Genomic DNA, 144,179 nt, shown 5'->3' on the forward strand with positions numbered 1-144,179 from the left:
TACAGAACATCCTCAGAAATGTACTTTTCTGCATGGGTGATTGGCTCACTGATTTTGCCAGATTATTTTAATATACAAGTCAGATTTTAGACACTCTCTGCAACAAAAATGTTATTTTTGGCAAGATACGCCCAAAGGATTAATTAGCTTTAAAGGGATGCAGACACTTTCCCCATTAGAACACTGCAAGTACACCAGTGGATAATGAAAACATCACTTCCATTCAGATTCACTCTGCACACAACAAACAGCTATTTCTTCAGAGCAGAAACAGATAGGAATCTGCTACATAGTTTGTTAAAATCCTTGCAATGTACATTGATAAACAAGAAGGCTTTGTTTTTTGCTCAACAATAGTGGAATTACATTTAAGGGTTTCTGCCCCATCCTCACCACTTCAGTAGCAGGAATAACAGCGATTTAAAGCTGGCCATATGTGGTTCTGTTTTTTTGCTCAGCCTTCTGAACCAATACACCCATTTACACATTCGAGGTGGAGGTGGAAATTCTCCCAGCTGTGCTATTGTATTTTGAAAGCATGGAAACTCCCCCACTGTCAGAATACACAGATTTGCGCTGCGGTCTGTGACTTCAGCCTCTGATTGGGCAGCTTTTATCCACCAGGGCGGTTTACCAGAGGTTTATTGATGCATCGAATTCTGTTCAACTACAGTGGAGACACAAAATATGGATGGTCCCCGCTGAACCAGCCAAACTTCAATCTATCTGTGGATACCTTTACCCTTTCCTAGTTTCGGCCTCCATGGTGGGCTTACCCCCACAAGAGTCCCCAGAGACAGCACTCTGAATTAGGCAGACCACAACTCTTGAATGGATCCAGAGAACAGCAACATTACAGGCCACCCCACATCTTCCAACAGGAGTCCACCAACCTACAAAGGGTGATATACAGTGGATATAAAAAGTCTACACAGCCCTGTTAAAATGTCAAGTTTCTGTGATGTAAAAAAATGAGACCAAGAAATAATTTCAGAACTTTTTCCACCTTTAATGTAACCTATAAACTGTATAACTCAGTTAAACAACAAACTGAAATCTTTTAGGTGGAGGGAAGTAAAAGTAAAAAACTAAAATAATATGGATGTGTAAGTGTGCACACCCTGCAACTAATACTTTGTTGAAGTAAGTTTTGATTTTATTATATCACTCAGTCTTTTTGGGTATGAGTCTATCAGCATGGCACATCTTGACTTGGCAAAACACTCCAAATCTGTCAGATTGCAGGGGTTTTTCCTGTGCACAGCCCTCTTCAGAGCACACCACAGATATTTGATCTGATTCACATATGTGCCATTCCAAAACTTTAATCTTCTTCTGGTGAAGCCATTCCTTTGTCGATTTAGATTTATAGTCGTTGTTGTCATTCTGAAAGATGAAGTTCCTCATCATGTTCAGCTTTCAAGCAGAAGCCTGAAGGTTTTGTGCCAATATTGACTGGTATTTGGAACTGTTCATAATTCCCTCTACCTTGACTAAGGCCCCAGTTACAGTTGAAGAAAAACATCCCCAAACATGATGCTGCCACCACCATGCTTCACTGTGGGCATGGTGTTCTTTTGGTGATGTGTAGTGTTTTGGACCCAAATATATCTTTTGAAATGACTAAAAAGTTCAACCTTGGTTTCATCAGACCCTAAAAAATTTTCCCACATGCTTTTGGGAGACTTCAGATGTGTTTTTGCAAAATTTACCAGGGGTTGGATGTTTTTCTTTGTAAAAAATTGGATTATGGGGTAGAGTGGCAAGACAAAAGCAGATATATGAAGAGTACGGGAAATTGTTATCACATGTACCACACAGCCATTACTTGCCAGATATTCCTTCAGCTCCTTTAATGTTGCTGTAGGCCTCTTGGCAGCCTCCCAGATGAGTTTTCTTCTTGTCTTTTCACCAATTTTGGAGGGACGTCCAGTTCTTGGTAATGCCACTGTTGCACTCTATTTTCTCCTCTTGATGATGACTGTCTTCACTGTGTTCCATGGTATATCTAATGCTTTGGAAATTCTTTTGTACCCTTCTCCTGACTGATAGATTTTAACAATGTGTTTTTGCAAAATTTACCAGGGGTTGGATGTTTTTCTTTGTAAAAAATTGGATTATGGGGTAGAGTGGCAAGACAAAAGCAAATATATGAAGAGTACGGGAAATTGTTGTCACATATACCACACAGCCATTACTTGCCAGATATTCCTTCAGCTCCTTTAATGTTGCTGTAGGCCTCTTGGCAGCCTCCCAGATGAGTTTTCTTCTTGTCTTTTCACCAATTTTGGAGGGATGTCCAGTTCTTGGTAATGCCACTGTTGCACTCTATTTTCTCCTCTTGATGATGACTGTCTTCACTGTGTTCCATGGTATATCTAATGCTTTGGAAATTCTTTTGTACCCTTCTCCTGACTGATAGATTTTAACAATGAGATCCCTCTGATGCTTTGGAAGCTCTCTGCGGACCATGGCTTTTGCTGTAGGATGCGACTAAGAAAATGTCGGGAAAGACCTACAGCTGAACGTCATTTGGGGTAAATCAGAGGCACTTTAAATGATGGCAGGTGTGTACTGGTTCCTTTTAACATGATTTTGAATGTGATTGCTTAATTCTGTACACAGATACATCCCACATCCCGTTACAAGAGGGGGTGCACACTTATGCAACCACATTATTTTAGTTTTTTATGTTTACTTCCCCCCACCGCCCCTAAAAGATTGCAGTTTGTTTTTCAATTGAGTTGTACAATTTATAGGTCACATAAAAAGTGGAAAAGGTTCTGAAATGATTTATCTTTGTCCAATTTTTTACATCACAGAAACCTGACATTTTAACAGGGGTGTGTAGACTTTTTATATCCACTGTATGGAGGAGAATGTCCTTTTTTGCTAGTGTCTATTCCCTGGAAGGCAGCTGCATATAACCCAGTCTTAATGATTTAGAAACACCGGTGTCCTGAACTGTACAATCTGGAAAATATGCCACGTAAAGCTAGTCATCAGAAAAATGCCAAATGTAAATGTCCATATCTTAGTCGCATACATCTAGCATGCACATTTTTGTATAATCATAAAACACAAAGACATGTAGATGCAATAATGCAATGGTTCTATGGCTCTTGGCCATGTACCTGGTGCACATGCATGACCATCGTTGAGATGGCTTAAATGGGAAAGTTGTGGAAGTGCATAGAAGATTCAAGAAAAGGATCCACTAGCAAGTGCAAGAGGCTGGTACTGTCTCTGGGAGGTAGTGCACGGTGGGGCTTCTGTAGAAAGCAACAGTGAGACTAGAGTGTGGGTATGCAATGCTAAGAGGTGGGTTAGGGAGTTTTACATGAGCACTATGGGGGTTATTTACTAAAACTGGAGAGTTCAAAATCTGGTGCAGCTCTTTAGAGAAACCAATCAGCTTCCAGGTTTTGTTGTCAAGTCTTAATTGAACAAGCTGAAGTTATAAGCTGATTGGCTACCATGCACAGCTGCACCAGATTCTGAATGCACCAGTTTTAGTAAATCTCCCCCTATATGTTCAACCTGTGTGTGGTTGTAAGGAGTTGGTGAGGAACAGGTGCACTTTAAGAGGAAACGCAAATGTTCCAATTCTTAACATGTATATATTTAACCCAATCCAGGTAGCAGAGGAAGATCAAACTTTATTGAAACTGCTTGCATACAAAATATATTGCACTATAACCAAACAAATGTCAACATAAAAGTCCAATCTGTTTTAGCTAGTATGTACAGAAGATAATGCCCTCATGGGCACAACAATGTTAGTTTACCTTTTGTTTAGTATCTACAGTATTTTGAACCAAACAGCATACAGATGATGTGTGCAAGGTACCAATTCATTTATTTTTGCTCCCCCCCCCCCAAATACTATACATTCCCAAAATAAATAACTAGAAACCAACATTAGTGTTTGGCAATACTTTTAAGACATTTTATATATGTTATACTGTGTGCAGCATGTTGTCATTTAATATATTCACTTGTATGCACTGGAAATTCAAGAGCAATAGGTAAAAAATGATAACTGGTCAATGGACAATACTAGAGGTGGGGCCCTCTAGTATTCGCCATAAACTTTTCTGTAGATCTGTTATGTCTCCATAGAGATAGGACATCCCTTTATAGAAGTGGTAGCAGAGATAAGATTCAGGAGCTGTATCACCATTCTAGGCTGGAGGTTTATTTCATATAGAACAGGAAAACCAAAGAATCACATGACTTTCCTTAAAGTACCATGTTAAAGTAAAGTAATCATACAAATGATATAGTATATGAGGGTTTTGGAATTTGATCTGGACCCTGAAATTAATATAATCTTTCCATGCTAGCAGCAGTTCTTCCTTTCACTACTGCCATGGACTGTTCTTAGTCTGCCCAGCCCCTTCCTAGCAGGTACCTTAATGGGGAAGGAACAGGAAAAAGCCAGGAATTTGATGGGGTAGAGAAGCCTCTTTCTCTAACCCTTAATATTGCCAAGAAAAAAGTCTTAACACAACATATGGGGGGTGGGGGGACTCTGTGTGCTTTTTTGAACAATGTTTCCAGATCGGTTATAAATCTCCCATGAATTTTCTGCACTCCTCCCTGCACCTTGCAGTGGTCTGGTTTTACTGGCACAGAATTACAGATTTGGTATCAAATTTCCATCAATCCAATATAATATTGTTCTTTAAATTAATTACAGATGGGAATAGGCTTTAAGATAAATAGCCACACTGCATTTGTAATAATAGGAATATCCACTTCTACACTGTTAATGAAATGCAGCCTTACCTCTCAAGGATCCCCATGCATTTTATTAATTTATACTCTCTGTAATCCCTGACAGATAAGACTGCACAATTATAACAACTCAAAACTTGCATTTAGAATGATCACAAATTCCCTCTGTTGACTAGTTTTCCTCGGGCCTTTCAACAATGCAAACACCACCAGGGACATATTTTCAAAGCAGTGAATGGGACCTTTACCAAACATTCACTGGTGAATTACTGTCATTAAAAACACGAGTACTACATATATTCATTGGCAGTGAATGTTTGGTAAATGTCATACTGACTACTTTCTAAAAGTCTGTCCAGGGAGCATTAACTAAAGATGCAGATCTGCATTTTAAATTAAAATCCCTGTTAACGAGAGGACACCTGAACAAAAAAAATGACGCACATTCAACTAAACTGACTAGTTTAAGTACTCATCCAGCTCTCATATTAAAAAGATTCCCAACAGATGATTGTAAATCTCTCACAACATGATAATTAAGAAAACAATACCCAGTATTTCTACAAAGACATTGTGTCCCTGGTATGACTATTAATTGCTAACTCGGTGCAAAACCAAATATTTCTACTTTTCCATTTCTGTCGCCAAGGCTTATGTATACATATAACTGATAAAATATTATGGAAAGCATGCACTCTTCTATAATGCTCTACTGATTCTTAAGGATTGCTACATATATTTTACAGCTAATACGTTCGATTCCCCTGATTCATCCACACAATAGTCATACCTGCCAAGTTAGAAAAAAGGCACAGATCATACAATTTTTTCTTTTTTTTGCTAAGTGAAAAATTACATTATGCTGCACATTTATTAGGTCCCACTAAGATACTGCTGAAAGAGTTAGAAAAGATGGAATGACTTAAAGAAAACCTTTCCAGAGAGATCCATGGAAGTTGCCTTTGGAGGCCTAATTTTGAAAATGTTAGTTTCCCGGCTGTCACGCTTACCCTCTTTGCTTCAATCGTTTCAGTCATTAACACAGAACAGGTCAGACAGCTTTCCTCTGACTTTGCTGATCTGCATACTTGTCTGGGATTTATAAGCCAGGGCTTTCTGACTCAGCCAGCCAACTAGAATTTTCAGCTCAGCAACAGCCCATACAGATTTCTCTTAAGAAAGCCTTACTTTTAGGCATACTGCATAATTGGAAAAACAAGCCCAGCTTATGAACTGTCTACTTACACTGAAATTTGAATTATAGCTGTCATTTTTTTTTTTGTTTCTTTCTTACTAATCAGCTGCCTGAAAAATAGTGCAACTGAACACAATTATACCAACACACAGTTTAGTATTTTTTCATTTATTTTCTCTTTTAAACAAAAAATATTTTTTTCTTAAAGTCAAGTGCAATATGTATTTGAAAGCCTCGGAGGTTTTGATAATTAATGCAAATACGTTTCCAATGCCTGACTTTGCCAATACTAACAAAATAAGGCTAACAGGAACGCTTGTGTCATGCTCCGTGTCTTCTCGCCTATTTGTCTTTGGCCTACCAGGCTTCTAGAATGTGAAATATGATGTATCTTTTTTAGACTTTGTTTAGACTGTATAGGGTTGACTGTAGACATGTAAAAGTTATGGTACACCATTGACCATCAGTTGCTGGCCATCCACAGCCTCAGGCTTCTCTTTCTTTTGAATGCGGTCTTTGCCAGTGCGAAGTCGGGTGCCCTCAACAGTCGTGTTCTGCAAGCTTTTAGTGTGTACACTTCTTTCGTTATTGCAGTCGATTCGGATCTGAAAATGCAAACAGAAATAAAAGGAACTTTGAAATAGTCCTTCCTGTGATTTCAGTATTGACAAATTCGAATTGTCTGTGCATCTATCTGCTGCCTTCTTTTATTTCTATGGCATTCATGTGATAGATGTTTCCTGCTGAAATTCTTAATTCTATCACACCAGGAAGGTAGAGTACAAAGTTGCAGAGGTGTACATCATGGACTATATTACGCAAAAGTATTTATTGTTTATTGCATTTGCTAAAGGATAAGTTAACCTTTGTAAAAAAAAATAAATAAATAATAATAATACACGTACATCTTTTTTGCAGGTAAAAAATGTGCATTTATTTATTCTTACTAGGAGCCTAGAAATATTGCACTCGTGATCAGCAGATATACACAGACAGGAAGACAGAATGAACTACTACAGCGCTTAAGAGAGCCATGGTAGTTTGTTGAGAACTACGTGTAGATTTCTGTGAATGAATAATGCGGCCGGGTGGGCAGAGCTTCGCTCGGCCATGTCTTTTTTTAAATTGTGACAGCAGTCACGGGGAAAAGATCTCCAGTCTGCTGTCACAGCGGGCACTCTGGGGAAGGGCAGCTGCAGCACTAACATGTTACATCCTGAATGCGGTAAACATGTAACATGTTAGAAAAGGTGAATTTACCCTTTAACATTCAATCTGACTTTGGAAAAGTAATGGCACCGAAATTCAGTCCTTTCAAAATTCATGGATTGCGAGCTCTGGGCTTCAGCAAAATGGCATCCTCCAGCAAGAAGAAACAGAAGCAATGCTGGAGGCAATTTACAGCACACACTAATTTTGGTGGCATAATTAATAATGTGGACTGTATTTTTTGTGCTAAAGAACATTATTTCTTATCAAGTTGTTATGGGTAAAGTTCTGTTTTAAGCACTTGTGCACACAGAGCTTAAAAATGCAGCTTTTACAGACACTGAATGTTTCTTTTTTCAGTTTGTAAAAGGACTTCTATGTAATCTTATGTGTCCATGCACAAAGGCATTTTAGAAGAGGTTTTTAACCTCCCTGGCGGTATTCCCGAGTGTAGCTCGGGGTAAAATGTCAGTGCCAAAAGCGGTAACCCCGAGCTACACTCGGGCTTACCATGCGGCGCTGCATAGGTAGTCCCTGCAGAGCTTACCTTGTCCTTCGCTCCCGCGATGTGTCCCCTGCAGCGTCCCCGGCCATCTCCTCCGAACGATGCTGGCATCCGGCTTCTGTGTTCTGGTCCCTGTGACGTCAGGACGTACGGGCGCGGCAGGAAATTTGAAAATTTTAAAAAATGTCATTTTTTTCCAAACAAATTTTACATAGCAAAACATTGCTGTTTCAACCCATTTCACATACATTTTGTCCCGAGTGCTTTGTCCTGTGCCCTGCCTGCATTTTGTCTGTTCTTTCTGCCTGGAAACTGAGAAAAGTCCATGGCGTCCAAAAAGTTTCCCTTTAGGTCAAAAGCGGGTTTAGATCAGCTAGAGAACAGTGATATTAAATTAGAACTACTTGCAGAATTGAGTGATGATTCGTGGGGAAATTCGTCATCAGACACTGAAAACGATTTTGCGACTTGGCGCTATATTTCAAATTTCAGTGTTTTTGGTTTGATTATATTATTGAATTAAATGTATTATTATTATTATATTATTATTTTTATGATTATTTATTAAATTATAATTTATGATTTCCTGTTTCAAATTTTATCATACCCGGGATGTTTAATAGACTCTTGTTCGGACAGATTTCAGTGAGTTATTCCTAAAAATGACAGCCTACAATAAAAAAACTACATATTTCCATGCAAAATAATGGTACTGCTTTCAGCACCAAAAATCTGAAATAATCAGACCGCCGAGGAGGTTAATAAGCTGAAAAAAAAACAACACCACCAAAAGGCATGTTCATGAGATGAGAGCAGAAAAATGAGGAAAGTGTCTTCTAAATGCACTTAAATGCTAGATGTGCCTAGCGTTTGACCGTTAATGCATTCCAATGACCAGAATAAATGAATATTCTGGCCAATAAAATACATTAAAGCTCAAATGCTAGATGTGCCTAATTGTGTGTGCAATACGCAGTTTTTACCACACTTTTTAAAAGCAGCATTTTCCTACCAGGAGTTCTGGCATTCAGAGGGCTTTTACAGACGCCCATGTGTACGAAGCCTATGGCCGTAGGAGAAATGTAGAATACACGGTTACTTTACTGCAACTTATGCTTTAACTCCTTTATGGACCCTGCAAGGTCAAAACAAACCTTAACGTCCAAACCCAATTTTGCAGCTCTAACATAGGTTAAAAAAAAAAATTGTACATATTGCGACCACTTAGTGTATCCAGGTGCATTTAGTTTGAAGGGACTGGGCTTTCATTTGGTGGTAAATGTTAATGGATATCTCCTTATTTTGTTTTATTATCTAAGGAAAACAGGACCAAAAGAGCAAAAAAAACATTAGCCGTATATTTTATGCCATTACCATGCCCCACCATCAAAAAATATGCAAAATAAATTCTCCTACTTCTGAGGATCGCAGCGACACCACATGATTGCGTTATTTTTTCTTTGTCCCTGCAGCAGGGCCATGAAACACTATGCATTTTGTTTTTTTTTTCCTACCTAAACACACTGCCACTAACACGGACTAAAACTAAATATAAAACCTTTTTTCTTACCAAAGCACACCAACTCTTATAATGCCACCAACACTGACACAGCCACCAACACTTAATAAACTAAATCAAGGCCTGAACTAGTTCATCTTTATTAATTTTTTTTCCCTCAACAGACTTCCTGTACAGGGTTTTACCTCTAGCAGGTGGAAAAGATACACTGTATCTTTTCCTCTAGAGAATTCTATTTCTCCTCTTCACAGAGGAGAAACAACATAGGGAGGAGATATAAAGTGAATGATCACTGTGATAACCAATCACAGGCTATTACATTGATCATGTGATTGAGAACCAGTTCTTCTGGTTCCTGATTGTTAGTAGAGATCTGGAGCTTTCAATGACAGCTTAGTCTCAGTCCTGGGAGTGCGTGACCGAGCATGCTTTCAGCACAAACACAGGAATACATATATGCAGCTTACATGATTAAAGCTCACTTCCTGGACACCACATATGTGTCACATGGTAATAAAGGGGTTAAGGTACATTTGCTCATCAAATATGAAATAGCTTACATTTAGGAATGACTAATCAGCAACTGATTGGTTGCTGTCTTTTAAGTTCAGTGAGGCTCTATTATTAAAACACTCATATCTTTAGCATAGTAGACCTTCACATGCACCACTGACAAGAAAACCAGGAGGTAGCAGTGGCTACACCATGTATTCCATTCGTACCACCCAGCCGTATGCACAGTGCTATTCATAGGAGAACAAAGTACTAATTAACAAGCAATATTTAAAGTAACAAAAGAACACAACAGTGACCAACCTGCAGAGAGCCATCTGCTGTCCGTGCTTTAGGCTCTCTTGAAGTGCGCTGCCTGTTGTCTGTCCGAGATTGGTCATCATTTGCTAAAATAAACACAAAGTAACACTATAACGAATAAATGTAAATCACTAATTCTCCCCAACTCTTTGTAAGCACACTTCACCTCTACCCTTAGAGGTGTGCAAATATAAATATAAATATGCTCAGTGACAATTAATAAAAGGAACCTTTCATTATATAATAATTTCAAAAATCCAAAATCTATAATTTTTCAAATTAAAGTCCAATTTCAAATTAAAGTCCAATATCACAATAAAATAAATAAATAAATAAATACGTGTAGTCCAAAAAATTGATTCAAGTGTAAAAAACTCTCCGCTGCTTGCAAAACCTTGATTACCTCAAAAAAAAAAAAAACAAAATATACATAGTGCATTATCCTTTATAAATAAAAATTTACATGTGAGATCAATCCGATAATATTCACCCAAGTGAAAACACGTGTACAGTGGGGATCGAAAGTTTGGGCACCCCAGCTAAAAATTAGTATTAATATGCATAAAGAAGCCAAGGAAAGATAGAAAAATCTCCAAAAGGCATCAAATTACAGATTAGACATTCTTATAATATGTCAACAAAAGTTAGATTTTATTTCCATCATGTACACTTTCAAAATAACAGAAAACAAAAAAATGGCGTCTGCAAAAGTTTGGGCACCCTGCAGAGTTAATATCTTGTACTGCCCCCTTTGCCAAGTATCACAGCTTGTAAACGCTTTTTGTAGCCAGCCAAGAGTCTTTCAATTCTTGTTTGAGGTATCTTTGCCCATTATTCCTTACAAAAGTCTTCCAGTTCTTGGAGATTTCTGGGCTGTCTGTCACGCACTGCTCTTTTAAGGTCTATCCATAGATTTTCAATTATGTTGAGGTCAGGAGATTGTGAAGGCCATGGCAAAACCTTCAGTTTACGCCTCTTGATGTAATCCCCCGTGGATTTTGAGGTGTGTTTAGGATCATTATCCATTTGTAGAAGCCATCTTCTCTTTAACTTCAGCTTTTTCACAGATGGCATCAAGTTACCATCCAAAATTTGCGGAAATTTTATTGAATCCATTTTTCCTTCTACTCGTGAGATGTTCCCTGTGCCACTGGCTGCAACACAACCCCAAAGCATGATTGATCCAACCCCATGCTTAACAGTTGGACAGAGGTTCTTTTCATTAAATTCTGTGCCCCTTCTTCTCCAAACGTACCTTTGCTCATTCCGGCCAAAAAGTTCAATTTTAACCTCATCGGTCCACAGAACTTGTTTCCAAAATGCATCAGGCTTGTCTATATGTTAATTTGCAAAGTTCAAACAATGATTTTTGTGGTGAGGACGTAGAAGAGGTTTTCTTCTGATGACCCTTCCATGAAGACCATATTTGTACAAGTATCTCTTTATAGTGGAATAGTGTACCACAACTCCAGTGTCTGCCAGATCTTTCTGGAGGGATCGTGCAGTCAAACGTGGGTTTTGAATTGTTTTTCTCACAATCCTGGGAGCTGTTCTGTCTGATATTTTTCTTGCTCTTCCAGATCTTGCTTTAACTTCCACTGTTCCTGATGACTGCCATTTCTTAATTACATTCCGAACAGAGGATATTGACATCTGAAAACGCTTTGCTATCTTCTTATAGCCTTCTCCAGCTTTGTGAGCGTCAACTATTTTCAGTTTCAGTTTTCTAGACAACTGCTTAGAAGAACCCATGGTGCTGATTGTTAGGGCAAGGTCAGATGAGTCTGGGCATTTAAAACCTTTGAGCTTGACATCACCTGGTCTTCCCAGACGATGATTGAGAACAATCCATGACACTGGCAGGTCTCAGCTTGGCAAAGGGGGCAGTGCATGCTATAAATTCTGCAGGGTTCCCAAACTTTTGCAGACGCCATTTTTTTGTTTTCTGTTGTTTTGAAAGTGTAAACGATGGAAATAAAATCTAACTTTTGTTGACATATTATAAGAATGTCTAATCTGTAATTTGAGGCCTTTTGGAGATTTTTCCATCTTTCCTTGGCTTCTTTATGCACATTAATACAAATTTATAGCTGGGGTGCCCAAACTTTCGATCCCCACTGTATATATCAAACCACATACACATGCGATATACTGTGCAAAACCATGCATGTGAAATACTCTACTGTGCTAAAAACTCATGACACAGTGCACACTTCTATCAGGGTAAGGAGTGAATACTCTTACCAATATAGAAAACAATTTATGTTTTTGATCTCAATCCACAGAAATTGCCTGGTGATATAAATCCTTTTGAAGATGTCCTCAGGGTTTGCTTTGATCCTATGATACTGTATGGATCCTTCCACCCTAGCAACTCAGATATCTTTCCACCATATACGCCAGTCAGATACCCATAGATAAGGAACAAATCATAGCGTGATACTGCCACATACTAAGATCCAAAACTTTTAATTATCCTGCTTACATTAAAAACATCTTTCCATCACACATAGCATATAAAGACCTGTCTGCCATCCGGAATCCAGGAGAGTCCTAATCGCAAGTCACAGCCGATTTTTTGCCCTCTCCAAGATGGCCGCCACTCCACTTCCGGTATTCTCGTATGCGTCTGACGTCACCTCCCTTTGACGCGTTTCGTCATTGGACGTAATCATAAAGGGTTTATGATTACGTCCAATGACGAAACGCGTCAAAGGGAGGTGACGTCAGACGCATACGAGAATACCGGAAGTGGAGTGGCGGCCATCTTGGAGAGGGCAAAAAATCGGCTGTGACTTGCGATTAGGACTCTCCTGGATTCCGGATGGCAGACAGGTCTTTATATGCTATGTGCGATGGAAAGATGTTTTTAATGTAAGCATGATAATTAAAAGTTTTGGATCTTAGTATGTGGCAGTATCACGCTATGATTTGTTCCTTATCTATGGGTATCTGACTGGCGTATATGGTGGAAACATATCCGAGTTGCTAGGGTGGAAGGATCCATACAGTATCATAGGATCAAAGCAAACCCTGAGGACATCTTCAAAAGGATTTATATCGCCAGGCAATTTCTGTGGATTGAGATCAAAAACATAAATTGCTTTGAATATTGGTAAGGGTATTCACTCCTTAAACTGATAGAAGTGTGCACTGTGTCATGAGTTTTTAGCACAGTAGAGTATTTCACATGCATGGTTTTGCACAGTATATCGCATGTGTATGTGGTTTGAAATATACACGTGTTTTCACTTGGGTGAATATTATCGGATTGATCTCACATGTAAATTTTTATTTATAAAGGATAATGCACTATGTATATTTTGTTTTGTTTTTTTTGAGGTAATCAAGGTTTTGCAAGCAGCGGAGAGTTTTTTACACTTGAATCAATTTTTTGGACTACACGTATTTATTTATTTATTTTATTGTGATATTGGACTTTAATTTCAAATTGGACTTTAACACTATAACGGGAGGTTTTTTTTTTTTAATACTATTTCTGTGTCTCAATTTCTTCAGTATTCCTTGGAAATCCATGTAATTATTAACACTTTCGCTGTCAAGTAATTTTTTTTTTTCACACTCATACTAAAATGCACATCCTTTACATGCAAATAAACTTAAAACCCCCCCAAATTTCCATAAAAATATCCAGACATAAAACTGGACTAGCTATATAAAAAAAAAAAACCCAAAAAACTTGCTTGCTAAGGGGGCACTCAGAGGAGGAGCAGAGACCGCTAGTGGGGGACTCCTGAAAAGCAAGCATTATGATACCATTGCACAGAGCAGGTACGTAGAACTTTTATTTTATTGAATAAATTAACTTTAGTACTTTTTTACTTAAAAAAAATCAGCATTTTTGCTAAAAAATTACCTAGAACCAACCCAAACATCATACATTTTCTAAAAGCAAAAGTGATAGAAAATAAAATTGTGGAAGCAATTTTTTATGTTGCATAATTGTGCAGCCCTTTATCAAATGCATATGTTCAGTAAAAAATACACTAAAATGAATTTTAGTGCACACAAACACTAGATTAACCCAATTTTTGGAAAAATATAAAAGACGGTGCTGTGTCAAGTAAATACATATTAAACACTTCAAGACTCAAAACATTTTTTCATAGCTTTAAAAGTATTTATAGGTTATCAGTTTAGAGTTTACTGTGATTTATGGCTCTATGGTTCTTACTCCGCCGTCCATGGCAATACCTCACATATAGTGCAATTGCTTACATATATTTGCTGTACCAACACAAGTGTTTGCATTTGCATTTACACGCACAGGGGCTGCTGTGGTTTTACATCTATTTTTATCTTATTAATATGTTCTCTTTTTACATTTTAATTTTTTTTTCCCCATTTCATTTTATTGCTGCCACAAGGATGCCAACAAGCCTCTATGTGATAGCATGGCCAGGTGACAGGTACCATGAGCTAACCAAGCCCTGCTGGTACTAAGGGTTAAGTGTTTTGCCCTTCCAAACAGAAGATGATGTGCAATGAAGAATGGGAACAATTTCTAGGATGAAGTTCTCTATAATCAAACTAGGTGAGAACTATCTGATAAGATTACAGAATATGGAAGGAGCAACCTGAATGCCCCCAAACAACAAGGGCAAACAACCTACAGGGTGGATTGTGCCTTACTGGTGAATACTAGTGAAATAGAGATGCTGGCAGATCTCTGTGTGAGAGTTGGTAGAGCAGTCACATAATTGAAGATGTTTGGTGAGATGGGCAGGCAATAACTGAGGCATCCACATACTGCATGTTTTATGGGAAACAAACACATAAGGGGGTACTGAGAACAGGGACAATGCAACCTTTTCCAGTACTAAGTTACAAAACAAGTTGATTAATGCATAAGCCAATTGTTTTCAGAAGAGTACAGAGAGACTTCTCAACTCGTAAAACAGGCAACCTAGTAAATCTCGACCCTGATGGAAAGAGGACATATCAAAACTCAAGGCAGAGTCTAAGAGTTGTAGGCGAAGGAGACCTGTGTAGAAAAGGGGGTTTATGTAACCTCTTTATGTAGCAAGGAGTAGAGTACTACAAAGCCTACAAAAATTCACGTACAATCCAGTACAACTTCATGTGTGCGTAGCAACGTAACAGCATGTAATCGGAAGTGATGTCATGTACATGTGATCCCTCTGCAGATAATTACCAAATTGTAGCAGTAAGACTATTACTTCATTATTTCAATCCTGAAAAATTTTTTTTTTTCATATTTAAGAGTATTTTTGTTGTAAAGGAAGGTTGTTTTTGTTTCCCTCTCTCCTTCCGGGTTATTTTCATGTTTCCATGGTCTTGGTAATTTTTTTACGGACTGTTTAGGAGAAGGATTTTGTGCTTGTCCCCTTCAGATAATTGTCTGTATAGGCATAAGTCTGTTTTTTAGCTACACTTTAAAAAAGAAAGTGAATGAAAAAGGATCTTCATTGTAGGATCACCAGGTATTATTTCAATTAAATCCTCAAAATTTAAAAAATACCGAAAACTACTTTTAAAATAATTTAGCATGTTTAAGCTTGTATGAGATTTTAATGTGTTTACATGTATTTGAAATTCTTTTTTTGTTTTCAGTATTCATTTTTCTGCTTTCTTAAAATCAATATAATAGATGCTTATTGTTTAAATGATTAACATTAACATCAATTACCTTTGAAGCCACCCCGCCCCCTCAGCCCTTGGCCTCGTGCGCCACCACGTCTTCTTCCATCCCCTCTCCGAATGTAGTTATCCCGATCTTCTTCTGCTGGTGCCAAAGACCAATCACTAAGCTCATCTCGGTGGTCAGATTCAGTTTCTGATGCGTTTGATGCTTCAGAATTTGTACCTGTTTCAAAATATACATTAGTATATTTCTGAATTGAAAACCCAAAGTAATTAAGATTGACAATTAATAGAGTCTATAAGAAACTGACAAACAAAAAGCTGATGTGTTTAAAAACGGGATTTTTTTGGTACGCACCGTAAAATCTATTTTTTGAGTTGACTGACGAACACAGCTTCATCAGTCTTGACTATGGGTTATATCGCCACCTACAGGAGTAGGACACTAGGCACAAAAAGAACACAGCACCTCCTATTGACAGCCCTAGCTAGTATAAACCCCTTCCCTGCGATAGGCAAGCCAGTTAGTCACCAAGCAGCACAAGAAAAAACAAAAAGAGATAGGTGCTTGTGTCCTTCCATGCTCTCAAAGAGAGGGATTTTATGGAGATAATTACAAAATCCTGTTTTCTCTTGCATGCATTGACGGACACAGCTTCTCATCAGTCTTGACCATATGGACATTCCAATGTAGTGCTTCAAAGAGGGGTGGGAAAATAAAACAGGAGCCACTTACAACAATGGCACCAAAACTGGTAACCCACTGAAAGGAACCCTCACAGGAGAAGCCTTAAAAACTGTGGCCAAAGGAAGCAACCGAAGATGCAAAATAACAGCAACATGTAAAATATGAAAAAGTATGCACAGTTGACCAGGGAGCCACCTTGCAAACTTGGGATACAGACGCCTGTCACTGAAGCCCCTGGAGGCACTAGTCACCCTGACAGAGTGCGCCGTAATGGGGAAATGAGGAACCCTACCTTAATGGTGTAAAGTTGGAATCACGGTCAGCCTGATCCACTGAAGAACAGTGGCAGAGGAGGCCACCAAGCCGCAGACCATCGGTATCACAAACCAACAGTCCAATCTTTGGACGGACAGCTACCCATGAACCCCCCTGACAGCATCCAAGGAGAGCTGTTCAGCCTCCTCATAGTTCAAGGGATGAGGCAGGTAAAAATTGGATACCATCTCTGGAAGGAAGGAGAACCACTTTGTCCCTGCGAAAGTCTAATAAGGAGACTCATAAGGCAAAGCCACTAGCTCTGACATGTGGTGCATGGAAGTGACCGCAATCTTCCAAAAGAGCATAAACTAGAGAAACTCTATAGTATTTTCAAAGGGACGGTCTCTGAAGGAATTGAAGGAACTAGGTGCAAGTCCCATGATGGCAACAGAGAACATACAGGGGGTGCCACATGACGCACCCCTTGGATAAGAGTATGGCGCAAAGTGTATGTGGCCAAAGGACTTGAGAAACAAGACTGCAAGGACAAAGACCTGACCTTAATGGTTGTGCTCAACATCCCACTGGAGAAAGGCCAAAATTCAAACCACTGAGAAGGAATGTGGTGGAGCACCTGAAGTCTCACACCATGAGAAATAAGCATCCAAGAAGACAGATGGACCTTAGGAGAACAGCATAGGAGGAGTCATCAAGTCCAACATCAAGCCCCTCCTGTCTCTCAGAACCAGGCCATCAGCTGGCAAGCCAGTGAAAGCAAAGCAGGGTGGAAGATCGACTCTTGGGACAGAGGAACTGCTCATAGGGGTGGCCACCAAGATGTGTTCACAATCAGTGGCACCACAGTGGTGTATCGGGGACAGCGAGGCCAGTCCAGGGCCACCAGGATGACCAGAACCCCATCGGCCACTAGCCTGTGCAGCAGACAAAGAGGAAGCCTGAGAGAAGGAAAGGCATAAAAGGCAATACAGGTTCCACAGTACCATCAGGTCATTCGTCAAATCTGTCAGATGATCCCTCGCTACAACCTCGGTACTCTCCAGTTGAGGCGGAACTCCAGGAGATCCATGTCCGGTGTGGCCCACTGCAGACTGAGCTGATTAAATACTTCCAGGTAAATGACGACTGAAGTAATATGTCTTCCAGTTCATTCATGTCTGGAAAGTGTACGGCAGAGTGGGCCAGCACACAAAGATTCGCCCTCTGAAGGAAACTGGAGATCTCCAGAGCTGCTGTCACACTTTCCGTGTTGCCCTGATGGTTGACATAGGCCACTGCCGTTACATTGCCTTACCAGAGGCCCATGAATAAGCTCTGTTCACTGCAGTGGACATAGCCCGATCACCCAAACTTCAAGGCCATTCAGCGGTAGTCGAGTCTCCGCTGGTGCCCAAGGGCCTTGAGCCAACCCCGACCCGCCAGACTAGCCTCCGTAGTGACCCCTGTCCATGCAGCGGGAGAAAATGGACTTCCTGGCCAGAACAAGGGAGACCAGAACCTCCAGGCCAGAAGGGCCTGGCCCCCTGTTCCAGTTGCTCTGGTTGTCCAAGAACAGTGTCCCACATTGACACAATATATTTCTGCAGATCCTTCAAGAGGAACTGCGCATACAGGACCACCGCAAAAGTGGATACCATGAGACCCAGAACCTGTGTGAAGGATATAAAGAAAACCCCACAGAGTATGTATCATGAACGTTGTCTATCAGTGCTGTACGAGACCCTACTCAGAGGAGAGGTGAGTCCAGATGGCCATCCATGACAATCCCTCATTGTCTTAGCAATGCCAGGACCAAAACCCAAGGGGCAGAGGCTAAGCCCAAGGGGAACTCCACAAACTGTAAATGAGTGTCCTTGGCACTGATGAACACAGGCCAAGCCCCCCACTGGCTGAAGGTACCAAACAGCCACACCAACAACCAGGCAGGGCACCGGCATTATCATCTTTGTAAATGTTGCAGTCTTCAGGAAGCAATGTCTGCACCATGGAGTGCGCATAGTCGGCCAAAATGTTAACATAGTCGCTGGAAGTGAATCTACCTATCTAGGTAATGATGGGACCTACAGAATACCAATATATGGCTACCCAAAGCATGACTGCGCCACCACCATGCTTTACAGTTGGCACAAGACAGCTGTGGTCGTAAGCTTGGGATGGCGTTTGCCACACGAAAACACATCCAGTGGTTGGGAACAGAAGGAAACTCGATTCATCAGACCATATTACAGTCTTCAACTGATCGATAGCCCACAATGTATGGGTGTTGCACCACTCTCTCCACTTCTGTGCATTAATATGTCCTTAGTGGTTTGGCAGTTGCAGCTCGCCTGTGACTGTTTTGCTTATGGAGTTTCTTCCACACAGTTTTTGTGGATAAGTGCTTTGAAAAACTGAGATTGAGCTCTGCAGTCAATTTTGCAGCAGTTGTTTTCTTATTCTGGTTCACAGTCCTGTGCAATGTACTTTAGAATCTTTAGGTCAGTTGACCATGTCATCCGCACTTATGTTTGTCAGACGACGTTTTTCCCAAAACTGTTCATGATGTAATAACCTTTGATACTTTTTCTTCGCAACACCACAAATAAATTGGCAATTTCAGTCAGAGGCACAGCTAAGCAAGCACCAACAATTTGCCCTCTGACATTCAGTAAGCTCCAAAATTACTCCTATATTACTAACGGCGTACCCAATGAATGACGAAAGTGAGGTTTCCCACTTGTTAGCTAGGCGTCTCATTACACAGCAGAAGCAAAAGAATGCTACATTCACAATGTTACATCGCTTTCAAAGCAAAAAATTTCACTTTCACACCTGCAAATCATGTATTGTTTCCATATTTTTGTCCAACCCCTGTATATTCACATTTTGATTTAATCTGCAGCATTCTGAGCCGAAGGTTCGCCCCCCGCCCCAACCCCCGCAGCCTTCTGTGACATATCAGAGGTCCCAGAAGACCGTGGCCCATTCACAAAGTGCAGCGCGCTTCGGGCATGCGCAGTAGGATTTCAGCTGTGAAGCCGCAAGCCTCAACTTCCGGTTTCTCTTACTGAAGATGCCGGCGCAGATTGAAGGATTGAAAAATCGGCTCAGGTGAGGACATCGCTTGACCCCCAGGACACTTAAGTGCCCTTAATTTAAAAGTCAGCATCTACAGTATTTGCAGTTGCTGACTTATTTTTTGGGGGGGAGCCCGGAGCTACGCATAAACACAACACACTGAGTGTTAACACAACACATAAGAACACGTGGGTCTGAAATGGTCCTAAATGATAGGTGGTACTTGGCTTAGTTCTTCATAGTACTGTCATGATAAAAGATTAGAGCAGCATCCTTTCTTATATAATAGTGTAACAGTCATTATTTTGCCAACTTAATGTTCATGAAATATTAATCTTGACTTAAACAATCAGAAAAAATGCCTCTTTGGACTAGAGTACAAAGTCAAAAAGACCCACCTGAGGCATATCCTGTACCCCGCCTGCTGCGCCCTCTGTTGTTGTAGGGACGTCCTCCCCGTCCAATACCACTGCAGTCCTCACTCAGATAGCCCTTCTCTTTGTCAGGGCGATTCTGTGGAGGCCTTGAGCTGGCTCCGATCTGCCGAAGCTGTTCATCAATCTGAAGCCGCTCCAAGCGGAGTTGGTCTACTTCCTAGTATCATTGAAAACATATTAGATCTTTGTAACCCAGTAAGATAAAGAAAGACAACATTCAGAGGCATTACTGACCTCATATCTGTGCATGAAATACAATAACTTTAAAAAGACCACAAAAACCTTTCATAAAAAGCATGCTGATGTGAGGTTGTAGAAATTACCTTTAAATAGTTCAGGTGGTAGTCCAGTAGAACTGTTGCATTGGTGATACTGTCCTTTGTACCCACAAAAACAAACGGAACCATTCCCTGAAAGAAAAATACAAAAACAAAAATTGGCACAATGCACAAAAAAAATATTTTAAATATGCACAGAAAAACGGTAAAATCCCTTTCTCTCACATCATTGATGGACACAGCCCTTTATATTCTTGACCAAAGGGTTATAGCGCCGCCTTCCACAGCAAAACAACAAGCACAGCACTGTCTGGGCAGTCCTAATTGGTAGTAAACCCCCTCTCTGCAAAAGGAACTTGAGGCTGCCAGCTCTGACACGTGACGTACAGAAGAGATAGCAACCAAAAAGAGGAGACATTCTGGGAGAGTGTAGGCAAAGGAAGATCCCTCATATTCTCAGAAGGACCAGCAGAACCAGGATCAGGTCGCACGGTCGCGACGGGGAACGCACAGGGTGTGCGACATGCTGAGTTATCTGAATGAAAGTAGCACCCAAGGTGCGCCTGTCCAAAGGCTGTTGAAATAAAATCAAAAGGACAGAAACCTTTCCTTTTATGGTACTCAAGGCCAGTTTCTGATCAACGCCCCATTGGAAAAAGTCCAGGAACTGAGACACCGAGAAAAAACGTGGATGCAAATTCGCAGCCTCACACCATGAAATATAAGCCTTCCAGGTACAGTGATAGATCTTCTGAGAGGTGGCTTTTGCCGGTCTTCAATATAGCGGGGATCACAGAAGCAGACAATCCCCTGTCCCTAAGAACAGGCTTTCACTAGACAAGCCATCAAAGCCAGAGGAGGTAAAAGCAGGATGGAAGATTGGCCCTTGGGAAGATTGTGATGCAAAGAAAGTAACCAGGGGACATCCTCAACCAGCCACACCACATTGGCGTACTAGGGTTGCTGAAACCAATCCGGAGCTACCAGAATGACCATGATCCCTTCACTCTCTATCCTGCACAGCAGATGAGGGAGAAGGTTGAGCACAGAAAAGATGTAAATGAGTCGATAAATAGCCCCACAGCGCCACCAGGGTGTCTATTGCATCTGCCAGGGAATTACTTGCTCTTGGCACAAATATAAACATCTTCCTGTTGAGACGAGAGGCCAGCAGATCCACATCCAGCGTGCCCAATCACAGACAGATTTGGTGAAAAACGTTCGGGTGCAGGGACCACTCTTCTTGATCCAGCATCTGATGACAGAGGTAGTCTGCCCACCAGATGTCCATGCCTGAAATGTAAACGGTGGAGACTGCTGACACATGAAGTTCCATCCACCAAAAAAATGTGTAAGGCCTCCAGCACCACTGCTGAACTCCTCGTACAGCCCTGGTGATTGACAGGCCACTGCTGTGGTGTTGCCCGGCTGGATCCTAACAAGGCGCCGGTAAAGAAACTCCGTCCAGTTGGAAAGGCACAGTCTGATTTCCTGTAACTCCAGGAAATTGCAGGGCAACCAAGACTCCTTAAGTGTCCCAAATTCCCCCCCCCCCACCCAGACAGGCTAGCGTTGTGATCACCATCCAATGGAGAAGGAGAAACAAATTTCTAGGCCAAAGAGTTGCTGGAATGCCTACGAGACAGCCTTGAGGCCCTGTACCAGCTGGGGTACCTACTCATTACCCAGATCGTGGCATTAGAGCTTAACCCACTCAGTGAGCGTCTGAGACACAAGAGCCATGGCCAAAACCAGGCCAGCACTCAAACACAGAGCAGGCAATCAATTCCACCTTGCTGTTTGAGGAATCCTTGACAGAAAGAGACCCCTTTCACTGGCATTATGGTCGTCTTGTTTAACCTGGAGATGGGAGGATACACGACAGGAGGAAAGGTCCATTTTTGCAGGACGGCGTCCTTAAAGTGGTAACACAGCGAAAAATGTTTCGCAAACAGACTACAAATGACTAGTGTGGGCATTCCTGAAATAGGTAAGGAAAATCTTAGCAGCACGGACCGGCTCGTGAGAGCCAAAGAGGACAGCCACCTCCTCAGACCGACTAAGAAGTATCCTCAATTTGTACGGTTTCCTGCACTGAGGTAATGAGTGCAGTCACCAGTGCCTATTCATGCATAGCAATAGCAGCAGAGGAGTCATCCTCACTGTCAAAAGGATCGGGGACCATGTCTTCTGAGCATGCAGGGAATGCTAGGCCCCCTACGGCCGAGTCAGAGACTCTGGCTCAGAAGGGCAGGGGATATTTTTTACTTACAGTGCATCCAGACAACTCAGCCAAGGAGACAAATAATTCTAGGACCACCAACAGAGCATCCAAGGGAACAGAGGACCACACAGACCACGCCGCCTCAAAAAGGGGGTCTGAGGGGGATGCGTGTGCCTGGGACTCCATAGGTAAAGCATACCCCAGACCAGGCACTGCTTGGTACAAAACTCCCATGAGGAGGAGACAACAAACTACCCCTAACTGCTGCTGCAGACAGGTGGAACCCGAGACTCACCACCAATTCAGAACACCTGAGGAGCAGTACTGGGATTTACTACCATCTAGGACAGCCCATGGGCGGTGCTGTGTTTGTTATTTTTTTTTTCCTATTGTCCTACTCCTGAAGGTGGTGGTGTAACCCTACAGTCAAGGATATGAAGTGCTGGGTCTGTTAATAAACGAAAAAGAAATATAAACTCATACTGGCAAGTCTACGGTGCAAAACAAGATTCACAGATTCCATGAGAATAACAGTTCCGCCTGTAACTGAAGCGAGTTCCAGGCTCCAAATTCAGTTGGGTGCAACTTTACATTGGTCTTTTTTAAAGCAACTAGACCATGAGGCTCAAATTGGTCAGATCACCAGTACAGTGGATTGTCAACAAATAGAAAAAATAGGCAAATATTAGGAGCCAGACTGTAAATATGACATACATACAGCTGGTGCTGAGGTTCCACAGCAAACTGTGTTATCTTCAACGGAAGCATCTATTTTTTGCTTCTTTTCAACAAAGTGCTTACCATCTCTTAGATTAGGTTGTCTGGCCCTAAATTCTGCAATCATTTATAGAATACTAGCATGAGGCTAACTTTTGGCTTTTAGTGAAGTTTAAATAGTTTGTTTGGACCCAGCTGGTCCAAACAAACTATTACCTTTACTAACAAATGTAGTGGTTGTCAGCATTGTATGCACTGTATGTAGCCTCAGCTACATCCATTATACAGCTCTAAGCTCCAGCAGTGGGGCGAAAACTTTATGTCCCACACCTGGAACAAAATCGAGTTGGGCTGAGTTGTTCTCAGCCTTTCACAAGGAGCTGTGTACTGGAATTAGACAAAAAAAAATGGAAACGCTACATGATTTGCAGGTGTGAAAGTGACCACATTTTACGCGTAAAGCGGAAGTGAAGTACATTTTTTTTGCTTCGGCTGTGTGTTGAGACACCTAGCCAACTGGTGGGAAGCCTCACTTTCATCATCTGCTGCATGTGCTGCTAGTAATACAGTCGTGTCAGAGCTTACTGAGCTTCAAAGAGGGCAAATTGTTGGTTCCAGCTTAGCTGGTGCCCGTGACTTAAGTTTCCAATTTATTTTAAGTATCGCTACGTACAATATCAAAGGTTATGAAGGCATATACAGTTTCCGGGAAAATGTCGTTTGATAAGCATAAGCACAGTCGACATGGTCAACTGACCGAAAGAGACAAAAAAGGACTGCTGCAAAAGTGACTGCAGAGCTAAATCTCAGTCTTCACGGCTGTCATTTGGGGAAAATTTGTACTGTCATGTCGTTTTGGGGCCTCAAGAAATGAGACAGGCCACCAGTACATCAAGATCAACTATATACAGTATATACTTGAGCCACTCCTCTGTTGCCTTCGGGGTGTGTTTTGGGTCACTGTAATGCTAGAAGACCCATTCACGACCCATCTTCAGTGTTTTGGCTGAGGAAGAAGGTGCTCATTTAAGATTTTACAATACATGGCCCCTTCCATTAGCTCCTCGATGCGGCAAAGTCAGCCTGTACCATTAGTAGAGAAACAGCCCCAAAGCATAATGGTGCCACCTACATGCTTGACTGTAGGGATGGTGTTCTTAGGGTCATAGTCAGAATTTTTCTAATGCCAAAGAGATCAATTTTGGTCTCATCTGACCACAGCACTTTCTTCCAATCCTTCTCTGAATCATTTAGATGTTCATTGGCAAACTTCAGACGGGCCTGTACATGTACATTCTTGAGGAGTGGGACCTTGCGAACACTGTAGGATTTCAATCCATGGCGGCGTATTGTGCTACCAATGGTTTGTTTGGTGACTGTGGTCCCAACTGCCTTGAGATCATTCACAGGCTACTCCCATGTAGTTCTGGCTGATCCCTTACTTTTCTCATGGTCATCCTTACCCCACGAGGCAAAATCCTACATGGAGCTCCAGACCGAGGGCAATTGTTGGTTATTTAGTATTTCTTCCATTTGCGAATAATTGCTCCAGTTATCTCAGTTATCCAGAATTATTGTTGGTTTGTATGAGATAAAATAATTACTCACTGAACTGCAACTCAATTTATACCATTTGTATTTTGTGTTTTTTCTGGATTTTTGGTTGGTATTCTGTCTCTATCATTTAAAATACACCTATGATACAAATTATAGACCTTTCATTTCTTTGTAAGTGGGGCAAACTTACAAAATCTGCAGGCGATCAAATAATTATTTTCCCCACTGTACAGTTGCAAGAAAAAGTATGTGAACCCCTTGGGATTAGGTGGAGTTTTGCATGAATTGGGCATAAAATGTGCTCTGAACGTCATCTAAGTCACAACAATAGAAGAACACAGTCTGCTGAACATAATACTACACAAACATTAGATGTTGCCATGGTTTAATTGCACATAACATGTAAACATTCACAGTGCAGGGAGGAAAAAGTATGTGAACCTTTGGACTTAATAACTGGTTGACCCTCCTTTGGCAGCAATAACCACAACCAAACGTTTCCTGTAGTTGCAGATCAGACCTGCACAACGATCTGGAGTCATTTTGGACCACTCCTCTTCACAAAACTGTTTCAGTGTAGCAATATTCTTGGGATGTCTGGTGTGAATCGCTCTCTTAAGGTCATGCCACAGCATTTCAATCGAGTTGAGGTCAGGACTCTGACTGGGCCACTCCAGAAGGCGTATTCTGTGCTGTTGCAGCCATTGTTTTGTTGAATTACTTGTATGCTTTGGGTCATTGTCCTGTTGCATCACCCATCCTCTGCGGAGCTTCAGTTGGCGGACAGATGGTCGGACGTTTTCCTGCAAAATGTCTTGATAAACTCTGGAATTAATTTTCCCATCAATGACAACAATCCGTCCAGGCCCTGAGGCAGCAAAGCAGCCCCAAACCATGATGCTCCCTCCGCCATGTTTCACAGTGGGGATGAGATTTTGATGTTGGTGTGCTGTGCCTTTTTTTCTCCACACATAGTGTTGTGTGTTCTTCCCAAACAACTCAATCTTGGTTTCATCTGTCCACAGTATATTTTGCCAGTAGTGCTGTGGAACATCCAGGTGCTCTTTTGCAAACTTCAAACGTGCTGCAATATTCTTTTTGGACAGCAATGGCTTCCTCCGTGGTGTCCTCCCATGTACTCCATTCTTGTTTCATGTTTTCCTTATTGTAGATGTGTCAACAAAAATGTTAGCATGTGCCAGAGATTTCTGTAGGTCTTTAGCTGACACTCTGGGATTCTTCTTTACCTCATGCGGCATTCTGCGCTGTGCTCTTGCAGTCATTTTTACAGGACGACCACGCCTAGGGAGAGTAGCAACAGTGCTAAACTTTCTCCATTTGTAGACACCATGGACACATGAACATCAAGGCTTTTGGAGATATTTTTGTAACCCTTTCCAGCTTCATGCAAGTCAACATTTCTTGATTGTAGGTCTTCTGAGAGCTCTTTTCTGCGAGGCATGGTTCACATCAGACAGTGCTTCTTGAAACCAGTAAACCCAAAACAGGTGTGTGTTTTTTAAGGGCAGGACAGCTTTCAGCAACACATCCAATATCATCACACTGATTGGAGTCAAGGTTGGCTCACTCCTGGCTCCAATTAGCTCTGGGAGAAGTCATTAAGCTAGGGCCTCACATACTTTTTCCTCCCTGCACTGTGAATGTTTACATGTTATGTGCAATTAAACCATGGCAACATCTAATGTTTGTGTAGTATTATGTTCAGCAGACTGTGTTCTTCTATTGTTGTGACTTAGATGACGTTCAGAGCACATTTTATGCCCAATTCATGCAAAACTCCACGTAATCCCAAGGGGTTCACATACTTTTTCTTGCAACTGTATTTACTCGGTGCAACTTCATCTTTTATATTTTACCAAAACATTTGGTAATTTACTGCGTTTTTGTGCCTTAAAATTAATTTTAGTGTGTTTTTTACAAAAATTTTGCGTTTCCTAGACGTTTGCAGTAATATTGTGTGGCTTAAAAAATTGGAACTACCACGCATTCCTACTTCACTTCTTTAGGGTATCTGTTTTTTTAGAAAATATATCATGCTTTGGTGGTTTTAAGTAATCTTCAGTGATTTTTAAACGTATGCAAAAAAATCCTCACAAACTGCTCTGGTAGTGAAAGGGTTAAAGGATAAGTTCACCTTTGGGACACATAACATGTTCCAGCTTCTGCAGCTGCTCGGGGATTCCCTGCCTCTGTGTGACAGCAGTACAGAGAAAAGTTCCCCTTACCAGCTGTCACTTTTTGAAAAGCGCACGGCTGTGCGAGCCACACCACCACGTTATTCATTCACAGAGTTCTGTGAATTAATCAGCTACAAGTACTGGCATCCTTTGCTGGTGTCGGCTTGTAGTTCTCAATGAACTACCATGGTGCTAGCGAGCACTCTGGTAGTTAATTGATTCTTCCTAATTCAAATTCAAAGAGCCTCCCTCTGACGTCATTGTGCTGTCGGCCATCTTGGATATGGTTCATGTGAATGCTTTTAATTGTTCTACAGCTTGTAAGTAGGATCCTATTTGAGTAAATAAAGAAACTTTTGATATGTATTGCACTATGAGAGGCATGTTTTTTCTTTCATGACCTTGTCTGGCACTACACTTTGAGTTTACATTTGAGTTGGAGTCTGGGAAGTTCCATGCTTTGGGGCGTGATACAGGAAGCCTGCCAGTACTCTACACTATAAAGCTGGTTGGGACCCCCTGTAATTAAAGAGTTTCCACTTCTGGTAAGCCTCCATTCGTTATTTTGGTGGTGGTGGTGTGCACTCTGGCGACCAGTTGAAGCAAGTTTATCTACATTTGCACTTACAGCATTGTCTACAATAATACCATCGATTGTGGATTTTTCTTTTCATACTTATGGACTATGGTTTTTTCTTTTCATACTTATGGACTATGGTTTATGTCCATATGGACTTTTTGTTAATTTTTTTTGTCTTTGAAACTTTTCTATTAACCTTTAAGTATATTTGAGGTGAATATAATTGCACACTGAAATTGATTTATCCTCAACCTCGTTAAGGTGTGGGGGTCTTCATAGGGCTCATAGATAATGCATGAAATTTTAGGTTTATTTGACCATATATCATGTTTTTTTTTATATGTATTTATGATTACTGTACTCAGTTTATTCAATTGATTTTTTTCAGAGGGGTGCAGGTCTTCATAGGGCATATATATGCACTTATTTAGTTTAATTATCAGTATTTTATTTTCATTTTTTGATCACTTTGTGTGCGTAGGTCTTCATAGTGCTCACAAAGTTATAAGGGTTCACCTAGCACAGTATCCATTTGAACTAGCCTTTTAAGAGATGATATCCTCTTATATACTTGCAGCTTTGTGACTTCAGTCGATTAGGGATTTGCACGGTTTGATCTTACATACATTAAATTGATTCTTCCTGTCAGTGTAAAACTGCCTGCCCGTACGATGTATAACATACGATGTACAGGCAGACAGCTTACACTGACAGTCTGCAGGAGTCCTGCATTACACCTATGATCTGCTGATCGCTGGTGCAATGCTTTCTAGGCTCCAATAAAAAAAAAAATATTTATAAAAAGTAAATGTTATTGTTCTATATAGTTTTTTACCTGCAAAAATGTGCATTTACTATTATTTTTTTTAAAGATGAACTTATCCTTTAACAGAGCGGACACTGGAGGTTGATTTGCTGCTCAGCATGCGCGTGTACAGAGCACCCAAGTGCTTCCGTGTGTGATGGTAACCTGAAGGAATAAAGTTTTTTTTTCCCCCTCACTAGGGCCGGTGCCGCATTTACTCGCTCAACAGAAGCATTTCTGCTGAGTGTTAAAAGAGCCCGACACTCCCCTTTCCTGATGAGCACCCAATCGGTGCTCATTACACTGCAAGGTCTCTCCCCTCCCCGCTAGTCCCCAGGGGGCTTTGTTGGAGACAGGTAGGGAGGTGAGGAGGAGATAAATAGAGCAATGTTAAAAATATTAAATGTTTAAGTTGCCATAAAGCCCCTTTCGTTTTTAAAAGCCCCAGAAATTCCTAAAAGAACCTCAGATTTTTTATCAGTACAAGTAGATTGTCATGAGGGACAAGTAGATAGGGACACAGATTTAGTCCTTGGACAAGTAGTTTTTTTTAAAACACTTCCACACTACTGAAAATTTTTTTTTTCTAAATTTTTGGTCTTTTATTGTTTATATCACAAAACATAAAAAACCCAGTGGTGACCATATACCACCGAAAGAAAGCTCTATTTGTATGAAAAAAATGATAAAAATGTGATTTGCGTACAGTATTGCATGACCGAGCAAATGCCAGTTAAACTAGCGCAGTGCTGAATAGCAAAAAAATGCCCTGGTCATGAAGGGGGTAAAAACTTTCTGGAGCTCTAGTGGTTAAAGCTTAAGCGATGTGCAACAATGGGTATAAAAGCACAATATACAGTGTTTTAAATGTATACAACACAAAAAGATACAATAAATTAACAAAACCAAAAAAATTCTGCAAATGAAAACTAAAACAAAAATATAACCAACTATCAGATTTACCTCTTCTTGGGAGATATTTTTATCATTTTCTGCTTCAATCCTAACTCGAACAACCCCCGATTTATCGACTATTTCCTGGATGAGTTTCCCATTCTTCCCAATAACCTTTCCTAAAAACAATAAAACGTGAAGCATTGCTATAAATTGGATAATCAAACACAGTATAAAAAAAACTGCAGTTCTCAATATAATAATAAAAAAAACACATACATGTATAAACCATACAATTTTGAGGCTGTAGTGATGGTGGGAGACCACATTTTGTATTATTGCGGAGAAATGCAGTGTTGCCACTGCTTGCCACCAATAGTTGGTACAGTCAATAGGATAAACACAACAAAGAACTCATCCTTGTACTCTCTCCCTCATGTTAACATATCAGACGGACAGCAGTGCATGATGCTATGGAGTCCTGCAAGCAAAAATGCTTCCTATTTATGTCTTTGAGGTTTTATGTGCAGTGAATTACAGGAAAGTGATATAAAGACAGATGTACTTGTTAAACCCATATTTGGGGAGGGGGAAAGAGTTTTTTTTTTTTTTTTTTTAAATAGTAAATGCATAACTAGATTAAAGGATATTTTTATTTTCCTGAAATTCTTCTTTAATAGGTATATTTATCTATATTATAACTACAGACCTTATATCAACATTCCCCTAGATCAGTGATGGCGAACCTATGGCACGCGTGCCAGAGCTGGCACGCAGAGCCATCTCAGTGGGCACGCCAGGAAGAAAAGGATGATGAGCGCGCATGGACCGGCCATCCAGATCTCGTCCACACTGGATCCCCATCAAACTACATTTCCCACATGTCTCTGGGGCCAGGGTGGGCGTGGACGAGAGGAAACGGCTCCAATGCGGCCCTGGCACCAGGGGTGATGTACCCGGGGATGGGCGCGGAAGAGAGGAAGAGGCTCCCACACTGCTCCGGGGCCAGGGGCAACGTGTTCAGCGTGGATGGGAATGAGCTGCTGGGTTGGAAGCCACACCGACGCTGCCAGAGGTGAGATTGCTTGCAGTGTCATCCATCAGTGCCCAGCAGTGTCGCCCATCAGTGCTGCCCATCAGTGCCACCCATCAATGATGCCCAGCAGTGCCATCCATCATTGCCCAGCAGTGTCGCCTGTCAGTGCTGCCCAGCAGTGCCACATGTCAGTGCCCAGCAGTATCGCCCATCAGTGCCACCCATCAATGATGCCCAGCAGTGCCATCCATCAGTGCCCAGCAGTGTCGCCCGTCAGTGCTGCCCAGCAGTGTCGCCCGTCAGTGCTGCCCAGCAGTGTCGCCCGTCAGTGCTGCCCAGCAGTGTCGCCCGTCAGTGCTGCCCAGCAGTGTCGCCCGTCAGTGCTGCCCAGCAGTGTCGCCCGTCAGTGCTGCCCAGCAGTGTCGCCCGTCAGTGCTGCCCAGCAGTGTCGCCCGTCAGTGCTGCCCAGCAGTGTCGCCCGTCAGTGCTGCCCAGCAGTGTCGCCCGTCAGTGCTGCCCAGCAGTGTCGCCCGTCAGTGCTGCCCAGCAGTGTCGCCCGTCAGTGCTGCCCAGCAGTGTCGCCCGTCAGTGCTGCCCAGCAGTGTCGCCCGTCAGTGCTGCCCAGCAGTGTCGCCCGTCAGTGCTGCCCAGCAGTGTCGCCCGTCAGTGCTGCCCAGCAGTGTCGCCCGTCAGTGATGCCCATCAGTGCCGCCCGTCAATGATGCCCAGCAGTGTCATCCATCAGTGCCCAGCAGTGTCGCCTGTCAGCGCTGCCCAGCAGTGTCGCCTGTCAGCGCTGCCCAGCAGTGTCGCCTGTCAGCGCTGCCCAGCAGTGCCGCCTGTCAGCGCTGCCCAGCAGTGCCGCCTGTCAGCGCTGCCCAGCAGTGCCGCCTGTCAGCGCTGCCCAGCAGTGCCGCCTGTCAGCGCTGCCCAGCAGTGTCGCCTGTCAGCGCTGCCCAGCAGTGCCGCCTGTCAGCGCTGCCCAGCAGTGCCACCTGTCAGTGCTGCCCAGCAGTGTCGCCCGTCAATGATGCCCAGCAGTGCCACCGATCAGTGCCGTCTGTCAATGCGTCCAGGTAGGCAAGTGGTTAATTGCAGTGTTGGCACTTTGAAATAAAAAAGTTGGTTTGTGTTGCAGTTTTGGGCACTCGGGCTCAAAAAGGTTCGCCATCACTGCCCTAGATTATGCGGTCATGACCATCTCCATGCCTTGCTCCTGTCCATGTTCAGTACAACAAACTAAAGAGAGGCTTGATTTCAGCTCTAAAGTTATAGTTACATAATTATTCAAAACGGCTAAATGGAGAAAGTATTATTTAAAAGGAAATGGATATTTAGGAAGCAACAAAGTGTTGCACCCGCAAAGTTTGAGTGCAAATAACCATGCACATCTGAACCAACCCTGATCACAATCCTGTTCTTACATCAGTGCCCTCAGTCTCACAGCACATCAATTTACTCCCCTTCACATCACAGTCCCCAATTGAGAGCAGAATCCTTAGCCCTCCTTCACATTTTCCCAGCCCCGCCCACTAAAGTAGTGTTCTCAGCCTCATTTCACATCACCCACTACCCCCATTCTTCACACTAGTGTCCTCAGTCCCCCTTCACTATCCAACCTTACATAGGGTGGAGGGCAGGATGCACAGCAGGTCTGGATGGAGAGTGGGAGTTGCAAGTTTGTGACTGGTTGCTAGGACCACACTGCATTCGATCAGCCAATCACCTGCTTGTTAACATGAAAAGATCATTTGGGCAGCTCCCATCCTCCATCCAAAATGATCCTGCCTCCCGCTGTCTTCTCTGCAGTGAGGATAACTGTAGTGATGGCTGGGGTTGCAGGGGGTGTGGAGAACCAGCTCCTAAATGGTGCAACCGCAGAGGTGCAGATAGGATAGTGACTCAGTCTGGACCTGGACCATGGTCATCCATTTAGTGATACCTGGCCTAGGGGAAGTACACTCCCAAAGGAGCACAGGGCTGAGCAAGCACACACACGTTAACTAGTACAGAATAAGACTTAGGGCACCCTCACCACTTTGCTCTGCATTGCATGCTAAGAGAAAAAAAACAAACAGAGCGCTCACTGAGTGGAGTAGAGGTACACCCAGGGGTGCATGTCCAGCAAAGCTTTGCCAGTGTTCAATCACTAGCCTATAACCCAGGGTCTATAAATATCCAGCTTGTGTCCTCTGCAGTACACGTAATATAAAAATAATGGGATAAGTCCAAGGATGACATAACCACAAAGGGAGATAAGAACAAAAAAAAAAACAGGTCCAAAAAATAAATAAATAAATAACCGGTCTACAATGGGATAAGTCCAAGGATGACAGAACCACAAAGGGAAATAAGAACTAAAAAAAAAAACAAAACAAAAACAAACAGGTCCAACAGAAAAAAATAAATGAATAAATAACGGGTCTACAAGAGAAAGCCTAAGCCCCATAATCCTAACGGATAACACGGGATCCATGAGGATGACAGGCAAACAACCTAACAGTGAGATATTGATAAAACGAGTCCTCGAAGCATAATATCATAATAGATAGCTGACCAGCCCTAGAAGCTGGTAGTAGAAAGCTTCTAGGAAAACATGCATAAAGTGCATAAAACCCTTAGGGTCTAGTAGAAGGTACAGAGGTAGCTGTGTTGCAGGCTCCACGAGCCATTAGGACCAAACCCTGTCATATTTCTTACAGCAGCCCCTGTGTAAATAAGTATCTTTGTACAATGGTAAACTAGCATTTACTGTTTCCAGAAGGAGATAGAAGGGAGGGTGGACTTTTTCCACTGCAGTGCGATAGCTTTTCTGGCATAGAAGAGTAGAATACTAGATAGGGTCCTTTCAGCTCTAGTGGAAATTAGATCTTTAACCAGACCCAACAAGCAGGTCAATATATTGGGTTTTAGAGAAGTAGGGCACCTTGGTCCTTCAATTTTAAGATTATGTATACAAAACCACTGGCTGCTTAATGAATGTACCTGAATTTCCCATCCGAGAGACAGTGGCTTCACCTTGGTCTACTCATATGCACCTCTATGGGCAACATGCACATGCTATGAATTCCAGTCTTCCCTACTGACTGATATTAGTCTATTAAAGATTAGGAAAGTCCATTTAGATTTGTAAATTAATTTTTAAATGTATTAATTCCCTGCTTGGTTCCTTTTTTGGGGTTCCAGGCATCCTCGGGTGGCCCTAGAAATACTTAAATTGCCAATACACAGGGGGACTAGCTTTGCCTGACTTACAAATGTATTATTTTGCTTTTCAGTTGATGTATATGCACTGGAGGATGTTTCCGCAATTAAATAATGCAGCCACGGCTGTTGAGGCGGCGGTGGCTACCTCTTATGAGGCTTTATTGAAACAATTCAAGAGAGGTTCCATCCAAAGATGGTATGGATATACTATTGGAGTCCAAAAAAATGGTATGTGTGAAATATGTTTCGGATACACCCGTAGCCATGTCGCCAAGTGCACCTCTCTGGTGTAATCCAAATTTTCCTGAATTTATAAGATGGAGGGGGAACAACAATGGGCCCAATATGGTCTCAAATGTGCACATCAGCTTTTTGTGCAGGGACGGCTGAAGTCTTTTCTGCAACTGAGGTCATAACAGGGAGTGGAGGGTTCTTGGTATTTTCAGTATGTTCATTTGAGGCATGCAGCAGTAGCTCAATATGGCCCTGGGGAAGTTACTCTGAACAATACCAGACTGGAAAACTTTCTCATACAAACGCAACACACTAAATTGGTATCGTCATACTAAGTGGAATTGACTTTAATAGACAGTAGGCAATGTCATCGTACACGCGAGCGATGGTTTGAAATGGTTCCAGATTTAACAGAAGAGAGCTGGAAAGATGTTTTGGCCACCTATGCGAGTAGAGTTATTTCTTCAAGGGATAAAATGATTCAACTGCGTTATTTACATCAAATGTATTATACACCTCAGCGTCTCTATTGTATGGGGAGATGTAACACAGCCATTTGTCATAAATGTCAGGTTAATACGGGATCTTTTTTACACATGGTTTGGGAATGCCCTAAAGTTAGGCCCTTGTGGTCTGCAGTCACAGCATTTATCTCTTTGACTTGTCTAATGTATGTAGCCCTATGGTGTGTCTTTTAGGAGTACTTGAAGATGAGCATATGAATAACGCCACCAAACTTTTTCTGAGAATCTTATTCTTTTATGTGCAAAAGCTGATAGTGTTACACTGGATACGTTCTGATACTCTGGAATTGAGGGCATGGAAAAAATTGGTTAATGTGGATGTTCAGATGTATGAGATAAAGTATGAAGCAAGGGGGTGTGCAGGGAAATTCAGAAAGATGTGGTCCCGGTGGGTGGACTCCAGTGAATCGGTACCGGATGATTCTTAAAGGATGAAGATAGGTTTCATTTTTGGAGGGGAGGTGCTCCGACAGTATTTGGAGTAGAGTGGTGTGATGAGCCCCAGACAATATGTATTTCTACTTTTTCTTTTTTAGGTGGAGAAGTGCTATCCCGGCTAGTTTTTGTTTTGAATTGGGGGGAGGGAGGGGTGGGGTATAGTTTGGTTGGGTGGTTCTGGTTTTCCATGTTTACAAAATGTAATAAGGGCTTTTATGCAAATGTGACACTAATTACCACATAATTAACTTTGATATGTTTAGATCTGTTTTTTCCATACAGTGATTAGATGTATGATAGATATGCCACAAATCTTGGAAGAATGTAACATTCCTACTGTTTGATGGATTGCTAATGTTTTTTGACATGTATGCATATTTGGATATGTATTTGTTTGCATATGGCAATAAAAACACTTTAAAAAAAAAAAAATAAAAAAATAATATTAGGAAAGGGTTCCAGTGTACTAGTTCTGTCACGTGCTCCCAAAGCAGGATTCTCGAAACGTATCGAGTCCACATGTGGATTGTTATCAGAACCTTTGCATGTTGTGAACCCTTGTGTGGAGAGTAATTTTTACTATATTTAATAGATTTTTAATGGTACAAAATAAAGTTGTTTTATGCTACTCAATGTCTCTTCTATATGTCTACAAAAAGTCAACGACTACATATTTGGTTCATAGTTATACATGATTTGCTGGGATGTGGACATATAGCACACAGAGTCTGGGTTTCTCTCCTGCTATAGATACTTTTCATGACCATCTAATTTTCCAGACTAGTCTTGCTAAGTCTGTTGCATAGGTGTAGACAACGGGCCAATAGTAACCTTTTTAGAATGACACTGCCAGTGAAGAAGGAACCACTAAGAAGACTAACAAACATATTCACATACCGACTAAATTTCGAGGAACTTGAATGACATCTTCTGCGAATTCAAGGTAGGTCCTGGCCTTCTTTACAGCATCTTGGTCCTAAAACAATAATTACAAAAAGCTGACTAAAAAAAATTTCTGATAGAATACTTATACCCTTTTATATGGTCTAATGCAGGGGTGGCTAACCTGTGGCTCTCCAGCTGTTGTGGAACTACATTTCCCATGAGGCATTGCAAAGATGGGAAGTTACTGACTTGCAGAGGCATGATGGACCTTGTAGTCCTGCAGCAGCTGGAGAGCCGCAGGTTGGCCACCCCTGGTCTAATGGTTCACCAAATAGTTATTGGAAAGCAAAAGCATACCTCTCCATAAATATGAAATGTGCATGTATCTTCATCCAAATCGATGGCAGTCACCCCAGGAACCTTTCTAGCCTGTTGAATATTTGCACCATGAGTGCCAATAGCAAGGCCCATTAGGTCTTCTCGTACAACAAACTGCTCATGAAACCTGGATGCTAGCTGCCTTGAACTCTGCAAAAACAAAAGGAAAAAAATCTTATGATAATATAATACACGCAGTGTTCAAGACATGAGGTTATTAGGAGAAAAAGCCACCAGTTTCATCTAAAAACTAACCTTTGCATTAGTACCCTCCACTTGGCAAAATGTTGCATAACCACTTCAGGACCGGCATTGTTACATCCCCTTCCTGTTCAGGCCACTTTTGAGTTTTCAGTGCTGTGATAGTTTGACAATTACTCAGTCATGCAACATTGTACCTAAAATATTTTAATTCATTTTTGGTAGTATTTAATAACCACTGGGATTTCTATTAATCTGATAATTTTGAAAAACAACCGATTTCTCTTACTACCTATTGAACGTATCAGATAAAAATGCCAGAAGAGTATAAAAACCAATTTTTGGGAAATGACCATACGTGCTGGTACTGATGCAAAAATAATCTAAGATGTGACTTAGTCACCCACTGAAACAAAGTGCAAGTTGTCCATTATTAGTAGAAAGCTGAAAGGTTGAAATTGTAATAAAGGCAATGGCTAGATGTCATGGATAAACCCAAAATACTTAACCCCCTCAAAAAAAATCCCACAAATTTCTTTATATTCCTGTTCTTCAGAGGCACTTTTAAACACCCCCCAAAACAATCCCACCACGACCATTGGTGATCAGTGGTATTGGAAAAAACCCACCATCATTAGCTGTCAAAAGCACTTTAAACTCCTTCCCCCCCAAACAATAAATCCCACAACATTGGGGTTAAAATCTTTAAATTACCCAAGACAATCCCAAAATCACTGTTGACAAATGGCACTTTTAAACCCACCACCCCCTCCATTTATGGTTGTTGGCAATTTAAATCCCATTCAAAACAATCCCACAACAGTAGTGGTCGGTGGCTCTTTAAAACCCCTCTCACCTTTGACTGCAGATTTCCTCCAGTGCTCCTCTGCAGCCGGAGGATATAATAATTGTAGTCATTCATTAAATCCTCCCTTCCCCTTCCTCTGTTGTGAGATGAAGGGGCAGGCTCAGCAGTGTAAACAGTACTCTACTGTTTACATTGGTGACTGGTCATCACAGCAATCACATGGCACAGAGACTCTTCAATTGGTGTGATGCTGCTAGCTGATGCCTTCTACTGACTAGAGACAGTGAGAGAAGCCATTTGTGCGTGCGCACAAACAAAAGGAAGTACTCCTTCCCGTCATGATAAGGGAGTTTCTACACGAGTAATTAAAATTAGGTGGTTAAAATACAACTAAAGGATCCTGTATGAGAGTCTAATGCAGACGTCACATCTAAGAATTAGTAAGCTGCAATATAATAAAGGTTTGCTCTTGGGTTTGATACAGCTTTAAATGATCCTGTGCCGTTTATTTTATACTAATCCATCAGTCAATCTGAAAATAGCACGGCACCTACATATGCAAAAATAATTTAGAAATAAGGCTAATTCACATGGGCGCTGAGGCCCACACAGCACAAATAAGCCATTTATTTATTAATGTAGCTAGAGCTGCCTGGAGCAGTCAAATTAGGACATGCAGCTGTGTCCCCATTCAGTAACAGGCTGCCTGCATGCAGTACAGACCTCAGCACTTAAAGAATGACCCCAAAGGGTACATGGTGCTCTGTTTTTTTTTTTTTTTTCTCTTAGAGAATATCAAAGCAACGTAATACAGTTGTCTATGTAAAACAACTCTTAAAATCACACAGGGGGAGATTTTCTAAAACTGCTCCACTCAGAATCTGGTGCAACTGTCCATGGTAGCCAATGAGCTTCTAACTTCAGTTTGTTCAATTAAGCTTTGGCAATAAAACCTGAAAGCTGATTGGTTACGAAGCAGAGTTGCACCATATTTTGCACTCTACAGTTTTAGTAAATAACCCCCATAGTCTTCACTGGGAGAAGCTGAGGACTTAAAGTGTTATTAAACCCACAACAGTAAAATCAGTCTATATATGCAGTAAAAGCATGCTTGTAATACTCACTGTGAAACCTAAGCAGTTAATCCTCTGCATTGTGTAAAAAGGCTGTTTGATCCTGTCTTCTCTGATCCTCCCCTACTTTTTCTGTCCCCAATCCATCTGCCATAGTACAGAGCAGCAGTGGCAAGTATGCACATGCTCTGTTTGGTGTGTATTGCTAGAGATTTTTTTTGGTGGGAGGGTGCATGTGATCAGCACAGGGATAATCAGTGCTGTCCGGACAGAGGATCAGAGATCATGCAGCCTCATAGGACAGTCAGAGGAGAATGAAAACTTCAACAAGATTAACCAGTGCTCAGCTGGACACTGAAAAAAGTCACAAGACTGCTCTAACTGCTGATGAGAAAAGGTATTTAGCAGTTTATATTTACTAAAATAATTGCATTTCCATGTTCTGTGTACTGTGGAAGACCATACATAGTGAATGCAGGGTCATGGGTTTAGTAACAATTTAAAAATGGAACTAAAAAGGCAAAACATTCCCCCCCCCCCCCCCCCCCCCCAGAAAATATAAGGGGAGGGGGGGTTATAAACATCCGTCAGTGGTTTTTCCCATTTTGTCATCTATGTCCCCATGAGTGACTATCCCTTCACTTCTTGTCCCATAAGCAAAACAAGATGTGAGAGGAAATCCCACTACAGTGAGCGAATCCCTGGCTTTCCTCAGGGTCACCAGAACTAGTGTTCTATAAAATTCTCCCTTTAATCCTGTTCTGGTAAAAATCCAAAATTTGGGAATTTTTTTTAACCTTCACTTTCAGTGATAACGGTACACAGGGAAAAAAAAAAAAAGTGAATCTTCCTAAGACAGGCAGCAATAAAAAGCTGAGAGATGTTCTAATCCCTATCCATTTTATAAAAAAAAGTTGCATTTCATTAGACATTTATATAGTTATCATAAAGCTATAAACAAATGAACACCTTTACAGTTTTCTTATGATTTTGTGAATAGGAAAAACAAAAAAACAATCCACATACTTCAAGTTGCTTGCTTGCTTCTTCATTACGCAGCATCAGAGACAGTTTAGTCCGGAGACTCCGGAAATGCATGTCACTCAACATGTTTGCCCTTTTTATTGTAACTTCATTAACAGACTGCAACAAGCAACAGGAGAAGATAGAGGGTTTATCAGTAAATGAAGGAATATGGACAGCTCATTTAAAATATCCTACATGAACAGTCGTGATTTACTTTTAAACGTTGCGTAAAATATGCTGTAAGTAATGTGTCATCCACCGCAGGCTCTGGTTCCTCTTGCCAACCACGTCATTACTGTATTCTGTAGTGACATAGGCTCTGGCAAAAGGAACCAAAGCGTGCATCAGTACAAACACTAACTGACACACTCCAAAGTGTTGGATAGTACGGAAATCAGTATCTCTAAGAGCTCTTTCACACCATACAGGTGAAACTCAAAAAATTAGAATATCGTGCAAAAGTTCATTGTTTTCAGTAATGCAACTTAAAAGGTGAAACTTATATATGAGATAGACTCATTACATGCAAAGCAAGATAGTTCAAGCCGTGATTTGTCATAATTGTGATGATTATGGATTACAGCTCATGAAAACCCCAAATCCACAATCTCAGAAAATTAGAATATTGTGAAAAGGTGCAATATTCTAGGCTCAAAGTGTCCCACTCTAATCAGCTAATTAAGCCATAACACCTGCAAAGGGTTCCTGAGCCTTTAAATGGTCTCTCAGTCTGGTTCAGTAGGAATCACAATCATGGGAAAGACTGCTGACCTGACAGTTGTGCAGAAAACCATCATTGACACCCTCCATTAGGAGGGAAAGCCTCAAAAGGTAATTGCAAAAGAAGTTGGATGTTCCCAAAGTGCTGTATCAAAGCACATTAATAGAAAGTTATGTGGAAGGGAAACGTGTGGAAGAAAAGGGTGCACAAGCAGTAGGGATGACCGCAGCCTGGAGAGGATCGTCAGGAAAAGGCCATTCAAAAGTGTTGGGGACTTTCACAAGGAGTGGACTGAGGCTGGAGTCAGTGCATCAAGAGCCACCACACACAGACGGATCCTGGACATGGGCTTCAAATGTCGTATTCCTCTTGTCAAGCCGCTCCTGAACAGCAAACAACGTCAGAAGCGTCTTACCTGGCTAAAGAAATACAGACCTGGTCTGTTGCTCAGTGGTCCAAAGTCCTCTTTTCTGATGAGAGCAACTTTTGCATCTCATTTGGAAACCAAGGACCCAGAGTATGGAGGAAGAATGGAGAGGCACACACTGCAAGATGCTTGAAGTCCAGTGTGAAGTTTCCACAGTCCGTGTTGATTTGGGGAGCCATGTCATCTGCTGGTGTTGGTCCACTGTGCTTCATTAAGTCCAGGGTCAACGCAGCCATCTACCAGGAGATTTATGAGCACTTCATGCTTTCTTCCACAAACAAGCTTTATGGGGATGCTGACTTCATTTTCCAGCAGGACATGGCACCTGCCCACACTGCCAAAAGCACCAAAACCTGGTTCAATGACCGGGGGATTACTGTGCTTGATTGGCCAGCAAACTCGCCTGACCTGAACCCCATAATCTATAGGGCATTGCCAAAAGAAAGATGAGAGACATGAGACCGAACAATGCAGAAGAGCTGAAGGCCGCTATTGAAGCATCCTGGTCTTCCATAACACCTCAGCAGTGCCACAGACTGAAAGATAACATGCCACGTCGCATTGAGGCAGTAATTGCTGCAAAAGGGGCCCAAACCAAGTACTGAGTATATATGCATGCTTATACTTTTCAGAGGTCCGATATTGTTCTATGTACAATCCTTGTTTTATTGATTGCATGTAATATTCTAATTTTCTGAGATTGTGGATTTGGGGTTTTCATGAGCTGCAAGCCATAATCATCACAATTATGACAAATCAAGACTTGAACTATCTAGCTTTGCATGTAATATATTAGTTTCACCTTTTAAGTTGCATTACTGAAATAAATGAACTTTTGCATGAAATTCTAATTTTTCGAGTTTCACCTGTACATGCAGAAAAACTGATGGAAACGGACTCACAGATTTCACTTGCAGAGACATCAGTTTACATCTGTTTTCATGCCTGCTCCAATTAGTTTTGTTGCAGATTTCTGCGCAGAAAAAAAATCTGCACGTGATAATAGTGTTGTGGCATGAACAGGGCACATAGAGAACAATTGATTTCATTGTGCCCTTGCAAAACATGTAGAAAAACTGATCTCTGCAGAATGGTGTGAATGGGCCCAAAAAGAAAAACAAAAGATTGAATATTAATCTTTCAGGCTACAATGTTTTGGTTTATTCACCAAGGTGAGAAGGCCACTTTAAGGAAATCATTGCCTTAAAGGGAGATAACATTTCCACCATCTTTACTCCATTACTCTAAATGGCACCACAAGGGAATCCACTCTGTGTCAAGGTAGTAGAATCCTTGTTACTAGGATGCAAAAACTGTTGGTTTTCACCCTTGCAATGCTGGTAGTGAGCATCCAATGGTTTACACGCCCTAGCAACAAGTCAGAACACAGGGGATGCTAACAAGGATTTTTTAACCAGGCGCCTGAGGGGACCCAAAGCCTACAGGTAAAACAAAAATTAATAATTTTACAAAGCTGCACAGATTTTTGTCATCTTTTGGGGCCTTTTGACTGCATAGGCTATTTTCCACAAAAGGTGAATTTAGCAGTTTCTACTTTATTTTGGCAGACTCTTTTAACCTAAACCTTTGAGAACAAAATCAACAATAGCTGCTCTCATACTTCCATCCTTAAATGTGTGGGCCCTGGGGCTGTTAGTCTGCTCCTGGCTTCACTACCTAATGAATAACTGATACAATAGAAGTTGAACTATACCCTCCTAACCTTTACAAACAAGGAAGTTGCCATCTTAGCCTCTGATCTGTAGTTGCCCTGAAACTGCACGTGATCAGTTATCACACCAGCCATTTGCTACCTTGCGTGCTGGTTCACATATATGTGGATTGGATGCAGTTTGAACCGCATCCAATCCGCATGACATGTGAAATAACACTGTTTCCTATGGTGCCTGTTCACATATGTCCAGTGCACTGGCAGTGCCGATTCAGTGTGGATTGAAAGAGAGTCCTGTCCAATTTCTGAGCAGTGCGGTCCGGTTCAAGTGCGGATTACAGGCTATTGACTTCTATAGGAACCATTTCTAAACCGCACGTCATCAGTTGTTAACAGGATAAAATCTTGTCCTGAACCTGATCTAAACCTGAGCTGAACCGCTGACCAACTACTGTATCAATTAGCGGTGAAACCGGAGTTTCAATCCGCACTACACATGTGTGAATCGGCATTAACAGTTTGGTTGAAAACTCAAGGACTTGTGGCAGTTTTTCATTCACAGAATGCATTGAATGTGCTGGTTTTGGATTTAATTCAGTTCTAAAGCTTTAGTTAAAATGTCGTGAATAATGGAGCACATCATAGGACACAGGGTACCTTTATTACAATATGGTTATGCTGCCACTGGCATTAAAAAAGGCAGGAAGTTCACTCCTAGGCATACCCCACCCACTTACCCTCATTACGCATGGCTTCAGGTTTTGTAGAAAATAGGAAAAAAAAACCTTCTAAGCTAGGACTAAAAAAATAAATAAATAAAAAATATCTTGTACAGGATCAAACAATACACTTGAACCCTTCTTCAAAAGATATGCACCAAGGAACACAAAGCGATAGGTCCCTGAAATCTGACCCTTGATTCTACTCAAAGCCAGTCCCCGATTGTTTCCAGATTGGAAAAAACGCCAGGCTGTGGCCCACAACATACTTATGAGGATGAAGTCCCTGAACCTCACAGTAAGGTCCAAGGGTCATCTGCCAAAATGTTCACAATTGTGAAGTACAAAGTTCAGATCAGAAACAGCAGAATTTCTTTCATTCAAATCCTTGGAAGCAGACAAGGTAGAAGCTGTATCGGTGGAAAGGCATAGATTAGGGAGAACTGGTGCCATGGTGACACTAGAACATCCACTGCACACACTTGATGACCCCTGGGCAAATCTGTCCAGCTTCATATTGAACTTGGGCACCAGAAGTTCAATATCCAGGATCCCCCACTGTTAACAGAGCAACTCCAACACCTCTGGGTGAAAAGCCCAGTCCCCAGAGACAGTTGTCCACAGCTGAGGAAATTCTCCTCTGCCAACTGAAATGCGAACAGCAAGGGAACACGGAGTTCAGACACATAATGAGATCCACTTCTCTTGGGCTGCATTGACTTCTGATGCCTCCTTGATGATTTATGCAAACCACCACCGTGGCACTATCCAAATGAATCTTCACAGGAAGGCCCTTCAACTGCACTGACCAATGTAGTAGAGCAAGAATTATCACCCTCATATCCAGGATGTTGATGAGCAAGGATCTCTCCTGTAGTGACCATGTTCCTTGAACTAAGATTGTCCAGCCTGTTCAGAACTCCATCCCTGTCCACCAGGCTGGCATCCATCATCCGCAACCTCCAAGATAGAGGGAGAAATTATTTTTCCCTCTATTGTACCCATGAGGAGATCCACCAGTCCAAGGACAGTCCTGTGCTGGAGAGCAAGGACATTGAGGAATCCAACGACTGCATCCTCCTGTTCCAAGACATTCTGTTAGAGGGGCCTGGAATGAAAATGGCCAAAGGGCATTGCCTCAAAAGGAGGCTACCATCTATCCCAAAATTTCATGCAAAGGCGAATCAAGGACTTTGTCAACATCTTCAGTTCGTAGAGCAAGACATTTGTCTGGATGGAGGATCCCTCTTGCCTGGAGGGTATCCAAGGTAAGCCCCAGATACTCTAACCTCTGAGTTGGGATCAAGGCAGACTTCTGTAAATTCAGAACCCATCCAAACCTCTCCAGAGTGCACATTGTGTGAGACACATTGGTCTCCAAAAGCGAAGCGGATTACTGCGTTTATATGTAAGTGGCCCAGGCACTCTATAACAGAGATACCATAACGAGTAAAAGCCAAAGAACCAGAGCCAAGACCTTGGTGAACACTCCTGGACCTGTGGACAACCCAAACAACAGTGCCACAAACTGGAATTTGTGGTCTTTCACTGTAAAACACTGAAACCTTTGGCAAAGTGGAAGGTTGGAATGTGTAGGTAAGCATCTTTGATATCCACTGATGCCAGAAAATCTCCCTGCTGGAGAGAGGCCACCACTGACTACACAGATTATATGTAGAATGTCTGCACCTGTAGAAACTTGTTGCGTTTCTTCAGGTCTAACATGGAACAATCACCGTTCAGTTATAGAACCATGAAGTTGAGTATAAACCACAAAACTGTTCATCCTCTGGAACCAGAATGACCACTCCTTGAATATGAATGAGAGTTTGCAAGAGCACAAATCTTTTGTGTGGATTCAAAGAAACATGAAGCACAAAAGGGGAAAGGCTCTGAAACTCTAGCTTGTAGCCATGAGCCACAATGTCGCAGACCCACCCTGTTCTGTAATCTTCCTGTCAAACCTCCAATAGTGCCCCTCCACCCAATCAAGCGGGGGCACCCTTTAATTGTGAAGAGGACTTGCCCTCTGAACTTAGAGGGCTTTACAGTCCATGGCTTCTTTTGGATCTGGGACTGAGGTTTGGGCTTAGAACCTGAAGCCTAAGAATGCTTCTTGAAAGTAGAAGGAGCTGCATGCTTTTGAACTGTAGACTTTGCCTTTTTTTCAAGCAGTAACAGAATATCTTACCCACAGTCACCTTCTGGATATAATCATCCAAAAGAAGTACCAAACAAAAATTCCCCCCAGAAAGGTAAACATTTCACTTGCAGGGTAATTCTGCTGACAAACACTTCAGCCACAAGATCCTGCACATGTGTATGGACAAGACCCTGTTGCTGTATGGTGTCCAGTGAAAGGCGAAGATTAGATGGGAAATCTTCTAGGTTGCTGCACGCTTGAATAACACCATTAGTAGGATCCTTGTCTCGTCATGCACCAAACTCAGACCTTAAGTCTCTGGCACATGCCTACTACCACAGCCCTAGAACCAATTTAAAACAATAAGTTCCAGATTGTCCCCTCAAAAATAAATATGCTATTTCCAGGCTCTCTCTACCTTTTGAGAGTCAAATACATTTACATTCCAACTCAGAGACCCAGTCAGTGAAGAAAACATCCTTAAGAATGAGACTATAGAGGAAAGGATTGAGGATGTTGAGGCTATGATCCAAAAACCTGTTACCTTTGAGTTGAGGACTTGGGAAGCAGCCACTTCAAATAAGTCCAAACTACCACAACGAGAAAACGCAGGCCTTGGGGTCTGGGTACCATATCTCTCAGCATAGAAAAAGGATCCGGAAAGAGATCCTCCTAATCCCAAATGGAGTCATTGAGAAGCTAGCTACATTTTCTTACATAAATAGCACAAACATGGCCACCACCTAAGACATTAGCAAAAAAACTGAAGCCTTGTCTTACCGGAAGCAAATATGCCTAAATGGGGACTTCCAGTCTTTTTTTTGTTTTGCCAGTATCCAATCACCTAAAGGTGGTAGCATAACCTTACACTGAAGATGATGTATCCTAGCATGTACGAAGAAGAATTGTGCGCAAAAAGTATTTTGCAAACAAACTTATAATACAGACTACAACAGGTCACAAGGTAATACAATTGGTATTTTAGTACTAAACCACTAATACACAGACTAGGCTTGTTCTCTAGCTTATTGGTTAACTTGTAGAATTATTAAGGGCCAGTTCTCACAGCAGCGGACAGCTGCAGTGCACTAAACCGCAGTTATTTAGTGTGCGGCAGCTGTCCATTCGAGCTGCAGTGAGTGGGCACAGTATGATGGGCATTGCAGAGCTTCACAAAGCTTCCCTTTTGGTATGAACTTTATACGAAGTGCACAAGCGTGACTCATTGTGTTACCCTGCTGTACAGTGACATGCGATCCTGTCCAGTGAGCTGATAAAATGCAGCATGTCTGTATTTTATCGCAGCTCACTGCGCCGCACCTCCGGCATGTCCTAGAATCTGTGTGTCCTAGCAGTAACTTGCATTCTTCCGCTGTAAAAGAATTGTATAACTTCCGTGGTTAAATGCAGGTCACCACACTATATGTATGTTAACAAGGCTTTAGTTAAACTTCAGGCATTAAACCCCAGAAACAATTTAAAAGGATACATTTTTAAGATTGCCCCCTCAAAAATAAGTTTGATTTCTCCAGCTCCCCTCTTTTCTTTGAGAGCTGCATTCCAAAGCATTTACATTCCAAAGCAGAAGCTACTGTAAGTTGCCCAGTAAATAAGCAATTGGGTTTGCACTGAGACATCCTCTTCAATTTGGAGCATGTGTACTAAAGCCCCTGAATACTTTAACTGACCCTTGCCTCTCCCGTCCCTTTTAGGGAGACAAAAATCAAGTACAGCCTATGGAGCTCCAGAGTTCATGGTCCAAGTTCAAGTACATATCAAGTGCTTTCATTCCTACTGAAACTCAACTGCTGACTGGCTAGGCAACAGACACTAGATTAGAAGGCAAGTATTTTTAACTCTGGAAGGACCGAAAGTGTCTGGAGGGAGCATAGTTATATCTGGGGTAACTTAAGACTTTTTAAAATTAGTTTTGACATTTTCATGCAGTTATAACGTTGATTACCAATTTTGACTCATTGTATGGGTTACTAAACGATTGCTCTTACTATAATCTATTATCATTTTAAGTGATTAACTATATTCAATAAATGAAGAAAAGCTTACAAGGATGATTAGCTGGCAGTTTTCAGAATCATATGTTACTGAAAATGCTCCAACGGCTTTTTTGAAGTCTTTATGAGCAGATTCTTTTGCGCACCTGAAATTAAACAGGTACAAAAATAAAGTTTCAGAAATTCTAATCAAATATAAATTAAAAACAAAAATAATTCTCAAAATATCTTATAAGACAAAGTACAAAAATGCACATACACACACACTTGTTATTTGATAAATATATTTTATTGTTGCCTAAGAAAATACAAACAAAATTTAATATTTTTTTAGTTAGGCTGCTTTCACACTGCTGTTGTGTGGTTTACCGACACCGCACGTGCAGTGCAGCTTACACCTGTGTGTTTGGAGAGGGTTAGTTGCGCTTTCCCATAGAGTTTTATTGTGCCCCACGTGTTTGGTATGCTTTCTGAAAGCCCACCAAAACTTTGGCATGTTGCATCTGTGGTGAGCTTTTAGAAAGCACACCAAACGCACAGGACACAATATAACTCTATGGGAAAGCTCAGCTAACCCACTCCAAACACGTGGGAGACACACACCACGTCAGTGTGAAAGTATGCTTAATAAAAGAGAGCCATTTGGTATTATTAAGGGTACATTTAAAAAAGTACGCCCTTATACTGATGGTCATGGTGTCTTGTTATACTGGTGGTTAGAAGGAATACTGTCCTCTTACAGATAGCTAGAGAGATCATTGGTTTAATTCCTCAGACCTCAGAGATAAGTCTCCTATGGTGCTGCACTGCTGAATTTGCTGACCGACATCATCTGAGGTGTGAGAATAATTGTAGGTATCATAGGGCAGCAGATCAAACCACCTTCACATTATCAGATGTCATGAAAACAGTGTGAAGGTGCTGAAGACACAATAGTATACGGTGTTATTGACAACATGATGGTAGACAGCAATTTTGATGCTAAACTACCAATTGAACATGTGCATGCCACAGACTTCTGTGTGGTCAACAAAAAAAAAACAGGAAGGAAGAGGGAGCAAAGCAAACATCCACTCACCCTCACTACTTAAGTTCTACTTTTAAAATAATCATAGGCTATGTGATGGTACAAGTGACCTCTTACAGGCTAGGTAGCAACCCTTAGCAAAAAGACCTATATTCTTCAGCAGCTGTTATTAAGAAACCACAATGCCAACCAGCAGCTACATATTTGGGTTTCGGGAACATGAAGTCTGGTCTGAAAGACAGCATCCATGAAGTCTCCCCAGGTAAGGAGAAAAGGTTTAAACAACCATAAACCCTTGTAGAGGGTAATTAAGATAAGTTGTCCATTGAAAATGCAGAATTTTAATAATGAGATTAAAAGAAGGGAAGGTGAAACAAAATTTAAATAGGTTAAAATGGCACAGTGAACCAGACACAGGTTCAGATCACCTGTAGGAATGAGAGCCTATGAATAAACTCCTGGGATGGAAGCCCTGAGACTTGCATCAAGTAAAGTAATACTTCCATGTCTGATGACAGAGCCTGCAAGAAATAGACTTCCTAGCTTTGCAGCATTGTAGAAATTAGCAACTATGAAGCAGATTAGCAAAAACGGTCCTTGGGACAAAAGATCTTGAAGATTCAGTAGAGCACAAGGAGTCTTACCAAGTGGAGCATCACATCCACCTGGGCTAATCCAGAGCTACAACAATCTCAAGGATACCATCCATCTCAACACTACAAAACAGATAAGGAAAGAGCTTCAAGGGTGGAAATGCATAGATCAGGGTGTACTGATCCCACAGAACAATTAGAACATTCACTTCTGCTAGAGGATCAAATGAGAGGCTGAATGGTAGGGCAACAAACTGGCAGAGCATGGGCCCAACAGCAAAGCCTAGAAATCTCTGAAGTGCTAAAAACATGGAGCCATGTAATTAAGAATCTTTGATGTCTCCTTGGTGAAAGTGAAAGGAAACAATGACTGATTTTGTAGATTCCATGCAGAATTTCTGAGCTCAAAACTAAGAGATTTAGAGCTTTGTGATCCAGAATGAATCAAATGCTCACTTTGGGCTTTTCCCCTTTTCAAAGGGAGTTTGGAGATGAGAAACCATTGCAGGGTCAGCAAGCAAAACTCCAGTTTATAGCTCTGGGATACCACCACCTTTTCACAAGCATCTAAGATGCAAGCTGTACAAGCATCCATGGAATTTCTCCATGAAATGTCAGCTGTTGGAGAAAACTAGATTAGTGACACATGCAGATTGCAGAAGAGAAAGAGAGCAGCCAGGATCCTCACTAGGTCCTAAAGATTGAGACAGGTACATAAATGAGGATGTGCTTTGTTTACTTGAATTTCAAGAAGTCCAACTGGGGGAGAAGGCGGCAACACAGTAAACCTGCATGGTTTACAACCACGTTAGGGGATTTAGGTCAGATATAGTTTGAGGGTCACAGTCAGGATCAGTGGAAAAGCAGGGCCTATAGGGGGCTTTCTACCGCTAGCTATTAAGTGACTGGGGAAGGGGGGGGCAATCAGCTCGTCAGGATGTTTCCAACTTGCACAAAGAAAGAGTTTAAAAAGCAAGTGTAAAGAGACAGTCTTTGCAGCCTTAGGAGTTTTTTAACGACCCAAGGCTGGAGACAGAACTAGTAGAACCAACAAGCTGATATTCTAGTTTGATAGTCAACCACACTGCATCAATAAGAGCCAAAACATTCTCTTTTAATTTTGGGGGGAAATAACAGTAGACTATGACTCATTAGGGGCAAGGACAGGAGCGATTCAGAATCAGACAGTCTCTGAGGTGATAGATTAGGCGCTGTTAAGACTACAGGAAAATTAGATATTGGAACTTCAGGAAAGGGCGCAAGACTGAGCTTGTAGCCTTTGCAATCAGTTAGCACATAACCAGGTAATTTGGGTCATGAAATGTTGCATAACTGTGGTAAAAACCTCAGCCATGCCCAAAGTATTCAAGAAGAATTCTAAGGGCAAAACAGACTAAGATCAGAGGATAACATAATTCCAAGTTGCAGATGTTGGCATAGTCAAAGGACAAGCTATAAGCAGTCAAACAACTCCCCTGTATCTAAAACAAGACATATTACAACTATGTGGCAACAAGGCAATGTACAGTCAGAGGGAAAGAGGCAAGGCCTCAGGCAATCAAAGCCAGACAGCTAGTAGCAGGTAATAGGCGGATGGCCTGGAGCTGTCCACAGTCACTGTTGACAGGCAGCAGAAACAGAAAGAAGGAAAACATTCTAGGTGACTCTTTTCAAGCAGGAGCTGCAGCGGGGGGCTGACTTGTCACTGTATGGTGTGAAAGAGTGGGCAATATTCCACTTAGCAGAGGTCTTCAACACTCAACTCCACAACATAAACCTCTTACATGGCAAAACCAGCAAGAGCATTAAAAAGCTAAAAAAAAAATAAAAAATACACAGGTAATGGGGGTAACCCTGCCTCCCCCGATTAACCCAACCTAGTCTACTCACTAAGTAAGACCTTCGAGAAAGGGCAAGCACTGAGGCAATGCTAATGGCTCTGGACCTGGAAAGCACTCTATAAATGACTTATCAGAATGGGGTTTAGAAAACACCCTATATGGTAACCCAATGTCCTTATGCACTTCCAGGCTATCCCCACCAGGTTAAGGATGACTGCACCAGAAAGCTGCAAATCATAGAGACAAAGCCCAAACAGTCATGAAAAGAAGAGTCTTGAATGAAGAATCATACAAGAAAAAAAAAAAGCACCAGCACAAGAAAAATGGAAACAAGAATCCGGAAGGAGGTTTCACAAGCTGACTCTTCAGTGTGCATAAATGTGAATAAGCTTGTAACTCAGAAAACCAGTAATTCAGGTTTCTAAAGACAAGGATAACAGGATCCCTTTTCCTCTTGAGCAGATCTCTCAATCTTTCTAGTCTTGAATATCCAAAGTGTCAAAGTCCAGATTTCCTCTTACAGTTTTATTGTAGCCTCGATTGAGACTGTTCCTCAGGGAAGCGAAGAGACAGAGCATAAAACATAGACACTGTGTGCTATCACATGGCAACATCTAGAATATCAATATATGGATAGTTTTGTTAGACGAGCAACCTTTGTATTTACAGTTTTCTGTAGATAAAAGTCGCCCTTTAAACAATCTCTTTTAAAAGAAATGTCTAAAGTGGAACTAAGGGCTTTCTTTTTCAATTTGCATAGAGCAAGGGAGGGTTAGAACCCCTGTCAGATTTGTCCCATTGCTAAGATTTTCCTTCACTTCCTGTCCCATAGGCAAACAAGAAGTGAAAGAAACTCCCTGCAAATCAGAAGTAGTGTCACCATTTGAAGATTTACCCCGTTTTTTTTTTTTACTTTTCTGGTGACAACACAATATTTGGGATTTTCTTTTACTTTCATTGATAATAATAAACAAGACAAATAGAGAAGATGAATCTCTGTTGGGGGCACAGAGAGCAAATTTAAAAAAAAAAAAAAAAAAGAAAAAAAAAAAATTGACAGGGGTTCTAATTCCTCTCTACCCTTTCCAAAACTAAAAAAAAAAAAAAAATGTTGCCTTTAGTTACACTTTAAAGCGGAGCTCCACCCAAAAGGGGAAGTTCCACTTTAAGGATTGCTCCCCCGCTCCCCATTAAGGATTGGCACCTTTGGGGAGCAGGAACCTGAATTTGACAGGTACCCGCTCCCACTTCCGGTAGCGGAAGGTGTCCTCCCTCAATGTATTAGCAGATTTAAATACACTAACAAATTGAAGCCAAACTCCAGCTCACATTTTATAATCAGTTACAGCAAACGTTTTTGTCTCTACTTTTTGGGATAAAGGTTTTAAATGAATAAATAAACGCTGAATATTTTAATCACCCCCTATCATTGTGAAATGGTTTGGCTCATCAGTGTAAACTGATACAATCTGCTGGAGAGCTTATGCTTTTGAAAAACAACAGACTTGCTGGCTGGATCACCAGATGGAAGTAGAAGAAAGCAAGCCTAAAAAAGAAAATGAATAAAGCCATCACATCTAGTAATTGGTAATAAATAAGATATATGTGCAGCACCAAAACACAAAACATGAATTAAAAAAAAAACATTTACCGTATTTTTTGCTTCATAAGACGCACTTTTTTCCCCCCAAAAATGGGGGAAAATGTCTGTGCGTCTTATAGAGCGAATATGGAGCAGCCCAGCCTGGTATTCCCCCCGTCGCCATGTTAGAATACCGTGTCGGCTGCTCAGCTCTATTGTGCAGAAGAACCTGCTCCTTGGTCCAGCGGTGTCCTGCTTTCACTGGCCGTCTTCTCTCCCCGGCGTCGGTATCTACAGTGTGGGCACCAGGCTGTGACAGCTTGCAGCTTAACAGCCGGGTGCCCACTGCACATGTGTGAGAAGTGCTGCGCTTTGTGAATGGCCCCATAGTCTTCTGGGACCTGTCACGTGTCCCACAAGACTACGGGGAGGGGGGGGGGGGTAGGACAATTCTGCGGAAGTGGGTACTGCTTCCCAAATGTCGGCAGTCTCTGGTCATCTCCTGTAACGCGTCGGCAGTCTCTGGTCATCTCCTGTAGCGCGTCCGCAGTCTCCGGTCATCTCCTGTAGCGCGTCCGCAGTCTCCGGTCATCTCCTGTACTGTGTCCGCAGTCTCCGGTCATCTCCTGTACTGTGTCCGCAGTCTCTGGTCATCTCCTGTAACGCGTCGGCAGTCTCTGGTCATCTCCTGTAACGCGTCGGCAGTCTCTGGTCATCTCCTGTAACGCGTCGGCAGTCCCTGGTCATCTCCTGTAACGCGTCGGCAGTCTCTGATCATCTCCTGTAGCGCGTTGGCAGTCTCTGATCATCTCCTGTAGCGCGTTGGCAGTCTCTGATCATCTCCTGTAGCGCGTCGGCAGTCTCTGATCATCTCCTGTAGCGCGTCGGCAGTCTCTGATCATCTCCTGTAGCGCGTCGGCAGTCTCTGATCATCTCCTGTAGCGCGTCGGCAGTCTCTGATCATCTCCTGTAGCGCGTTGGCAGTCTCTGATCATCTCCTGTACTGTGTCCGCAGTCTCTGGTCATCTCCTGTAGTGTTTCCACAGTCTCTGGTCATCTTCTGTACTGTGTCCACAGTCTCTGGTCATCTTCTGTACTGTGTCCACAGTCTCTGGTCATCTTCTGTACTGTGTCCACAGTCTCTGGTCATCTCCTGTACTGTGTCGGCAGTCTCTGGTCATCTCTTGTACTATGTCTGCAGTCTCTGGTCATCATCTCCTGTACTATGTCCGCAGTCTCTGGTCATCATCTCCTGTACTGTGTCGCAGTCCCTGGTCATCTCCTGTACTGTGTCCGCAGTCTCTGGTCATCTCTTGTACTATGTATGCAGTCTCTGGTCATCTCCTCTAATATGTCCACAGTCTCTTGTCATCTCCTGTACTCTGGTCATCTGCAGTCCATTGGTTCAGAATATTTTTTTTCTTGTTCTCCTCCTCTAAAATCTAGGTGCGTCTTATGGTCAGATGCGTCTTATGGAGCGAAACATACAGCAATTTGTTTTTTCCAAAAATAATGGTGTCTATCGCCTCAACCACTTGACTGGAAAATGAGTACAAGGAGCAGATTTCAAAGAATGCACCAGCCTAGGAGAATACACATTGGCACCTACTGAATTTAAACTCAGAGTAAGCTGTAACTTGTGCTGGAGGAAAGAAGCAGAAATGCTACACAGTACACTTCAAATCTACCAAATGTACTTACATTTGCCGCAGATCTTCAGGTACATCCAACTTTACTTTGTGAAAAGTGTTTTTTGTTGCTGGCTTGTTAGGGTTTACAGACCTCAGTCGCTCTATTGTGACAATCTCATTGTACGTAGCGTCGCAAGCTGCATACTCTATTACATAAAACTGAGATGAAAAATAAACACACAATAACTTTACATTAACGTTATCAAGTAGGAATGTGGTTAAGAAAAAAAAGAACAGCAAAAAAGTCTGACTATTTATACTTGTGCTTTTTTGGCCCAGTAAAATGCATGAGATGAAGATCTGTGCTTTATAGAATATCTACTGTATATTGAAAACAAAAAATGTGATATATTGCAGCATACTAATCCTTAGATGTGGTAGCTACATTTCTTTTCCTTTCTTTTTTAGGATTTTATGTTTCTTTTATGTACTTTCCCCGGATCTTAGTGAATGTGGTCAAGCTTCACGTTGTAAAAGAATGCTCAAATCAGGTGCAAGGGTAAAAAAAAAAAAGGCATTACTGAATGGGGGAAAATCAGCAGAGCTTCATCACATTCACTAAGCTCTGGGGAAAATTAACTTGTAAAGTGCTGTCTATTTGCCTTAGACATGGTAATCTGAACCATCTTACTGCCACCTCTGCCTATTAAAGCAAGTTGAAAAATAACAGACTTACAGGCAAGATCAACTATGTCACTTGGGGGGACTCAGAAAAACAGACTTGTGTTAATGTCACTTTGTATATTGCCCACTGTTTCACTTTAGGGTTTGGTTACCTTTTGCAGCAACACCGAATTGCAGGAGAGTTGGAGAGCAGTCCCACTCAGTTGAATGGGTCGTGATCGGCAGCAGTTTAGCCTGCCAAATGCAGCATGCGGTATCATTTGTTTTGCAGGAGGTATACCACCCTGTCCAGCGGCTGTTGTAGATTCAGGTGGGCGGTTGGGAGGTGGTAAACCCTGCAGTTCAACCGCTTATATTTACCACCCTCATGGCCGCATGGGATAAGATCTGTACCAATATGGTCAATGATGTTGGAACTGCATGAAGACCACACAGATTTGAACAGAGCTCACAACTAATGGTACAGAGCTCTGCAGGCATTTTGCATGAAGTTTCACATGCATTTAACTGCACCAAAAATGCATAAGTGTGTCTGGGACATAAAAGGCAGCAAACCCATAATATCATTCTATAAGAAATATTAAATGATATCAAATGAAATAGAGACATATTCCTACCTCACCCTTTATCATTCTAACTTTAGCTAGCCACCAGCAGCATGGCTCTTTTTCATTTGCCCTGGAATAAACCTAGAAAACAGAGTAAATGCATGGGAGGCTGTTACAAAATAACGAACGTAAAGCAACGTAATCATTGTTAACTATTAAAAAAATATATGTGCATTTAAGCCAAAAGTCTTTTTGCAATCAAGCTAAAACAAAAGTAATTGTTTAAGATAATTGTAATTAAAAAAAAAGTTGTAACATCCTTTGTCTAAAAACCTGTTTTTATTGTGTGCAGGCAGTCCGTGTTTCTGTCTGTCAGCTTTGGTACTTGCTTCAGAGTGAAAAGTATGAGTCCTGCTTCTGTGCCTGTAGTAATTTACAAATGGTGGATGTAGTCCCAGACCTGTCTCCTGAATTATGCCTGAATGTTGTGTGCTACTTACACCCCACCACACAGTACTTTAAACACAAGTCTACATTGCTAAAATGTTTGAACTTTATTCTAAGAACTTCAAATGTAGATGAGCAGAGAGACTGCAGGAGTCACTCACAGCAGCTCTCTGCCTTCTCTCCTATTTCACCAGCCAGCACTGTGAAAATATAACAGACAATTACAAGAATTTAGACACAGAACAGTTTACAAGATTGTTTTCTCTTTATTTTCTGGTGATTTTAAGGCAAACATTTTGTTTTTAAGAACGATTTGTGCAGTTCAGTGTGTGTTATGTTTCCTGCCTGCAATCCTAAATAGTGAACTCCCTTTCCTTTTCCTAAAAATCAGTAAGTAACGGTTGACATATAGAAATAACCATTTAATAAAAAGTAGTTAAAGTATATGGTAACTAAAAGGCAAAACGTTTTAGTTTTGGATAAAATGGAGATGAAGCCAAACACCCGTTTTTATTGCCGTCTGTGCCCCTGTTAAGGAGATCCACCCTCTCTATTTGTCCCGTTTACTTTTATCATTGAAAGTGAAAGTAAAAGAAAACCCCAAATTTTGGGTTGTCCCCAGAACAGTAATAGAGGAGAAAGCTTCCAATAGGGATACTACTTCTGGTGATCTGAGGGGCGCAAGAGAATCCCTCATTTTGCAGGGATATCCTCTATGGGACAGGAAGTGAAGCAAAATATCGCCAATGGGACACAGATGGTTAAAACAAAAAAAATTCTGACAGGGGTTATAACTATCCAAATTTAAAAAAAAAAATTCTATAGTTCCATTTACTGTTCATGGAGCATATTTTCAATGTAGGTATTCTGCTTACCAAGGATCAAAACTTTGGATAGATTTGTATTTTGAGTGGAACGAGTAGTGGTTTTGTTTATTTTTTTATTTGTAAGTAAATCTGAAATATTGCATATTAAATATGTGTATTTTCTTGTTGGGAGATGGAGCTTTAATCTCCTTTTCATGTTTTCCAAGCCATTCCTTTGTCCCGCAGTAAAGAGTCTTGTTTTTAGAAGCCAAAAGCTCAAGCTATAATGCTCACACATGTATAGGAGTCAGAACAGTGACAGCTTCCACCAAGGGTTTAATCAGTCAAAGCATGTGTTCTCCCCTTAGATAACCCGCAATGCTCCACAAATATTTTACGGAATAAGAGTTTACTTGCAAAACTAAAATTATATGTAAAATGATTTAAAAAAAAACATCAGTTTATAAACATTTATGCTTAAAATGAAACTAAGCCCAAAAAGTGAGGATTTCCTATGCTAAAGGTAACATCAGGAACAATGTGCCTAAGAAAAACACTGAAAAATATACCCTTTTTATTCCTCTTGAAACACAGCAGTGCACTTCCTGGTATGGGATGGTGCCTACACACTATGGCAGTTCCAGCCTCATAGCTATATATCTGCAGCGTGAAATTTAAAGTGGTAGTAGTCAGTCTTTAGAAAAATCACTGACATGCAAGGTTTTTTTTTTATAACAGGAGAGACCCTGGAGGTCTCTTCTGCCATAAGTCTCCCCACTGCCTGTCAGCGAGCAATGTGATCTGAGCCGCACATGCGCACAGCTCAAACCATGTTTACGGTCTGCTCAGTGTGCCACTGTGAATGAGACTCCCATGCACATGCACAAGAGTAACGTCTCCCTGGAACAGCCATTTCATCAGCTGAAGATTGCAAACTCATAAGAAAGTCCAGGTGAAGATGGAAACTGCTGGGGACAAGTGGGAGCCATGACAGCACAGTATTGTACATTACTGCTGAAAGCTGCCGGGGGACCCATTTTTTAAAATAATAAGACAGACTTTACTACAGCTTTAAAGTGGTTCTAAAGGCTGAAGGTAAAAAGCCTTCAGTGTGCAGACTCTCCTTCAGCCCCTCCAATACTCACCTGAGCCTGATCTCGATCCAGCGATGTGCATGAGAGCAGCAGCTCTCCTGGGTCACTTCCTTCTCTTTGGGAGTGGGGGGCAGGGCTGAGCCACGCTCTGGATGTCTTATGGACACTCAGAGGTGGCTCGGGAGCAAACATGCACAAATGCCCCCAGAGCAAGCAGCTTGTTCTGGGTGTACTTAGCAGGGAGAGGAGCCAGAAGTGCCAGTGGGGGACCTGAGAAGAGAAAGATCAGGGCTGTTCTGTGCAGTTAAGTATAAAATGTTTTTACTTTTTTTTTTTTTTAAATCTGCACCTTTGGAATAACTTTAAGGCACGGCTGCCTCTGACGTCTAGTGTAAGGACATTTGAAAAGAGATTTTTTAATGCCAATACTGTGATGTTCACAGATTTCCTTGCTGGATGCTCTGGCATGAGGAAGCAAAACTCTTCTTCTACCTGAATGGCCACGATCATACACAGACACAGTGGGAATCAAGGCATGTCCCATAATGGGTGAGATGACCCACAGGGAGCCCACAAGCAATTCTGGTGAGTAGTCCCTTGCCTTGTATGGCTACAGCTTCCAAGGTTCAGGTAAAATGTGCTACTGGGGATGCGATCTCAGGGACAACTGTCTTAAATTTCTCTCACTTTGAAAATAATTCATATTATTTCTTGATAAGCAGATATATCCACATTAAGACAGAGATGGCAATAAAAAAAACAGACAGGGATTATAACCCTTCTATTCTAATCCTAAACATTTTTGTTATTAAGTGTCCCTTATAGGGAAATTCACTCTCTACTTCTCTTGGCCAACACTGGCACTAGGACTGAAAATGAGGGGAAATCTAATATTGATTTTTCACCAAAACAGAAAAGACAGGGAAATCTTACACTAGGTCACTTGTTCTGGCGATCTTCCTCTGGGCCACTTGTTTTGGGGACAACTATCTAAGATAGGGTTTACCTCACTTTCTGTTGTCTTCAGGACAGGAAAATTCCTTAAAAATGGGACACAGATGGATAAAAAAAACATGACAAAAAGGTGTTTAACCATTCCCTAATCTCCACAATAGAGAAAGGTTTTGGCTTTAGATATACTTCAAATAACAAAATTAACAGAAAATTGTTTACCTTTTAAAAAGCAGCACAACAAAGTAATTTAGTGGGTACATGCAGTGAGCAATTTACCCTAGCCTGTCAGAAAAAAGTCCTTGTCCAAATCACTTGTTATGATCCATAAACCCACTACATACTTGTCTAAGACAGGCTTGAGTATTTCTTACTCTACAGCTGTGATAAAGGTCTTGCTAAGATCGATAAAAGGGGTAAAAAAAAAAAAAAAAGTTTGAAATACTGTTTGTGGGGAAAATGCTGCTCTAAGTTCCATACAATACTGTTCAGGAGTAGAGTCATACCATTTAAACTCTGCTTAAGAGGAGCATCAGAGCTCAGACTCGGTATAACTCATTGGCAGAAATTATGTGACCAATCATCTAGGACAGCCTCTCTCAACCTTTTCAAAAAAGAGGGACCCCTGAAATAACTTTCTCTTCTCAGGAAATGCCTGCTAGAGCCTACTATATCTACAACTCATGATTCATTAGTGTAATGGTCAGTGGGAATAATGCGCCTTACACTTGTGGTCACTGGGAAGAATTACCCCCCTTACAAATAGCTAAAAATATCAATGGTGTCAGTGGGAGCTTATCTGAGAGGCAGAGATTGCTCATTGCTCAAGGAACACTAGCAACCTCTGGAAGAACCCTAGGGTTCCATGGAACCCTGGTTGAGGCCTTCAACACTAATTATCTGCTGGGTTAGCATTTTCTTAAGAAGAATGTAGCTCTTACCTTAGATATCTATCTCAGCGTGGCCATTAAAGAAACTATGCTGAGAAAGAATGGAGTATGCACGCTGATATTTTCTTCTAGAAATGAACTCACTGGTTGTCATACTAGTCCTAGAGCTTTAGCACCTTCTAATTCAATAACTTGTAACAAATCAATGGATGAGATGTTTAGCTTCATTCTGACTTTTGTGATCTGTAGACTGTCTCAGGTTATGCATGGACAGGCAAGTAGCATTTTGCAGACTGAAGTCCCAAAATGACTTTCATGCTGTCAGCTGTGTGATCTTGCTGTCAGTTACTACTCCCTCCTCTGTCCACAAGTTTGCATTAAAATTATCAGAATCAAAATCAAAACATCAAACATAACGGGTAATCTAGAGAAATGCTTTTGTTAATACATAAATCTCAGGGTTACATGCCACACAACCTACCATGAAATCATCTTCTCCTTTCACCCTCAAAAACTAAAGAGAATACATGAATAAGAGAACAGTTGATAATCTATTACTGAGCTCTGCATTAATGAAATGGAGGGATATAAATGAGAAAGGACATCAACACTGGATTTCTACAAAGAAAGTAGTACTTACCTCAACCTCATCGCTTTCATTTATGTCCTTATTATACCCTGAAGGAGGTGGAAACCTTACATCGTGGAATGGTATCTGTCTCTCTGGTTGCCAGCTGCAAACACAAACCCATTACAATTATGCATTGTAATTCATAACAATATCACAAATAGTTGATCGTATAGAAAAAGACTTAGCAGAGGAGTACACAGCCATCATTTCAAAAGCATTTTGTCTGAGCTCAGTACTAAAGTCTGGAAGAAAAATAATTTAAAGCGCTTAAAAATGCAATAATTCAGTAGCCCTAACCAGCGATTCGAGAGTCATATGACTAAGTTCACCTTTGAAGTGATTCCCAGGAGATTCCTATCAGGAAGAGTGCTGCATTAAAAAGGGAAGCTAAACTCCAGTGTTAAAAAAAAAAAAAAGTAATCAAAGTAATTCTGAAGAACATTCCAAAAGTATTGCGACCCCCTTCACTTTTTTCAATTTTGTTATGCTGCCGCCTGATACTACAGTTGTTTAACTAATTTTTTTCTCCTTAAGCTACACTCAGTACCCCATAGTGACAAAGTGAAAACAGAATTTTAGAAATTTCGAAATTCATTAAAAAGAAAGTAAAATATTACACTGGCACAAGTATTCAAACTCTTTGCAACACCTGGAATGTAGCTCAGGTCCCTTTCACCATTTCTCTTGATTGTTGCAGAGATGTTTCTACACCTTGATTGGAGTCCACCTGTGGTAAATTCAATTGACTGGACATGCCTTGGAAAGGCGCGCACCTTTATAAAAGGCCTCACAGCTGAAAATGCATACTGTATCAGAGCAAAAGCCATATGAGATCAAAAGGAACTGCCTGCAGAGCTCAGAGGCAGGATTATTGCAGGGCATGGATATGGGAAAGGCTAAAAAAAAAACAAAAAAAAAAACGTTTACTGCACTGAAGGTTCTCAAGAGCACAATGGCCTCCATAATTCTCAAATGGAAGAAGTTTGGCACAACCAGGACTCTTCGTAAGAAAGGTGACCAAGAACCCGATGGTCACTCTGACTGAGCTCCAGAGATCCTGTGTGGAGATGGGACAAAGTTCCAGAAGAACAACCAGCACTGCAGCCCTCCACTGATCTGGGCTTTATGGCAGAGTGGCCAGATAGAAACTACTCATTTGCAAAACACATGAAAGTCCGCTTACAGCCTGCAAAAAAGCTTTGGCTGCAGATGCTGGAACATGTTACATGTTCCAGGTTCCGAAGGTGACCTTATCCTTTAACCACTTGCTTACCGGGCACTTTTACCCACTTCCTGCCCAGACCAATTTTCAGCTCTCTCATATTTTGAATGACAATTGCGCGGTCATGCAACACTACCCACATTTTTTTTTTTTTAAGAAAAAGAGCTTTTTTTGGTGGTATTTGATCACCACTGGGGTTTTTATATTTTGCTAAACAAACTAAAAAAGACCAAAAATTTTGAAAAAAAAAGTTCTTCTTAGTTTATATTTTAAAGTTTTGTAAATAAGTAATTTTTCTGCTTCACTGACGGGCACTGATAGGTTGCACTGATGGACACTGACGAGGAGTCACTGATGAGCACTGTTAAGCGGCAATGATGGGCATTGATTGGCAGCACTGATTAAATGATGGGCATTGTTGGCTGCACTGATCACCAGGACTTCTATATGTATTTTCCCCCCATGTGTGAATCCTAGGAACCCTGAGGACTAAATCATGCTATAAAGCCTCGAGTGCACCATAAATATCATAACTTATAGAGCATGCTGGATATGTGTAGTAGGGCCCTGTATGAGTCTATGTATCAGTCCTTATTTGAAAGTTCATTAAATTAATCGTTGTATACCATATAGAAATAGATGCTTAATTCCCCACTTGGATGGTTCTTATGTGGGGTGTTTAGAAGGAGGGAGAGACTGTGAAGGTCCTGTGCGATAATGAACTTGAGTATAGCATATGTATTGAGCAGCGCCGAGAGGGCCGTGCGGCCAACTGTGATAACACAGGTATGAAGTATGTATAGAGCAACATCAGTAAAAAACATGTATGACCATTTACGGATAACATAACGGAAACCTTTTCCTCTGAGTCCAAACTGACCCTGATATATGAGGAGTGCTTGAGTGGTCCAGTGTCCATATAGGTCTTCACTGCTTCACAGTGAAGGCGGCTTATACTTTACCATTCTTGCAGCTGTCCACGTTGTTCCCAAAGTGTCCAGCTTGTCCTATGTTGGTCTGGTTTATATATGAAAATGGCTGCTGCTCCCTTAACCTGGGCATATATCGCATATCTCCCTTTAATATTTATTGATTCCTCAGGATGCCGTCAAGGGTTTCCATATTGCAAGATTGTGTCACATGACGTTGTGTTTAATGTCAAAGCATTTCGCAAGACAGTAGCGTAGCTTCGTCTGGACATCCGGCGGTATGGCGGTATCCAGGTAGTCCCTTATATCTGTATTGTCTCCATCTAGGAGGCCGCCCATAGTCAATTAAAAGAATAATGTCATATTTGCTATTCACTCAGTAATAATAGTGGTACATAGCTCAACTGTTTTAGCAACACTCTGGCTTTTAGTCCAATTTCAATGGTCTATACATTTAAAATAAGTGTTATCATAAGGTATGTACTTAGCTATTTGCATAGTGGGGATCCATTGTAGAAAGATCACACTTAACTCTCTTTTCATAATTAACCACCTTTAACTATGTTTAAATTATTTCTCTAGGAAGACCTGTAGGTTCATCTCTACATTCAATCCCATTGGAATTTCTTCTTTGACCCTGAAGAAGTCACGTGACCTGTGACATGTCGGGCGGAGCCTAGTGAAGTCACTTCCGGTCATGCTCAAACTGGCACGCGTGATGTAAGGAACCATTTTGAGTGATCGCTATGATATGCTTTTGATTCATTACTTTTGTTAGTGCATTTTTTACTTGAATAAAGTATTCATATTTTATGGGGTTGCACTATGATCTATTCCCTTTATCTTTGACCATATACACCTTAATTCCACTGGACATCTGAGAGCATGTTCCCTTAAAGGGCCAGAACTAATGAAGTATCTACTAAGAATTGGCAGTGGCTAAGCAGAATCTGGTTTCATCCCTAAGAGTGTATGACCTGTTAGGTCAGGGAAGAAGGTGAGCGCATAGTGCACCTACCCAGTGATGGGAAACACCACAATATAGTCGGCACGGTGGAGTAATGCATATATGTTCACCATAATTCTGAGTCACATATAATTTGTTTAATGTGATTGGATATTGTAACAGGTTTAATTTTTGGTTATATAAAACGGTGTTGCACTATGGTATGTTTTTGTTTTATTTTGCACGGATCTGGAGTTTAAAGAAGCATAATATATGGAAGGAACACATCACGGATCAGAAATTTTGGAGACATATTTTCCTCATAAAATGTGTTTTTGGCCTATTATAATTTATAGGTCAATGGTCAAGGTGAGCAAGCAGTGGGGCCACAAGTCAAGCACAGTGTTGATTATGGCTGGATGTTAATGCAGCATATAGTAGATTGGACATTCATTATCTGTTACTTTTTTTTTTGACTGTCACTTTATGCTTTCAAAGCTTATGGTTCTATTTATGATAAGATAGCATAACACATTTTTTTCCATTTATGGCTAGGAGAATGATGCCCCCAATCTTCCCATTTGCCTCCTGGAAAGCACATCACAGAGAGAATCTACAGTGCATAAGCCATGGGGCATCTTCAGGTAGCCGATTGTCTCTGCTTGGTTCTTGAAGCCACCCCCCTGATGATGCAAATGTACTGTGCCACATCATGATCAGGGAGCCAGCTGGAAAACCAGAATACACAGTTATCTTCCTCTTTGATGTCATCTGGGAGCTAACATAGACCCCGGTAAGGTAGATGTCTGTGTGTGTGTCTGTGTGTGTGTCTGTGTGCCCTGTCTAAAAATCGAATGGTAGGAGTATTGCAACACTGAGACAGAATAGCAACATAAAATTAAAAAGAAATGCATGTCCAACAAATTATGCACTGATTTGCATGTTCATGAGGGAAATAAGTATTTCATCCCCTTCACAAAACATGACTTAGTACTTGGTGGCAAATCCCTTGTTGGCAATCACAGAGGTCAGACGTTTCCTTTAGCTGGCCACCAGGTTTTCACACATCTCTGGCAGATCCTCTCCAAGTCATTAAAGTTTGGTGGCTGATGTTTGGCAACTCAAACTTTCAGCTCCCTCCACAGATTTTCAATCAGATTAAGGTCTGGAGACTGGCTAGGCCACTCTTGGACCTTTATATGCTTCTTCTTGAGCCACTCTTTTGTTGCCTTGGCCGTGCGTTTTGGGTCATTGTCATGCTGGAACACCCATCCACGACCCATTTTCAAAGCCCTGGCTGAGGGAAGAAGGTTCTCACCCAAAATTTGACGGTACATTGCCCCATCCATCGTCCCTTTGATGCGGTGCAGTTGTCCTGTCCCCTTAGCAGAAAAACACCCCCAAAGCAGAATATTTCCACTACCATGTTTGATAGTTGGGGTGTTATTGGGGTCATAGGCAGCATTTCTCCTCCTCCAAACACTGCAAGTTGAGTTGAGGCCAAAGAGCTCGATTTTGGTCTTATCTGACCACAACACTTTCAACCAGTCCTCCTCTGCATCATTCAGATGTTCAGTGGCAAGCTTCAGACGGGCCTGGACATGTGCATTCTTGAGCAGAGGGACCTTGCGTGCACTGCAGGATTTCAATCCTTGTCGGCGTAGTGTGTTACCAATTGTTTTCTTGGTGACTGTGGTCCCAGCTAGCTGGAGATCATTGACAAGATCCTCACGTGTAGTTCTGGGATGATTCCTCACTATTCTCATGATCATTGACACTCCACAAGGTGAGATCTTGTATGGTGCAGGTGCACTTGGGGAGACTGACAGTTGTTTTGGGTTTCTTCCATTTGCGAATGATTGCACCAACTGTTGTCACCTTCTCACCAAGCTGCTTGGCGACAGTTTGGTAGCCCATTCCAGCCTTGTGTAGATCAACAATCTTGTCCCTGACATCCTTGGACAGCTCTTTGGTCTTTGCCATGGTGGAGAGTTTGGAATCTAATTGTATGATTGCTCCTGTAGACAGGTGTCTTTTATACAGGTAACAAAATGAGATTAGCAGCACTCCCTTTAAGAGACTGCTTCTAATCTTAGCTTGTTACCTGTATGAAAAACACCTGGTAGCCAGAAATCCTGATGAATGATAGGGGATCAAATACTTATTTCCCTCATGGACATGCAAATCAGGGCATAATTTGTTAGACATGCATTTTTTTTTTTAATTTTTTGTTGCTATTCTGTCTCTCAGTGTTACAATACACCTACCATTCAATTTTTAGACTGATCATTTCTTTATGAATGGGCAAACATTCAAAATCAGCAGGGGATCAAATACTTATTTCCACATAAATGAGTACAACCCTTTTGAAAAGTAAGATTTGAATGCCTCAATAAACAAGAGAACAATTTGCAAAATTTCGACAAAGCTGAGTTTCATAGAACATTTGTTTAGCTCATTACATGAAAGTAAGGTTAATTATAGAACTTAGATTACAAAATCTTCAGTTTTACCGAAATTAGTTGATGCTAAAATGAATACATCCCACAACAAAAACTACTACATTTAGTATTTTTTTATGAACCCCCATGATTTGTAAGGACACCATGGAATGAGCTAGTTTGCGACATATTGCAACATCGATATCTTTTTCCATTTTTCAAGAATGACCTCTTTTAGAGCATGGATGCTGGATGGAGAGTGATAATCAACTTGTCTCTTCAGAATTCTCTATAAGTGATTGATTGGGTTCAGATCAGGAGACATACTTTGCCATTGAATCACTTTCACCCTGTTCTTCTTCAGAAATGCAACAGTGGCCTTAGATATGTGTTTTGGATCACTGTCACGATGGAAACGCGCTCGACGACCAAGGGCAGGAAGTGATGGTAACATCTTCTCCTTCAATATGGAGCAGTACATCTGTGAATTCGTGATACCATCAATGAAATGCAGCTCCCCAACACCAGCAGCACTCATTCAGCCCCACAGAAGGATACTGTCACCACTAAGTTTCACTGTAGGCACCATGCATTTTTCTTTGTACTCTTCACCTTTGCGACACCATACAGTTTTGAAGGCATCAGTTCTAAAAACATTTATGTTAGTCTCATCACTCCAGGGTACAGAGTCCCAGTAGTCTTTTTCAGCATGGGCCCAGGCAAATTCTAGGTGGGCTTTTTTGAGCATGAGTTTCAGGAGAGGCTTCCTTCGTGGATGACATACTGTGTCATGGGAAACAATCACCCCAGTTTGGCTTTCTAATTCTTTAGCTAACTGCAGTGAACTTGAATGGTGATTTTCTTCAACCCTTCTCATCAGAAAATGCCACCTTCCATGGCTGGCCTGGACGTCTCTGTGAGATGGTTGCAGTTCCACATTTGTTACATTTTTGTATCACTTTTTCTACAGTATTCTGACTGATAATTAAAGATTTTCTGATCTTCTTGTAGCCTTCACCTTGTTTGTGTAAAGAAATTATTTTCTCAGGCCTTGTGACATTTCTCTTCCATATGGTGCCATTGCTGACAGCATGAAATGGGAAAGGGTTTTCTTTGTTAAGAAACACCCTTTTGTAATCAACTGTATGCTTAAACACCTGTTTAATTAATAATTTGACTCACCTATATTTAGAATAGAATTTTTGTTAATAAGGATTTTGTTGACTAAAATGTAGCTTTCATTGGAGTGTATTCATTTTTGCAACATGGTCTTAAATTAATGTTAGGAAAAACACTTTTTTGTGTGTACAAATCTTGTTTGCAATCAATGGCCCGCATTTGTGGGAGAATTAGTATAGCGTCCCATAGAAAATGTTGATTCTGAAAGGAAAGTAAAAGGTCTCTGACAAATCTGTTGAGGTGTACGCATTTATGCTATTACACACACACACATACATATACACACACTATTATATATATATATATATATATATATATATATATATATACACACATACACATATATACATATATATATACATATATACATACACATACATATACACACACACATACATACACAAAGTGAACACAAAGGTGCTCATAGTAATAAATTAATATAAATATTATTCATTACTACACAAAGTGAACTGATGTCAAAGCGCTCCAAAAAAATGTATGTAAAGTTCACATGATTCCAAAATGTAACGTAATCCAACACCATAAAATGAGAATCCATGCTTAATGTGAATTCCATGCATTAATTGGTTCCACTTTTGTTCTCCCAGAACTCTCACCTCCAATGCATGTAAAACTGCGTGTTTAATGAGGCATCTCCACAGCTGATCACTATCTCCTTTAGCCACTAGGGCGTAAGCGGAGGTAGAAAAAGGAAGTACAAAATCTCTTATCTGTAAAGGGAATCTTTATTTGAATGTAAGTGCAATTTGAATAAATATTGGAAGTTTTTACTAAATCTACTACACTAGGTGTATTCTTTTTTGAGTGAGGCTACAGTTACTCAGTGAAATGGTGGATTCCTAAGGCTACTTTAACATCTGCCATATGGGAAGAGGAGCAACCAAGGAAGCCGTGTCTGCATCAGTGATTTCCAGCTTTCAGGGGGATCCCACAGGTATGGTATAAGTTACACTGGACCAAGTTGGACTAAAGTAGCTTTTTAAAAATATACCATGCTTCAAATTATTCTTTAAAAGCATGCTTCATACAAGAACAGTTTTACCTGCCAAAGGATTTTTATATTTGTCCATCTAGTCCTGAGATTTACCAAGCTCTACCCCACAGCACGGTCCTGTCTAGAAGATAAGTCAGCACTAGTTCAAACTAACAACAAAATTAGGACTCACAGTATATTTATGTAGTTTCCCTACAAGGGTAGGGGACCCGATCTACAAAGAAGGTGGACACTGTCTGAGGCAGGTATAAATTCCAAGGGGGTATATATTTGAGAAAAATGATTTCATCATGCATGTTAATCAAAGACGTTTGTGTATACGTTGAGGTGTCATTTCACATTCAGAAGTGCACAAAAATGAAAGCCTAAATTATAAATTAAAACTCCCATTTTTTTAACCATTTCCCCCCTCTCCTCTAAAGAACTTTCACCTAATATATACCCAGCAGCATCAACAGCCTCTTTCAGACTACACAAACCTGTGGCATGGGCTAGCCACTGATTGGTTGTCCAGGCAAATGAACTACGAAAGCACTAAATGACCTCAACTCCCCACTCATTTTCCTTTTCTTGTTTTGTTAGGAGGCCTCTTGCTACTAAGTAATGATTAGTCATGAAAGATTTTAGGTTCAACTATGGCTACAATAACTTTATCCAAGTTTGTGAAAGGTTACTGTGCCCAGAGTTGGGCTTTAAACTTTAACTTTCAGTCCAAAACAAATCACTGAAAAAGTATCAGTACATCTTGCGTCAATTAACATGAAACCAGGTACTTACTTATTCTCGAAAGTAACCGTAATGGAATCCTCGTGTACATCTTTCACAAAGGCCTGCAAGAGAAGGAAATAAAACTTGATGAAACAAATGTTTACTGAAATTGCTGATTGATTTGCAGCATTTGGAAAAATAGGAAGTTTAATTCTACTCCCTTATATAAGAAAAATGCAAAAAACAGCAGGTAATACAAAACATACTTTTTAAAATTTACATATGCACCAAACACAAAAAGACAGCATCGGCTGATGAGTAAACTTGTTTGTCCCAGAATGTCCAGTATACACAGCAACTCATTCCTAACTGAAAAGTATAATTTTTAACTATAAAATAGCCACACAGATTCAAAGCTTTTAGGTTTACCATGGAGTAAAAGCAGAACTTTACACATACTAAAAAGGCATTTAAAAGCTTTATTTTTAGTTTTGGCGAGAGTGCAGAGTGATTAGAACACTTGTCAGTATTTATTACTGTCTGTGTCCCCATTAAGGAAATTTGCACACTCTATTTGTCTTATTTACCATTATCATTGAAAGTGAAAGTAAAAGAAAATATCACATTTTAGGTTGTTCCCAGAAAAGCAATAGAGGGGAAATCTATCAATGCGGACACTAGTTCTGGTGACCTAGGGATCCCCAAGGAATTCCCTTAATTTGCAGGGATATTCTCTCACTTTCTGTTTGGCTATGAGACAGTAAGTGAAAGGAAATCTCTGCAATGGGATACAGATGGTGAAAAAATGACAGGGGTTATAACCCTCCCTTGCTCTATCCAAAATGAAAAAAAAGAAAAAAATTGCTTATAGTTCTACTTTAAAGTTCTTTAACCACCTCCCGCCTGCCATATAGTAATATGATGGGCGCAAGGTGGTTCTCTCGTTCTGGGAGGACGTCATATGACGTCCCCCCATTCTCACTGCGCATGCACGGCTCAGGGATCACCGATCATGAAAAGAGCCGAAGATGTTGGCTCGGTCATGTGATCAGCTGTGTCCAATCACAGCTGATCACATGTAAACAGGGAAATGCCGGTTATCGGTATTTCTCTCCTCTCCAGCTGTCACGCTGACAGCTCGAGAGGAGAGCCGGTAATCGGCTTTCCGCGGAGGGGACATGTACATTGATCATCAGGGCACTGATGATCAGTGTGGCCCCAGAAGTGCCACCTGTCAGTGTCCATCAGTGCCTTATGTCAGTGCTCATCAGTGCCTCGTGCCAGTGCCCATCAGTGCCTACCAGTGCACATCAATGCCAATCTGAGCTGCCTTTCAGTGTCACCCATCAGTGCCACCTATCAATGCCAATCAGTGCCGCCTAATAGTGCCAGTCAGTGCCGCCTATTAGTGCCAGTCAGTGCCGCCTATCAGTGCCATGTATCAGTGCCCATCAGTGATGCCTGTCAATGCCCATCAGTGCCACCTACCAGTGCCTCCTCATCAGTGCAGCCTATCAGTGCCCATCAGGGCAGCCTCATTAGCGCACATCAGTGAAGGAGAAAAATCACTTATTTACAAAATTTTATAACAAAAACTAAGAAAAAACATTTTTTTTTTCAAATTTTTCTGTGGTTTTTGGTTTAAGAAAAAAATAAAAAAAAACCCAGAGGTGATTAAATACCACCAAAATTAAGCTCTGTCACAAAAAAAATATAAAAATTTCATAAGGGTACAGTGTTGTTTGTGCAATTGTCAAAGTGCGACAGTGCTGAAAGCTGGAAATTGGCCTGGGCAGGAAGGGGGTATAAGTGCCCGGTAGGCTAGCGGTTAACAAAAGAATATATATTCCACAATAATTATGGAACCAAAATTAGAGTGTACTTTAAATTGCTTCCAGCATTACTACGGTTTCTTCTTGCTGGAGGCTGCCATTTTGTTGAAGCCCAGAGCAGTCACTTCATTATTGCTAACTCTCCCCCACTCCTTGCTCTCAAAAATTGCAAGTCAATTTCTTCAACTAAATTGTGTGCATTTCAAGCTTTCATCGTATGCCTTAGCTCAGATAGAGAGAAAGGCTGACAGAAGTTTTACAGTACTGAAGTTCAGAGGCTGCCTCTGCCAAGGGAGAAAGGAGAGACTATCAGGGGATAATAAACTATCTTTGTACGTTTAACTCTTTTGTGTCTCCATGACAGCAGAGTTTGTCCTGTCACCTCTCCTGCTTTTCTTTTGTCCCTCACTAATCTGTGTGCTCTCTGCACTGTGTGTCATTCTTGTTGCTTTCTTACCCCTTCAGCAACAGTAAAGCTGTCAGCCAATTGGCCTCTAGTAGCTCTGATTATAGGCAGTGCTGAGAATAGAGAACAACTGAGCATGTACAGAACACAGTGAGACAGCGCATTATTGGATTTTAAACTGTATAGGCACTTATTTTATTTTACATAGCTATATCTGCAAAAGGGGCTAGCATGAGATAATATAGCAGGAATTAATTTTCTGACTAAAGTTCCACTTTAAAGCAGAAATAAACAGTTCTATTCTTTACAGCCAAGGAAGCTGCAATCTTAGCCTCTGTTTGATCTGTAGCTGTCATGGTGCTACACATGTGCTCAGTTACAGCAGCCTTTTTCAACCACCTGGGGTACCTACGGGCATATTTAGGGGTGCCTCAAAATTGTATACAAGCCAGCAGGTGAATAAAGCCTACCATTTAGTTGCACAAAGCCACAGGTTTTCATTGTGCACCATTACAGCCTTCGATGTTATCAGATGAGAAGGTGGATGTTGGGTGCCTGCACAACATTCTTGTTTGCCTTTTTCCTGTCCCTCTCCATCAGCACTGGGGTTACATTAGCTGAGTGAGGGAGAGAAACTGAGGGAGAACGAGAACGCTGGAAAACTAGTCAGTGTGCAAGTGTATTTGCTTTGAAAGAATAAATCACCTCTAATGTTGGGTATCCTATGTATGTGGATGTTGCTGCATTATGTAAAACTATTTGTTTACATTTTAGAATGGGGTGCCTCAAGCAGAATTTAAAGGGTGCCTTGACTGAAAAAAAGGATAAGAAACACTGTTTAAATGGTACCAACCATTTGATGGTGTGCCAGTATTGGTTGAGAGAACAATCAAATGTGACAGTTATCATTCATGGCATGCACTGTATGTAACAGTTTTGGGAAACAGTTTAGTTCTGCCTTAAATGAACCTTATGTAGGTTTTAAAAGGTGAATACCTTACCTTGCAGCAGATATCACAAAATGTCAGTTATTACTGGTTTTGGTCACAAAAGCTTATTTTGCTCTCCCTCTCTGGTTCAACTTCCCTTTGGTTTTCAGGCATGACTTTCCATGACTTGATGGCCAAGATCAACCAACTGCAATCCCTGTTCAGCGAAAGCTTTTATTCTTTATTCACACTTGTGCGACTCCAAAGTTGCAAAATTCCATTTCAACAGTTGCATCATAGTGCAGGAACCTTTACAAAATTGCTGCGACTTAAGTTGCACAGATCCAAACAGGTGCCATTGAAAAGCATGGGCTGGACTTACCATTACCAAAGTTGCATGACAAGTCACGCAAGTGTGAATGGAGCCTTACAGCCGCTGCAAAAGTCTTGCTGGATACAGTTGTCAGAACCTAGCTATGACATGAAATGCCCCAGTAACAAAGTGAAACCAAATCAGAGAGGACAGCAGAAGCATTTCAGGGTAATAAAAAGGTAACGACAGGCATTCACAGCACTTTTGATTTCAAATTTTAAATATTAATCTGACTGAAAGGCTTGTTTGTAACCCTTCTTGCATTTTGAGATATGGTACATAGTGAAAATCTGGAAGTTGCTTTCAAGGGATTATAGGAATCAGCAATCGGTAGCACTAGATGTTGCTGTGATCAGTAGCTGGGATTCAATCATAGATCTGCATTTTTAAAATGTAAGATATTTCCCTTATAACACTAACAAATGTGTTACCCCTAGGTAGTTGAATTTCTTCATTATCTATCAAGTCTAGATTAGCCCAACGGTATAGTTTTGTCTTGCATTATATGTGGCGGTTTGGTGTAAATGGAATTTGAGTTGAGAACATCCTGCCACTGGATTTACTCCAAGATATAAAAAGACACAAAAATTTGATTCAACTGTTATGATAGTTTTAGGTAATGTTAATATTTACATTTATAGCCAGTTGCAGACTCTAGATGTGTTAGACGCTCCTCAAAACTGTCATCATTGTATACAGGGCATGTGTAATATGTCCAGTCTTTCTGCTCTGCTTCCATGACCTCCCCTGTCACAGTACTCCTCAATTCAGCTCTGATTAATAAAAGCAGCATTGCAGAGTACACAGAGAAAGTTCCAACAGCTGGAGCTGTCAAACTAAAGCAGTCTGGCAATGTGTATCAACAAGAAACAATGTTTCTTTTTGTATCGGTTTATTCATCTACAGATCAAAAGGGATGCCCTTCAATCTGTAGGTGAAGTCCATTAAAGCAAACTAACATTTTTTTTTTTAATTAAATGTTCCCTTTTAATGCAGGCCATAGCTGGTTCGTTTATCAGATGATTTTTCATCTGAAAGAATAATCGGCCGATTTTCACACTCTTAGTGGGGCAATGGCATCGGTCGATTTTCGTGGTTCCTCCTCATTTCGTTTATCGGTCTTGCTGAAAAAATCATGAAAAACGGACGATTTTCACAATCATCGGTGGCAACATCGGTTTATAGAACAAACGATGTTTCGTTTTTCAGAAGAAAAATCGGCCGATAAACGAACAGTCTATGGCCTGCATAACCCCTTATTTTACTCTAATCAGACCTATTTAACTCCTTATTCTCCTTCTCCATTCAATTATTTTCCTGCTGATTTTTGTTAGTTTCTATTTTAACTAAATAATATTTAAACTTTTTGTTTGGTAATATTTTTACACCTTTAACATATATTTACACATTGCACATTTAAAAAAGCTGAAAATTGAAAAAAAAAATCCACTTTATTTAATTTGTACTGCTTTGTACCTGAATCATAATTTTAGTGTCATTTTAAAAAAGGACAAATTACAGAATAAAATCTGCACTTTTTATGTGCAGGAACATATAACACAGTATTTATTTTTAAACTAACACTGCTCAAAAAAAAAAAAAAAAAAAAGCTGCACTTTTTAAACGTTTTGTTACATTTGTCTAAGAATTGTGAAAAAAAATATAACTGTTGCAACACAATATTCACAAAAAGAAAGCCTTTAAAAGACAATATATTTATTATGTTATCTTATAAGTAATGACAAAGTTAACGCTGAATAGACAGGTCCATAGCAAAAATGTAATTACTGTTCTGGTCCACAAGGGCTGAATAGGTGTGAGAGGCGAAGTGGTTAAATTGGAATGGCACAATGTCATTGAATTGTACCAACAACAGGAATGCCACACACCAAGCCAGCTAGAAAGTTCTATTCTGACATGTTTCTTGCTAGGCGCATTGCTTTCTCAAGAATCATAGTAAAACCAATGCCAAGAGGTGGCCCACGAGCTGACAAATGAAGAGGACCTCAGATCTGACAGCTCATGCTAAAGCCTTGGTTTACACTGATGTGATTTCTGATGCATTCCGGAACACACTGAATCACGACACGTAAAATAACATGCGTTTCTATGGCGACCGTTCACATATATGCAGTGCGATTCTGATGGGGCCCTGTGCAGTTTAGTGCAGTGCGATTTGTATCTACACAGACTTGAATTTAAATTACTAATTGGTCCTAAGATAGCACGATTCCAGAACATTTTCTGCAAGTCTTTGCTTTGTTCCCTATCTACCATCCCTGGTCCATGGGAGAGAGAGAGACTGACTGACTGAGACTGCTGCCAAATCACACCAGAATTGCACCTGAATCGCTGAACAACTATCCCTTGAAATCACACTGAAACTGGCAGAAACATTGCACCGCATCTATGTAAACCAAGCCTAAAGTAGAAAAAAGAAAAAAAAAAAAATAGCCCATAGATACTGCCATGTTGGCAGTTATGGATGGTCATTAGCTGCTGTGTAGAATAGAAACTTCAAGGACCTGTACATGCACAAGGAAACAAGAAAGGTTATTCAGTTTTACAAAGCTGAAGTTTTCACTGCCTTATCATTATCTTCATGCGATTCAGTATTACTTGTTGAATGTGATGTTATATCCAGTGACTCATCATAATATTTGAAAAAGGCAAGACAAAGATGACAGTGAAGGTGAAACACAATAAACAATGAACATCAACTCATACAAGCATCATTTGTAAATGCTGTGTGACCATTAAATAAAAAATAAATAAAATAAAAAAATATTATGACCATCTCCAGGATCAGCATAAAGCCAAGAGTGCATAATCCACAAACACTGGTGAGGCTCCTGATATTTTACAGTAGAGGATACAGAAAATCTGATTGATGCTATAGGAAAGCGATCTTCAAATTTTATAGCATTTCTGTCTCTGATTTTTTTTTAAATAGCAAAACAAACAAATAATGACCATTTCAGAAAACAGAGGATAAGCAAAGTGTAAGCAGGGCATAAACCACAGTACAAAATGATAAAATCATGTTTCTGTGGGCAACAGCTGACTTTAACCACCTGTAGCCCTACTTGAATTGCTATGGGATGTTATTATACAAATGCTCCATGCGCTCAAACTAAAGGCATGCTATCCTGATCTGATAGAAATAGGTAAGGTACCATTGCCAGCATCCCTATGGAGTGCTGGCTATCTTCAAATTTAATGTATTATGGAGAACTCATCAAGAACAAAGTATGCACCTGAAGTCTTAAAGCTCAGATTTTTTTTTTTTGTTTGTGATTTTGAAATAAAGATAGGGTGAATATAATATCAGTCAGCAGCACTTGCAGCTGTCACAATACATTGATCAGTGGCTGCAGCCACTGATTGGTGGAACATTTTTCAACATATCAATAGAAGTCGAAAACAATCGACTTCTGTTGAGTAGGAGAGTCCACACGCTGATCAACATTCAACTGGTCCCTGCTGGATTTCAATCAGTGTATGGCCAACTTACAGTGAAGCTAAATTTCACCATACTTACCTATTCTTCAATGGTCCAATGTCCTTGCCCCAGGTGCAGTCATCTTCATTGGCTGCTGCAGAATGACATCACTCATGCACATGAACAGGGATGCTTACAGTAATCAACTTTTATTCATTTCTGTATAACCCTCATCCTGCTTAAAAAGTGATTTACAGGAGTTTGGCTTTAATTTGTCAGTCAAGTCCAACACTACACTCTCCGAAGTTTAACAATGCAGCTGCTCCATCCAGAGTGGAGACACCCCAAGACAGGGGATGTCTTACTGACTGGATTGCTAGGAGGAAAGAGAGGAAAAAAGCCAAAAACAAACAAAATGAATGAAAACACCACATCTAATGATTGGTGGGCTGCAATGTATTAAAATGTTTGTTTATGGGTTTAAGGCGGTATTAAACCCCAAACCAATTATCAATTTGTTTTTTTTTTAACTTGTTCCCTCTGTTTTTTACCTGGTGATCTCGCCAGAACCACACTTCCTGTATATATTGTATGTATTTAAAAGAGCATCATACACACAAGCATAGATATTGTGTTTCATCTCAGTTATCTTGTATCTTTACATGAAATGCATATTATATATTTTGATACTCATATCAGTTCTCCAAACGTAATACAAAAAAACTTAGTAGTAGTAGTATTCAGTGTGTACATAACCCAAGGCAATAATGCCCTGCCCTACATGGACATGACATAGTTTGTGTGTACATCCTAAAAAGGGTAGTGTTCATATTAGATGAGGATTGAGGTGGTGACATTAAACACAGCAGGACCAGAAAGGGGGGGGGGTCCGAGATAGGGAGAATGACCAAGTGTTGCTCCCTGGCAGACAGGACAGGTGAAGATTGAACTGCTGCTGTTAATTAGGATTATGGGGCTGAAGTCCAGTCTGTCTCTCTGCCAGGAAGAACAAATGGACGTTGGCACTGCTACTGTAGATGGGAGAAAGAGGATGCTCAGGTGACTATCCCTGGAAGGCAGGACCGCTGGAAGATGGCACTTCTATGGATGTGGAAAAGGACAAGAAATCAAGATGATGCCCAGGTCTATCTCCCCACCATGCAGGAAAGGTCGAAGATGGCACTGCTGCTGGTGTGGATCGGGAGAGATGGGAATGATGCTCAGGTCTGTATTCCTAATTGCTAGGACAGGTGTAAGATAGTATTTCTGCTAGTGAGGAGGAGGATGGTTATTAGACATGGGCAGGATAGGGGTTAGATGTGGGGAGGTTGCAGAAGGCTGGGGAGAATCAGAGATGGGGAGGCTGGGGAGAATCAGGGATGCGGAGGATGAGGAGAATCAGGGATGCGGAGGATGGGGAGAATCAGAGATGGGAAGGATGAGAGATGGGGAGGATGGGAAGGATGAGAGATGGGGAGGCTGGGGAGAATCAGAGATGGGGAGGCTGGGGAGAATCAGAGATGGGGAGGCTGGGGAGAATCAGAGATGGGGAGGCTGGGGAGAATCAGAGATGGGGAGGCTGGGGAGAATCAGAGATGGGGAGGATGGGGAGAATCAGAGATGGGGAGGCTGGGGAGAATCAGGGATATGGAGGATGAGGAGAATCAGGGATATGGAGGATGAGGAGAATCAGGGATGCGGAGGATGGGGAGAATCAGAGATGGGAAGGATGAGAGATGGGGAGGCTGGGGAGAATCAGAGATGGGGAGGCTGGGGAGAATCAGGGATGAGGAGGATGGGGAGAATCAGGGATGAGGAGGATGGGGAGAATCAGGGATGAGGAGGATGGGGAGAATCAGAGATGGGGAGGCTGGGGAGAATCAGAGATGGGGAGGCTGGGGAGAATCAGAGATGGGGAGGCTGGGGAGAATCAGGGATATGGAGGATGGGGAGAATCAGGGATGCGGAGGATGGGGAGAATCAGAGATGGGAAGGAAGAGAGATGAGGAGGATGGGGAGAATCCGGGATGAGGAGGATGGGGAGAATCCGGGATGAGGAGGATGGGGAGAATCCGGGATGAGGAGGATGGGGAGAATCCGGGATGAGGAGGATGGGGAGAATCCGGGATGAGGAGGATGGGGAGAATCCGGGATGAGGAGGATGGGGAGAATCCGGGATGAGGAGGATGGGGAGAATCCGGGATGAGGAGGATGGGGAGAATCCGGGATGAGGAGGATGGGGAGAATCCGGGATGAGGAGGATGGGGAGAATCCGGGATGAGGAGGATGGGGAGAATCCGGGATGAGGAGGATGGGGAGAATCCGGGATGAGGAGGATGGGGAGAATCCGGGATGAGGAGGATGGGGAGAATCAGGGATGGAGGATGAGGAGAATCAGGGATGGGCAGAATCAGAGATGGGGAGGCTGGAGAGAATCAGAGATGGGAAGGATGAGAGATGGGGAGGCTGGGGAGAATCAGAGGTGGGGAGGCTGGGGAGAATCAGAGGTGGGGAGGCTGGGGAGAATCAGAGGTGGGGAGGCTGGGGAGAATCAGAGGTGGGGAGGCTGGGGAGAATCAGAGGTGGGGAGGCTGGGGAGAATCAGAGGTGGGGAGGCTGGGGAGAATCAGAGGTGGGGAGGCTGGGGAGAATCAGAGATGGGGAGGATGGGGAGAATCAGAGATGGGGAGGATGAGGAGAATCAGGGATGAGGAGGATGGGGAGAATCAGAGATGGAGGATGAGGAGAATCAGGGATGGGCAGAATCAGAGATGGGGAGGCTGGAGAGAATCAGAGATGGGGAGGCTGGAGAGAATCAGAGATGGGGAGGCTGGAGAGAATCAGAGATGGGGAGGCTGGAGAGAATCAGAGATGGGGAGGCTGGAGAGAATCAGAGATGGGGAGGCTGGAGAGAATCAGAGATGGGGAGGCTGGAGAGAATCAGAGATGGGGAGGCTGGAGAGAATCAGAGATGGGGAGGCTGGAGAGAATCAGAGATGGGGAGGCTGGAGAGAATCAGAGATGGGGAGGCTGGAGAGAATCAGAGATGGGGAGGCTGGAGAGAATCAGAGATGGGGAGGCTGGAGAGAATCAGAGATGGGGAGGCTGGAGAGAATCAGAGATGGGGAGGCTGGAGAGAATCAGAGATGGGGAGGCTGGAGAGAATCAGAGATGGGGAGGCTGGAGAGAATCAGAGATGGGGAGGATAGGGAGAATCAGAGATGAGGAGGATAGGGAGAATCAGAGATGAGGAGGATAGGGAGAATCAGAGAATCAAGGATAGGGAGAATCAGAGATGAGGAGGATAGGGAGAATCAGAGAATCAAGGATGGGGAGAATCAGAGAATCAAGGATGGGGAGAATCAGAGAATCAAGGATGGGGAGAATCAGAGAATCAAGGATGGGGAGAATCAGAGAATCAAGGATGGGGAGAATCAGAGAATCAAGGATGGGGAGAATCGGGGAATCAAAGATGGGGAGAATCGGGGAATCAAAGATGGGGAGAATCGGGGAATCAAAGATGGGGAGAATCGGGGAATCAAAGATGGGGAGAATCGGGGAATCAAAGATGGGGAGAATCGGGGAATCAAAGATGGGGAGAATCGGGGAATCAAAGATGGGGAGAATCGGGGAATCAAAGATGGGGAGAAAAAGGGAATCAAAGATGGGGAGAATCGGGGAATCAAAGATGGGGAGAATCAGGGAATCAAAGATGGGGAGAATCAGGGAATCAAAGATGGGGAGAATCAGGGAATCAAAGATGGGGAGAATCAGGGATGGGGGGAAGGAGAATCAGGGATGGGGGGGGGGGGGAATCAGGGATGAGGAGGATGGGGTGGGTGGAGCATGGGGGGGAAATCAGAGATGGGGAAGATGCAGAAGATCAGAGATAAGAAGAATCAGAGATGGAGAACAGAGATGAGGAGGATCATGATGGGGAGAATCAAGAGATGGAGAGGATGGGGAGAATCAGAGGTGGGGATCAGACATGAGGAGGTTGGGGAGAATCAGAGGTGGGGATCAGACATGAGGAGGATGGGGAGAATCAGAGGTGGGGATCAGACATGAGGAGGATGGGGAGAATCAGAGGTGGGGATCAGACATGAGGAGGATGGGGAGAATCAGAGGTGGGGATCAGACATGAGGAGGATGGGGAGAATCAGAGGTGGGGATCAGACATGAGGAGGATGGGGAGAATCAGAGGTGGGGATCAGACATGAGGAGGATGGGGATTAGACATGAGGAGGATGGGGATTAGACATGAGGAGGATGGGGAGAATCAGAGGTGGGGATCAGACATGAGGAGGATGGGGAGAATCAGAGGTGGGGATCAGACATGAGGAGGATGGGGAGAATCAGAGGTGGGGATCAGACATGAGGAGGATGGGGAGAATCAGAGGTGGGGATCAGACATGAGGAGGATGGGGAGAATCAGAGGTGGGGATCAGACATGAGGAGGATGGGGATTAGACATGAGGAGGATGGGGATTAGACATGAGGAGGATGGGGAGAATCAGAGGTGGGGATCAGACATGAGGAGGATGGGGAGAATCAGAGATGGGGATCAGACATGAGGAGGATGGGGAGAATCAGAGATGGGGATCAGACATGAGGAGGATGGGGAGAATCAGAGATGGGGATCAGACATGAGGAGGATGGGGAGAATCAGAGGTGGGGATCAGACATGAGGAGGATGGGGAGAATCAGAGATGGGGATCAGACATGAGGAGGATGGGGATCAGACATGAGGAGGATGGGGAGAATCGGAGATGGGGATCAGACATGAGGAGGATGGGGCGAATCGGAGATGGGGATCAGACATGAGGAGGATGGGGAGAATCGGAGATGGGGATCAGACATGAGGAGGATGGGGAGAATCGGAGATGGGGATCAGACATGAGGAGGATGGGGAGAATCGGAGATGGGGATCAGACATGAGGAGGATGGGGAGAATCGGAGATGGGGATCAGACATGAGGAGGATGGGGAGAATCAGAGATGGGGATCAGACATGAGGAGGATGGGGAGAATCAGAGATGGGGATCAGACATGAGGAGGATGGGGAGAATCAGAGATGGGGATCAGACATGAGGAGGATGGGGAGAATCAGAGATGGGGATCAGACATGAGGAGGATGGGGAGAATCAGAGATGGGGATCAGACATGAGGAGGATGGGGAGGATCAGAGATGGGGATCAGACATGAGGAGGATGGGGATGAGGATACCCAGGTCGTGCAGTCAGGACAGGTGAAGAAGATGGCAGTGATGCTGCTACTGTGTGCAGACAGGGGTGGAATGAAGTATGAATGGAGGGAGGGGAAGTTTGCAAGTCATTATGTGTACATGTAGGCCCGGCCTCACTCTCATTCACCGGTCTACGTTTGGGGTACCTGGGGCTCTCCAGCTGCTAGAGAACTACAAATGCCAGCGAGGCTTTGCACACAGACCCATGCAGAGCATGCTGGCACTTGTAGTACCCCCGGCGCTGCCGCGGCTTACCTACAGGTCTATGTTGGGCCGAGGTGGACGCATGAGGCCTCACCTTGTAGAAGGCTCCATTGGAGCCCCGCACCTCCACCACCAGCTCCTCCATGTTGCTCGGCGCGATGGCAGCGGCTAAGGCGGTCTCTGCAGGCCTCTGTCTCCCTCGTCAGCGGCTCGAGCGCAGCATGAGGCCCGCCGGCCGACCCCTCCTCCACCTCCTCCCGGGAAATGAAAGCGAAACGGGCCCCCGCCTGGCACAGGATTCCCCCCTCACCCGTCTCGAATGTAAACATTAAACCGCGATCACGTGACGGAGGCCGCGGCTTCGATCACGCCCATTCACACATACAGCAGGCGCAACCTAACCTGCTTGCGTTGCTCCGACCGTGACGTCCCGGGAGACTGACAGAGCCGAGAGCCAATAGCGCAAAGATTGGGCGGAAAAGTGGCCAATCGTCAGGCACATTTGACGCCGTTATACATTTCTATGTAGCTGGCGAAGGCTTCTGCGTTGACGTCAGGGAGGGGGTAAGGGGAGGGGTTGGGGTTGCCATGGAGGTGAGGGAGCAGACAGGGGTGTGGCTGAAGAGCGCGTCTGGCGGCGGGAGAGGAACGCGAGGGATGGGGCCTGAGCTGGGAGGAGAGGGACACTCTGGTGTCACCCATGTGTATTCAGGGAGCAGAGCTCAGTGCGGCGGGGTAATATCTTAGCGGACCACCCAGAGATGCATGACCAATGATTAGAGAGCCAAAGGGAAGCACTTGTCAGTGGAAACTGATGGGGTGTCACGTGACATTGACCTCTGGGGGCATAGCTCCATTTTGGCGCCCTTTTATCTTCATCCTGTTACTGAGTCACTGGGGGAGATTTACTAAACTGGAATGCGCGTGCTTGTTAGCCAATCAGATTCCAACGTCAGTGTGTTCAATTAACCATTTGCTTACCTGCCCAATGCTGACATGGGTCTCCTACATGTAAAAATAATTTTTTGCTAGAAAATGACTTGGCTCCCAAAACATTATATATATATTTTAAGCAAAGACCCTAGATAATAAAATGATGGGTGTTGCAATTGGTTTCTGTGACACGGTAGTTGCGCAGTGGTTTCTCAAACAATTTTGTTTGGGAAAAATACACTTTAAAGGGTAAGTTCACCTTTAGAACATGTTATATGTTCCGTAGCCACGCCCACCATTACCTTTCCCCCTCCCTCTGAGAGATAGTATGGGGAGAAGTCTCCCTGTACTATCAGATGTGAAAACAGCGCAGCCGTGCGGGGCTCCGCCCACTGGGCCGCATCACTCATTTACAGAGTGTCTTCAAGTCCTGGCAGCCTTAGCGGCTGTGGGTTTGCAGTCTTCAATGAACTACCCCGGTGCTGTGATAGTTCATTGAATGTTCCTGTCAGAATGTCTGCTTAAAGCGGAGTACCACCTAAAAGGGGAAGTTCCGCTTTAAAGATTGGTCCCCCCGCTCCCCATTATGGATTGGCACCTTTGGGGAGCAGGACGGGTACCTGAATCTGACAGGTACCCGCTCCCACTTCCGCTGTGATCGCATAAGCAATCGGAAACAAGTTGTCCTCCTACCCTCCCTCTCTGAAGTCTTGTCGGACATGTGACAGGTCCAGGAGGCGACTGGGCTATTCAGAAAGCGCAGCGCTTCTCGCACATGCGCAGTGGGCACCTGGCTGTGAAGCCACAAGCTGTCACAGCCGGCTGCCCACACTGAAGATGCCGGCGCCTGGAATACAGGACGGCCGGTGAAATGGGCTGCGGCGGGGACACCGCGGGATCGTGGGACAGGTGAGTGGCTGTTTTTTTAAAAGTCAGCAGCTACACTTTTTGTAGCTGCTGACTTATTTTTTTTACAGAGTGAGTGGAACTCTGCTTTAACCATACATTCTGTACAGCAAGCAGATATTCTGACAGGCCTGCAGGAGACCTGCATGGCATCAGTGATCAACTGATCACTGGTGCAATGCTTTCCAGGCTTCTTTGGACAAAAATAATAAATGCACATTATTTTACATGAAAAAAAAAATTTTCATTTAATTATTTTTATCCACAAGGTGAACTTCTTTAATACATTTTAGTGAAGACAAACTTGATATAATACCACATTTTTTTGGAAAATGTGAAAGCTGATGTTATGCCGAGTAAAGAGATACCAAACATGTTGCATGCTTTAAGGGCCAATTCACACTGACTTGCAATAAAATTATGGAAAATGGATGTACATTTCCATCAATTTTATTCGCGCGCTGACATTCGTTGACATACATTTTGATGTCCGTTGACTTGCATTTTAGCACACGTTAGCGTACTGCATTTTTGCATATCCTGTGCATTGCGTTGACATCTGCTTACATCCGTTGCATTACAATGCATACACGTTGCATTTTAACACAACACAGGTCAACACAGCATTATGGTGTTGGGTAGGACACATTGGAAATGATTGTTTTTCACATGTCTTTCAGTTGATCTGCTAAAGCGCAGATCAATGCACTGGTGTGAAGTGGTCCAAAACCTGCGCATGCCCATGGAATAGCAATAAACCATGGTACTTTGTAATTATCCATAGGCGATGCTTTAAAACTTTTACAGGTTACCAATTTAGAGTTACACATGATTTCTGGGGCTAAAATTATTGCTCTCGCTTTAACGTTTACGCCAATACTTCACATGTGTGGTGCAATTGCTATTTATGTATGCGTGCAGAACCAACGGTGCATTCACCTTTGCGAGGGCAGACGGGCGATTTTCATTTTATTAAATTTTATTATTTGTTTTTTACACTGTTTCTTTAATGTTTTTTTAATCACTTTTATTTCTGTCACAAGGAATGTAAACATCCCTTGTGACAGCAATATGCAGTAACAGGCATTCTTTATGGAGAGATCTGTGGTCCATTAGACCCCAGATATCCTCTGAACTCCAATTCAGCCGACCAGACACAGATCAGTCTTCACTGGCTGGTAATTGGCCATTAAACACAGAACTGAAACCAGAAGTGACTAAATCCTCCTTATTTCCAGTTTCTATCACTCAGTAGGAAGAACAACATTGGTTCCTCCCACTGTGTCCAGGGAGCCAGTGCTACCGGTCACATCTTTACTGGGGTCTCCAATCACATGGGAGAGCCTGGTAAAGGCAGTGGCAGGAGGGGGATGGGAGCCCCTTCCGCCACCTGAAACATAATCTACGGGCTGCATAGCTGCTTGAACTACTCTTACATAAAAGGGAATCGCTGGGGCTACAAAATATCAGGATTATTGATGTAGCCTCAAACATGATTCCGGTATAACAGTTTCATTACAAGACTACGTAATATATACAATGGTACTAAAGCGTTTAAAGTGTTACTAAACCCACAACAGTAAAATCAGTCTGTATATGCAGTAAAGCACGCTTGTTATACTCACTGTGGAACCTAAGGGGTTAATCCTCTGCATTGTGTAAAAAGGCTGTTTGATCCTTTCTTCTCTGTTCCTCCCCTTTTTCAAGTGACCATAACTTATCTCCAGACTGAACCCTAGGCATGCACATGCTCAGATTGGTGGGTATTGCTAAAGAGGTTTTTTTTTTTCTTGGGAAAGTGCATGTGATCAGCACAGGGCCAATCAGCACTGTCCAGACAGGGGTCAGGAAATTTGTATTCTAGAGCAGAAAGAAAACTACAAGCTTTAGCTAGTGCTGGGCTGGATACAGATACAAGCCACAAGACTACATTAACTGCTGATGAGAAAAGGTATTTAGCAGTTTATATTTACTAATTGCACTTCCATGTTCTGTGTACTGTGGGAGACCAGATCTAGTGGATGCAGGGTCCTGGGGTGGGAGACCAGATCTAGTGGATGCAGGGTCCTGGGTTTAGTAACACTTTAAGCCTTGACAATAAAACCTGGGAGCTGATTGGATTCTGCAAAGTGCTGCACCAGATTTTGCACTCTCCAGTTTTAGTAAATAACCCCCAACAAGAGATACAGCTGTGCTGAACACACCATTACAGTAAAGAAACCAAAGTGAATAAAATAACTTTTTTTGACAGGTGTGATTACAGTACACCTAAAGATGAAACTTTTTTTTTTTAATTTCCATCAACTTTAAGAGATTTAGCTTGAAGTCCTGTCCTGTAGACACTTTGCAGGACAGTCTTAATTTTTGTTTACCTATCCTTTGAAGAATGTATAGCACCCTTCCAGTATAGAGTAGGCTACTAGTTACATTTTGTTTTTCTCCAGTGGAATCAGAGGAGCAGGGGTGGTTTATTTAGGGCTGCTTAGTTGTTCACAGGCTTCTGCTGTTACTTTCCCATCTTCTAAACGATTCTAGAAACATAGTGGAGGAAGAATGGAGCGTGCAGCCTGAATATTTATGGGACTCCAGCCAATTCTTGGAAAGGTGTGCCCAGTAGGCAGTGAGAGAGAACCCATAAAAAGTCTGAGGCCTGGACAACAGAATGCATTGTTCTTGGGTCCAGTCCTGCATGTGGAAACCCCTGTGCAGGGGCGCTGCCTATGTTTCAGGATCCTAGAGGAAGTCTTAAGACACAGAGGTCCCAACTTGGCTTGGCTGGGGAGCCCATTTGCAAATCCGTGTTTGGGGATCATGTCAGGTCTGGAGAAGCTCACTGGAGAGAACCAGGAGGAAGTTGGTGGGAAAGAGCCCAGCTGTCCTATGAGAGTGTGAGTCTGCATCTTCCTCACTGGGAAGGGCCTGGTAGTGACTGTGTGTAGCTTTTAACTCTTGAAGGAGTACAGGTCACCAACAGCACAGAGATCCTTTGGGACACTCATTTTTGTGCAGCACAGTCAGAAGTTGATGAGTCCTCAAGCTTTCCAGTTTTGTGGTTTATCTGGGTATCCCATTCTCCTTATCCAAGTTCATTGTTCAAAATAAAAAAAACCCAATAGGAACCCTAGACCTGGGGTGCCCAACCTGTGTTCCTCAACTGCAAACTAAAAAGATATGATAGAAATCTATGGCAAAGCGCAGCTAACCTGCAGGTGCACTGCACTTGTGGTGGGGGTAAATATCAGTGTGATAGCAGCCCTATTGGGGGCTCACGACAGTGAGGGCTCATTTACATTTGCAGTTTGGGGGGCCAATAAAACCCCATAGTTTAGACATGTTTTTACCATACAGCCCCAACCACTGGTGTAGTGTCAATGGTCGCAATGGTGACCCTGCCCCATGCTCCAGGGGACCCATGTGGACTCCCTGTCACATTCTGTTTTATAGTTGAAGAGGGGCGGCATATACAGGAGTTGATCCTCTCCATTTTCCTTCTGCAGCTGCTGAAAGCTTGCTTCTCTCCCTGTCACTGGCATTTAGCAGTTACAGGAGAAAAATGTTGATTATGCTTTTCAAAATAAAAAAATTCTAAATACTGAACAATTTCCTTTCATTGTGGCCCCTGACCTGTTACCAAAAAAACATAAGTGGCCCTCGTTCTTCAAAAGGTTGAGCACCCCTGCCCTAGACTGTTCTTTGGAACCAGTGGAAGAGTGCAGAAAAAGCAGTGGCTCCGGTTATGTGTGGTCTAAGGGGAAAATAGGACCAAATTCACGAGTGGCTCCTTAGGGTGTGTGCTAGATGTTGGGAACGTTCCAGGATATTTTCCCCCAATATACACAGCTATTGCTAGTAGCAACCGGAAGCAAATAAGAAGTTGGAGGACTGTGGTGTATTCAAGCTATTCTGGTCAAGAGGGGAGTCGTTGCAGTACTGTAGCTAAGGAGTTTATAACAAATTAAGCTCAGAAACAGTGTTTTTTCCCAAGAGCAGGCGCAGAAAGTGGTCTTTCTTGTGGTAAAGCAGGAGTTAACAATGGTGCGGGAAGATCATGCTTTACAGTGGAGGAGGCTGGCACCAGTGTACACCCAACATATGCATGAGAGTAGCAAGATGGCTGCACATGGTGATTTGTTTTTTTTTTGGATGTGGATAAGGATGGCTGTAGGACAGGATCAGCTGACTGATTTGAGTGAGTGCATGGTGGATACAGGAGTTCAGCCGGTTCTCCGTAGAGGATCCACCCTAGGATTGATTGGGAGACGTTATGCCTAATCTGTTTGGTGTGCTGCAGACTGACAGCCATGGTGAGAGCATGGATTAGATGCAGGCACTGTGGCTAGCTGCTTGTGGAGCTCACGCCTAGCCACCTACTACTGGTGACCTACACAGTCAACACTGTCACCAGATGCGGATTGGGGGTGATGGAGCCATCCCAGTTGGCTGTGCTGCAGCCTGGAGGACACAGCGGTGCTAGTACTGTTCAGCAGGAGAAGGTCAGCCCGACAGCCCAGTTGGGGCTAGTCACATGGGGGTTCAGCCATGGTCAGGGCAGGAGACTCCAAACTACTGCTGGCAAAGTGGACATAGCCATCCAGCCTGCAACAACAGAACCACCTGTGCTATCCCACAGGAGTGAGGCACCAGATCAGGGAGGAACTCCGTAGAGGTTGGTGGCTGCCATTTGCCCTGTTACTCCTGTTCAGAAGGAGCCAGATCCCGTCAAGCAAACAGGTGAGCTGACAGAGAGTGACAGTGGGTGGGATACAGACCCTGAACCTCTGAAGTTTGGTAGGGAGTATGAATCTTGGGATGAAGAAGTTGGTAATTATGGCTTGCCCAGCACATCAGACATTGAGTGGAACTGAAGAAATTCCCCTGGGGAGACAGGAGAGACATTGGCCACTGAGTCACAGGAGGGGTCAAGTAATCCTGAGAAGGCAGAGCATAATGGGGCAGCAGAGCTGTTGCTAAGGAGGATCCAATCAGCATCTTGAGCAAGGGTAATGGCACAAAATCAGGTATTTAAGGAGCTGATAATGAGATTGCCTGATTCTTGTGGTCCCAAGGCATTATAGGAGCCCCCACTACTCCACATTTTTGGCCTGGTTTCTTGACATCAGGCGGGAATGGATCCTTGGGAGGACTATCTGTGGAAACCGAGGGGTGGTGGTCAAAGCAGGGAAATTAGACTGCTACTATGCAAAAATCTGGGGGCCTGGTCATATGAAGCAGGTCCCAGACCTGGAACACTACAGTTGAGCTGGATTACCATCTTGACCTTCACCAGTTCAGGAACAAAGCCTGTGTATGGGGCTATTAAAGTGTCATTAAACCCACATAATTCCGCACTGTCAGTGCATGCTGTTCATATTCAGTCACTATGGAATTTGGTTTCATTATTATGCAAAAACCTGGTTGATCCTGCTTCTCTGTCCCTGCCTCCATGTCTGTGTCCCCAATGTAGCAAGAGATTGTGTAGACCAGCCATTGCCACATCTACTGAGCATGTTCCAGTTTCAGTTCCCCTCTAAGCTGTTCCATTTCTTCCTTTTTCTTATCTATGCAGCCCACATGACTATAGAGTCACATGTGAGCATATACGCTCCGGATAAATGATAGCCTCTCTCTCCTCATCCAAGCCCACTAAACAGCGAAACCCAATTGAGGCAGAATATTACATGTTCATTTATGGAGGCATCACCACCCTGTAATTCTAAGCATACAAACACAGGCTGGAGGTGCGTGAAACAGGCTGATTGGAAGAACCTCCTAGATAGCCCACACTATGTTTTTGCACTAAAATAATAAATATTTGAGTTTAAATACATATTTTTATGAAGATTTAAAACATTTATTTGCTATTACATATTTTTCTATTAGTTCAAAGGATGTAAAACCTGGAAGCTGATCCTTTTTCTATGCAGAGCTGCACCAGATTTTACATTCTCCAGTTTTAGTAAATAACCCCCAGTATGTGTTGATTATCACTTTAATCAAATTTCCAGCCTCAATTGGTCTCTTAACTGCTTCCCACCTTGCCACTGCGCATAAACAGCCACTCCTTGGCCATGCAGTGGTGCAATCCTGTGATTGCTGTGTCACTTGGACACAGCGGAATACAGATTGGGAGATCTGCTCTCTGGCTCTACTGATCATGTGATGGCTGTGTCCAATAACAGCCATCACACAATGTAAACAGAGGTACACGGCTCTATATTGGCTCTCCTCACATACAGAGCACGATGAGGAGAGGGGGAGCTGATCTGTGTGTAACTGCTGACTTGCCTGTGCAGTTACATACAGATCCCACACAGTGCAGCCATCTGTCACAGTGTCCAAGTGCACATCAACATCTGTATCCGAGTCCCATCAACATTTGCAAAAGTGTCCCAGTGCACAACAACCTTTGCAATAGTTGCCATTGCAACATCAACATCTGTCAGTATCCCTAGTGAGCCATTAATATCTGTCGCTGTCCCCAGTGGATGTCAACATCTGTTACAGTGCCCCAGTGCATAACATCTGCAATGGTGTCCCAGGAGACCATCAACATCTGAGTGTCCAAGTGCAGAACATCTGCAATAGTGTCCTATTGCAACATCAACACCTGTCAGTGTCTGAATGCAAAATCAACATCTGTGACCCTAGAGGACCATGAAAATCTGTCAGTATCCCTGTGGTGGTGAGTGATGGAGGCTTCACCTCCCTGTTAGTCCCAGCACATACACACCATAGACACAGGCTGGAGGGGTGTGATACAGCCTGTCATTGCCAGAACCTCTTCAGATCTCTTTACAGTGTGAACAAAGAGAAAATTATTGTCAGTCAACTTAAACTCCACCTACACCATCTTATTGCAAAAAAAATAAACATTTGCTTTGAAATACAGATTTGTATGATGTTTTAAAACACTTTGTTGCTATTAATTATTTTTATTATTTTTTACTAAAGCCTTTTTTATGTCATGTGACCAGAACAACACCAACTAGTGCTGTGCAGACAAAGATTCATACATAAGTAGAGTGCTAGAAACTCCTTCCTCAGAACATTTAACAATGGTGGTTAGTATACTGTAAATGTCCCTATTGCATTGTTGGCCAATGTAAAATTCCCTCTTACATTAGTGGTCAGAAATATCCCTGTTACATTGGTGGTCAGAGTCAATTCCCTGTTACATTGGAAGTGCTAGAAACTCCTTCCTCAGAACCTTCCCTGAGAAAGGAACTCAGATGATCTTTTATTTTTACATTAAATTGAATACAGTGGCATGATCTTTATACATAAATAGGAGGGATAATGGAAGTTAAAAATTGTATGTTTAGTATCACTTTAAAGTTTTTCTATGTCTCTGCTGTTACTGTAATGTTGGAGTCTCTTTGTTGCCATGTGGAATGCCAAATGTTTTTGATTTGTTATTTCCCTTTCCCCCCTCATTTTTAGCAGTGGATACCCATGTTCTTGGGATCAGGGGCTATTTTTATGCCTCGACCTGTGAGGACAGGGCCTCTTTTCTAGTGGGGGTGGGTGTAGCACCACCCCTAGTGTAGAGTAGGCTGCTAGGCAAATTTAGTTTGGCTCCAACCCAATCAGATAAGCAGGGAATGATTTTATTTAGAGCTGCTCAGGGTTTCACATGCTGCTTCTCTGTTACTTCCCTCTGTTTTCTGGGGTATTCTAGAATCATAGTGAGAAGAAGGATGGGGCAAGTAGCCTGACTATTCATGGGACTTTAGCCAATCTCTGGGAAGGTGTGCCCAGTAGGTGGTGAGAGAGCCTAAAAATAGTCTGAGGCCTGGGCAGTAGAGTGCAGTGTTCCTGTCCAGTCCTCCAGGGGCTCTATCTCTGGTGCAGGATCCTATATGAAGTCTTCAGGAAGACACCAAGGTCACAGCTAGGCTTAGCTAGAGGGTCAACTTGCAAATCCAAGTCCAGGGATCCTGTCAGATCTGGAGAAACTCACTGGAGAGAGCCAGGAGGAAGTTGATGGGAAAGAGTCCAGCTGTCCTACTGTATAGTTGTGTGAGTCTGCATCTCCCCCACTGGGAAGGGCCCTGGTGGATATCGGGATGAGGCAACCAATGATCCTGTGGCTATGTGAGTAGATGACCTCAGTGTTGCAGAATAGTGACTGTGTGTAGCTTTTAAATCCTGTGAGACTTTAATTTTTAAGCACCACAGCCAAAAGTTGTTGGAGTCCTCAAGTTTTACAGTTTATTGGGGTATCCCATGCTTACAAAAAGTAACCCCTAGACCAGGGGTGGGCAACTGTGGCCCTCCAGCTGTTGTAGAACTAGAAGTCCCATGAGGCATTGCAAAACTGACAGTTACAAGCATGACTTCCAAAGGCATGATGGGACTTGTAGTTCACCAACAGCTGGAGGGCCACAGTTGCCCACCTCTGCCCTAGACTGTGCCTTGGAGTCAGTGGAAGAGTGCAGAAAATGCATTGTGTCTTTCTGTGTGTGCTGTAAGGGGGAAAAGGACTAAATTCACCAGTGGCTCCTTAGGGGCTGAGTTACAAATGTGTTCCGCTCTGTTTCCTGAGATTACAGCTTGAAGCTTGCTGAGCCGGTCACTACCTCTGCCTATCACTGCCATGTTGCAATGTACAATGCACAGAGCCGATTCATATGTAGAGGCCCTGGCGCTCATATGTAAATGACCATGCTAATTCATATGCAAAAATGACCATGCTAATTCATATGCAAAAAGTTGCACAGACTAAGGCCTCATTCACACTTGAGCAATTTTTAGCTCAATGCTCAAAGCTTTAAAACCCTTTGGAGAGAAAAAAGCAATTATTCTCAATGGAGATGGTTCATATCTCCAATGAGAGTTGCCTGGAGCTCAAACAAGTTCTGAAACTTTTTTTGTTGTGCAAATTGGGCAGATTTGCACATTTTTGTTGCTGTTTTATTCCCATAGAAATTATTATAAACACATGAATTGCACATTTATACACATTTTTCTGCTCAAATGAAAGTTAACTCCCAAAAACAAAATGACAAAATATTTCCCAGGAAATGCACAGATCTCCATTTAGTTTAGTAGGCATGGGGAGCAACATTGATGAGTCGGTGTCTCTGTTGGATCCTGAGAATTTCATTTGGATGGTGAAGTAGCACCACTGTCTGATCCAAATGATCCATCCTACAAGTCCCAAGCGAGCAGGAGGAGGGCATGAGACCAGATTGGCAGCCAAGTGTTTCAAAACTGGGCAGACTCCAATTTGACTGTTAAGGATGATAAAGGTAAACTAAACCCATGCAAACCCAACCACCCCACACACACCCCCAAGTGAGATTATATGCATTTTTATGTATTTGTTTATCTATGCTTGTTTGAGATATACCACTTACTAGACCCACCCACCATCCTCCTCCTCTTCCTGTGCTCCACAGCAGCCTCCAGCAGGGATAACAAGGCTACACACAAGTAGATAGGTGTCAGCATGTCACAAATACTCATTGACCTCTAGTACTGGATATTGTATGGATGATGTAAACAAATATATATATATATAAAAATATGAGGTTTCTTATCAATAAAGCATTTTTTATTATTCAATACAGCTTAGAAGATAGTTTTATTAACCAAAAGATACCGGGTAAAACTTTAAACGTTTGTCAAAATGTACAATTATTCAATTGCCTCAAGCTGCCATGGGACCTGTCTCGTTGGAGATATAAAGTAGGATGCAAATCGATCCTTTATATGTGTACTTTGTCTGCTTTTCCGAACCTCAAACCAATGAGCTCTTTCCATATTGTGTATTAATGAGTCCTCAAACAGGAATCCATTGCACTGCCGAGCAAAGTTGTGCAGGGCACATGCAGCTTTAACTGCACAGATTGCATTGGGAGCTGATTGGCAGGGGAGTGGCCTGAACATGGCGCTGGGAGACTGCTAAGTGCAGGAGCTCCTGATGCCCGCCATGAGGAGACTGCCTGGGGCCTGACCTAACTATACCACCCCCTGTAATCATTCTGCTGGTGGTCCTGTGCGTTGTCCCCACAGCGTGAGTTACATGGCGGGAAGTGGCGGCGGTGATCTCTGGTGGAGGGACCAGGTGGCAGCGGTCTGAGGCTGGGATCCCTGAGCTCCCAGAGAGACTGGCGCTGACTGGCGGGAGTGCTCCCTGGCGTGCAGGAGGCACTGAGAGAGGGAGACAGAGGAGGCACCTGAGCAAGGAAGGTCCCCAGGAGGGACAGTCCATGAGGGGATGTATTAAGTTGGCTGGACACCCCAATGGCCTGAGAAGAGGGTCACACTGCAGGAGACCCAGAAGGCCAGGAGAAACCCCAGGACACAGGACATCTTGGGCTCCCGCCCAGACCCCTGCCCAGACTCCCGCTCAGGCGATTCTGCAAACTGGAGCATGAGATCCCGACTGGGATAGAAGAACGCATAGAGACAGACGGATCCAGAACCCCTTCTTACAAGAGACATATCACATGATTCTAAAATTAAACTACACTCAAGGTACTATCCAACATGGTATATGAAGAGGGCTAAAGGAGTAGTGATCTGGTTCTCAAGAAATTTGGGTTTTGAGGAGAGATTGCTATGCTTAAGAGGGAAAATATGGGGACAAAGCTATACCTTGGTTAATATTTATTGCCGAATCAAAACCCAGAAGTATTTCTGTATGGAGTGTTTGGGAAAATTATGGACTTTAAGAGGGGGATGCTGGTCTTGGTAGGAGATTTACATTTTTCTCTTGACCCATGGATGGATATGTCATCGAATGTGCAGAGACGAGGAGATAAAAAACTAAGAATGTTGAAAAAGAGGTTACATCAAAGTCAATTAATGGAATACCTATTGGAACAGGAATCAAGGAGGATTTTCAATAGGATTTCAAAGGAAAGATAGCAATGGGGGAATAAGCCAGGAAAATATCTGATGAAAAGACTTAAGGAAAAGAAATAAAAAAAAATATTGAAAAAATTAAGGACGAAAAGGGAGAACTGGTCTACTCCACCACGATATTGCTGAAATGTTGCACAAGCTCTATAGTAAGCTGTATGATGTAAAAACTAAAAACTCAAAAGTTATAGAGGAAGAAAAGAGGGGAAACGGATGAAATACATAAAGGCAGCAGACCTGCAAAAAATAGCAAAAGAACAATGAGTGTCCTTAGAACAAGCTATTTTTCAGGAGGAAATTAATAAGGCCCTGAAGGATACAGCAGGAGGGAAGAGCCCAGAACCTGACGGGTATACAGTGGGGTAATGTAAGAAATTTAGAGAAATATTGGTCCCTAAATTTTGTATATATATGAATGCCTTAGGAGAGGGAATGGAAATAAGAGCAGAATTGTTGCAAGCGTATATAACGATCATTCTAAAAGAAGGAAAGGATAGCTCACAATGTGCTAGCTACAGACCTATGTCACTTCTAACTACAGATACAAAACTGTTTGCGAAGGTGCTTGCTATGAGGTTAAAAGAGCTGATGCATGAATGGATACACTTAGATCAAGTGGACTTTGTCCCAGGAAGGGAAGGGAGGGATAGTGGTTTAAGAACATTGCTTCTTTTACAGAAGGCAAAAAGAGAAAAGTTACCAACAATTATATTGTCGATCAACGTTGAAAAAGCTTTTGACAGGGTAGACTGGGGGTTCATGATAAACACCCTAGAGGTCTTGGGAATAGGTACTAAGATGATAAGTTTGATAAAAGAGCTCTATAATGGCCCAACAGCAGCAGTTAAGGTAAATGGGTTTCTCTTTGATTTTTTTAAGATGTACAATGGTACAAGACAGGGATGCCCCTTATCCCCATATTATTTGTTTTATCCCTGGAACCTTTGCTGGCGACGGTAAGAAAGAGTGTAGATATTAGAGGACTCAAGATAGGCGAGATAGAGCATAAGGTAGCGGCATACGCTGATGATATGCTTTTATATTGTGAACCCTGGGTTAACATTACCTAACCTAATGAGTTTACTAAAAGAGTACGGAGAGCCTTAAAAATAAACCCCATAAAATCAGAAATCTTGAATATTAATGTTTCAAAGAAAGAGACGCAGACTCTACAAAAGGACTTCCTATTCTCGTGGAGGGAGAAGGAATTAGGCTACCTAGGAGTAAAGTTGACCACTTGACATAAAAATATATACCGGGTAAACTATATCCCATTACTAAACAAAATAAAGGAGGTGCTAAGAAAACTCTCAAGGGGAAGGGTCTCTTGGATTGGGCATATAAATTTGGTTAAAATGGTGATAGTCCCAAAAATCCTATATAAATTCCATATGCTCCCAGTCCATATTCCAAGATCCTTCTTTGCGATAATAAAAAAATTAATACTTAAACATAAATGGGCTAAGAGGAAACAAAGAATTAGGTATGAACTTCTGTAGAAAAAGGAGGATTAAATTTGCCCGATATTAAGAAATATTACACTTTGGTGATACTGTCACGAATTGTAGACTGAACATATAATTCACAGGGGAAGAGTTGGGTTAAAATAGAAGGTACTATAAGTAACACATGATTACAGAGGATTATTTGGATACCTCGAAAGTTTTGTATTATGGACGAGACTAGTAGTACACTGACACAGGAGGTGTTAAGAGTATTGGATGGAATACACAAATGGACTGGAAGTATAATTCACTGTAGGACCCACCAGGGGAATCAACAGTGAATTATACACAAATGGACTGGAAGTATAATTCACTGTTGATTCCCCTGGTGGGTCCTGTTTTTTTCCCGCCGGGGAAGGATAATATTTCGGGGAAATGGTTTACAGATGTAGATGCATGGTTGGGGGATATAGTAGTTAAGGGGAAGTTGAGCACTTTTCAAGACTTACAAAGTAAAAAAGAGATATGTGTGACATTAGATGAATTGAGATATTATCAATTAAGATATTTTGTTTCAAAATTGCCTCAATCTCTGAGGATGGCGGAGGACATGCTTCCATTCGAAAAGATGTTGGGTTCTAGTATGGCTCCAAAACATGTCACTTCTGGGATATATCTTCTGGGATTCTTACTGAATTGTGGGGGGGGTCCTCTTCTGTTCTTAGAAAAATGGGAAAAGGAACTGGGAACAAAAATGAATTACTCACAGAAATTCAGTAAGAATCCCAGAAGACATGACTGGATTGTTGGAAAGAGATGGGAAGAGTGATATGGACTGGGGTGGGTTGTGAGAGGGGGGGGAGAGAGGAGGCTGGGACAGGAAATTTAGGTGAAATGTTTGTATTTTGGATGCAAGTGGCATACTGTTGTGTTTTTGTAATGAAAAACTTAATAAAATATATAATTAGAAAAAAAAAACAGCACAGATTGCATTTTGCATGCTCAAAACGGGCAACTGCAGAAGCCACCATTTGTTAGACAAAATTTCAAATGCACATTCAACAATTACGAGCTCTTGTTAGCTGATAATTGAAGACTCTCTTCTGTACAGTTAGTGACCTGAATAGGGTCGTAGCAGATGTTCAACCAGGGCAATGGCCCCATCCTCCACAAAGACACTGGGTAAGAGAGGGCCATTTGTGTCCAGGAGTGGAATGTTTTCAGGAAGGTCCAGCCTATTTGTACCAAAAAAAAATATTTGAGTCAGAGATGCTGCCATAAGACCCAATATCAATATAATAAAAACAATAATAAGCATCAGCCACTACCATTAATGAAAAAATATTTCTTGTAATTAAAGTATTGATTTTCACTGCCCATTGGCTTTATGAGCCTGATGTGTTTCCCATCAATCACTGCAACACAATTTGGGAAATTGCAGTGTTGCCAGAAAACTTCATAGATCTGTGACCATTCTTATGTTGTAGGTTTTTTCATAACATCTGTCAACACATCCCAAATAGTAAAGCAGGTGTCATGGACTATGTAACTTGCCATAGATTTTCCAAGCCGAAAGACGTATTGTAGACTAGCCAATGATTGTCCGGTTGCTAGGTATGTACAAATAAAAAATAAGGTATATTTATTTAACTTTGAAGCTTCTGAAAGGCAAGTGGAACAGGCTGCGGGATGCGTACACTCTACACCAACATCAGCTAAAGGAGTTTAGGAGTGAATCAACGGTGTGTGCTCCAGCAGGCTATGTCCATGCCAAAGACTTGGAATTTCTTCATCCAATTGTGGCTTTGGGGAAGTAAGCTATCTGTCAGGAGTCTGCAGCTGAAATGACCAGATAAATACTGGGGATGCAAGGTAAGGAGGAATCAGGACTGGATACAGGAACAAGGGAAATAGAAGTAAAGCAGCAGGATTCTGGATGCAAGGCTAGCAAAGGAGCAGGATAAACAGGCATTAGGGTCTGGCAACAAGGAAGGCAATCAAAACACTGAAGCCAGGAGCAATAGCAGAGGTGGAACTTAAGTAGCTCCAGGTGGAGCTGATTGCTGGAGGCTGCTGGGAGACACCAGCTAGTAGACACTGAAACTACAGTTTTCTGCCCAGCGATCACAGTGCCACCAGAAGGTGAACCAGGTTGTGACACTATCATCTATATGTATGGCATGAAAACAGCAGGTTCTAATAAAAAAATTATATTTTCAGTACTGGAAGCTGCTGGGAGAATCCTACTGAAAATGAGGATTTGGATCCAGATGCAAATAGTCAGCAAGCAGGCAAAGAACCTCTAAAGCAGCCCTCAAAATATCCACTCCCCTGCTCGCATTTGGTGAGTGGAAATAATGTCGGGTAAGTCACTGGGCTCTCTGCGGGTGGGTGGGCCAGATGGCTCTCTATGCAAGCGGGCCGGTGGGCAGGACGGGGGGGGGGTTGGTCTGAGCACTGGTTAGGGTGAGCTGTCATTGGGCAACCCGCTGCCAGGACAGCCTCTCCCTTCTGATAGGAGAATGTGGAGCCAAAGCCCCTCCTCCTCTGTGCTTCCCTCCCAAGAAAAACATGCTGTTACGGCTCTGCCCCCTGCTGATGTTACTCACATTCCAGTTGCTGTCGGTAAGTCAGAAAACATGTAGCTTGTGTATCCTGCGGTGTGCCCTGTACCATGTTATGTGCCTTGTACACTGCTGTGTGCCCTTTACCATACTGTGTTCCCTGCTGTGTGCCCTGTACCCTGCTGTGTACCCTGTTGTGTGCTCTGTACCCTGCTGTGTACCCTGCTGTGTTCCCTGTACCCTGTTCTGTGCACTGTGCCCTGCTCTGTGCCCCGTGCCCTGTACCATTATCAGTGAGGCCATGAGAAGTCTATCAGTGGGTGGGGTGGGTTGGTAAATGGGGGATGGGGTGTGTCAGTGGGGACTGGAGGAGGACATTGGATGGAGGAGAACATGGGATGGAAGAGATGTTTACATTGCTTTATGTTAATATTGCTTACATTGTTAATATTTATTTTTACCAAATTAAAAAAGAAAAAAGCGCCACTTACAAAAAACACCAAAATGTCAGCAGCATATCCCACCGAAAATTAATTTTGGCAACAATAATCCGAATTAAAAGGTATGCGCATACCTTTTAATTCGGAATATTTATTTTTGTAACTTTATTCTGCATAAAACATTAAACAGTGTCATTTCATGAGATTTGTGAGGGAGTCTGTAGGGGTGGAATGAGGGGTGGAATTAGGAGCGAGGTTGGGTGAGGCAACGGGTGGCAAGTAATTCTTAAGGCCTGGCTAGCCCTGCTCTAGAGAGCCAAATGCCAACTTCAGCAAGCTCTACCTGTGGAACATCTGTGGTAGGCGAGGAGTTCATACCACCTGTTTAACGTGCAACGATAATGAGGACTTCTGACCCAGAATTTAATTGAATGGTTGATATAATGGCCAGTATTTCGGAACACATGAACACCAACAGGTCTCATGTGCACTTTTCTGCAAGGTGTCTGGAAGGCACTATGCAGAAGGTACCATCAGACTTGTTGGCAGGTACCATATGATATACTGGCACTTTTATCCCGACAATCACCACATATAGGTCCTCTGAACCTCCAGCATCTTATGGCCCCTATGCAATCCTCCCCACCAATGCCAACATCACATTCTGGGGTTAATCCAGTATCTGCATGGCCTATTCTTCCTCTTTCTTTCACAAAGTGAATATGACGTATTAGTGTCTGCTGCCACAAAACACGCCATCTCATCATCACTCATCTTTGCAGAGCATGATACACCACACAACACAGCAAGGGACACGAAGACCAATGAAAAACAGGATAAAGAAGAGATTTCACACAAGAAGCAGATGAAAAACCCCAACAACATAGCCACAAATGATGAAACAGATGATATTTTTTTCTATTGGCTAATAAAAAAAGCCAAAGCTCAAAAATGCCTCAAAAACACTGTATGAAAATGCGCAAAAATGTACTAAAGTTGTGTGACAAAATGCACGAAAAATGCTACGCTCAAGTGCAAATCCAGCCTAAGGCTCGCCATAGTGGCTAGTCCCCAATGAGAGAAATCACTTAACTCCACTATCCACACTAAACAGTGTGGATGGAGGAATCTACACTGATGGCTACTGTGCCAAGACAACTGCAGCAGCCATGGCTGTTAGAATACCGGAGCAGTGATTGCATCTGATTGGATGCACTCACTGTTTGGTTCATAATTTACAACCCAGCTCCACCGATAATATACTGCCTTCCCTCCATCCTGCTCCAAGACATGCCAAAGAAATTACACTGTTTGAATGTTGCCAGGGCTCTCAGTGAACTTCTGCTAACATTCTACTGTATATCTGCTGTCAATCACAGCTGGGGTACTCGCTGAGGTTCGGCAAAAGGCCCATAATAAACAAGGGTTAAGGAACCCCAAAAACACTCAGATGACAGTTTGAAGCACCATGCTGCCAAAGCTTGCATCAGCTGAGGACTGAGCATCTCCCTGAAAAAAACTGGAAAACATGAACAGAAGACCAGATGACAGACTCATCAATCTGGGATACAAAAGCTTGATGCTGGAAATTCTATGAAACACTAAAAAACCTGGTGAAATGAGCTCTGATAAGGAAAACAGGAACCCTTTATGTAAGGGTGTAGGACCCTGGAAATAGGTTGTATGATCCACCTTGCAATGGTGGAGCAGGAGGCAGGATATCCTCTACAAGTGTCTACAGGTAAGACAAAAAAGGGCTTCAGAAGCCATGGCTGCCATGTAGGTTAGCTGCTGTTTTTCCATGGTTTATAGTTATTAACAAATGTTCAGCATATAGCATCTTGCCTGGGAACATTAATATACAGATTGTGGCTGAAGAGGGAATAATGCATATCTATGGGCTGATAATGGGCTGATTATAATCTGATCCATTCTTGGAGGATGTAACTAGTTGAATAATTTCTCATGTATAATTATAATTAAAAACAGTCCTGCTAACCTAAACTACTCACCCTCTCTGCTACTTACCTGAGTGGGATACCAGTGACTTGCTTCACTGTTTACATAATCTGGCTGAAATCTTCCTCACTGCTGGGTAAGCCTTTACAGTGAGCCATCATAGACTTGTAAAAGACTGTTTCCTGAGTGTAAAACACATCGGAAGGCATATTCATATAAACATGAAAAATAGCATGCAGTTTTTGCATTCTCATCTTCAGCTAGCAGGTGGCGCTTTAATATTCATGCCATGCCAGGCTATTCTTACCTGCTTTGCTGAAAGAATTCTGATTTTTTGCAGAATGCTGTAGCACAAAGTGAAATTGACATATTTGATAGAGCGAGACCAATAACTCATTCTCCCTTCTTTCTGCTTACCTCAGATTGTCACCCTACAAATTTGCAGCCTCTTTGCAGCTAGTTACTGCCAGCTTGCATGGACTCCAGGAGTGACTACATGACATATTTCTCAGGGCGGGCTTGCTGATGGTGACAACTAGAGATGAGCGAATCGAAGTATCCGAAGTGGAATTCGAGTCGAATATCGGAAAAATTTCGATTCGTGCCGAATCCGAAAAATAGCCTAATTCGGACGCGCGAATCAAAATTTTTCAGAAAATGGCGGCTGACATGTGCGGCGACGGAGCGGGGATGTCTGGGAAGGCGCGCAGACAAGGCGCGCTGACCCATAATGCATTCCTCAACTACATGTGATCGCATCAGCCAATCAGCAGCCAGCCAGCCAGCACTGTGTAATGGTCGAGCTATAAATAGCGGCCATTTTGGAATTCTTCATTTGCCTGCAGTCATTGAACAGAGGCAGACCGCTCTGTACTAGGGACAGGGACAGAGTTAGGGCCACAGAAACGATAATTGGGGACAGAGAAAAGTTACTTAGGGACAGAGAACCATTACTCAGGGACACAGACTTGTTAATGAGGGCCACAGAATCGTTATTTAGGGACAAAGAAACGCTAGTTAGGGCCACAGAATTCATACTCAGGGACAGACAGAATTGTTACTCAGTGCCAGAGAATTGTTACTTAGGGCCACAGAAACGTTATTAGGGCCACAGAATTTTTACTCAGGGACAGACAGAATTGTTACTGAGTGCCAGAGAATTGTTACTCAGGGACAGACAGAATTGTTACTGAGTGCCAGAGAATTGTTACTTAGGGCCACAGAAACTTTACTTAGGGCCACAGAATTGTTACTCGCACAGACACAGAATTGTTACTCGCACAGACACAGAATTGTTACTGAAGGCCACAGAACTGTTACTTAGGGCCACAGAATTGTTACTCGCACAGACACAGAATTGTTACTCGCACAGACACAGAACTGTTACTGAGGGCCACAGAACTGTTACTTAGGGCCACAGAATTGTTACTCGCACAGACACAGAATTGTTACTCAGGGCCACAGAACTGTTACTTAGGGACAAAGAAACGCTAGTTAGGGCCACAGAATTCATACTCAGGGACAGACAGAATTGTTACGGAGTGCCAGAGAATTGTTACTCAGGGCCACAGAAACTTTACTTAGGGCCACAGAATTTTTACTCAGGGACAGACAGAATTGTTACTGAGTGCCAGAGAATTGTTACTCAGGGACAGACAGAATTGTTACGGAGTGCCAGAGAATTGTTACTCAGGGCCCCAGAAACTTTACTTAGGGCCACAGAATTTTTACTCAGGGACAGACAGAATTGTTACTGAGTGCCAGAGAATTGTTACTCAGGGACAGACAGAATTGTTACTGAGTGCCAGAGAATTGTTACTTAGGGCCACAGAAACTTTACTTAGGGCCACAGAATTGTTACTCGCACAGACACAGAATTGTTACTCGCACAGACACAGAACTGTTACTGAGGGCCACAGAAACTTTACTTAGGGCCACAGAATTGTTACTCGCACAGACACAGAATTGTTACTCGCACAGACACAGAACTGTTACTGAGGGCCACAGAACTGTTACTTAGGGCCACAGAATTGTTACTCGCACAGACACAGAATTGTTACTCAGGGCCACAGAACTGTTACTTAGGGACAAAGAAACGCTAGTTAGGGCCACAGAATTCATACTCAGGGACAGACAGAATTGTTACGGAGTGCCAGAGAATTGTTACTCAGGGCCACAGAAACTTTACTTAGGGCCACAGAATTTTTACTCAGGGACAGACAGAATTGTTACTGAGTGCCAGAGAATTGTTACTCAGGGACAGACAGAATTGTTACTGAGTGCCAGAGAATTGTTACTCAGGGCCACAGAAACTTTACTTAGGGCCACAGAATTTTTACTCAGGGACAGACAGAATTGTTACTGAGTGCCAGAGAATTGTTACTCAGGGACAGACAGAATTGTTACTGAGTGCCAGAGAATTGTTACTCAGGGACAGACAGAATTGTTACGGAGTGCCAGAGAATTGTTACTCAGGGACAGACAGAATTGTTACTGAGTGCCAGAGAATTGTTACTTAGGGCCACAGAAACTTTAATTAGGGCCACAGAATTTTTACTCAGGGACAGACAGAATTGTTACTGAGTGCCAGAGAATTGTTACTCAGGGACAGACAGAATTGTTACGGAGTGCCAGAGAATTGTTACTCAGGGCCACAGAAACTTTACTTAGGGCCACAGAATTTTTACTCAGGGACAGACAGAATTGTTACTGAGTGCCAGAGAATTGTTACTCAGGGACAGACAGAATTGTTACTGAGTGCCAGAGAATTGTTACTTAGGGCCACAGAAACTTTACTTAGGGCCACAGAATTGTTACTTGCACAGACACAGAATTGTTACTCGCACAGACACAGAATTGTTACTGAAGGCCACAGAACTGTTACTTAGGGCCACAGAATTGTTACTCGCACAGACACAGAATTGTTACTCGCACAGACACAGAACTGTTACTGAGGGCCACAGAACTGTTACTTAGGGCCACAGAATTGTTACTCGCACAGACACAGAATTGTTACTCAGGGCCACAGAACTGTTACTTAGGGACAAAGAAACGCTAGTTAGGGCCACAGAATTCATACTCAGGGACAGACAGAATTGTTACGGAGTGCCAGAGAATTGTTACTCAGGGCCACAGAAACTTTAATTAGGGCCACAGAATTTTTACTCAGGGACAGACAGAATTGTTACTGAGTGCCAGAGAATTGTTACTCAGGGACACATAATCGTTGAATTAAAGAGTATGTCAGACAACATGCAGAGGAGGCAATTTTTTAGGAGCGAGCAGACGTGGCAGCAGAGGAAGGGGTCGAGGCAGCACTATTCGCAGCCAGAGGCCAGTGCTCCCGGTGTCATCCAGCGGTCGTGTCTCCACCGACAACCCTGCCGTCATTGATTGGTTGGCTCGGTCGTCTTCCTCTTCCCAGGTCACCTCTGACACCTACAGCCAACGGTCGGTGGGTACGTCAGACACAACCGTTAGTTGGCATGGCCCGGGAGCAAGCCCACTGAAATCACATGTCCTCTACCTGCCCCTGTCCTTTGCTGTTCCCTCACCAAGCGAAGTATCGCATGCTGTGGGCTCAGCCCCACTGTACAGTGAGGAAGAGCTAACAGAGGGCGGTCAGGAACGGGGGGAGACATCGGCCTTTTCAGCAGCCAGGCGAAGAAGTACTGGCGAGGAGAGTGACATAGGGTGCTGGCAGATTACGGACCTCCCATAGCTGCTGCCAGGCCCCTAATCTGCCATGGGCCCCTATATACCGCCTCCTCATGCTGCTGCCAAGTCCAGAGTCTCTCATGGGTCCCTGTACGGCCTCCCATTGCTGCTGTCTCCATCGCCACACTCTGCCATGTGCCACTTTCAGGTCTCCTCACACACTGCTGGTGTGTAGAATTTTTTGACATAGGGTGCTGGCAGATTATGGGCCTCCTATAGCTGCTGCCAGGCCCCTAATCTGCCATGGGCCCCTATATACCGCCTCCTCATGCTGCTGCCAAGTCCAGAGTCTCTCATGGGTCCCTGTACGGCCTCCCATTGCTGCTGTCTCCATCGCCACACTCTGCCATGTGCCACTTTCAGGTCTCCTCACACACTGCTGGTGTGTAGAATTTTTTGACATAGGGTGCTGGCAGATTACGGGCCTCCTATAGCTGCTGCCAGGCCCCTAATCTGCCATAGGCCCCTATATACCACCTCCTCATGCTGCTGCCAAGTCCAGAGTCTCTCATGGGTCCCTGTACGGCCTCCCATTGCTGCTGTCTCCATCGCCACACTCTGCCATGTGCCACTTTCAGGTCTCCTCACACACTGCTGGTGTGTAGAATTTTTTGACATAGGGTGCTGGCAGATTACGGGCCTCCTATAGCTGCTGCCAGGCCCCTAATCTGCAATAGGCCCCTATATACCGCCTCCTCATGCTGCTGCCAGGTCCAGAGTCTCTCATGGGTCCCTGTACGGCCTCCCATTGCTGCTGTCTCCATCGCCACACTCTGCCATGTGCCACTTTCAGGTCTCCTCACACACTGCTGGTGTGTAGAATTTTTTGACATAGGGTGCTGGCAGATTACGGGCCTCCCATAGCTGCTGCCAGGCCCCTAATCTGCCATAGGCCCCTATATACCGCCTCCTCATGCTGCTGCCAGGTCCAGAGTCTCTCATGGGTCCCTGTACGGCCTCCCATTGCTGCTGTCTCCATCGCCACACTCTGCCATGTGCCACTTTCAGGTCTCCTCACACTGCTGGTGTGTAGAATTTTTTGACATAGGGTGCTGGCAGATTACGGGCCTCCCATAGCTGCTGCCAGGCCCCTAATCTGCCATAGGCCCCTATATACCGCCTCCTCATGCTGCTGCCAAGTCCAGAGTCTCTCATGGGTCCCTGTACGGCCTCCCATTGCTGCTGTCTCCATCGCCACACTCTGCCATGTGCCACTTTCAGGTCTCCTCACACACTGCTGGTGTGTAGAATTTTTTGACATAGGGTGCTGGCAGATTATGGGCCTCCTATAGCTGCTGCCAGGCCCCTAATCTGCCATGGGCCCCTATATACCGCCTCCTCATGCTGCTGCCAAGTCCAGAGTCTCTCATGGGTCCCTGTACGGCCTCCCATTGCTGCTGTCTCCATCGCCAAACTCTGCCATGTGCCACTTTCAGGTCTCCTCACACACTGCTGGTGTGTAGAATTTTTTGACATAGGGTGCTGGCAGATTACGGGCCTCCTATAGCTGCTGCCAGGCCCCTAATCTGCCATGGGCCCCTATATACCGCCTCCTCATGCTGCTGCCAAGTCCAGAGTCTCTCATGGGTCCCTGTACGGCCTCCCATTGCTGCTGTCTCCATCGCCACACTCTGCCATGTGCCACTTTCAGGTCTCCTCACACACTGCTGGTGTGTAGAATTTTTTGACATAGGGTGCTGGCAGATTACGGGCCTCCTATAGCTGCTGCCAGGCCCCTAATCTGCCATAGGCCCCTATATACCGCCTCCTCATGCTGCTGCCAGGTCCAGAGTCTCTCATGGGTCCCTGTACGGCCTCCCATTGCTGCTGTCTCCATCGCCACACTCTGCCATGTGCCACTTTCAGGTCTCCTCACACACTGCTGGTGTGCAGAATTTTTTGACATAGGGTGCTGGCAGATTACGGGCCTCCTATAGCTGCTGCCAGGCCCCTAATCTGCAATAGGCCCCTATATACCGCCTCCTCATGCTGCTGCCAGGTCCAGAGTCTCTCATGGGTCCCTGTACGGCCTCCCATTGCTGCTGTCTCTATCGCCACACTCTGCCATGTGCCACTTTCAGGTCTCCTCACACACTGCTGGTGTGTAGAATTTTTTGACATAGGGTGCTGGCAGATTACGGGCCTCCCATAGCTGCTGCCAGGCCCCTAATCTGCCATAGGCCCCTATATACCGCCTCCTCATGCTGCTGCCAGGTCCAGAGTCTCTCATGGGTCCCTGTACGGCCTCCCATTGCTGCTGTCTCCATCGCCACACTCTGCCATGTGCCACTTTCAGGTCTCCTCACACTGCTGGTGTGTAGAATTTTTTGACATAGGGTGCTGGCAGATTACGGGCCTCCCATAGCTGCTGCCAGGCCCCTAATCTGCCATAGGCCCCTATATACCGCCTCCTCATGCTGCTGCCAAGTCCAGAGTCTCTCATGGGTCCCTGTACGGCCTCCCATTGCTGCTGTCTCCATCGCCACACTCTGCCATGTGCCACTTTCAGGTCTCCTCACACACTGCTGGTGTGTAGAATTTTTTGACATAGGGTGCTGGCAGATTATGGGCCTCCTATAGCTGCTGCCAGGCCCCTAATCTGCCATGGGCCCCTATATACCGCCTCCTCATGCTGCTGCCAAGTCCAGAGTCTCTCATGGGTCCCTGTACGGCCTCCCATTGCTGCTGTCTCCATCGCCAAACTCTGCCATGTGCCACTTTCAGGTCTCCTCACACACTGCTGGTGTGTAGAATTTTTTGACATAGGGTGCTGGCAGATTACGGGCCTCCTATAGCTGCTGCCAGGCCCCTAATCTGCCATAGGCCCCTATATACTGCCTCCTCATGCTGCTGCCAGGTCCAGAGTCTCTCATGGGTCCCTGTACGGCCTCCCATTGCTGCTGTCTCCATCGCCACACTCTGCCATGTGCCACTTTCAGGTCTCCTCACACACTGCTGGTGTGTAGAATTTTTTGACATAGGGTGCTGGCAGATTACGGGCCTCCCATAGCTGCTGCCAGGCCCCTAATCTGCCATAGGCACCTATATACCGCCTCCTCATGCTGCTGCCAGGTCCAGAGTCTCTCATGGGTCCCTGTACGGCCTCCCATTGCTGCTGTCTCCATCGCCACACTCTGCCATGTGCCACTTTCAGGTCTCCTCACACACTGCTGGTGTGTAGAATTTTTTGACATAGGGTGCTGGCAGATTACGGGCCTCCCATTGCTGCTGCCAGGCCCCTAATCTGCCATGGGCCCCTATACCGCCTCCTCATGCTGCTGCCAAGTCCAGAGTCTCTCATGGGTCCCTGTACGGCCTCCCATTGCTGCTGTCTCCATCGCCACACTCTGCCATGTGCCACTTTCAGGTCTCCTCACACTGCTGGTGTGTAGAATTTTTTGACATAGGGTGCTGGCAGATTACGGGCCTCCCATAGCTGCTGCCAGGCCCCTAATCTGCCATAGGCCCCTATATACCGCCTCCTCATGCTGCTGCCAGGTCCAGAGTTTCTCATGGGTCCCTGTACGGCCTCCCATTGCTGCTGTCTCCATCGCCACACTCTGCCATGTGCCACTTTCAGGTCTCCTCACACTGCTGGTGTGTAGAATTTTTTGACATAGGGTGCTGGCAGATTACGGGCCTCCCATAGCTGCTGCCAGGCCCCTAATCTGCCATAGGCCCCTATATACCGCCTCCTCATGCTGCTGCCAGGTCCAGAGTCTCTCATGGGTCCCTGTACGGCCTCCCATTGCTGCTGTCTCCATCGCCACACTCTGCCATGTGCCACTTTCAGGTCTCCTCACACTGCTGGTGTGTAGAATTTTTTGACATAGGGTGCTGGCAGATTACGGGCCTCCCATAGCTGCTGCCAGGCCCCTAATCTGCCATAGGCCCCTATATACCGCCTCCTCATGCTGCTGCCAAGTCCAGAGTCTCTCATGGGTCCCTGTACGGCCTCCCATTGCTGCTGTCTCCATCGCCACACTCTGCCATGTGCCACTTTCAGGTCTCCTCACACTGCTGGTGTGTAGAATTTTTTGACATAGGGTGCTGGCAGATTACGGGCCTCCCATTGCTGCTGCCAGGCCCCTAATCTGCCATAGGCCCCTATATACCGCCTCCTCATGCTGCTGCCAGGTCCAGAGTCTCTCATGGGTCCCTGTACGGCCTCCCATTGCTGCTGTCTCCATCGCCACACTCTGCCATGTGCCACTTTCAGGTCTCCTCACACACTGCTGGTGTGTAGAATTTTTTGACATAGGGTGCTGGCAGATTACGGGCCTCCTATAGCTGCTGCCAGGCCCCTAATCTGCCATAGGCCCCTATATACCGCCTCCTCATGCTGCTGCCAGGTCCAGAGTCTCTCATGGGTCCCTGTACGGCCTCCCATTGCTGCTGTCTCCATCGCCACACTCTGCCATGTGCCACTTTCAGGTCTCCTCACACACTGCTGGTGTGTAGAATTTTTTGACATAGGGTGCTGGCAGATTACGGGCCTCCTATAGCTGCTGCCAGGCCCCTAATCTGCCATAGGCCCCTATATACCGCCTCCTCATGCTGCTGCCAGGTCCAGAGTCTCTCATGGGTCCCTGTACGGCCTCCCATTGCTGCTGTCTCCATCGCCACACTCTGCCATGTGCCACTTTCAGGTCTCCTCACACTGCTGGTGTGTAGAATTTTTTGACATAGGGTGCTGGCAGATTACGCGCCTCCCATAGCTGCTGCCAGGCCCCTAATCTGCCATAGGCCCCTATATACCGCCTCCTCATGCTTCTGCCAGGTCCAGAGTCTCTCATGGGTCCCTGTACGGCCTCCCATTGCTGCTGTCTCCATCGCCACACTCTGCCATGTGCCACTTTCAGGTCTCCTCACACACTGCTGGTGTGTAGAATTTTTTGACATAGGGTGCTGGCAGATTACGGGCCTCCTATAGCTGCTGCCAGGCCCCTAATCTGCCATAGGCCCCTATATACCGCCTCCTCATGCTGCTGCCAGGTCCAGAGTCTCTCATGGGTCCCTGTACGGCCTCCCATTGCTGCTGTCTCCATCGCCACACTCTGCCATGTGCCACTTTCAGGTCTCCTCACACTGCTGGTGTGTAGAATTTTTTGACATAGGGTGCTGGCAGATTACGGGCCTCCCATAGCTGCTGCCAGGCCCCTAATCTGCCATAGGCCCCTATATACCGCCTCCTCATGCTGCTGCCAGGTCCAGAGTCTCTCATGGGTCCCTGTACGGCCTCCCATTGCTGCTGTCTCCATCGCCACACTCTGCCATGTGCCACTTTCAGGTCTCCTCACACTGCTGGTGTGTAGAATTTTTTGACATAGGGTGCTGGCAGATTACGGGCCTCCCATAGCTGCTGCCAGGCCCCTAATCTGCCATAGGCCCCTATATACCGCCTCCTCATGCTGCTGCCAAGTCCAGAGTCTCTCATGGGTCCCTGTACGGCCTCCCATTGCTGCTGTCTCCATCGCCACACTCTGCCATGTGCCACTTTCAGGTCTCCTCACACACTGCTGGTGTGTAGAATTTTTTGACATAGGGTGCTGGCAGATTATGGGCCTCCTATAGCTGCTGCCAGGCCCCTAATCTGCCATGGGCCCCTATATACCGCCTCCTCATGCTGCTGCCAAGTCCAGAGTCTCTCATGGGTCCCTGTACGGCCTCCCATTGCTGCTGTCTCCATCGCCACACTCTGCCATGTGCCACTTTCAGGTCTCCTCACACACTGCTGGTGTGTAGAATTTTTTGACATAGGGTGCTGGCAGATTACGGGCCTCCTATAGCTGCTGCCAGGCCCCTAATCTGCCATAGGCCCCTATATACCGCCTCCTCATGCTGCTGCCAGGTCCAGAGTCTCTCATGGGTCCCTGTACGGCCTCCCATTGCTGCTGTCTCCATCGCCACACTCTGCCATGTGCCACTTTCAGGTCTCCTCACACACTGCTGGTGTGTAGAATTTTTTGACATAGGGTGCTGGCAGATTACGGGCCTCCCATAGCTGCTGCCAGGCCCCTAATCTGCCATAGGCCCCTATATACCGCCTCCTCATGCTGCTGCCAGGTCCAGAGTCTCTCATGGGTCCCTGTACGGCCTCCCATTGCTGCTGTCTCCATCGCCACACTCTGCCATGTGCCACTTTCAGGTCTCCTCACACACTGCTGGTGTGTAGAATTTTTTGACATAGGGTGCTGGCAGATTACGGGCCTCCCATTGCTGCTGCCAGGCCCCTAATCTGCCATGGGCCCCTATACCGCCTCCTCATGCTGCTGCCAAGTCCAGAGTCTCTCATGGGTCCCTGTACGGCCTCCCATTGCTGCTGTCTCCATCGCCACACTCTGCCATGTGCCACTTTCAGGTCTCCTCACACTGCTGGTGTGTAGAATTTTTTGACATAGGGTGCTGGCAGATTACGGGCCTCCCATAGCTGCTGCCAGGCCCCTAATCTGCCATAGGCCCCTATATACCGCCTCCTCATGCTGCTGCCAGGTCCAGAGTTTCTCATGGGTCCCTGTACGGCCTCCCATTGCTGCTGTCTCCATCGCCACACTCTGCCATGTGCCACTTTCAGGTCTCCTCACACTGCTGGTGTGTAGAATTTTTTGACATAGGGTGCTGGCAGATTACGGGCCTCCCATAGCTGCTGCCAGGCCCCTAATCTGCCATAGGCCCCTATATACCTCCTCCTCATGCTGCTGCCAGGTCCAGAGTCTCTCATGGGTCCCTGTACGGCCTCCCATTGCTGCTGTCTCCATCGCCACACTCTGCCATGTGCCACTTTCAGGTCTCCTCACACTGCTGGTGTGTAGAATTTTTTGACATAGGGTGCTGGCAGATTACGGGCCTCCCATTGCTGCTGCCAGGCCCCTAATCTGCCATAGGCCCCTATATACCGCCTCCTCATGCTGCTGCCAGGTCCAGAGTCTCTCATGGGTCCCTGTACGGCCTCCCATTGCTGCTGTCTCCATCGCCACACTCTGCCATGTGCCACTTTCAGGTCTCCTCACACACTGCTGGTGTGTAGAATTTTTTGACATAGGGTGCTGGCAGATTACGGGCCTCCCATTGCTGCTGCCAGGCCCCTAATCTGCCATGGGCCCCTATACCGCCTCCTCATGCTGCTGCCAAGTCCAGAGTCTCTCATGGGTCCCTGTACGGCCTCCCATTGCTGCTGTCTCCATCGGCACACTCTGCCATGTGCCACTTTCAGGTCTCCTCACACACTGCTGGTGTGTAGAATTTTTTGACATAGGGTGCTGGCAGATTATGGGCCTCCCATAGCTGCTGCCAGGCCCCTAATCTGCCATAGCCCCCTATATACCGCCTCCTCATGCTGCTGCCAGGTCCAGAGTCTCTCATGGGTCCCTGTACGGCCTCCCATTGCTGCTTTCTCCATCGCCACACTCTGCCATGTGCCACTTTCAGGTCTCCTCACACACTGCTGGTGTGTAGAATTTTTTGACATAGGGTGCTGGCAGATTACGGGCCTCCCATTGCTGCTGCCAGGCCCCTAATCTGCCATGGGCCCCTATACCGCCTCCTCATGCTGCTGCCAAGTCCAGAGTCTCTCATGGGTCCCTGTACGGCCTCCCATTGCTGCTGTCTCCATCGCCACACTCTGCCATGTGCCACTTTCAGGTCTCCTCACACACTGCTGGTGTGTAGAATTTTTTGACATAGGGTGCTGGCAGATTACGGGCCTCCCATAGCTGCTGCCAGGCCCCTAATCTGCCATAGCCCCCTATATACCGCCTCCTCATGCTGCTGCCAGGTCCAGAGTCTCTCATGGGTCCCTGTACGGCCTCCCATTGCTGCTGTCTCCATCGCCACACTCTGCCATGTGCCACTTTCAGGTCTCCTCACACACTGCTGGTGTGTAGAATTTTTTGACATAGGGTGCTGGCAGATTACGGGCCTCCTATAGCTGCTGCCAGGCCCCTAATCTGCCATAGGCCCCTATATACCGCCTCCTCATGCTGCTGCCAGGTCCAGAGTCTCTCATGGGTCCCTGTACGGCCTCCCATTGCTGCTGTCTCCATCGCCACACTCTGCCATGTGCCACTTTCAGGTCTCCTCACACTGCTGGTGTGTAGAATTTTTTGACATAGGGTGCTGGCAGATTACGGGCCTCCCATAGCTGCTGCCAGGCCCCTAATCTGCCATAGGCCCCTATATACCGCCTCCTCATGCTGCTGCCAGGTCCAGAGTCTCTCATGGGTCCCTGTACGGCCTCCCATTGCTGCTGTCTCCATCGCCACACTCTGCCATGTGCCACTTTCAGGTCTCCTCACACTGCTGATGTGTAGAATTTTTTGACATAGGGTGCTGGCAGATTACGGGCCTCCTATAGCTGCTGCCAGGCCCCTAATCTGCCATAGGCCCCTATATACCGCCTCCTCATGCTGCTGCCAGGTCCAGAGTCTCTCATGGGTCCCTGTACGGCCTCCCATTGCTGCTGTCTCCATCGCCACACTCTGCCATGTGCCACTTTCAGGTCTCCTCACACTGCTGGTGTGTTGAATTTTTTGACATAGGGTGCTGGCAGATTACGGGCCTCCCATTGCTGCTGCCAGGCACGTAATCTGCCATGGGCCCCCGTACCGACTCCTCTTGCTGTGACGTTGCAACAAGGTGGAATTCAACCCTACATATGTTAGACCGCCTTTACGAACAGCGAAAGGCCATCACAGATTTCCTGATGTTAAAAGCGGATAAAGGTACTCCTTGTGTAACTTAGATGTCAGCCATTGGCAGCTCATGCGTGACACCTGCGCTTGCTCAGGCCCTTTGAGGAGGCCACGCTATTCGTGAGTCGGCAGGACTATGGGATGAACGACGTCATTCCTCTGTTGCACGTCCTGGAACAAATGCTGTTAACAATGGCTGGTCAGGGTGCGGTAGACGTGGCGCACAGATCTCAACGCCACATGACCCCTGTGGGGGCAGGACAGGAAGAAGAGGAGGAGGTAGAGGAGGACATTGGTGCTGAGGAATTATTGAGTGAAATGGGTGGTTTTTCCACTCAGCGGACAGGAGTGGAGGAGCAGGAGCATCTGGTAGAGGAGGAGGAGGAGACAGAGGACCCAGACGCACCGTGGCAGTATGCTGTGGAGATGGAGGTAGGGAGTCCCTCGCATTCCTTGGCACAAATGGCCCATAGCATGCTCGCTTGCTTGCGTAGCGACAGCCGAATAATAACCATCAGACAGAGGGATGACTTTTGGCTGTCCACCTTGTTGGACCCTCGCTACCGTTCAAAAATGGTGGCCTTTTTCACACCTGCTGAGAGGGAGGCCAAAATAACGTACTATAAAAACCACCTATGTAGTCAGCTGGTCTCTGCCTTTCTGCGCCAACGTCCATCCTCAGACACTGTGGGCCCTGTGCGCTCGCGTTACGCTGCCATGGCAGCAGGGGAGGGGTGGGGTGGTAGGAGCAGTGGCAGCTCCACCAGCAGCGGCTGCCTCAGTCTGCAGTCGATGATGAGTAGCTTTCTTCACCAGCGCAGTGAGGAAACTACTAACCAGCCGCAGCAGCAGCAGCATCAGGTGGACCTGGAGCAGGACCTCAAACAACAGGCTTAGGCCTACTTGGACAGCACCCTGCCAACCGAGGTAGACAATCCCCTTGACTACTGGGCAACAAAACTTGACCTTTGACCCCAACTAGCTGAATTTGCCCTTGAAAGGCTGTCATGCCCGGCCAGTAGCGTGGCATCGGAGCGCGTGTTTAGTGCGGCAGGAGGTATTGCAACTCCGCGGAGGACACGACTGTCCACCCAAAGTGTGGAGAGACTCACGTTTGTGAAAATGAATCAGGCGTGGATTAGTCTGGATTTCAAACCACTAGTTCCTGACACAACTGACTAAATCCGCCATGAATCATGCCCCAAACATGTGCCACTTTCAGGTCTCCTCACACACTGCTTGTGTTTTCAATTTTTTGACATAGGGTGCTGGCAGATTACGGGCCTCCCATAGCTGCTGCCAGGCCCCTAATCTGCCATGGGCCCCTATATACCGCCTCCTCATGCTGCTGCCAGGTCCAGAGTGTCTCATGCCATGTGCCACTTTCAGGTCTCCTCACACACTGCTGGTGTGTTCAATTTTTTGTCATAGGGTGCTGGCAGATTACGGGCCTCCTATAGCTGCTGCCAGGCCCCTAATCTGCCATGGGCCCCTATACTGCCTCCTCATGCTGCTGCCAGGTCCACAGTCTCTCATGGGTCCCTGTACGGCCTCCCATTGCTGCTGTCTCCATCGCCACACTCTGCCATGTGCCACTTTCAGGTCTCCTCACACACTGCTGGTGTGTTCCATTTTTTGTCATAGGGTGCTGGCAGATTACGGGCCTCCCATTGCTGCTGCCAGGCCTGTAATCTGCCATGGGCCCCCGTACCGCCTGGTCACGCTGCTGCTGGGTCCACAGTGTGACATGGGTCCTTGTACCGCCTCCCATTGCTCCCACTGCATGTGCCACTTTCAGGTCTCCTCACACTCCTGCTGGTTTCCATTTTGTCATAGGTTGCTGTATGGCCTCCCATTGCTGCTGCCTCCACCGCCACACTGTGGCTCCAAACACTGGTTTTGGCCCCGTGACTGGCCAAATGAGTGAAGTGTGCGGTGATTCTAAGATCGACGGCACTCATCTGCATGTCATACTGAGTGACAGTATTATTTCTCTTCCCCAGCAGACTCCAAGGGCATTTAAATTAAAGGTACAGTGTTCTGCACTAATATTAAGTCTCTCTGAAGCCTAGAAACACCCTTTTTTAAGTTAAATTCACAGCGAATTTATTCGACTCGAATCGAATATTGTCCACGAATTCGCCGAATCAGTCGAATCGAATTTTTCATTTCTTCGCTCATCTCTAGTGACAACAATGAAACACACCTGCCTAATGAGTGGTGAAATGGCCATTGTAGTCTCTGATAGAAGCTGGTTTGACAGGGTGACTATGCAGGGCAAAACTGGGAGACAGGGACAAAGCGTTGTCACACTACTGTATATTAGGAAGTGCCTTAATAAGGGTCTTCATGGCAGGATCACCAGGCATTATTTTAGATGAAAGCTGTCTGATAGCTTTCAAAAAGACAAGGAAGTGAGGGAACTCTCACAGAGAGAAAGGCAGTAACAACGTTGACTTCCTTTTAACACTTCACTACACTATCCATTAAAAATAGCAATGTTTTGACTGAAGTTGAGCATGATTGTAGCATAAAGTAAATGTCCCACACATTATTATTCACAATGTTACATCTTGACACACACACATGCATGTTAATATACACACAGAGGGGTTAACAATCCCCCCATCACAGACTATAAATATGTAGGAGTCCAGCCATGCTTTGCATTTTCAAAGGGTGTGAGCAGTTTTAAAAACAGTCAAATTAAAACAATGGATTTAAAAAAATATACCGTATATACTCGAGTATAAGCCGACCCGAATATAAGCCGAGGTACCTAATTTTACCACAAAAAACTGGGAAAAACTATTGACTCGAGTATAAGCCGAGGGTGGGAAATGAGGCACCTACTAGTCAATGTAAAAAATTGGTGTCAGTGGGAGGAATAGTGCCCCATCATTGGTGTCACTGGGAGGAATAGCGCCCCATCGTTGGTGTCAGTGGGAGGAATAATGCCCCATCATTAGTATCAGTGGGAGGAATAGTGCCCCATCATTGGTGTCAGTGGGAGGAATAGTGCCCCATCGTTGGTGTCAGTGGGAGGAATAATGCCCCATCGTTGGTATCACTGGGAGGAATAGTGCCCCATCGTTGGTGTCAGTGGGAGGAATAGTGCCCCATCGTTGGTGTCAGTGGGAGGAATAATGCCCCATCATTGGTGTCAGTGGGAGGAATAGTGCCCCATCGTTGGTGTCAGTGGGAGGAATAATGCCCCATCGTTGGTATCACTGGGAGGAATAGTGCCCCATCGTTGGTGTCAGTGGGAGGAATAATGCCCCATCATTAGTATCAGTGGGAGGAATAGTGCCCCATCATTGGTGTCAGTGGGAGGAATAGTGCCCCATCGTTGGTGTCAGTGGGAGGAATAATGCCCCATCATTAGTATCAGTGACACCAATGATGCGGCACTATTCCTCCCACTGACACCAATGACACTTGCTGACCCCTGTTGCAGTATGGTGCTGCTGCAGCCAGCATATATGGTTGCAGCAGCACCTCTGCACTGCACACTTACCGGCTTTTCCCTCACTCGATTTTCGCGGGTCCGCTCGGCTCCGCCTCCTAGCCCGTGATTGGCCGCCTGTGTACCTTTCCTGAGCTACAGTTCTGGCGGCCAATCACCGGTGAGGAGGCGGAGCCGAGCGGCAGGAGTGAGGGAGTGGCCGGAGTGACGGAAGGAGCAGCACTTCCTGGATGGATCATCGTGGGAGCCAGGTAAGAGACAGCAGCCCTCTGTCCACCCCTGTATGCGCCCCCCTTGACGGAGCCTTGCGCCCCCCCTGGGGGGCACGCCCCACTATCTGCAGATGTTGACTCGAGTATAAGCCGAGGGGGCCGTTTTTCAGCACAAAAAATGTGCTGAAAAACTCGGCTTATACTCGAGTATATACGGTATACACAATTTCATGCTACTATATTTGATTATAATAAACATTTTACTCTAAAATAATCTCTCTCTACCAATCCCTCCACTGGCTTCCCATTGCCCAACGAATACAATTCAAAACATTAACAATAACATATAAAGCCATTTACAAATCTGCTCCAAATTACATCACCAATCTTGTCTCCAAATATCATCCAAACCATCCTCCCAAGACCTTCTGCTCTCTAGCTTTCTTGTTTCCTCCTCTCTTGCTTGTCTCCAGGACTTCACAGCTTTCCCCATTCTCTGTAACACTCTACCCCAGTCTGTTCAACTATCACCTACTCTGTCCATTTTTCGGCGATCCCTTAAAACCTATCTCTTCAGGGAAGCCTATCCTGCTTTCAGCTAATAATTAAATTTCTTATTTTTCCAATTGGTTCACCGCCCACAGTTATCACCTTTTGTTCCACCAGCCCCTCCCTATTTGATTGTTAGCTTCCAGGAGTAGGGCCCTCCTAACCCTCTTGTATTGAACTGTATCATTGCTGTATTGTTTCCCTTTATATTATAAAGCGCTGAGCAAATTGTTGGCGCTATATAAATCCTATATTATAATAATATTAAGGTAAATGGAAAGATTTTTTTTTATTGTATCTAAAGCCAAAACTTTTTTCTTTTGTATTGGATAGGGCGTTGAGCAGGTAGAACCCCTTTCCCCACTGGTAAGATTTACCCTCTTTTTTTGTCCTGGTGTCCATCATCATGGGCACTGAAAATCCCCGATGTCACAAATTTTCCAATGGAGACACTTTTTTGGTGATAATTGTCTAAAACTGGCCATACACAGATTGAAATTCTGCCAACATGTGGCCATCTTTGCTCAGCAGAACCTGATCTTAATCAGAGGCTACAGCCATTGATCAGTGTATTCTGACAGTGGATTCCTCCATCCTTGTTTGTGTAGATGGAGGAATCAGTTAGAATAAAAATAAAACTGTGTATGGCCACCTTAAGACGGGCTTTCCCCAACTTGGAAAGATTTCTTTTCACTTCATGTTTTGTCTACAGAATAGGAGACACTGAAAAAACTGGAAGAGGTTCTATAATACTTTATCCAAAAAAAAGATACAGATAAAATGGACAAGCACTTTGATGTGGTTCAGAAAATCAAGCCCTATGTCTCAACATATTTTACCAAAGGTTTCAAAATGTCATTGCGTAATTTGTAATTCCCTAAGTTATAATTCTGTTGTTATTACTTTTATTTCTCACTATGTTCTTTTTTGAATTAATAATGCTAAGAACAATGGACAAAAAATCCTTTATTCTTAAAATTAAGTTATGTGTGCTAATAGGTCTCTTGTGATATTCTTGGTTCTTGTAGTAAATTTCAAAGAGAGACCATATCTCATCTTCAGTTACAGTATTTGGGACATACTGTATCTGTGGATGTTAATTTTTCTGGCAAGAGGGATTTTAAAAAGAAATAAGCATTTAGTATTCATATATTTTCTGATTGTTATTAAATTATTTGTATAACAAAAAAAGTAATTGAAAAATCCTGTTAGGAAAGGTTTTAGGGTCGTTCAGATTTTATGTATTATGAGCATGTAAGTGAAGAAGCAACATAATGATAACTACATTACATAAGACAGCACTAACTTCTGCTTTTTTTTCCAGTTAACCTCTTTTATTGATGTTTCTTTTTTGGCAGTTAACAGTTCTATTGCTCTAAAGACCCAAAGACATTCCAATGTAATTTCCTTTAAAAAAATTACTTACTAAGCCACAGACTAGTGCATTAGGCAATGATTGTGCTACAAAGGGATTTCATACTGCATATAAGAGACTTTCAGAATATTTTTCTTCAATATCTTTGTGAATAGGCAATTATGTTTTTTCCTATACTTTTTTTTTCTTCTTTCATATTTTTTCTTAGAGTTTTCTCTTCCCTTTACTTTGTCTATAGAGAAGACAACATAAAAACCCAAAGCCTTAAGAAAATTATATCTTATCAAACAATTCACAGGGAATTGGATAAATCTATAATCAAGTCGCCCTCCTTTTGTGTTTCCTTTGACAGTGGAAGCAGTCTAGGTTTGTCCCCTTCGTTTATAGCCATTTGGAGACCTGCTTCAAACGACTCTATACTACAATACATACATCTACTAGCTAATGGTCTGAACTCTCACAGACAATTGCTTTTTTCATGGCTGTGATTTTTATCACAGCAATTCTATGCTCCACCAAGAAAAACATGTAAAACAGCTGGGGCATATACCTCCTTACAGTTTAACATACTGTAGATAGCTGACCAGGTCATTTTGAATACTGCAGGTAACAGTAACAACTGGATTCCTCTTGTGTAATTGGGTTTGTTGTACTTTTGTAAGAGCAGTTCTAAATCTCAATTTGATAGCATAACTCTGAAATTTCTCCTTAAAGCTGAGCTATTGTACAACATGGAAGATTCTGCTGTGAATTTGGCAGCCTGATCACCTTTCCTACTGAGATTGTAGTAAGAAATGTCAGAAATGTAACTATTTTGCTATTTTCCTGTGTATAAAATGCTATAGTGAGAATTTTTATACATGAAACGGCATGTGACTTTTCAGTGTTGCTTGTAAATCTATAACAGAGGTTGTAAAATTTCCATAGTGTCAAGTAAATTTGTCTGTATGAAACATAATATGAGCACAAAAAATATATGTGTGTGTATATATACACTATATTGCCAAAAATATTGGGGCACCCCTCCAAATCACTGGTTTCAGGTGTTCCAATCACCTCCATGGCCACAGGTGTATAAAATCAAGTACCTAGGCATGCAGACTGCTTCTAAAAACATTTGTGAAAGAATGGGTCGCTCTCAGGAGCTCAGTGAATTCAAGCGTGGTATTGTGATAGGTTGCCACCTGTGCAATAAGTCCATCCTTGAAATTTCCTTGCTACTAAATATTCCACGGTCAACTGTTAGTGTTATTATAACAAAGTGGAAGCAACTGGGAACAACAGCAACTCAGCCACAAAGTGGCAGGCCACTAAAATGACAGAGCGGGGTCAGCACATGCTGAAGCGCACAGTGTACAGAAGTCGCCAGCTGTCTGCAGAGTCAATAGCTAAAGACCTCCAAACTTTGTGTGGCCTGCAGATTAGCACAACAGTGCATTGAGAGCTTTATGGAATGGGTTTCCATGGCCGAGCAGCTGCATCCAAGCCTTACATCACCAAGTGCAATGCAAAGCGTCAGATCCAGTGGTGAAAACTACGCGGCAGCTGGACTCTAGAGCAGTGGAGCCGTGTTCTCTTGAGTGAGGAATCACATTTCTCTGTCTGGCAATCCAATGGACCCGTCTGTGTTTGGCGGTTGCCAGGAGAACGGTACTTGCCTGACTATTGTGCCAAGTGTACAGATTGGTGGAGGGGGGATTATGGTGTAGGGCTGTTTTTCAGGGGTTGTGCTTGGCCCCTTAGTTCCAGTGAAGGGAACTTTTAAGGCGTCAGCATACCAAGATATTTTGGACAATTTCATGCTCCCAACTTTGTGGGAACAGTTTGAGGATGGCCCCTTCCTGTTCCAACATGACTGTGCACAAGTGTACAAAGTAAGGTCTATAAAGACGTGGATGAGCGAATTTTGGGTGGAGGAACTTGATTGCTCTGCACAGAGTCCTGACCTAAACCTGATAAAATACCTTTGGGATGAATTAGTGCAGAGACTGTGAGATAGGCCTTCCCTACAGACATCAGTGCTTGCACTCACAAATGCGCTTCTGGAAGAATGGTCAGACATTCCCATAGACACACTCCTAAACCTTGTGGACAGCCTTCCCAGAAGAGTTGAAGCTGTTATACCTGCAAAGGGTGGGCCAACTCAATATAGAACTCTATGGGCTAAGACAGGGATGCCATTAAAGTTCATGTGCGTGTAAAGGCAGGCGTCCCAATACTTTTGGCAATATAGTGTATATAGCTATAATGAAAATGAACCAGAAATGTAAACATTTAACAGCAGAGGGCACTGTGTACCCGTATAATCCAATGCAATCTTGTAAAGTCAGTCGCGTGTATGTGTGTGTATATATATATATATATATATATATATATATATATTAGACAAGTGGCATCTGTACTCCATGTCGGTCATAAGGGCCTGAGTGTACATGTGCGTGGATAATGTGGACAAGCGATACTTGCACTTCATGTCAATTAAAAGGCCCTAGGTACACACACACAGATCAATATAGAACATTGGAAGTATAATCTTTTTAACCTCTACACTTATGGAGAAAATCAATTATATGGTCAGCAGCTGAACATAAGTTTAGTGGACCTGACAGGTACACAAATACAATGTGCGAAAGCGCTATACCTTAACCACCATTTGTGAAAAGACAAACTGTACCTTCTTATTTGTACAAATAAATATACAAAATAAAATTAAAATGAACCTATGGATTATTTTGTGCTATTTCCATGTTCTTAAAGAGTAATGCACTTTTGTTGAGAAAAAAAACATTTCCCTCTGGGTGATCTATGTACATTGCAGGGATTTTATCAAACTTTGTTGCAGATTCCTACCTTTTGTTATTCTGAAGAAATAGCTGTTTGTTTCTATGTGCAGAGTGAATCTGTATGGGAGTGGTTATTGTCAATCAGCTGCTGCACCTGCAGGACTCTAATGAGACAAATTCTAGGGTTTGAGGAAATTGGCAAGGTCTGCATCCCTTTACGCTTTGGGAGCATCTCATAAAAAAATTTAATTTTTGTTGCAGGGGATGCCCAAAATCTGACTTGTATCTTAGTGCAGACTTCAGGGAAAATCAGTGAGCCAATCACACCATCTGAATGCCTCAAGGTATCCATATTGAACTGCATTTCACAGAAAATTACACAGCTGCAGATTGAAAAGGAAAGGTAATTTTTAATAACATTCAATTACAATATGACTTGAGTCGCAATTTTATACACTATATTATTATTTTTTTTTATTTGCTAATTTTTTCCCACGAAAGTGGAGTTACCCTTTAAACGTATAATAATGTTACATTAAAAAAATACTGTGTCCCCAGACTCTGTGCAAAAACATCCAGAGTATTACTCAGTAAAGTCTACAGAATATTGCTTTTTAACTTATAATAATGACATTCGAACAATACTGTGTCTCTGTGCAAAAAACATCAATTGTGCAAACTGCTGAGTATTACTTCATAGACTCTGCAAAGTATTGCTCTCATGGCCCATGGTTCATGGCGCTCCTGTGTATATGTGCAAACCGTGAACAAACAACTGCCACTTGTAATTGAGATGTCAAAAGTGCCATTCCTTGTGTCCCAATATGTGCCGGCCCTCACCGGATGTGGCAACCCCTTAAATTAATAACAGCCCTATTTGCTCACTATTAACCAACACATTTTGGTTTTCAAGATGGCCATGTGTATCACAGAGTGGAAGCCCCGCCCAGCATGTTTCGTCGTCAGGACATCTTCAGGGTAACTGAACAATTCCCTTTGTGATGGACTGTGATGGACTACCTGGCACTCCGATTGGGTGCCACTGCCAAACAGTGCCTCTTGCCCTCCAAACACTTCCAGCAGACAGATTACTAATACCAGCCCTTTACCCCAAGCATCATACACAGACAAGATGTTAAGGTAATACCAAAGGAATAACTGTTTATTAAAACCCAGACACATACCCCCAGAAGGACATTCCCCTCTTGGGGATATTAGCATAGATAAGGTAGGACGTACAACCAGTAAAAACATGACAATGCAACCTTTAAACAAAGTAATGAACAGCTAGGCACCTAGACAACTCTTATCAGTGTGGCAAGTAGTCACAGGAATTCCCCTCCCTGCCTCCCTTGTCTATGTGCTGGAAAACATGTCCACAATAAGTCTTGATTAGCCAGGGTGTGCCCACCAGGATGCTCGGAAACAGTTCCACAGCCCAGAAGCAGTTCCACAGCTCCACAAAGTACATTACACCACTCATGTCCCACCCCAGATCCAGCTCAGATCTAGGTTACCAAGTGGCACATCAGCAGCGGAAATAATATAAAAGATTAATAATATATAGTTTGTAGTAGGGGACAAAATGGGCAAAAGCTGCAATATGTAGCTCTTGAGGACTAGTCAGGGCAAGATAAGAAATATTCCCAAGAAGAGTTCCAGATCCCTGGCTGATGAAGGCGCACCTGATGAATCTGTCTGACACAATGTTCCTGAAGACACACCACTGTTCTGGGGATTTCCTGACAACATAATCTTGGTAGATACTTCCGGACAGCCAAAGAGTTTCCTCCATGCTCTGACTGGGAGAAGCACACAAAATCCCTGGTCTCCTCCATAGGTTTTAATCAGTGGGCAGAAGGCTTGCCCATAGTCCTCTCCAAAATCCCCTGTTACGGTTGGGTCTGTCACACCCTTGAAGATATCGTGACGATGAAATGGGTACCAACTGTAGTTCCCTCTTCTTCTCTGTTGAGGACTGGTTGTAAAGGTGATCTTCTCCTCTGCTTTGGGACCATATGTCTCCAGATGCAGAGTGGTTTTGTCATGGTAGAGTTGCAGGCATAGTTAGAGGCTTTGCTGCTAGAGGTGGTGTTATGATTTCACCCACCAGACTACAAGGGATGTGCACATGACAGCCATGCCAGGGAACAAGGGGCTGGGTGACATTGCAGTGTCTCCAGAAATACTGATCTCTGGGGATTTAAAAGCATTGAATTATCTAGAGCTCAGTGAAAAATGCAAGATCATTTTAGAAACAAATACGTTAAACGAATGTAGGATATTTGGTAGGGAAGGTAACACTCACCATTTTCTTATATGACATGAATGTTACAATAAAACCTTTTTCTATTGAAGAACAGATGTTGTTGAATATCGGAATATAATTTTCACTGGATGAATCTTGAGTGAATTTCCACTAATTTAGCTTGATACATAGGGTGAATTTTTCACCACTGACGATTAAGAAAATCTTGAGGGAAATAAAAAAATTAAGGAGCAATTGAAAAAATGTTTAACCTTTAAAATTTGTTGGTAATTATTTTCCTATATTGCATCATACATTTACAGTATCATTTTATTTTTATCCAGTAAGGAAACAATTTACAGACAACAATTTTGGACCATCACTTGTCCTCTCTCAAACAAAGACATATAACCTGCTAATACACAAGACGAATAAATGTTGAAAACAAAAAGAAAAAACCCAATATGGGAAGCGGAATATGAGGAGAACAGCCTCTCTTACTACTCCAGTTCAAACCCCATGGATAGAAGTAGCTGAGGGAAGCAACAATGCCTATGATTGCTCCAAACACCTCCCAGATAGGAGGACAAGAAATGTAGGGCCAAAGGACTGACACAATTGCTGGTGGATAATGCTTGTGTCACTGGAACTTGAGAGCACTGCCTTCAAGTGGTATTAGTGAGAGAGTGATTTAGGCCACCAATGAGGTCAGGAACAAGCCAAGGTCATGAGCAGGTGGGAAAAACAAAACCAACTGAAAAGGCTGAGAAGGAGTCTGGAACAGTCTGGTTCAGCAATTTTGCAGGCAGCAAGATACCAGAATGTAAAGGCAGGAGATGTAGTTGGTGAATGAGCCAGGGTCAGCACAGGAGTAGATGAGGAGGAGTCACAGATGGGTCAAAGAACAAGTAGGGTCAGTAACAAGAGTTAGGATCAGATTGCAGAATACCTGAAGGGGTATACAGCTAGAAACCTCTTAGCACTGAGGCCTTGTAGGGCTCAGCTTTAAATAGCTTGCTTTGGTACCCATATAGGCAATGCTGCAAGGCATGCACACAAATGCTTACGCATCTGCACAGAGACGAATGGCCATCTACAATTCTCTGAGCAAATCAATACGCTTGTGTATGCGAAGGTGTTTATGCTGGAATTGAGCATGAAGGCTTGCACAATCATTTGGAGAAGTATCTCAGAGAAAAATCCCTGAATCAATAAATGGTGCTTATATCACTGAGATAAAAGCAAAGCAGTCTGAGGATCACCATACACATTACAATCTGACAATACAATCTTTGTTCAATCATCTTTTCATTTACCAAAACTATGAAATATGACCACCTACGTAATCCACCCAAACAATTTATTTCCAATCAAGCTGGCCCTTGCAAAACATAGTCATTGATAGATCTAAAGGAGATTGTACAATCAGATTGTAATGCGTGTAGTAAGCTTTAGGGCTCATGCACACTATTGTGCTGCAATAACCATTATTCCCTTTGCTGGGATTCAGTGCTATTCACTCTGAATAGAAACCCAATGCACCTTGTTGATGGACATGTGATGCAGCATATAAAGTTGTGTTGTAGTTGACTGTCAAAAATACTACATACAGCTTTTTTTTTGTGGTTTGGTTTAATGAATAGGCTGCCTTTAACCACTTACCAACCACGTTATAGCCGATTGACGGCTACAGCACGGTTGTCCAGTTCTGGGAGGGTGTCATATGATGTCCTCCCAGAACGTGCCCTTCCGAACGCCCCCAGCGGTGCTCACCTGGCGCTCTCTGTGATCGCTGTGTCCTACGGACACAGCTGATCACATGGTGAGGTAAAAGGCCAATCACAGTGGCCTTTTACCACATTATCAGCTGTGTCCAATGACACAGCAGATCACCGAGTAAATACAGTTGCTGGTTATCGGCTGCACATTCCTCACGCTGTCACAGCATGAGGAAAGCAGTGCCGATAACCTGCAAATGACACAGAGGACATCTGCACTGATGATCAGGCACTGATGATCAGTGCCAAGCAGTGCTGCCCAGCAGTGCCTCCTACCAGTGCCCAACAGTGCCACCCATCAGTGTTGCCCAGCAGTGCTGTCAGTCAGCATGGCCCATCAGTGTCGCCCAACAGAGCTGCCTATCAGTGCCCATAATTGCTGCATATCAGTGCAGCATCATCAGTGCCTCTTCATCAATGCCCACCAGTGCCACCTCATCAGTGCAGCCTATCAGTGCCCATCAGTGCTGCCTATCCATGCCACCTCTCCAGTGCCCATCAGTGCAGCCTCATAAACGCACATCAGTGAAGGAGAAAAATAACCTGTATGCTAAATTTTATAATAGAAACAAATACATTTTTGAAAATTTTTGCTCTTTTTTTGTTTATAGTGCAAAAAATAAAACATCAAGTGGTGACTAAATACCACCAAAAGAAAGATCTATTTGTGTGAAAAAAATGATAAAAATTGCATATGGGTACAGTGTTGCATGACTGCGCAATTGTCATTCAAAGTGCAACAGCGCTGAAATCTGAAAATTGGCCTTGGCAGGAAGGGGGTAAACGTGCCCAGTAGGCAAGTAGTTCATGCAATATGCATAAAGAATGTGGTAATGCAGCACAATAATGTGAATGGGGACTGTAGGAGATAATGTAAACAGTATAACAAAACCTAAAAATAAAATTAAATCAAGATCCACATTTAACCCCTTAGCATGCCCAACTTATCTATCCTGTATGAAATTGTGAGGCTTCTTATAAAGCATGCGCGCTGCCCTATCCAAGCTGCTATTGGTTGCAGCGGATGTCAATCACTGAGTCCTGGCCGGTGAGTCTCAGCTGGCACTTGGTGATTGCTGCTAAAGCTGAGATGGGAGGGATCTGTGTGTAAACAACACCTCTCTCCTGTCAGCATGGACATGCTGCTTTCTCTCTCTCTGAGTGAGAGAAAGCAGCATTTCTCTCTAGTAAAACAGCACACAGTGTAAGCACAACACAGTACACAATTAACCCTTTGATTGCCCCCAGATGTTTACTCCTTCCTGCCAAGTGTCATTAGTACAGTGTCAATGCTTTTTATTAGCACTGATCACTGTATTAGTGTCACTGTCGATGTCAGTGGCCGTTAATCAGTTCCCACCCAGTGTCAGAATGCCCGCCACAGTCCTGCTATAAATTGCTGATTGTCGCCATTACTAGTATAAAAACAAATAAATAAAAATTCCAGTATGTGTACCACCATTTAACTTTCACGTAAACCAATTAATGTACACGTATTGGGAATTTTTTTTCAGCAAAGACATGTAGCAGAATACATTTTGGCCTAAATTTGTGAAGAAATTAGATTACATTTTTTATTGGATATGTTTTATAGCAAAAAGTAAAAAATATTGTTTTCTTCCAAAATTGTCTGTCTTTTTATGTTTATAGCATAAAAAATAAAAGAACAGGGAGATGATCAAATACCACCAAAAGAAAGCTCAATTTGTGGGAAACAAAAAGGACATAAATTTCATTCATGTACAGCCTTGCATGACCGCGCAATTGTCAGTTAAAGTAACACAGCACCGTATCACAAAAAATGGCCTGATAAGGAAGGAGGGGGGGGGGGGGGGGGAAATCCTCTGGAGGGCAAGTGGTTAATGAGCATACCACTTGAAAAAGGTATAGTTAAGTAGAATCTGAACCTACTCACAGTATACAGCACACACATATACTTCAGTTCTTGTACCAACAAAATACTCCTTAAAGCAGACCTTCCCACCTTGCTAATATACTACCAATGCCATTGATATCTCTATAGTGAAAAAATGGGTTTACTTATATTAAAAAGCTTTGTTAGTACTCACTTTTTCTCCCGAGACTAATATAGATGTGTTTCTACCTCCAGGTGCAGGGGAATGTGATAGGCACAACTTGTGTGCCATCGTATACAAACCTGTACCTGCAGTGGTTGGGAGCGTGACATCGGTTACAGTGATGATCTCTCTATGTACACTATATTGCCAAAAGTATTGGGACACCCCTCCAAATCATTGGATTCAGGTGTTCCAATCACCTCCATGGCCACAGGTGTATAAAATCAAGGACCTAGACATGCAGACTGCTTCTACAAACATTTGTAAAAGAATGGGTCAGTGAATTTAAGCGTGGTACTGTGATAGGTTGCCACCTGTGCAATAAGTCCATCCGTGAAATGTCCTTGCTACTAAATATTCCACGGTAAACTGTTGGTATTATAACAAAGTGGAAGCAATAGGCCATGTAAAATGACAGCGGGGTCAGCGTATGTTGAAGCACACAGTACACAGAAGTCTCCAACTGTCTGCAGAGTCAATAGCTAAAGACCTCCAAACTTCATGTGGCCTTCAGATAAGCACAACAACAGTGCTTAAAGATCTTCATGGAATGGGTTTCCATGGCCGAGCAGCTGCATCCAAGCCTTACATCACCACGTGCAATGCAAAGCGTCGGATGCAGTGGTGTAAAGCACACCGCCACTGGACTCTAGAGCAGTGGACACGTTTTCTCTGGAGTGACAAATCATGCTTCTCTGTCTGGCAATCTGATGGACGTATCTGGGTTTTGTGGTTTCCAGGAGAACTGTACTTGCCTGATTGCATTGTGCCAAGTGTAAAGTTTGGTGGAGGGGGGATTATGGTGTGGGGCTGTTTTTCAGCGGTTGGGCTTGGCCCTTTAGTTCCAGTGAGGGGAACTCTTAAGGCGTCAGCATATCAAGACATTTTGGACAATTTCATGCTCCCAAGTTTGTGGGAAGAGTTTGGGGATGGTCCCTTCTTGTTTCAAGATGACTGCGCACCAGTGCACAAAGCAAGGTCCATAAAGACATAGATGAGCGAATTTGGGGTGGAGGAACTTTACTGGCCTGCACAGAGTCCTGACCTCAACCCGAAAGAACACCTTTGGAATGAATTAAAGTTGAGACTACGAGCCAGGCCTCCGACATCAGTGTCTGACCTCACTTTTGGAAGAATGGTCACTATGTCGAGTTCTTTTTAATGAGGAATACGGCTGATACAAAGACACTCATCAGGGGGGAGCTTACTTTGGAGTCTTCATTCAGCATGCTGATCTTCTGGGTCCATATAGGACCAAAAGTGCTGTTAGACCGTAACATTGTATAATGTGAGGTCATACTGCATGAGGTGAGCAGATATATGGTGGAGGATGTCTTTGCATGGAAATTGATGACAGATGCACATATTTTAGTTATCCAAAGGAGGGTTTACTGAATGGACACTTTATTGATTCAACTTGATTTTTGATTGACTTTCATTTGATTCATACTTAAAATTATTTAAAATGTTTATATATTTTTATTTTTTTGTGGTATATATATATATATATATATATATATATATATATACAGTTGTGTTCAAAATAATAGCGGTCAGACATCACTAACCTGATCAATCACTGTTTTTGGTAGAAATGTTATTTCTACATGGCAAATAATTTACTAGCAGGTGTGGTAGAGTAATAGAAATCCAACAGACCCAACAGTCATGATATGTATGCTGCTGATTCTGTGTAATTGAATCACTAATGGAAAGGGGCATGTTCAAAATAATAGAAGTGTGGAGTTCTATTAGTGAGGTCATTCATTCTTTGAAAAACAGGTGGCAATTATTGCCCTTATTTAAGGAAGGAAGGCAGCAAATGTTGTACATGCTGGTTACAGTGCATTTCTCTCTGAAATTCTGAGGAAAATGTGTCGTTCAAGACATTGTTCAGAAGAACAGAGTACCTTGATTAAAAAGTTGATTGGAGAGGGGAAAACATATAAAGAAGTGCAGAAAATGATAGGCTGCTCAGCTAAAATGATCGCAAATGCTTTAAAATGGCAACGAAAACCTGAAAGATGTGGAAGAAAGCGAAAAACTACTATTTGAATGGATAGAAGAATAGCCAAAATGGCAAGGACTCAGCCAACAATCAGCTCCAGGAAGATCAAAGAAGGTCTAAAGTTACCTGTGAGTACTGTTACAATTAGAAGACGCCTATGTGAAGCCAAGCTATCTGCAAGAAGCCCCCGCAAAGTCCCACTGTTGAAAAAAAGACATGTGCTGACGAGGTTACAATTTGCCAAAGAGCACATTGACTGGCCTAAAGAGAAATGGCGCAACATTTTGTGGACTGAAGAAAGTAGGATTGTTCTTTTTGGGTCTAGTGGCTGGAGACAGTTTGTTAGACGACCCCCAAAAACTGAATTCAAGCCACAGTACACTGTGAAGACAGTGAAGCATGGTTGCGCAAGCATCGTGATATGGGGATGTTTCTCATACTGCGGTGTTGGGCCTATTTATTGCATACCAGGGATCATGGATCAGTTTGAATACATCAGAATACTTGAAGAGGTCATGCTGCCTTATGCTGAAGAGGAAATGCCCTTGAAATGGGTGTTCCAACAAGACAACGACCCCAAACACACCAGTAAACGTGCACCATCTTGGTTCCAGACCAACAAGATTGACGTTATGGAGTGGCCAGCCCAATCCCCGGATCTTAATCCAATAGAAAACTTGTGGGGTGACATCAAAAATGCAGTTTCTGAGGCAAAACCAAGAAATAGAGAAGAACTGTGGAATGTAGTCCAATCATCCTGGGCTGGAATACCTGTTCACAGGTGCCAGAAGTTGGTTGACTCCATGCAACACAGATGTACAGCAGTTCTCAGAAACAGTGCTTATACAACTAAATATTCACTAAGTGATTCAAAGGAAAGCAAAATCTTCAAACATTTTTCAGTTTATATAGTGAATGTTTGAGTTTGTAAAGAATACAAACACTGCTATTTTTTTGAACAGTCTAATATTCACTTTTCTTCAATTTTTTTAGAGAAACAACACAAATTTGATAGATTTTTCTTCATGTTTTGATTTGGAATAGAATGTGTAGTGTTCCCAATGCATTTGTGTGTATGGAAATAAAAGCTATTAGGATTTTGAGCTTTATTCACTTTTTTCAACACACTGCTATTATTTTTACCACAACTGTATATATTCATACATCTATATTTCTATTTCAATATTAATATTTTTTCTGCTACTATTTTTCATCTAATAATTATTGATTTATTTTTGCACTTTGTCTTTTGGTAATGGTTTGTACCATTGGTTTATGTAGCGCAGCATTTTTTTATTTCATTTTTTTATTGTATATTTGCCCCACTGAGACATGGGTTGTGTGTACTAGCGGCTACAGCAATATATTGTATTTTTGTTTTTTTCACCATAGTTAGCGCTTGAGTTAATCAATATATATTATAGAAGTGGATTAGGGACCACTAGGCCAGGCTGTCTGTCTACTGTAGAAATGAATGGAGGGCTCTCTGGCCAAGCTGTTTATTGTTCCTTTACTTGCAGGACCTCCCACTGACCACTGGTACTGAGGCAAACTTCCTCCTAGTGACCACCCGTGTTGGGACAGTTTTTTTCTCACTAACAATGTAAAGGGCACTGTGTTTAATATTCTTGATCCAAATACTCCTGGCTGCACTGCAAACACCTGTGTACTCTGTAATAAAATGTCTAAAAGAATCTGGCGCCAGAGTCTATGTATATGAATCACCATGGAAAAAAATCAACAAAGCCGTGAAGGATTTTAACAAGGTTAAAAAGGTATTCAAAAGCCCCTCAACCACATGAGATCAATGTCCCACAGTGTGGTGGTGATGCTGTAAAACAGTATACATCAAGTTTTGGGGCTTGGATAGATGTGCTGTGGCGACTTTGCCCAATGAGAAGTGCCGACTAACCTGAATTGGGACCGTGTGCACTGGAACTGATGCACCGGATATGATGTATCCAAGGATGCCATGAGGGCTGGCCAACATCCGAACCAGAAGAGCCTGTGTCACGGGTCTGGGTAGCGGGGACATTGCTATGACAACTTGTTTCACATGCATGCGCTTTCTCAAGTCACTTATGTTATAAGTTGTACTTTACACATTCCTGACCCCTATCCTTTTCACCCGAAAGATTTATGTTGTACTTTACATACAGCTAAACTCAATACTCTGTATGTTTAAATTATAACTAAAGGCAAAACTTTTTTTTTCAGCTTTGGATAGAGTGCAGAGGGATTAGAGCACCTGTTAGGGTAAGCTCTCTCCTGATGAGCGTCTTTGTATCAGCTGTATTCTTCATTAAAAAGAACTTGAGAAGCTTCCGGTTCCGGCGCCGCATGTGAAGACGGTGAGACCCGCGGCTCTGGCATATTAAGCATATTAAGCCGGCACACCTCAGCTGGGGAGGACCTACTCAGCTTAAAAGTGCCCCCCGATCCCCCCCACACTCACCATGCATGGACCGATTCCTGCTCCCGGTCCCAAACGGCCCTGGATCAGCCGTGGAGGCAGAGGGAAACAGCTCTCCCCCTTCTGCAGCCAAGATGGCCGCCGAGCACAGCAGCAGCAGCATGGACACAGGACAAGGTATGGCAGTGACACACACACATGCCACGTCCATACAGTGCCATGCTGACACCTGTAGTCCAGCAGATCAGTATGACAAGATAGCACAGGCTGTGGCTTCCTTACTGTTACTCACTATCACCCAAGCTGTTGACAGAGCAGTGGCAATGGGAATAGAGCAGCTTAGAAGAGATATGGGTGACAACGCTAAACGCATCACTGACGCGGAACAGCGACTGTCAGATTTAGAAGACGATCTTCAAGCTATTCAGGCGAGAACCGCACAATCCAAACGTGTGCAACAGACCATCTTGGAAAAAATTGATGACCTGGAAAACCGTTCACGCAGGAACAACTTACGGGACATAGGACTCCCTGAATCTTTCAACTCGGGCACCCTAGCGGACATATGCTGCACGCGCATTCCCGCCGCTTTAGGCATAACCACGCCATGTCAAGTTGAAAGAGCACACCGCCTAGGGGCACCCTCAAATGATCGACGTACTCCACGCTCAATCATAGTCACATATCTCAATTATGCAGACCGCGTGGCTATCCTCAACTCTTTTCGAAACTCCCGCTCACTTCAAGTAGATATTCATAAATTACTCCTATTTGCAGACTATTCACAAGAAGTCGCTCGAAAACGCAAATCTTTTCAACAAATATGCGCAAACCTCTACCAAAAAGGGATAAAATTTACCCTAGCATACCCAGCCACTTTGCGCTTCACCACCCCCACGGGAGACTCTAAATCCTTTGTCCACCCTGAAGAAGCCCTCCAGTATATCCAGAGTAATATGTCAGATATCCGAGACCCTTCGCTTTCACATTCAGCAGTCCAAAACACAGGCCCAAGAGACCAATGCAGCCCCCGCAAGGACCCACCAAAACGACAGCGAATTAACACCTCCTTGGCCAAGCCAAAACCACCCTGATGAGGTCTAATAACAAAATGGCGCGTTTATTCCTCTTTCACCTAATGATTACCACAATGCTCTTTTGGTCACCAATTTCTAGGCTACGTTACACGCCTTCTAGTTTGAGAACCACATATGTTATGACTATCTGTTATACTCGTTCAGGAAACTAACTTTGTCTCCTATTGTATTTTGATGCGTTTGAAAAAGTCATTTATCAATGTTATGGCTACGGCCAGGGTTACTTGGGGGATCATCAGGACGTATGAGCGGCTGCCAAAGATACGTGCTCTGGTAATGACTACCCATTAAAACTGCTTTGACCATCGTAACGCTGCGGATCTCAGGGATAAGAAGTCCCCCCCATGCCAAACGGCTATCTCCTAACTAGAGCACCCTTTTTTGATCACCACCCACTCGCAAAATTCCCCTTCCCCCGCTGTAGGTCCATTCTTTTTTCAGTTACGGTTACGCTGGTCAAAGTTTAGAGGCAACATGCGGAAAAAAGAGAAGTTCAGGCTGTATTTGTGTTTATCAGAATTTTTGTTTGTTCAAACGACCCTTGTTGGGTCTTACCTAGTTTTCCTCTCCTGTCTATTTTCTTCTTTTTTTCTTCTTTCCCGCCCGGAGAGCCCCTATCCCCCCTGGCCCCCCTACTGCCTTAAACCTAACCTGGAAGATAGATTCGAATTTAACAGACGTACACTATTCTCAGATGATGCAAAACCTATCCATCACATCCAAGACTTCCCAATACCATGACACGCATTATTTCATGGAACGTGAAAGGCCTGAGATCACCCCACAAGCGCATGGCGGTCTTGCGTCACCTCCAGCGGTTGAAGACTGACATAGCGCTACTCCAAGAAACACACTTGTCCCAAACAGATTTTACACGCATGCAGAAGCTATGGGTGGGTAAGGTATACGGCTCCTCTTCACCTCGCCACAAAGCAGGAGTTTTAATCCTAATACACAAACGACTCACCCCTGAGATTCTATCCATAGAGACGGATGAGGAGGGACGATTTATTACCGTATATCTCAAGTTGGGCTCCTCCTCGTTGGTAATCACAAATATCTATGCTCCAAACTCTCCTCCCAAACACTTCTTTCAGGACTTATCGCACAAAATCTCAAAATATATGCATCTCCCACTTATAATAGGGGGATACTTTAACTCCTGCATGAACTTGCAGGAAGATAAGTCAAGGCCGACCGACCATACCAGACAGCTCCCCTCCACTCCTTCTCCACCTTGCACGTTGCTTAACAACTTTGCTGAGGCACTCCAACTCATAGACATCTGGCGATTGGCGCATCCAGATGGTAAAGATTTCACCTTCTTTTCCCCAGTACACAACTCTTTGTCTAGAATTGATTACTTCTTCACCAACCCTACTCTGTTACAACAAATCTCAGACTCTATTATTCATGACATTGCGGTCTCAGACCACGCTCCGATCTCCATATCCCTTCAACATCTAACACCCAGCCCTCAGGCATATACATGGCGCTTTCCTTCATATCTAGCAAACAATCAGGACCTATTCCGGGTGTTACGAGACGCCTGGAGTGAGTTCTGTGATACCAATGCTGCCCACTTGTCTAATCCGAATCTATTCTGGGATACAGGCAAGGCGGTATTACGAGGTAGAATTATTGCATTCACATCAGCTTATAAGAAAAATCTCCTTCATAAATACACAGAAGCTAGTCAAAGATTAAGACGAGCTCAAAGGCATCTGGCGGACCTCAACTCCCATCAAAATAGAAAGGAATGGGCAGATGCCAAACTCCAATTTGACACCTGGGCAGAAGCCCAAGAGTCCATACATAAATCCTATCTAGATCTTCAATACCACAAATACGGAAACAAACCGGGCAAACTTCTGGCACGCCTATGTAGAAAACTTTTCGTTCCCACCCACTTCACCGCACTAAAGGACACCCAGGGCATGCAAAAAACGACCTCAGAAGAGATAATCTCTATACTGGAAAAATTCTTCGCAAATCTCTATGACGTTGACCCCATTGACACAGACCGGGCCATCACTTTTCTAGAAAAACTTGACCTCCCGCAAATTGACACTACTACACTCCAATCCCTAAATGCCCCGATATCTCAAATGGATATCAGCCGGGCTATCCAATCCCTAGCAAATGAAAAAGCCCCAGGACCTGACGGATACACCGCAGAGTTCTACAAACTTATGACCAAAACCCTTACACCTACCCTGCAGACAGTGTTCCAAACAATTCAAGAGGGAGGAGAATACCTGCCCTCTGGTTTTCAGGCGTACATCAAACTCATAGCTAAAAAAGACAAAGACCCTACTAATCCAGGCTCATACCGCCCAATATCTCTACTGAACCTTGATGTTAAATTGCTTTCTAAAATCATAGCAAACCGACTGGCCTTAATCTTACCTACACTAATCCACCCCTCCCAAGCAGGTTTTGTCCAGGGCCGCTCAGCCGCTTCCAATATACGTAAGGTCTTAACAGTCCTCAATCATGCTAAACTTAATCCTCTCCAGGACATAGCGATCATATCCCTAGATGCCGAAAAGGCCTTTGATAATGTCAACTTTAACTGGTTATTTCTAACACTACAGAGATTCGCATTTACGGGCTCTTTTGTACATGTGGTTCAGGCTATGTATTCAGCACCGTCAGCTCGGATATTTGCGGCAGGTCACATTTCTAATTCTATAAAACTCCATAAGGGAACTAGACAGGGATGTCCCTTATCCCCACTACTTTTTAATCTTGCCCTGGAACCCTTAGCCCTTTTTTGCTTTTTCATTCTGATCTACATGGGGTCTTGATAGGCGGCCAAGAGTTACGGCTATCACTTTTCGCAGATGACATCTTAATTTTCACATCAAACCCCACATTGGATCTACCATACATCCGAGATACCTTCACTGAATTCCGTCATTATTCAGGTCTGCGTATAAACTTCTCTAAGAGCGAAGTACGGCCACTTTTTCACGCCCGCCCCCCAGAGTGGACCCAAACCTCACAGTTCACTCTAGCTCACAGATACATCACATACCTGGGTATAAAAATAGGAAAATTAGCCTCTTCCCTATACACGCTCAATCTGAAACCTACAATTAATACAATTTTAGGGGAATTGGAGATGTGGAGAGATTTACCTTTATCACTTATGGGCAGGTCACATCTCTTTAAGATGGTGACCTTCCCGAAGTTACTATACCCTATGCAGACTATACCCCTCCTTCTCAGACACAAAGATTGTAAGCAACTAAACCAGGCAATATCCAAATTCTTATGGAGAGGAAAATGTCCTCGTATAGCATTGCACAAATTGCATCTTCCGAGGAGTGGGGGGGGGGGTCCGGACTCCCCAATATACGTGTATACAATCTCTCCTGCCTTGTACATGTATGCCTTGACTGGCTTACTCAGTCATCTAAATATTCCAACTTCCAACTTGAATCCGACATGGCCCACCCCTTTAATCTCACGGCCCTCTTACACTCAAACATTAATTCTCTTCCACCCCATTTAAAACACAACCCTCTTATTCGTGACACTCTCATTACATGGAGGGAAGTAAGACGCAAATTAGGGGTATCTCCGTGGATCTCATGCTTTCTCCCTATTCACAATAACCCATCTTTTCCCCTTTCCCACCAACACGCAGCTTTTGGTATTTGGGTAATACATAATCTTACTTTAGTACAACAACTATATGATACTCCTTCTGGTTCACCAAAACCTCTACACCTCATCCAACAAATGTATCATTTGCCTACTCACCACTTTATATATGTATTACAAGTGAGGAGCTATGTAAACTCTGTGGCACCAATCAAGTCCACCAGATTTGCCACCACAATAATAGAAGTTATGGCACAACACCGAAACTACAAATATCCAGCATCTACAAACCACTAAACCTCCTCTACACAAAACCACTGGAAACTTCGAGCTCAATTCAGTCCTGGATTAGAGACTTTGACAATGCCTTTACAGCGGATCAAATACTCACAGGTTTTAACACCACATGTGCCTTCAACACTAATGAGTTTTGGCGCGAACAACAATTTAAGATTATGCACCGAGCCTACATCCCAAGTCTCTACCTGAAAGACAATCCGGAAGCGGCTAACTGTCCGCTCTGCAATATTCCTAAATTATCCTTACTTCACAAGTTTTGGCTTTGTCCCTCCATATCAGTCTTTTGGTCACAAGTACTCAACTTTATATCCTTTATCACCTCCATTCAACTGACCAGAGATCCTCTGCTTCTACTGTTTGGCAATACAGAAAATGTAACCGCAGGATCTCTGCCCTCTCAAATACGGGCGCTGAGAAAACATAACCCATGGGTATCTACTTGTCTCCTAGTAGCAAGGAGGGCCATATTGAAAAAATGGGTCTCCAATCAACCTCCTTCCTTAACAGAATTAAAACAAGATCTCAATTTTCTTCTTTCGCCTAGACAAACTACACCTAATCTCATCGCACCCCATTCATGGGGTAGACCATTACATCAGGAAATGGAGTTCATATGTGTCTGCAACACTCTCCCTGCAAGAGCAGAAATTTTTCCTGCAGGATGAAAAAGTTTTTGTGTCATGATATGTAACCCCTGCTAGTTACAGTACTACCCATATGTAAGATGTTGGTTATGTGATACTGCTCGAGCATAGTTCTTGCCTTACTCTCTGCCTTCATTTCCCACTTCCCACTTCTGGATCTCTTAGTGGCTTGGGATCCAGTAGTGGTCTGAACCAAATGCCTTGCTTCAGTTAATAATACTACACACAACCTATACATTCACACCCGATTTACTATTCGCATCTCAGCTAACAGATAGGAGAGAGTTCTCTCCTCATCGCTCTCCTCCTATATTACTGAGTGATCAAATGTTATACTCCCAACCGTACTCACTTTCAACACCTGTTAACGCGTCAGAACTGATTGTCACCTCAAATCTCTCTTCCATGGCCTGTATCTTGTATATGACATCTTCCTCTTTTTGCATCTTTGCGCACATAGAGGTTCTCGGGGCATACCTCAGTCAACTCCATCTCTCTATATCCTTCTCCCCACCCTATCCTCAACATTATCCCCCCTAAGCTAATATTTTCACACTACCACAGCAACTCCCTCCATATACCTCACTCCATTTCTTCCCTTTTTCATTCCCCTCTTCAACTTCACCATCTCCCCCCCCCCACCTCTCTCTTCCTTGGTAATACCGAAGTTGATGTAACAACTACTTCATCTAACTAAGATTTTATTCCTACTTAGTTGTGTATTATCTTATGGATCTGTTTTTGTGATAAATGCTACCTTTGTATTTTACTGTATGGTCATTTTTCAATGTATGACTGTAAAATCCTAATAAATTTTCTTAAAAAAAAAAAAAAAGAACGTGACATAGTGCTTTATCCTTATCAACTTTTATTCATCAATTAAACCATATGAAATACACTCAAGTTCCGGAGGTGTATTTTGCACCAGGTATGATGAAGATCCAGTGATGTACTGATTAAACACAAGATGGCAGTATCCTCTCAGTAGCAGAGTCCTGTACAAGCTCAAAACAGACTCCATCCATAAAAAATTTCAAGGCAGAGCACTGGCCCGCTCAAAGAATGCTATTGCCTGCGCTCTGCCTTGCAATTTATTACGGAGGGTGTCTGTTTTGAGCTTGTACAGGACTCTGCTGCTGAGATGATACTGCCATCTTGTGTTTAATCAGTACATCACTGGATCTTCATCATACCTCGTGCAAAATACACCTCTGGAACGTGAGTGTATTTCATATGTTTTAATTGATGAATAAAAGTTTATAAGGATAAAGCACTATGTAGAGTTCTTTTTAATGAGGAATACGGCTGATACAAAGATGCCCATCAGGAGGGAGCTTAATTTGGAGTCTTCATTCAACGTGAGGTGTATTTTGCACTAGGTATACCGAGGGCGTTATATATCTTATGACCTGTAAGTGCAAGATATTCTATGTGGGTAAAATGATTAGGAAGTTATGATCTAGGATTAATGACCATATTTACTATTCCACCAACGGTAAAATGATCACACCAGTTAGTAGACACTTGGACCTTTACCATAGATTTGACACCAATATGGATTCATTTATGGTACTTGAGGTCATTCCGAAAGATCCCAGAGGTGGCAGCTGGGATAAACGCATATTGCAAAAGGAAGTATTCTGGATTGAATGGTTAAACGCCACACTTCTGCTAGGCATTAACCTAGCGGTATGATTATGTCAGTATTTCTGTGCTTATTGGTACATTGTTTTCAATGGAAAAATGATACAATTTGAAACAGTAAATCATAAATTCTAATATAATAAATAATCATAAAAATTAATAATAATATAATAATAATACATTTTATTCAATAATGTAATCAAACCAAAAACACTAAAATTTGAAATAGAGCGCCAAGTTTGCACCTCACTGAGCTCAGTTGCAGAATCTTTTTCAGTGTCTGATGATGAATTTCCCCAATGAATCATTATCGCTCAATCCTGCAAGTGGTTCTAATTTACCATCGCTGTTCTCTAGCTGGTCTAAAACTGCTTTTGACCTAAAGGGACACTTTTTGAATGCCATGGACGTTCTCAAGTTTCCAGGCAGAAAAAACAGTAATAATGCAGGCAGGGCACTGGATAAAGCACTAGGGACAAAATGTATGCGAAATGGTTTGATACAGTAATGTTATACTATGAGATTTTATTGTATTACAGTATGTGTATGTAAAATGTTTACATTTTTTAATCTCCCACTGGTTCCGTCCCCCATACGTCCTGACGCTCACAGGGAATGGAACCCGGAAGATGGACACCAGCATCGGCCTGAGGACATGGCCGGGGACGCAGCGGGAGGACAGCGTGGGACAGCGGGACAAGGCAACTGATCCAGGGATCCCAGAGCAATGCTGCAGTGTAATCCCAAGTGTAGCTCGGGGTTACTGCTTCTGGTACTGAAACTTAACCCCGAGCTACACTCGGAAATACCGCCAGGGGGGTTAATGAAACTTTATCCTATAAATATTTTCTCTAAATGCTCAATATACCTGCCAGTTTGATGGTTGGCAACTATCTGAACTCCTTTATTGGTATGACTTTTGGATACTACTCGATGTACTTTTTGTATTTTTGCATTTTATTGGCTGGATCATAAATTGGTCCTATTGCATGTACTTTGAAATATTCTGTATGCTTAATTTTGTTGCATGTATTGTTATCTGTGGGTGTCATGTGTGTGGGGGACCCTTTGGCCTCCGTTTCCCCCCTCCCCTTTCCTCCACCATTTCCACCCCCCCACCCCAGGGGGAGGTTGATGTTGGACCGATGGTTGGTATGGCCGTTGGGTATGGGGTGGGGGTTGGTGCTCCTGCCATTGGTGCTTGGTTGGCAGGCGGCCAGTAGCGCCGTGTGCTGGGTCCCACTCTCTCCGCCCTTGGTGGGGGATGTGGGTCTGTGCCGCGGTGCAACCCGGGCACGGCTATCTGGCAGTGGCCGGCATTGGCTGCGATGTTGACGGCGGTGTGCACCCGCTGCCATCTTGATGGTGGGAATGCCTCATGGTGTGCATGCGTGGCCAATTGTGGCTGAGCGCGGTGACATCATGCATCACCCAGCGGCTGTGTGGGCATCACGCATTGGGATCCCTTAAGGGGGAATGGATTTTGGCGGTCCCACAGGCAACTACAGCGGGACAGTGTGGACATCCGTGGAGGGTGCACTGGTGGGAGAAAGGAATTGGTGACGGTTCTCCCAAGGAACCACAGCTAGACAGTGCAGGTATTCGTGGTGCTAGCCCCGGGTGGGCGAAGGGACCTTGTGAGCTCTATATACTGGCGGTTTTGGGACCAAATCCGGTTGGTGTACCTTTTTTAATGGCACAACTATAGTTTAGCCCTCTATACTACAATTAGTTAGGGCAACATTGTGCCCCCGGGCCATATTTTTTACCACCTTGATCGTTCCATTACAAATGGGATCTTAATGGATGACTCGATCATTCCAATATTATCTTAGTACTATCATACTGACAAATTTTGCCCTATACAGCTCACCCCCTCTTGCACACAGGAAGGTTAGTATTTACTTTGCTACATTTCCTGCCCCCTATATATCTAAATGTCACCCATATTATTTTGTGACATTACAATAATGAAACATTCCTTGTTTATGTCATCTGATTACCTTTTTAGGGACCTTTCCAGATACTATAAACATTGACTATTAATCGTTGACGCACGTTCCCTGTTTGGACCACAATTGGAGATCTGACTACACTTCCTCTATATAGTCTATCTGATTGAATGCCTTTCTAAGTGGCCTTATTGTTTTGAAACTGGTAATATTACTGTACCTCCACCTGTTGGAAGGTCAGTACAACCCCTACTATCACCTATCCCTTATTACTATCTGGGAAGGTCCTTTTATGCTTTAACAGCTGTATATTTTATACATTAGGAAGTCCTTTGTGGGGCTGTGTTCTGTCCTTTTGGGATCCCCCTGTTGACTTGCCTTGGCTGTGAGTGTCACAATCCCTCTTCCCAACCCTTGCTATGATGTCTGTGGATTAAGGTGTGTCCATAACATGTTTATATTGAATGATGGATAATATAATATAATATGTTATGTTATATTTACGTCAACTTTTCTTTTATGTAGTAACTCCTGAAGAAGTGATATTCTCATGAAACATGTTGAGTCACTATGGTCATTGATATCCGATTCATGTCTCCTTATACCTTTACAGGGATATAGTATGTTTATATGGATCAATATTTTATGTATCTACGAGATGTACTATCCCATGGGGGGTTTACACTCTTTGCAGATGTTTTTATGTACTGTGGCACAATTGTGTACACTCTAATGAAGAAACATTTTTAATGAACATTGTTGCAGTGCCTACAAAGTAAATTTTTCTGGCCTTTTCCCTTGGTTGTATACATCTTTATGGGATAATAATGATCATTATCCTTGGCATGATCAGTCTTATTTTCAATATAATTTCCAACATTCCACGATTTCTGTTAGGGTGTCACATACCTGATAGAAGTCTGCATTGACGAGGTCAGCCTCTCTTGTATCTCCAGCCCAGGCCCCACTGAAGGTGGAACAAATGGTGCCGAAGGACAGGAGAAACACAAGTGCCTGCGGATATTGATTGCAGAACTTGTGGCTGGAGGTGTAACCTCTGTAAATCAAGCAGGGCATCCAGTCAGGAACAGAAAAGATGCTGGAACGGCCAGCTGAGGTTAAGGAAGCACTCCACTGGAACTGCAAGATATGGGTACAAGACTTGCCGGAACCTCTGATAAGCTTGAGGCCGAAACACACCGTGACAACCGGAGCTGATATAATAGATAGCCAGGACAAGTACACGGCAGGACTGTAGAGCCAAACTGGAGCCGAAAGTGTAGTCAGAGTAATAGCCAGGGTCAGCAAAGAGCAGGCAATGAGGTACCGAAACATCAGACAGGGATGTGGTCAGGAGGAAGCCAGGATCAGAAACCAATGAGCAAAGGCATAAACAGAATCCAAGAGCAGGTCAATGGCAAGCCGGGTCAGTAACAGATACACACAGGATACAGCAGGACACAGGGAATTAGCTGAAGACCAGTCAGCACTGACAGAGCCTCCTTTAAATAGTCCATCTGGCACCAGAAACTGTGGGCATGCTCCCACGTGCGTGCACACATTCTTGCGCACATGCGCTAGCCTATGCTCATTTTTACTAGCAATGCGCACATGCTAATTTCTATGTGCGATGTTGCATGCATGCGCATTTCTATGCACCAGTCGCCGTACAGGAATTCCCTTACATAGGGTATGCAAACTTTTGACCACAGCTGTATATACATAGAATAATCTCTCCAGGAGTATGAATACTTAGTATACAGAAGGCCTATTATTATTGCCACTTATTGACAGTGTTTCTGAACCAGGGTTCAGTGAAACCCTAGGGTTCCTCAGAGGCTGTTAGGGGTTTGTTGAACAATCACTGGCTCCCAGATAAGCAACCACAGAAAACAATGATCTTTTTAGTTAACTGAGAGTTGTCAATACAGTAATTAAACACTGGGGATCCCTGAGACCTGAAAGTTAATTCAAGGGTTCCTTCCTCCTGTTAAAAATTTTGAGAAAGGCCGCCCTAGGGTGTTCTATATGCCCTGGACATACCCTTTTGTATCTGCATGTAGCTCATAATGTGTATTATCAGGAGGAATATGTCTTATTTTCCTATGACTAATATTTTGGATTTTATTAGTGATGAAACATTGTCAGAGATTCGTTAGTAAAGATTTGCCTACTTCTGACCACTGAATTAACCTCTTCCTGCCAATGGTGTGCATATATGTGGCCTCTTGCTGGGTGGATTTTAAGGCTGAGAGGCTGCATATATGCTTTTGGATCAGGTGACTACTGTAACAACCAATCATAGTGGCCCATCTCCGTTTCTGCTCCTAATGGGCCGGGAGGTGGCGGAAGGAAGGAGATAAGAAAATATCTGTGGTATAACTTCTATATTTTAATGTCACAAATGGTGGTTTAAATCTTGTATAATGTTTCCTGCATTAAAAGAATTGCAGCAGATGTTTTTCAATACACATTTTGTAATAATAGCCAGGATAGTAATATCCTTTTAACGAGATGGGAAACAATCCAGTGTACAGTTGTACTGTTAAACAGAAGGTAATACACAACTTTGCCATTTGCAGATCAACATTTTTCAAGCAACATTGCACATATAATGACCAGAACATCTTTGATGCAAATGAAAATATCAGTGTTTACCTACAGATAATTGCCAGACAACATAATTAACAAAAAGCTAGTGACTCCACAATAAGAAATCTCAGCTACTAATATTCCACTGGTACATATGGAGAAATGGAGACAATTAGACAAACATTAGACAATGATTTTGTACGTGCGTCACATACTTGGTTGTTGGAGCTTTAACATGTTCATGAAATTTAAAAACTCATTTTCAATCATTTTTAAATCTCAAATTTCATTAAAAAACATGGTGATCCTGTCATGAAGTCCTTCTTTAGGCACTTCCTGATATGGGTGACAATGGGCCTCTTAATTGTGCTTCACTCTTTAGTTGTCACCCTGTCACACCCACTCCTCCTGATACAGACTGGGAGGGGCTCTACCAACACACATTATGCAAATATGGTCGATGGTTGTAGCTATCCAGAATCCGGTCCTTAGCAATGAAGAGCAACTGATGCTGGAGTAAGTGTACAGAGAAAAGGATGCTTCTGGAGAACAGAAGCACTGAAATGCATAAAGTCTGAAAAACAAAAGGTGACAACAGTATTTTATAAAAAAAAAAAGGAAATTACTTATGATATCCACTTCTGGACTTTTGGTGGTTGTACAGGACTTCTGCCTGCATCTGTACCTGTTTTTAGAGCCGACTAACAAGTTGCTCGGTTCCTTGTACAAGCAGCAGGAGGGGACCATCCTCTCACCCTCCTGCCACCTTCCACGGCTCTCTTAGGATCTCCCGTCCCACCGAGAGTCCTGAGCGACCAGCTAGCTCATCCAACGGCTGACCAGACAGCCGAACAAAGCCATAATCTGCTTTGATCAGCTCTCCTTTATTGTAAACTGGAAGAGATGACCTGACATCACTTCCAGTTTACTTGGAAACTTTCGGCACCATTTTTAAAAATCTGAATGCATTCAAAAACACCAATCTTTCAAGTGCAGAGGAGGGATTTGGGGAAAAACCGTTGTTCAAATACCGCGTGACATAAAAAAGATGCAAAAAACACTAATTTATTCAATAGGGCCTCTGCTTTAAAAATATATAATGTTTGGGGGTTCTAAGACAACTTCTAGCAAAAAAATACCGATTTTAAAATGTGAACAAAAAGTGCCAGAAATGGCTTGGGGCTGAAGTGGATATACACTTCTTTAGTAACCTACAGTAAATGTCATTTAGTTAGGAATTCTTTTTTCTGTTAACCTTTCTCTGGTGCTCTTTTCACTTCAATATACTTAAAGCTGATCTCTGAATTCCCCCTTCCCTCCAACTGCTCTCTAGCTGAAAGAAAAAAAAAAAAAGAACTGTGTATGACCGGCCTTATCCCTGATGAGGGTCTGATACAAATTTTGAGGAGGAACCCCCCACACACAAAAAGCACAAACTGAATGCAGGCACCCCCAAAATTCATACCAGAGCCTTAAGCTTGATGAAAGG

General features: G+C 43.4%; 1 protein-coding gene across 5 annotated transcripts; it reads right to left on the minus strand.

The window, feature by feature from the left end:
* Positions 1-3,639: 3,639 nt before the first annotated feature.
* FMR1 (fragile X messenger ribonucleoprotein 1) lies at positions 3,640-80,889 on the minus strand. Of its 5 annotated transcripts, none has more exons than XM_089684959.1 (17): positions 80,819-80,889; positions 68,056-68,108; positions 59,556-59,649; positions 59,397-59,429; positions 54,797-54,868; positions 53,566-53,714; positions 46,874-46,967; positions 39,128-39,244; positions 35,999-36,169; positions 35,654-35,732; positions 29,387-29,496; positions 20,388-20,474; positions 20,026-20,221; positions 15,653-15,829; positions 9,985-10,067; positions 7,692-7,781; positions 3,640-6,540 (listed from the first exon to the last, which is right to left on the minus strand). In XM_089684959.1, exons 4-17 carry the CDS (start codon positions 59,397-59,399, stop codon positions 6,379-6,381), a joined length of 1,590 nt encoding a protein of 529 aa, XP_089541085.1. In that variant the 5' UTR covers positions 59,400-59,429; positions 59,556-59,649; positions 68,056-68,108; positions 80,819-80,889; the 3' UTR covers positions 3,640-6,378. The 5 variants fall into 5 exon arrangements, with proteins under 5 accessions (XP_089541085.1, XP_089541081.1, XP_089541083.1 ...); XM_089684955.1 differs by lacking the exon at positions 80,819-80,889 and adding an exon at positions 80,511-80,805; XM_089684957.1 differs by lacking the exons at positions 59,397-59,429; positions 80,819-80,889 and adding an exon at positions 80,511-80,805.
* Between the last annotated feature and the right edge of the window lie 63,290 nt (positions 80,890-144,179).

Source organism: Staurois parvus, unplaced genomic scaffold, assembly GCF_062004578.1.
Source record: "Staurois parvus isolate SC_StPar_1 unplaced genomic scaffold, SC_StPar_1.0 ptg000361l, whole genome shotgun sequence".
Classification (NCBI taxonomy): domain Eukaryota; kingdom Metazoa; phylum Chordata; class Amphibia; order Anura; family Ranidae; genus Staurois; species Staurois parvus.

Coding starts and splice junctions, on each gene's coding strand:
- FMR1 (XM_089684955.1), bottom strand. CDS start 80,561: ATGGAGGAGCTGGTGGTGGAGGTGCGGGGCTCCAATGGAGCCTTCTAC. Junction 53,715..54,796: donor TTAGAATGATAAAGGGTGAG/GTAGGAATATGT, acceptor TTTTCATCTCAG/TTTTATGTAATAGAGTATGC. Junction 20,475..29,386: donor AAAATATCTCCCAAGAAGAG/GTAAATCTGATA, acceptor TTTTTCTTTCAG/GGAATGGTTCCGTTTGTTTT.